At 41.4% G+C, this 121,896-nt stretch overlaps 2 protein-coding genes across 6 annotated transcripts; one reads left to right on the top strand and one right to left on the bottom strand.

The window, feature by feature from the left end:
• Nucleotides 1–17,346: 17,346 nt before the first annotated feature.
• HSPBAP1 (HSPB1 associated protein 1) lies at nt 17,347–54,398 on the bottom strand. Of its 5 annotated transcripts, none has more exons than XM_058028221.1 (8): nt 54,334–54,398; nt 42,003–42,188; nt 36,287–36,471; nt 32,380–32,516; nt 29,114–29,285; nt 21,664–21,747; nt 18,605–18,715; nt 17,347–18,392 (listed from the first exon to the last, which is right to left on the bottom strand). In XM_058028221.1, the coding sequence occupies exons 1-8, from the start codon at nt 54,368–54,370 to the stop codon at nt 17,844–17,846; spliced, it is 1,461 nt and encodes a 486-aa protein (XP_057884204.1). In that variant the 5' UTR covers nt 54,371–54,398; the 3' UTR covers nt 17,347–17,843. The 5 variants fall into 5 exon arrangements, with proteins under 5 accessions (XP_057884204.1, XP_057884206.1, XP_057884203.1 ...); XM_058028223.1 differs by lacking the exon at nt 54,334–54,398 and adding an exon at nt 52,112–52,181; XM_058028220.1 differs by lacking the exon at nt 54,334–54,398 and having other exon boundaries at nt 42,003–42,541.
• A 461-nt stretch (nt 54,399–54,859) lies between these two features.
• SLC49A4 (solute carrier family 49 member 4) lies at nt 54,860–121,097 on the top strand. The gene is made up of 9 exons (XM_058027725.1): nt 54,860–55,193; nt 74,972–75,065; nt 88,901–89,163; nt 94,618–94,747; nt 99,776–99,884; nt 100,501–100,568; nt 105,424–105,551; nt 115,855–116,037; nt 119,149–121,097. The coding sequence occupies exons 1-9, from the start codon at nt 54,860–54,862 to the stop codon at nt 119,262–119,264; spliced, it is 1,425 nt and encodes a 474-aa protein (XP_057883708.1). The 3' UTR covers nt 119,265–121,097.
• Nucleotides 121,098–121,896: the final 799 nt, after the last annotated feature.

Genomic DNA, 121,896 nt, shown 5'->3' on the forward strand with positions numbered 1-121,896 from the left:
ACAGTCCATTTTAAAATCCTCTGCATCAGAACAAGCTCCCCAAACCCTCCTCTCTTCCCAGAAGTGCCTGTGCTGCACAGAGGCTGTGATTTGTTGGTGTCACCACGGGAGATGTGAAGCACAGCAGCAGAGCATCATTTGCTGCTTTATTACCCTCCCTGCTGCCTTCATTTCTTTGCCGAGACTGCAAACAAAAGAGCAGACAAGTGGTGGCTGTGCCACTGTCCCTGCCCTCAAAAGCAGGGTGGGCAGAGATGGCCAGAGGGGCAGAGCCCCAGGATGTCCCCACAGAGAGGAGCACAGGGCACAGACTGGGGACAAGCACATAGGGCTGTGCCTGTTTTGGCACATGAGAGGCTGGGATGGGCAGAGAGAGCAGCTCCAAGCAGTCACCTCAGGGCAGGTCACCCACTGGGGACAGGCTCTGGCACAGGGTTACACCAGGAAGGGCATGGGGTGGGCTCAGGCACTAGGAGGAAAGATGTTTGTGCTGCCACAGGCACATGGACAGCTCTGCAAGGAAAAGCCTGACTGAACCTGCCCAACCTAAAGCAGAAGGGACCTGCTGTGGCTCTGGGACTCAGGGATTTAATTTTTTCCTCTCTCTGCAATTTTTTCCTCCCTGCAAGCAAAGTCTGCAGCAGGCTAAACAAATAAGGGGCTGTAATGTAATCTTAGACATATGCTCTTGAATTCACATTTAGAGTGCAAACCATAATATTTTGGTTTATTATTTAATTACAGAGCTTGTAAATGTAAATGGATTTAGACCCTTAATTTTAGGAAGCTTGAATTACCTTCCATTCCTTGTTTAATATTCAGGTGGAGAATTTCCATGTCTGGCTGCAACATGTTTGGGGTGCAGCAGAGCTGGGTAAGCCAGGCATTTTCACCACTCTGTCTTCTCATTTGTAGGAGTTGGGCCAAATTATGTTTTGCTGTAAAGTGTCTAAAATTAATTAAGTGGTATAGCAGAAGGAGTTGGTTTCAGTCCTTCTTCCCCCAGCAGCACTTTGCAAACTGTGATAACCTCCCTGGTGAAAACCAGGAGGAAATTGAGCCCCCACTCACAGGTTTTTCTTATGCACCTGAAAAGAAAAATCCTGTATTCTGGAAATGTTCCCCTATTAAAAATTGTTTGCTTAATATTAATTGTGTCAGACAAACCCTCCCCAGCTTGAAATATGAGCTCTGTTCCTACCCAGTACTGGGAGCATGAGTCTCATTTTGAAATTTGTCAAAAGGCTTGAGCATGTGTGTGGGACTGGTGCAGGAGTATGCCAAAGAACTGCTCCTATTCAGTGTGACTGAGGCTTCAGAACACCAAAACCTGAGTTTTGGAAACTGCTTTTGAGGCCTTGAGTCTGAGCCCCCTGCTCTTGGGGCAGCTCCTGCAGGGGCTTCTGGGGTCACCCCACAGCAGGAGGGCAGCACCCTCATAGCCCCAGCGAGCCCAGGCCATGTGTCCCCTGACCATGCCTCCTGGCCATGCCACCAACCACGGGGAATGGGAATTAGGAGAATTGAGCCCTTGCCTAAGCAAGGTGCCAGCAGGAACACTCCCACCTGGGAAGGAGGTGGTTATTTAGAAACCTCCATCACCGGGTGTTGGCATCCCCCTCCCTGCTGAGCTGTCCAAGTCAGCTATCACAGAGCCCCTGCTGGGCAGGCTCTTGCCCCAGGAGGCACAGCATGCTCTGAGGGCTTGGGATGTGGTCCTGGAGGTCCTTCCCTGCTGCCTCCCTGGTGACCCCCAGGTGTCTCCACAATGGGACTGAGGTAGGTTTAGGGATGCTTTGCTTGTACCCCACGAGAAGCTGCATCCTTTTCTGCTGTGGCCAGAGGAAAAAAGTTATTAATTTTATCTATTTGGAACTGTATTGAACTGAGGCTGCTCACCCCGTGCAATTCCCATCTCCTCAGGCTGCCTCCCAGCATCAGTGATGTCTGCAGGCAGCTGGTCAGAACTGTGAGTGACTCCACAGGGACACTGCACATGGACACATCTAAACCTCTTATTTGCTGTGCAGGCAGACCCCAGTCAAAATCAGGGAGGGGGCAGCAATCACATCCATGCCTTATCAGGCGTGTGCCCACCCCCACCTGCCTTTTGAGCAGCAAGTTATGGACAGTGTAACCTCCAGGCCAGCTCTTGTACAAAAAGTTCCTGCTTGTTCCATGCTGAGTAAATAATTTCTCCATGAGAAGAGCCTGTGGAGGGCCTTGCCAAGATTGGTAACATATTATCTATATTTACACTAAGGAATAAGTGTATAACTTTTCTCCCTCATGGACATCAGGTTTTAGCAAAGCCTGGTGGTGGGTTTTTTCTCCCCTTTGTAATGTCATATGATTTTAAACCACTGCATTCAAGCAGATGTGCATTAGGCACCTGGATAGACAGTACAACATAAAGTAACAACCATCTAATTCCTGTCCATCTGGATTCACCACATAAATAATCAGAGCAAAGCACCTGGAGAAGGGAGGTGAGGGGGCTGAGCCCATCAGCAACAACGTGCAATAAACAGCATGAGAAGATGTCAGACCCACACGATGGATCAGCCTTGATCCCTCTCTGCAATTCAGTACCATATAAACACCCCCATTTGAGTCTGGGCTGTTTACACAGCTGAAGCATAAACATTTAGATTTGCAAGAGAAACGCTTGCTCAGCCGAAATCACTGTGAGATCTCTGGAGTCAGCAGGGGGGGTGTGGAGAGGCCCAGCATTTCCTTGGAAAAAAGAGAATTGATAATAATTAGAGCAGGGAGCTCTGCTCCCACAGAGAACCCAGCACTCCTGTAAAACTAACTCAGCTCAGGTTCTTTGGGGGGTGTGGGAGCTCCCCATGAGGGTGGGCGAGCGCTGGGACAAAGCTGCACAAGGGCCACACGTGGGGACCTCAGGAACACCTCAGGGGTTGGCACATGGGGCGTGGTGGGGAGGGTGCCAATGTTGCTCTGAGGGCTGGAGGTCCTGGGGGAGCCACAGGCACCTCCATGGGACAAGTTCAGCCTGTGGGACAGCAAGGAGTTTGTCCAGTGCATTTTGTGTCTGTCAGGTGCTCTGTGAGTGATGTGCCTGCCATTGCCCTGGCCATGAATTGCTTTTTTCCCCTTGCATTTTCCTATCATAAAGTTGGCTGCGGACCCAAGTTCACCTTTTCCCACCTCTTGCCAGGGGAAAGGAAGGCTCTCACTGCTCCTCTGTATTGCACAGACAGGTAAAGCATCCTCCACCCCTGGGAGGGGATGGAGAACCAAGTTGGCTCCTTCCCACTGAATGATGACAGCCTCCTTTCTAGAAAAAAATGTTTAAGTGGATTTTTCATCAGGTAAACCCTCACTTTAGGAAAACCATAAGGTATAGCAGTTATTAAAAAGATGATTTCTACTAATGCATCTGCTGCATCTTCATTATGTCAGGGCATCTCCATGAAGGGATTTGCAGAGGAATCCAGCCATTTATTTCCATACATAATTCCTCAATAGCCCATTTGCTTCAAAGACTTTTATAGACTTTTACTACTACATGAATCCCCAGACACTTATTTTTAGGCTCCAGGGGATCCATTGAAAAGAAATTCGTTTTCTGAAGTTTTATGACAAAGGTTTTGCTCTGGATAAAAGCTTCCCGTTACTTCCAGCCTCTGTTCTCCACAAAGATGACTTTGGCAGGTCTCTTCCTACGGCTGCCACAGGGTGTGAGGCATGGGTAGAATTTTAGGTCTCAGAAATAAATAATATATTTAATTAATAACTGGAAAAGGGTCCTTCCTCACCCTCACTGCTTTCAGCAGTGTGGACATTTTTCTACAGATATACAAATGCACATGAACACCTGGGAGTGGGAACCTTGCTTGTTTTCATGTTCTTCCTGTCACCCTCATCTACCTCATCCCCTGACGCATCTGGCACAGGCCAGCCCCCCAGGGATGGCCAGAAATGCTCTTATGGATCCCCCTTGTGCCCCCAGTGGTGCTGGGGGAGCAGCAGTGAGCAGCAGCTGGTGGAAAAACCCGAGGGTAGGTGGGATGTTGGCCCCTAACCAGCAGGATCCCACCTGGACAGAGTGGCCATGGAGATGGTGAAACTTAATAAGAAACAGGCAAAACTAGTAATAATAAAAACCTCTCTCCCCATTTCCATGATCCTAGTGCAACATTTAAGCCACACAAGGGCAAGGCAAACTCACAACACTCAAGGAACATTTCATACATCAACTGTTTTTTTGGGAAGGAGCCAAGTCTCTTCTAATTTTGCTTTCCTAAGGTTTGGGAATTTCCAAAAGCAAATCATATGCCTTGAAAAATAGGCTAATGTGAGTGTGGAGATGTCACACACATCCTCTAGCAAAACAGGCAGTCAAGGGAGCCCACAATCCAGGTGTTCCTGACTTGTGTAGCTCCAGGGTAAGGATGATCTGTGTAAGCTGGAGCAGTCAATGTGCCTTGTTTAATAAAAATATAAACTGTTTAGTGCAATCCTGCTCCTGCTGAAGTCCATCAAGATGGCATTTCACTATCTTCAATGAGAGACTGGGTGAAATGGGGTGATGGAGTTGAGGCCAGCCAAGGGTGAGAGGGGAGGATTAGAGGAGAGCAAACATGGCCACACCAGCCAGGCTCCAGAGGCAAAGCCAGATGGTTACACTGCAGCAGCATTGACACAGCTAAAGGAAATATTTAGCTGGACTCATTTGCCATGAGGTGTCACTGGCATTAAGAACCAACATGTCCATCAAAGGAAGAGGTGCAGCCAGCACTGGAGTTTATGAGGGATAAAAGCCACCACACTTCAGGGACCGAGCCAGCCACGTAGGAGGGAAGGGAGGATGAAAGATGCTGTGGGCAGGCAGGCAGTTTCTGGCTTTCTCCATGGAGAAATGGGCTGGCAGAGGCCACGCCTGGGTTTGGTGTTAGTCTGCCCATGCGGCGCCATGGCCACGCACCAAGGATCACCGCTGGCAACTGGCTCCTCCGGGAGCCTCTACATCAAACCCAGCTTCTTCCTCCCTCCTGCTGGCTTGCTCTGCCAGGGCCATGTCCCTGTCCCTTTGCCTGCCCTGCCCCAAGCATCCTGGCAGGGCTCCATGAGCAGCTCTGTGACCACAGTGAGTCCCATGGAAAACTGGGCAGCCACCTCACCCTCCCTGCACCCGTCCAAAGCACATCTCCAACCTTCACAGCCTGATAGTTCTGCCTCAGAAACTGCAACTGGCAGCAAAACAGGGCAATTAGCCATAATCACCCTGAATTATCACAAGTCCTCCTCTGTCCTGGCTTTTCTGCCTCTCCTCCTCCCCGAACTTTGCTCTCTCATTAATCTAAACAGAACCTCTCTGTCACCACTGATTGCATCGTCCAGCATCAGCTGCCTGGAAGGATAAAAATAAAAGATGGAAAGTGTGTGCTTTTGGTACAAATAAATAGATGCCAGAGAAGGTAATTTAATTATGCAGTGATTGAATCAGGTGGAAGAAACTGCATTATGACCACAATCCATATCTGCCCTGATGACGGATTTGAGTCCCTGTTTGGCCAAGTGATGGGGTTTTACTTGGGAGGGCTTGGAGCAGCATGCCATTGGGACCATTGTGGATGCCTCATCCCCCTTTTTGGCAAATTTGGCTGCTGGCAGAGTGAGACCAGCATTAAAATGCTCTTGTTGTTCACTACAGATTTTCTGTGCAAGGAAAAATTACTTTAGAGCGGATGAGCCTGATGGCTGGGCTGTGTCCCTCCATTATTGCACCTCAGTGGAATTAAATGAACAAAATGGAGCAATTAATGGACAAAAAGGAAAAGCTCATCATGGATCTGTCCTACTGAAAAGTAAAAGCTATGAGGAGTTTATATGGGAGGGAAAAATATGGATTTATAGCCAATAAAGGGTTTCAGGGAGGTCCCAGAGCCAAGTGCCCTCATGATGTGCCACAGCCCCAGCACATCTCTAATTAGGATGAATTTCCCTTCTGCGGGAGTTAATGCATTATGTATTGAAATAATTTGTGTTCATTTGTAGCAAATAATTACTTTTAAATGTTATCATTCATTTGGATTATTTGACTTCTCTATTAATTCTATAAATAATTGTTTAAAAGATTGTGTTGAGGTTGGTGGAAGGCATTCCTGTTGTGTTGCTGATGTGGTGGAGCAGCCCCCTGTGGTAAGAACAGCTGGTGAATAATGTGTTTGCACCAGCAGAGACCCAGCCTGAGCCCTCTGTCCCCACCAGCTTCCCAGTGCCACTTGGTGACAAGGAACACACACCAGCTCAATGCTGGAAATCACTAGGTGCCTCCAACTTGGTGCCTCTCTCTTAATTGTTAGGAAATGCTCTGATTTCCATGTAAAGCTGCAACCCTGTCCTTGCTTCCCCTTGCTGTAAATTTTCTACCCCATGACACCTAAAAGCAAAAGCAATCTTCTTAATCACAGCACTTCTGAGCACAAACAGAGGTACAAGGTAAGAGGCACTGAGCAATGAGCTCCTCTGTTGTGTGCCCTTCAATCTGGCTTGATAAATGGAGATTTTGCCAGGAGATTTTTCATGCATGAGCATTAAAAGGGGAGCAAGGCTATTTTCTTTCCTTGCAAGGCGAGACAAAAGAGCTGTGCTTTCCAACTCAGCAACATTAGTCTTTATTTCGATGGGGGAAATTAAATAAATGAATCTGAACACGGGAAGGAGGGAAAAGCCTTCAGAACAGGATTTAAAGGGATTATTTCTGGGGTTCTTCATGTCCTCCTGCTGTTTCAGCCAAGTCCATAAAGCATTAGGGAAACACATGGACCCTGTAGCCATCCCACCAGCAGCCCCTGGCTGGGCACCTGATGTTCCAACCCAGCAAGCTGCCAAAATTTTAAAAAAGTAACCTGTCAATCAGCAGGTTCTCTCTGAAGAATTTAGTCTGGGTAACTTAAAACTTAAGTGAATTTAAAAGCTCAGTATGTTTAATTTGATCAAGGCTTTAATAACATCTGGCTGGATGAGTATGTGGGTACTCCTACTGCCAGCAGTGGGGCTGGAACTGGGCTCCCAGCAGCCCTGTCTGCTGTGCTTGAGTCATTTCCCCCCAAGCTCATGTGTTTGCAAGTTAAGAGGATGTTGTGTGGTTTCAGTGGCCTCTCTGGGAGCTGGGGGTCCTGGCAGCACTGACCCCCACTGGTGCTGAGAGGTGCCAAGAAGGTGGAGACGCTGATCCTGACAGAGCCCTGTCCTGGACTGGGGCAGGAGGGGCTCTGTGGGGTCACTGAGGGGCATGGGGGGTGCAAGGGCAGGGATGGGGGCTCAGCCCCTCTTGCAGCTTGTGCCATCACGTCGTCTTTCTGTGGTCGGGTCTTCTCCTGGGAAGGCATCACACACCTCGCACCAGAGAGGGATTTCTCCTGCCTTTAAATCACACAAAGATGATTTAAGGAACTGAAAGCTTCAAGCCAGGGCTTCTAACTGAAAAGACACATTGATTTTCTGTAGCTGATGGAATAAAAGAATTACTGTGGCACCAAAAGAAAAAAAAAAAAAAAGAAAAAGGAAGCAAACTTTGTTCAAAAAGCCACCTTGGCACGTGCTGTGCATGAGTGGGGCTGGCGCTCCTGGGACAGGATCCTTCTGCAGGCCAAGCTGCACTGACATGCTGGCACGGTTTGGGGTGCCCTGTGGTGGGAGCAGCCAGGCCCCAAAGGCCAGAGGAAAGCAGGGCAATGATGGGGAACCTGGCTCCTTCTTTTGGGAACACAGTCTCTACCCCTCCCACTCCGGGGTTTGGTGACCAAACCTCATCCCTTAGCAAAGGGTTCCGAAGAGCAGAGGGCAGAGGGTGGGAAAGCAGTGGGCAGGGGCTCTCCTGCTCCCGGGTCTCTCCAGCAGGGTGACTCTCCCTGGAAGGCTCTCCCTGCCATGGCAGCCGCTCCCTGGCTGTGCAGGATTGGTCTCCCCCGGCCGTGCCCCGGTCGCCCCTCACGGAGCCGGTCGCTCCCTCCCTCGCTCCCTTTCCCGAGCAATGTTTGATCCCTGCCCGGCGCGGCTGAGGCTCCCCGGGCTCTGAGGCGGGTCCAGCCAGCCCGCCCGGGGCAGAGACTGGCAGAGGGCAGCGCAGCGCACAAAAACGCCCCTAACCCCACAAAAATGTGTCCCCAGGGCGCCTCTAGCGCTGGCGGCCATCCCGATTTGGCGGCGGGGCCTTCTAGAGGAGGGTGGAAAGGCAGAAAGGAGGCTGCGGGAGAGCCAAGCGGGCCCCGCAGGCCCCGGGCCCTTCCCGGCCGGGCTGGGGCTCCATCCCCGCGGGGTCCCGCCGCTGCCCAGGCCGGGGCAGCCTCACATCCCCCGCCTGCCCTGGGTGTCCCAGCAGCCCCAGGAAAGCCAGAACAGCATCCTGCAGAGCCGTGAGGAGCTGGCACCGCTCCCTCGGCCCTCCGCAGAAGCACTTGTCAATTCTCTATTCTCCCTTAATTACACAAAAGCAATGACCGTTCTATCATCGCTTTACAGCGCTTCAGCTTAAATCCACTATTAAGGCAGGAGTGTTGTGGCTCAGACACTTTAATTAACAAGAATGATCTCACCTTTGTCCACAGCATCTTTTTACGTGCTATTATATCGGGTAATTGTTAAACTATTCACTGGTTTGGAGAGGTCTGTGCTTTCATTAAAATGTCTTGCTTTTTCTGACCCGGCAGATTACCCACGTTTTTACACTTAGAATTTGCAGGTGATTTGAGTTAAATCAATCTGCAGGAAACCAGATGAATTATTTAAAGCACTAGTGGCCTCACACTAGGAAATGGGATTTGGTCAATGCTTCTCCAAATTTTAGAAGTTTCAAGGTGCTCCCAGAGCTGGCTGGGAAATCAACTCCCTATTGACCAAAGCTATCAAAAGAACGAACTGAATAGTTTAAATTCATTTGAAAACTCCCCACACTTGTGGGGGAAAAAAAAGGCATTCATTAATTTTTAACATACCCTTTCTTGTTTCCTCTCTCACCAGAAAAAAAGGCTGGGAGAGAAACCAGGGGCTCTTCCCTCAGGAAACAAAAGCCCTTCCAACTGTTTTGAGCTTTTCAGAAATGCTGCTCATGGATTTTTTGTTGTTTTTTTTTTAAGTGAAATTACACTGAAAATGTGGAATGATGAAATAAAACCCAGCCCAAACCCCCAGATGATTAGTCCTTTCATGTGGATGAAACTTGCTTCTGATCAGTTTTGACCACTTGAAATTGTCCATTCTCTAAAATCAGGGAAAATTGAAATAATATTTGTGTAAACAATCAGGACTTGTGTAAACAGTCTTGGTTGCACCCTGTGTCAGCCCTGAAGGTGGGCAGTGATTAAGCTTCTCTGCTAAAACATGACCCAGGGGGCTGCAGGAGGCCTGGTCCTTCCCAAGAGCATCTCCAGTTCCTGCTTCCAGCACCTGGTGAATGATCAGGTGAGAGCAAGACTGGGATGCAGGCACAGGATGAGATTTCTGCCTCAACTCTTCAAGGACCAAAGCACTGCATAAACCCTGACATTTGGTCTGAACGCCTGAACCTTCATTTCCTCCTCTTCCTCACCCTGAGTTCCTCAGAGGCAGCAGCAAAGCTGAGGTAGGACAGACAGGGGAGAAAATCCCACTGCCCCTGGCCTTCCCCACCAGCAGCAGGAGCATCACCTGTCCCCAGCCCGTGGCAAGCACAGATAGCACAGGAGCACCTGGGGGCCCTCATGGCTTGCCCAGACTCAGCTGGGACACACACAAGGACACACACACACCTGCACAGGACACTGGAGCCTCTTGCAGCTCACCCCAGCCACCAGTCCTGGCTCCAGCCTTTCTTCACAAGGGCCTTGCATTACATCATCCCATTTCTCCAGCCTAGAATCTCTTTGCTCCCATCTGCTGGACTGTGGTGGACCCTGGATCTTGTTCATGTCTCTGTGTGTGGAGGTGTCCATGGACACTGGTCCCAGCCCTGCAGGCTGCCCCCATGGGTGAGGATCTCCCCTGACTCCAGCTGGACCTGCCGCTCCCCACAGTGAGTTGTTGTGCTCTGGGTGGTGCTGAGGGCAGAGCTGTGTGTGAGCCACATCATTACCATGGAATCAGCCTGGGAAGAAGGGCTGGAGGGCACCCTGCATGAAGGGACTGGCTGAATTGTGCCATGTGTTTGACCCCCACAGGTGTGTGCCGTTCCCAGAGCTGGGGCAAGTCTGCTGCAGTGTCCCCCATCAATTTGGAGGTGCAGCTGAGGCCTGGAAACCATGTGGGGTGTCAGGGTTGTTGTGCTCTCCTGCCCCTGAGAAGAGTCTCTGGCACTGCTGGGCTGGGGGCCGCATCCATGGCTCCCAAACCCATCCCCAAGGAGAGAGGATGGGGAGTGGCTCTGCCCCTCAGCCGTGTGGATGTGGCTGGGGACAGGGCAGGGAGGCTCCTCTGAGGGCAAGGGCAGCCTGGTGTGACATGATGAGAGTTGTGGTTAACTGGGTTAATTATATTCATGTTGCTAGGAACACGGTGAATTATGTTAATAGCAGCATCTGGGGAAATTGCATCTTCATTAATTGGCCCTGATTGCTGCTTGGCAGATGCGAGATGTTTCTGACTTTAACATGCAGGACAAAATTTATTGTAATCAGCACAAGCAGGGACTGCACAAATACTGTTACCATGCCTTGCTAATTGACTCTCTGAAGAGGAAGGGATGGAAAAGACCTGCATGGCCATCTCTTCTTTGCTCTCCTGCCCCAGCCAGGACAGGCTGGTCTTCCACTGATTCCTCTTCCAGTGCTTCTTCTGATAGAGCTCTGAACATCTTTTTGAGTTAATAATGGTAATAACATGGTTGACAGATGCAGGAGAGCAGTCATGGGGCTGAGAATGCTTCTGTTGATGTGTTGTGCTGGCCTTGCTCTGGCCTTGATCTGCCCACAAAGCTCCTCCTCATGGATGTAACCTGGGGGCAGTCAGGTCTATTCACATGCCTGGGGTCGGTGATTTGGAGACCTTTGATCCCATCCAGTCCCCAGCACGCAGAGAGGAGGCTCACCCAAGCAAGGCTGTCCTCAGGGCCCCAGCCTGGGTGGGAGATGGGGCTGCTGGCCCGTGGAGAGGCGCCAGTCATGGCCAGAGCAGGGGTGAGCTACCTGCACTCTGCAGCACCGATCTTTGCAATGCTGCAGCTTCCATGGAGCAGTAGCACACAAGGAACAAATCACATTGCAGTGAGCTATCCCAGGGTGGCAGAAAGCTCCATTCTTAACCAGGGCAGGGATCCTAATCCCTTTGGATAGACCCCCAAAGCTCCAAGAAAATGCAGAGGTAATATATTACATCCCTGGGGAAGCAGGGCTGAAACGCAGGCGAGGCACCGAGTCCCTCGTAAGTCACGAGGCTCCTCTGGGGACAGCAGTAAGTTGTGTTACAGCCTCACTTGCTCTGCTTTCTTTTTACACAGCACCATCTTTCATTATAATAGTGGTTTTTCAGCCAGCTTTGTTAGGGCTGCTGCTAATTGGGCTGGATTCATGTGTCCCACCAGGGCATGGGACAAGCCTGGCACTGCTCTGAAGGGATGGGTTTTACTGCCTGATGCTTTCAATGGGCATAGCCGAGGCTCTGGGGAGCAGGAGGAGGGGACATGGCAGGGGTGAGAGAGGAATTCAGGAACAATTTTAACTCTTTAGCTGCCCTTGAAGCTCATATACCCTCCCTGATGTGACAGAGAGTGACTCTACATGATTCAAATATCTACCAGGGAGATAAAAACCTGTTTTACAATCAACCTTTCTGATCTGGAAAGGTGTGGAGCCACCTTTTTTGCTGTGAAATTGGATTTAAAAGTCCTTCAGCGCTGAAAGTATCAGATTCAGACCTTCACAAAGTGGTTTTCGTAGGTCATCACAAGGAATGAGAACTCATTGCTGGGAGAATACCACCACAGCTTTGGAAGCAGCAAAATCTGTGCTCTCAAAACCTAGAGCTAGGTTTCTCTAAGAATCTTTAATAGGTACTGAGCAGGGAGCTGGCTGTGTCTTTTCCATAACACTGCCCCTGTAAATAAATACAAGGACCAGGAGCGCTGTGATGCATGTGAGATTTGGGTGCAAAGAAGCACTTCTGGCTTGTGAGACACTTTCACCAGCTCCAGGGCTCCCCAGGTCCCTCAGCACAGGGGCACTGGGAGGTCAGAGAGCTCCAGGGCTTCTGCTTGTCTTCTCTGAGCCTCTGGGAGACTCACAAAAATCCTCTCTCTACCAGTGTTGCGCTTGCCACTTCTGTCCCCACTGCCCTACAGTCCCCCCTAGAGCCCTGGGGACTGGGGTCCTCCCAAACTGGCTGTTCCAAGGTGACCAGAACTTCCAGCTCCCAGTCACCCCACTAAGGTGGACAAACCCCACTAATTAGATGGAGAAATTAATGTTTAGTGGGAGCATCCACTTGGGATGTCTCCAAAAACACAGCCCTGAAATGTGTGGCTCTTTAATCACAGATGCCATCATCCCACTGCCCCTTCAGCCAGCGTGGCAAAGTGTGTCCCCATCTTGCTGTGGGTCAGAGCTCTCTGTCTGGAGGACAGAATATGGTACAGGAGATCTAGGATCCTTTTCCTTCCCCATCTGGATGAACCAGATGGTAAAATCAGGCCACTTCTTTGCAGGAGTCTTTCCCCATCAGCCCTACTGGAAATGTCCCATGAAGGAAACTCCCATGAGTGGAAGCCTGTTCATGCCAAACACCAAAACAGTTCACATTTGCAGCTGAGAAACACAGCAAGGAGCTTGCTAGTTGGCAAACAGACTGAATTGTAGCACTACTTTTATTTTAAAGGGCAATTAGCACTGTGGAAGGATTCTCTCTGCCTCTTCAATATGCCATGTTTGTTAGTTAAAAGCTCAATCTATGGTTAATGCTATATGATAACATATGTCACAGCTTTTGAGCTGCTCTGTGACATCAAGAAAACTGAGCCACAGCAGAAGTTCTGGGAGAGGTACATGGGGGCAGTAGCACTGTGAAACCCAGTGGTACCCACAGAAATTTAGTGAGGAGGTTTTCCAGAGAAGACTGAAACTCTGGAAGAGGTTGTTATTTGGGGTTTTCCCTTCCTGCTCACTTGAGAGCTGAGGCTGTCAGACCTGGGTGTGGTTTCTGCAGATTCCTTTCAATGAGGCTGGTGCTCAGGGCCAGTGAGTAGCAAGGCCAGTGAGTCCAGGAGAGATAACCCAGGCTGGCCCATGAGGCACTCTGCAAACCTGGGACTGGGGCAGGGAACACGCAGCGTCTCTACCAGCCAAGAGCAGCCTGGATGTGTGTGGGAAGGTGAATGTGCTGGTCCATCCCACTGCTTGGACTGGCTCTGGGCTGGAGCAAAGCTTTAACTTCAAAACTAGACCCTGCAGCATCCATCTCTTACTGTCACTCAGCTACTGCAGAGATGACACAATGTCACCACTGTGACCACCCCAGCGATGGCTCTGGGCTATGATCTCAACTGCTGCTGTGCCCACTGCTCACAGTGAGGTGGGAAATGCTCCTTCTTGAGGGAGAAAGCTTCTATCAGCAGTTGCAGAGGGCTAGCACTGGGTTCCTGCTCTTCTTGGAGACAGGCTGTCACCAGAGAGATCAGGAATCATTTATTTTTAACGCTATGAATATGTAGAAACTTGTCTGAGCCTCTGCACGCAGCAGCCATGAATTTAGAAGCGGCGTCAGGAATGGTGGTGCTGGGCACGCTGCGAATCGGGTCAGAGCCATAAATTTCTCTTGCTGGTGCACAAGCCATTTGCCATACGTGACTTGCTGAATTTGTGGTCATTTCTCTCTCTGCCCCCGTGTGCAGAGTGTATGGCTGAGATTTTATATTGCACCTCTGAGACACAAAGTCCTTCTGGTGCTTTTGCCTTGCATCCTAAACAGCCTCACTCGCTCTTCTCCCTGTCCCCTTGGCTTAATGGCTTCTGGCCACAGCCTGGCCCTTAAATCATGGCCTGCACCTGGACAGGCATAAACTGTGACTGTCCCCAGGCAGGGAGGGTGTGATTGGAGTGGTGAGAGATGTGACTGAACACAGCTCAGCCTTGGGAGAATGCTGCTGCTCCTACACTGAGCCTGAAATGGCTCCTCTGGCACAGACTTGTGATCAGGGCAAGTCCTACAGAGACCCCTGACATGTTCAGTGAGCTTTTCCAAGGACAGTCATTTGGAATACAGAGGGGTGAAATGTTCAGTGTGGATTTCGTGGGGTGTGTTAAGATGATTTGTGTGTTGGGAGGAAAGCTTAAGCTAAGCAAGTTCACACTGTGGAGACTGGAAGATGATGCTGCCATCCTCCTCCACTTTACTGCCTGTGCTTCTCCTCCCCCACCTCTATCTGTTCTAGACATAAAAGCTTTTTTATTGCAAGACTATTTTTGCTCAGTGAATTAAAATGAGGCATTTGTAACCCTTCCTTCCCAGTACAACTGCTCCCAGCAGCAGAGCTCTCTAGCTGGTCCCAGGCCCTCTGGTCAGCCTGGGAAAGGCAAGCCCAGCAGTAGGACATGAGCAGGGTCTTGCTAAACCCAGCTCTGCTGAGATGTGCCTGTGCCTCAAAATGGGTCTGCCCTGTTCCACAGACTGCTCCCTATGAGCCTGGTGAATCACTAAAGGCAGCAGAGGTGACCAAAATGTTTCCTAAGTGATTCCTGACCAAATCCCTTTGTCACAGCAGTGCCACCACACAAACAGGAACTGTATCAACAGGATTGTTTATTAAATTCTGGTCTGGTTGCAGGGGTGCAACCCTGCTGAAACTCTTTGGTGTAGAAACATGAAACAAGAACAGTGGATTGTCTCTCATTGCTGAGGTGTTACCAGTGCCTAAGCTCAATTACCAGGGCAGAGCAGGACTGGAAACTGCCCATTTGTGGGTCAGAGATGGAGCTCGTGTGGCCTCTGCTGCTAACTCACAGCCACGCTTCAAAGCCAGGGTCTCCAGCAAACTACACACACAGCTCTGTTTCCATCAGAGTAAGGTTTCTGTGTTGTTAAACATGAACATTTGAGCCTTTTCAACTTAATCCTCTTCCAAGTGTATTAGGTTTTTGGGGAGATTTTTGAAATGGCAAGGTTCCCTGAATTTCTGATCTACTGGTGCATATGTAAAGCCCTTACCATAATTCATCAGGGCCCTGCCAACAATGCAATCTGAATAAAAGCAGAGAGAAAGCACCTTTGCAGTCAGGATTTTTCAACTATAAATTAGTGGAAGGTGATCTTTGTGAAAACAGCACTAGCTTCATGTATTTAGCAGGGAGCACACATCAAGCAAAGGAAATACCAGCTGGAGGGCTGGTCATGGAAGGTTAGGGCTATGAGAACAGGCTGATGATAGAAACTGGCTTCTTGGTCTCTAGCAGACACTAGCAAAGAGACATTTTAAAAGCAAAGGTTTCACAGGAGCTGTCCCTGAAGCTGTCTTTGGAAACTGCAGTTAGGGAAAATGCCTGTGGTGCCACCACAAACAGAAATCAGAGGAGGTGAGAGCATCCTGGAAGGTGCCAGCAGCTTTCTTCCCAGGTTTTGTTCAAGCCTCCATGCATAGATTCAGAGTTAACAAACCTCTTGCCTATATTTCATGTTCCTTAAATTTCAATCAAAGAACAACCCAGCTTTTAAAACCAAATCCAAGGATTACTATCCTTTGAAGAAAGGCTGATCTTGTACAGCAACCATTTACAACCAAAAGAAAAAAATTAATACATTTTGATTGTTATGGTAAGGAGATGGACAGAGGTAAAAAGTCATAGCTGTTTTGCTATGTTTCTTAGGGGACTGTGCACACCTGTCTTTAAATAAATAATAGCAGGAACTTCCCAATGCCCTTACTCACTGTGGTGGTTTGACCAGGAAGAAGTGGGAATTCTGGGATGTTGTGGTCAAACCAATGGGTGCTTGGATTTTGATATTGGCACCTGGGATAACCAGTGGGTTTTAGGACACACCTCCGAGAACACCCAGGGGTTAAAAGCAGAGCTTCGGCCCTGGGAGGCTCTCTTGGGACTTCGAGGGACGGAGGTCGGAGGTCGGAGCTCTCCCCTGTCCAGCCGCTGCTGCTGGGCGGGGGAGGGGCAGCCATGCGGTAGGCCTGGGCCTGGACAGAGATGGGGGTGAGAAGGCCTTGGAGGATGGAAGGGTGGAGAGCAACAAGAGACATCGGGCAGCCATTCCCCCCCCCCCCCCCCCCCTTTTGGAGACAGACAGAGAGAGAGAGAGAGTGCAGCCTGTGTTACCTTGAAATTCAGTAAATATGTGCTGGCAGCAGGCAGCCCAGCTGAGGAGATGGGGGGGGGGGGGGGTGTAGCCAGGAGTCCAGCCGCCTGGAGGAGTTTTTTAACCCTTTTTTTTTTGGACAATGAAGGCCTTACAGAACATTAACCCTTCCTAGACGAGTGATAAGAGAGGAGGAGGATGAAGGTAATGAACGAGTGATGGAGGTCTGGACCAGAGAGAGAGAGAGAGTGAGAGATGTTGAAAGAATGGAGAAGATGGAGTGGCATTTAATGCTGGACTCTTTTGTGTAGTCATGGACAGAGCTATGTTTCCGTGAGATACAGAGACTGAGTCCAGGGGGAGAAATGTCCCAGAGCCAAAGAAGAGTCAGTGTGTGGACCCCTCGGCCCCAGGGGGTATATAAAATATGGGGGGGACGGATGTCCCAGAGGATGAGAAGGTGAGATACTGTGCTTTTCTGGAACTGGACATAGCATCCTTAAAAAGACAACCCTGGAAGCAGCCCTGATCCCTGTTTGGTGGTGAGAGCACCGGAACAAGGACGGAAAAGGCCACCATGACACATGGAAGGACTCCCTCTCCTCTTGAGGAGTTGAAAGTTTGACCAATCTAAAGGGTGGTGCCAGACGGAGTGTGAATAATTTTGGGAGTGTGGATAATTTTGGGAGATGAATTGTACGGGGATCTGGAGGAGGAGGGGGAAGTGTTTCTGTGTAGTTTTCATTCTCCTTGTGATTTTTTTTTTTTTTTTCCTTTGTGTATGTGTAGTTTAGTGTTTGTGTGTAGTTTAGTAATTGTTTGTATGTAGCTTAGTTAATAAACTTTTCTGTATGTTGAAGTTGGAGCCTGCTTTGTTTATTCCTGGTCACATCTCGCAGCAGACACCGGGGAGAAGGTGTCCTCATGGGGGCTCTGGCTTTGCCAGGCCCAAACCATAACACTCACCCACCTTCAAGTAGCTAAAGGCCACTTTCTTGCTAAGGGCTTTTGTCTCACTCCCACCCAGAGCTCTGTGACAAAACTGAAGTTATTTAGTAGAAGGGAGGAAGTAGATGCATTAGTGAGTGCATTCTCTCTTGGCTGAGGTTTAGGTTTACCTGAATTTATTACTTTTCATGTAATCAACTGATTGCTTATTGCTTATTATTACTTTAAATGTGGTCAAGGACTGCAGTCTACAGTCAGTCAATCTCTCTGCTCCTACCCGTGGTTCCCCTTTGCTGTGACCATGTCCCAGCACTCCCTCTGCTATCCATCATCAAGCCATATTTGTTTTCCAGCTCAGAGCTGTAGAGCACTGTGAAGATCCCACCTGCACAGCACGGTGGGAGTGTGACTGTGTGTGCTCTCTCTTGTTCATAACATTGAGCAGCTCCCTGACTAAACACACCTTTCTCTTCACAGCCATCACTAACCAGCTATTCTTCTTTCAGCTCAACTTCAACCTGCACTTAACCATTAACTGTGTCTATCTGTACCTAAAAATTACTTGAAATGGAACATTCAATTATTACAGATCTTAAACATGCAGAACAAGAACTGCTGTTTGATTTCTGTTTCAGCAATGATAAAGCACTCCAGCATCACACTCTCATTCTCTCCAACAGCAGCTGAGCCACTAAACTGATGACACGAGGATTAACCAGACAGTCTAACAAGTCATTGGTAGAAAGGGCTGTTTGTGAGGTGCATGGACTGCAGTCTGAATCCATTTGATGTGCAGCTGCCTCACAGTCATTACTCATTAGCAATCTCTTCCTCTTGCACTGTAATTTTCCAAAATGTTCTTCATTTTCATGGAGAAGATCTCTACCATCACTTTCAACTGCAACTGCACCCACCACACTGGTTTTGTGAGACTGTGGTAAAACCTGTATAAGATGAGGCCCAAAAGGTATTTTCTGCAGCTCTTCTGCTTTGGGTGCAGGAAAGTCACTTTCCTGGGTTAGTAATGTGCAGCTCTCTGGTTCACAGCCAGCTTCCCTTCTCTTCCTCTTGCATGAGGTGTTTGTCCTCTGCTTTGCACCACTGCTGCTGGAACGTGCCTGTCCTGACACACTTGTCTCCTTGAGGTATGCAGACACTGCTTTATTCAGGTACTGAAGATTGATTTCATGGGAGGTTGCCTCAACCTAAGAAAACACCCAGAATACACTCAGTTAAAAGGAGACATGTTTCAATTCAGCCTTGCGTGATTATCTTCCATGAATTACTTTTGCTACATGAAGGGGGATGGAACTTCAAACTCCCTTTCTCAAAGCAGCATAAAGACTCAGGGGGAGCTAAGCAAAATGTCAGTAATTCTTTGTTATTGCTGCTATAATGAGAGCAGTAGAGGGCTTACCTCTGTGGGATTTAGCCAGAGATCTCCATCACTGGGATTTTCTGCTGATTTTATGGCACATACCAGCATTCGAGTTATTGCCTCCTCTACACGGGCTTCATGATCTGCATCCTGCCTCAAGAGAACAGAAGGTTTTAGGGGACAGATTAGCTCATGGCTCTCTGCAGAAAGCTGAAAGATCTTAGGAAAAACATAGATGGCCTTAGTTTGAAAGCCACACTCATGCATGTGAAGTCAGTGGAAGGTTTCAGACTCTCTTCCTGTGCAAAGCCCCCAAACAGGTGACAGCACAGGCTTTGGTGTGACTGCTCATCTGAATAAGGATTTGCAAAAAATAGTATGTGTATATAATCTTTTCCCTTATTAGTGTTTTGTTAATTGAATCTGGTGCTTGAAATTATAATGCAATATTAGCATTTAATTAATGTGTGCATTTAAACAGCTCTTTAGGACTACAAGAGCCATAGAAGTATATAGCACATTTTTATATCTACATATTATGTCTAATTTAAGCAATTAAAACACACAAGATGTTATAGCAAGGCAGCAGCTATCTAAGGACTACACAAGCACAAAAGTGAATCTTAAGGAAATTTAGGAAACATTTTATCATGTAACAGCAGCTGACAAACTGCTGCACTTTTGAACATCACCAGAAGGAAAAGCATGTTTGCTCTGAAAACTCTCCTGCAAAACTGAAAATTGACTTACTAACTTAATATAGGCTCTTTGTTTCAGGCCTTCCTTCATGATCCCCCTTGGACAGCTGGATGCTTGCTAGGTTAGGATAGCAGAAAAAACTTTATAGGATTTTGGCTTTCTTTCCCATTTGAGTTTCTTGTATGTGGAAGGAATGGTAGACTCTTCAAACAGGATGGTGGTTTTGTTATCTCAATGACAAGTACCTAGAAGTGGATGCATATATTTGATTTAATTGAGATGCTTAGATGTATTAGTGTTGGAGGGAAGATCCAATGTGGTCAACCCACAGCCCTGACCAGTCTAACTGTGGCTCCAGGGAACCTGTCAAGCAAACCACACATCTGGCTAGTATGAGGGCTGAAAGCAGCAATTTTTCCTGGAACCCTAAGCAGAGTTTAGGATAGAAGCAGGGGGAAGTGCTCTTGGCATTTTGTGGGTTTGGATGCTAGGCTTTTTAATGGCCTTGTATAAAAATCCACCAAAGTACAGAGTTTGGTATTGACATGTGGAAACTATTTAAGGTGTTGCATTCTTGGTATTCATCCTGGCCTGCAGAACAACAGGGCTGTACTGATTGCATGACAGTATGTTAGAAAGCAAGGAATACTTTTGGGTAGCTCACATCCAGCTGAAAACAAATTAAATTTCTACTCTAGACTCTTGCCAATATAATTAATGGTTTCACTGGGACTGTAATTGTTGGTGTGATTCACATCTGTCAATATGAAAGCAGCTGGTAACAGCTGCGAGCAAGAACTGCTTGGTTTGGTAATGCAAATGTTCTCAGAATTGTCTTTTAGAATCCATGTCAGAATTTATTTTATAGATGGAGTGCCCAACACCTCACAAACAATGCTGCATCATCAGCTGCAGGGGTGATTTCTGTAAGGACCTTTCACCTGGGCTGCCATAGCCACATTTGCTCATGGCAGATACTGATATCTGGGGAGGGTGTATGTCATTTATTAGCAAGATCCAGCAAAGACTCCTGTGCTTATGACACCACACAGCCACTGACTCCTGCTGGCACCAAACAGGATCTTGGTGACTTCTGCAAGACCTTTATGACAGAACAGGATGTAGAGTTTAGCTCCACTTTTTTTTTCCCCTTGCAACACATAAGAACAGCTAGAAATGCTCAGGCCCCATGCCAGCACCTGGGAGCTACCAGCCAAGCTGATCCCACCACAGCCTGCTCCTCCAGAGGGGGACAACTTGTGAGGTCCAGCTTAGGGCACAAGTGTGTGCTGACATCAGGGCCTTCCCAAGCCCAGGGCACACAGCCAGCTCCTCTGAATTACCTCAAAGGCTCAAATTCAAGGCAGGCTTAAGTGGCTGCTCTACAATATAATTGGTGCCTTCTCTGGCACTGCAAACAGCCTGACTGCATTTAGGGCTGTGTGAGAGCCTGGTCTGGGCTGTGGGCCTGCTGTCCTTGCTAAATACACAGGTTTCACCTCAAAAATTTCTCCATGAGGAAAATACCCAAGTGAGTTCCTGTGCTCTGCTTGGTTTGATGTTGGTATGAGAAATGCATCCTCTGGTCTTGGAACAGCAGCTGAAAGCATGTGTTCTTTCCCCTGCAGATTTCCAGTCTAATATAGGTTTTAGAAGTAGGGAAAAAAAAGGCAGTGAGTATTTCAGTGAGGCCATTTCAAAAGTTTTTTTTTTTTTAATATTAACCTAGCATTAATAATAAAGTAATGTCAATCAGAAAACCTTCTGGAGTATTGAGATGATCTAGTGGAATATGTCCCTGCTCCTTGTAGAGTGATTGGACTAGACAACCTTTAAACGTCCCTTCCAATCCAAACTATTCTATGATTTTATAATATCCCTGGAACCATCCCATATATACTGGTTAACATGAGCAAGAAAAATCAAAGCCCAGGGAGAAGAAAATTAATCAAATACACGAGGAAATCCAACTTCAGCCAAAGCAAAACTATCACAGAGGAATGAAAATTCAAAAATCTTCTTCTCCTCCCTTCCTATTCACATTAATCTGATTTAAATTCTAATTTAGCTTTGCACATAAGCTTGTCCTTGAGGTGAAGTTCCTGGTTTTTTGTTCTCTATTCAGCACAAAGCTGGCTGGCCCTTAAGAAATTAGGCATGAAAATTTAGCTTGTGTTTAATTGTTTACCTGATTGAAGTAAACTTGAAAGGGGATTTCTGCTAAACTGGGGCTTCAGATCTGGAACCTTGAAAGGTTCTTCCAGAAAAAATGTATCCATAAGGGCTCTTCCCTCCCCAGCCTCTGAACACAACACACCCAGTAGGACTGAACCTGGCAGGCAGGGGACAGAAATCCCTTGTGCCACACCCCCATTAAAAGGACATTCAAAGGAAAATACCAGTTCAATCCAAGAGTTGATGCTGACAGTGACAGGATCAATGGATTCCACATAGTGCCACCAGTGCCTTGGGACAAACAGGACCTGGAAGTGCAGACATTGCATTAGGGAACAAGCAGAAGCCTGAAGAAAGACACAGTTTTTTAATTTAGGTGATGTGGGGTGTAGAGACAGACCTGAGGCAAGGACACAGGTGAGAGGTGATATTTATTTCTCTCTTTTAAAGAGCCTTTTCTCAAGACTTAAACGCCCACGCTATCAATACTACCATGTAAGACATGGACATGATCCAGAACTACCTTTCATCCAAACTCCTTCCCATATAATCCCAAGCAGGACTATAACCTTTAAATGCTGTGGGTAAGCAAAATACAGCAGAACAGAGGGGGTGCAGATGGTGCAGCAGTACATCAGGACTTCAGAGAGAGTCTCAGTCAAGCAGGAATTCTTTTGTAGACTCTCCAACTGAGCAAATTTCCCAGTTCCTGTAGGACTGCCAGCTGGTTTTCCCAAGAAGCAGGCATCCCTCTGCTCATCTAGGCAACTAGGTGACAAAATGCAGCTTTAATTCTGGTAAATAATCACCAGTATTAAATGTTTCACTTTTAGTAGACAGGCTTTTAAAAGAAAATGTCATGATTTCTGGGACAGTCTAGTTTAGATCAGAGCTTTACAACAATATCAGGATGATAGCTGTGACAGAAAATTGATTCCAACCCATGGTTTTTTATGGTACAAGACACTGATGTTGTTTTGATGATAGAGGACAAGCTTTGCAGATTACTGAACATTAGAGTAACATGGAGCTATCAAGGAAAGCATAAAAGATATTTTTTGACAAGTTATAAAAATGGTCAGAGACAGATAAAAATATATACTTCACAATGGGGAAAGTGAAGCAATGATCTGTATCTGAATTGCAGACAGTTCTTTCTCTTGGTAGACACAAATTACTTAGAAGGATGTTCTGCTACCCAGATAGCCCTGTGCTTCATTACATCAAAACGTGGCTAATGGGAAAGTGTCTGTGGGGCAAACAATGGCACCAGTCCTGCAAACACTTACAGGACACTTGGAACACTTATTTTTGGGCCAGACGACAAAATGTTCTCTACAGGCTTAAATTTAGGTCAAACAAAAAGCACTGGCTCTCCAAAGGTCAAAATCCTTTGGAAATTATTCTTTAATCCAATACAGCACGCAGAACAGAAAGGGAAGTCAGTCAGTGGAGGGTCATTATTTTAAAAATATCACTAATTAGTCCTGACATGTAAGTGTATGAAACCCTACAGACTGCAGCCAAAACATGTTTTCTCTGCTGAACGAGTTTCAGAGTTTTGTTTTTATCAAGGAAACATCCACTTTAAATGAACAGTGCCGTTGCATTAGCAGCAATGGGTTTATCTGTAAGGAAGTGTTTTCCAGTTTCACTGACTGCAAAATCATACAAATCCCCTCCCTCCCCAAATGCTCATCTGCTCTATAGGGGTTCTTACACTGAAGTCTGCTAAAGACTCTGGGTGCCCTCCAAGTGACTGGGTGTAATGGTGAGCCCTGGCAAACTTTGTGTTACAGCAGAAGAAAGCAGAGCTCCTGTGAGTGGCACCAGTGGGATCCTTCCTGTGAGCCCTGTGCAGAACAGCGAGCTCCAGCACGTGGAGGAGGGCAGCAGACACTGGGGAGGTGCTGCACAGAGACCATGTGGCAAGGGAACATGAGCAAGAGACAGATTAAGGGAAATGTATAAATGTTTCAGTAAGAAATGCTGCCTGGAAAACCAAGAAGGAAATTAGACATGGAACGTGCTGGCTCCACATGACTCACATGCAAAATGGAGACAGAATTGCTTTGGAGAGAGCAGGTACAGCCAGAAGGAAAATACAATCCCCACAACTTGTCCTGGGTTTTCAAACCAAAGAGGAGGAACTTGGTCCTTTAGAGACCTATCAGGTTTCCCTTGCCAGCAGGTGAAGGGTAATAACTGCAAAGCTGTGTCTCTGCAGCTGGCACTCTTCGCTGATGCAGTTTCTAGGAGAGCTACAGAGCTGCGACTCAAATAGGCAAGAGGGTCCATAAAGACACTTGCTCTCCCTCCTTCATTGTTGAACAAGCTTATGCTTGTTAAAATTAGGATTTATAGCAACAAGAAAATTGAAAGTATCAAAAAGCAAAAGGACTAAAACTTTAATAAAGATGAAGAAATGGAAAAAGGTAATTAAAACAAAAAAATACAGCTGGCAAGAGAGCAGAACTAATAAGACCAAAAAAAAAAAAAAAACCCCCAAAACCCCAACAACCCAGAAAAGAAAGATAGAGTTCTTCTACATTTACAAACTAGTATCCTTCTAGGTTTTCAAATTAAAAGTAAACAGAAGCACAATCAAATGAAAATAAACCAAAAAAACCCACCACGGCTGCCTCTAAAAATCAATTTCACAATTAAAAAAAGCAGACTTCCATATGTTTATGAATATGGGACACAGATTTAGCTACATTTCTATAGGAAACATAAAAGTAAGCCACAGTGAAACAACACACACAAATGCAGCAAACATTTTATAGGGAAAATGTAAAGGGCAATAGCAAGACAGAACTACTCCAAGCTAAGAGATAATCTTGTGCTAGCCTGCTTTCCACAGAACTTATCTAACTTTATTCGTGCTGGGAAGATACTGATCTAAACAGTAACCAATCAGATAAATTTTAATATTTAGGCTAGTGACAGCCAAATATAGCAAATGAAGTTAAAGTAGGACAGAAGTCCCAGAAAAGATAAAATGAGATGCTGTAATGGGAGGAAAGAAACCAAAGGAACAGTTGGGAGAGCAAGTGAAGCAATGCTGAAGACTTGTACAGCACAGAGAACAGAGCAGGTTTGAATTCTCAGTGGACATGATTAACTTGATACAGTGCAAAGGTAGGGCAGAGGTGGAATTGCTTCAAAAAGAGAGCATACCCTGAAGTGAAATATTATACCAAGAAATTTCTGCTCATTAGAAAAAGATATTTAGGTAAATGCACACAAAAAGGAAGCCAGTGTCAGGGGAAGATAAAGACACTGAGCCACGGGGGGGACCCAAGGAGATCCCAGAAGTGTTTGCAACCATGGCAATGAAACATAAAATGAAGTAGGTGCAGGCATAGCCAATTCTGTGGGAGCACCATCTGAGGACTGTGTGAGCCCTGCTGCCCCAGCCTGTGCCTCATCCCAGCTGGAGCCTGGCTGTCCTGGTGCTTGGAAGGTGCTTCTCACCCTGCCTCCTCCTCCTCCCTCCTGGTGTCTTCCTGTGCACTGAAATGGAGCTCCAAGTGTGACTGGAGTCAGAAACATGGGCACAGCCAAGGGAAAGGCACAGCCATGGGGAAAGGCACAGTGAAGAGGAGGAATGGCCCACAGTGACCTAGGTGAGAGAATGAGGGAAGCTCAGGGAAGAGGTGGAGAAGCAGAGTCAGGGAATTGCAGCTTTGACCTTTCGTTTTTGAGGGTTCTCCATAGGTGTTGCAGGTTGAGCAGTGTTTTTATCACCAATCCTAGCATAAATTCAGCTCCTGGACTCTTCTGCTTCTTCTGTGATGGAAATCATAGTTCTGGTGTCCTGAGGTTGGGTTGGGCTGTCTACCTTCTCTATGGGGTGACTTGGGGCAGGCTCTGCAGTCTCCCCTGTGAAAACTCTTTATTCCTTTCCCAGAACAGAATTATCAGCCATCTATTATGCATAATGGTGTGGCCAACTCTGAATTCTCTTTTAGTAAAATCACTTAAATTCTTCTCCAACAGTAGTTTTTTTACTGTAACCCCTTTTAAAAACTCTTTTATATACTTTGAGCAGGAACATTACACTACCTTTGAATTACTGCATTTCTTGACTTACTAAAACACTTTGGTATCAATTATATTTTTCTTGTCTATCCAGGCTATGTGTTCTTCTGTTCTCTACTTTAAGCCCAACCTGATGTTCTCACACCCTTTCTTTAAAGGCAGCACACAGGGAAATCCCTCCCTGACTTCATGAAGATTTCTTCTTACTCACGGTTAGATTAGAGGTCAGAGGTTTGCCTGCACTGCTGGGAGCTCTGCTGCTGAGCAGGATCCCATGGTGTGTTAGATTCTGCAGCAGAAGCCCAGAAAGAGAAAATCCTGCAGCTAAACACAGGAACTGAGTGACAACTGTATTTGTGGCCACATCAATGTGTTTCTTTTAGACTTTGCAGAAGCAGGGGAGGGGAGCTTCTGAGCAGCAGGCCATGGTGAGAACCAGCAAGCAGTAATGTTCATATTTTTCTAAAATAGTTTTTTTTTTCCCATCCAATGACAATATTTTTCAAGGCCAGAGGGAGGGCACCCTTCTCAGACCCAATGTGCCTCTTGGCTACCTCAGTTAGGCCTTTCCCTGCACTTCTGCCCAGCAGCTCCTCTGGCCTCAGGCTGCACTGGGGCACAAGGCCAGGCCCAGGGAGGCAAGCTCTGCCTAACAGCACCTGCCTGGGGTAGCAAGGGGGGGAATGGGATTGCTCACAGGGGCACAGAGGGGCAGCTGCTTGCTCTCCATCCCTTCAGATAAACCCAGATCACTTCATAGTCTCCCTACCATTGTCTGGTTATGTGGATATGGATTAACAGGGAGATGGATTAAGAGCAATTACATTAGTGAGCAGGAAGGAAGCCAGAAGTCAGTGAGAAGTGGGGCAGAGGAAAGAATGATCAATGATTTTATCCTTGTACAGCACCTCAGTTTTTTGTAGCTTTTTCAGGTGGTATTCATCTTTCCTATTTTTAATCATCAAAAAAGTTAAGCATCTATGTGCATAGGCTCCTTCTACAGCCTGTGCTGAAGGACAAGGTAGGATCAATGTTCCTGCAGGATTGTAATTATGTAAGACAGGAAGGATGAACCACCTTGCTGAGGTGCCAGGTGCCACTGATGGCAAATAGGACACCTGTCCTGAACAGGATTTAAGCTGAGGGTGACAGATCCCTAACTCTCTTAATACTTTTCCCAGAGCATGGGTAGAAGATACAAGAACAGATGTGGTTTGTCCCATTTCTGGTCTTTTAGGGAGCATTTGTATATTTGAGAAAAAAATCAGGGTGTTACTAGAAATGCTGCTCCATATTTAATCCTCAGCTTTGCAACCATCACAGAGGGGACCAGGTCCAAACATTTATAAGAACCCCCTACATTTCTGTAACACAACTTGAGCTTGTAACTTCATGGATATAGTGGATATAGTCATGTACTGCTGCAAGCCCTTCCACTACTCAGCTGCCTATTTGAGTAAGCTTGACATCTAAATGTTTTCATCATTTGTTTCAGAACAGATCACTGATGTAAAACCAGAAGTTATGTCTGTTGAAATGCAGCTGACAGCCAGTGGTCAGGTACAGGATGAAACCTTATAAAACCTTAATTCTCAATCAGCTACCAAATTCATAATAGAGGTTCACCTATGAATAATACAGCGCAAGGGCACAAAGGATCTAACTGACTGTACACTCTGTGCACTGGCACAATGTTACATGAAGGAATTCTGCTTTCAGGCAGAAAAATGGCTGGTGGCAAACATTGACCAGAAGATGGCATTAGACACATTAAGTTTTTGATATTCAAAGCTGCACTCACTCTACATGCAGCTGCTCTCCTGAATACCTAAGAACACCTTTGTCTTCGTTTTTTCAGCCTTTTATTGTTACAATAATCCAAAATGTTCTGCATACCCTCTGGGAATGAGTCGAGATGCTACATTTTATCACAAAATAAAGATGCCTACAAATTCTCCAGTAATTGGGCTAATTCTATGTGAAAACCACTGTTAAACACATATCAAGACATTATTTAGGAATTCTCTCCCTTGTTAAAAAAGGAGTTCTTCTAGGTCATTCCTTTCCATCAAATGGCTGCAGCTCCCAGCCACCTGCCCTGAAAGCTTCTGGATGAGATGCTGGCAAGCACCACACAAAAAGCACTGATGAAATGGACAAAGGCAATACCTCACTGCTCCATCATTGCTGCCACATCACTTTCCCCCCCAGGAAATCCAAACAGTATCTCGTTCATGGCAATGCAGACAAATTCTATTACTGAGCTGGCTCAAGATCTTTATTCCTAGCAAGATTAATTCGTAATTGCTTTAAGCCTAATTAAAATTAAGATCATATTAAAGGTTCACTAGTGCACTTGATCATTGCAAAGGAGATTATAAATTCAAATAGTATTGGGGATCAGGGATAACGCAGTGCTGAATGGATGTGGCATTTTTATCAATAGTAAAAATTTGTTCTTTGTGCTTTAAATTACTGACTGCTGCAACCTTACAAAGTGCTGCATGTGAAACTAATGATTTGCTTTAGGAGTATGAGTATGAGCTAATGTAGTGCAAACAGTAAAGGCTGATCATAGATTCTCCATTTGCATCTGTACCAACTGCAGAGCATACACTTCCAGTTGAAGGGTATCATCCTTTTGTTGGAAGCTACTATCCTGCCCCACTCTGCCTCCTCAGAATTAACTTAATTAGCAAAAATCCATTCTTTAAATTGTTGAAGACAGCTGGGTTTGCCAGTTAGGGACAGGGGAATGCTCATACAAGTTGTTGAGCTGGCAGGTCAAAAGAGGTGACAATATCTGGTAGGAGAATGGCAAAAGGGTTCCAGCAGCAGCAACTCCACTGTCTGAGCAATGACCATTGCAAAATTCCTTTGGAAGGGCCTGACAGTTTGAGATGCACAGCAGTGCCTTAGCAGGACATGCACGGCTGAACAAATGAAAAAGGGTAATTCAGACTCCAAATACAGACCTTGCTGATTAAATAAAGAAGGACACTATTTACAGCAGGAGACTGGGAATCAAGAGTCCTGAGCCCTACTCTCACACTGCTGCTGCCTGCCTGTGTGACTGTAGGCCAGGCACTTACAGCTGAACCTTCTCAGTAAAGCAGGATTAAAAACATCCTCACAGCCCTGGAAAGCACCATGAAACCTGTGAATGGTATGCACTCTAAAAGCAAGTATCATCATTAAAGTATTTATTAAACCAACAGGTGAAGCCTATTCACTACCAAAATATGAGTTCCTTTGCTAGCTCTATATACTCATTAACCAAATGCATTTTATGGAACATACTGCTGTCAGAGTAGACAGGTCAGAGTTCAAGAAAGTTCTGAAGTAGACAAATTTGAGGTGGCTGCAAGACGGGTGGTTGTATGGAATCAGGCAGCTGATTGAACTCTGATCTATGAATCAGACAGCTGATTGATAGCTCTCCAAATGTCTGCAGCTTTTGTACTAAAAAGTCGACGCAAACAGCGAAGAAAGTTTCTGTGCTGAGAAGGTCTGAATGTGGAGTGGAGGAAGAAGGAAGTTCCACAGTCAATTTGTGAAGATTTCCTAGCCCTTAATTAGGCAGTTAAATAGAATATTAAGTAATTAGTGAAGCTTGTATGTAAGTGGTACCTGTCCTGGACTGAGTGTAACAACATGGGCTGTTGAGTTCCTGAACTCGGGAAAGCGTTTCAGATCAGGGTTGGCAACGTTGACTTTGCTGAATATGCTGGATTCCTCATAAGGGATCCTGGTAGGATAAAGGAAACTGGTGTCACCAGGTGGGAAGAGGTGCCATCTCTTCCTGAAAATAGAGAGAAGACAAAAATGTATTCAGTGCATGTCACTTGCAGCAAAGAACTAAAGGCAGTAGCAAGGTTTTCAATAAAACATAAATCTGCCTCGCTGTGTGAATCTCCTACGCAGTGAGAACACAGCCAGTGCTTACAGGCTGTCTCCTGAAAGTGTTTTTAAAATATTCCACTTTTTAATTTTTTAACTGAGAAGATTTACAGCTTCTCACCAATCATTTTTAAAGGCAGATAAAATTTAAAAAACCTCTCCCGTCTGGTTTCTTCTTCCCCTTTTTTACATGCAGCATTTACAGATGCTCAGAGCATTAAAAATTGCTCTATAAACTAGAAGAAATAGTTTCGTTACAGACAATGTATTTTTGTTCACTGAATGAAAAGCTTTCAAAATCTGTATTTGTTTTGAAAGGAGGGCATTGTGTGTTTAAGATGGCAACAGTAAAAGGGTGTAGACATTATCTTCTGTTTCCTTATATGGCTGTTAGTCATGAACCCCTCATTTTTAAAAGTCACCTTGATGTTTCTATGTCAAAGATGGAATGAATAAAAACCAGATACATCCATAGAAATAAGTATCCTTAAACACCTGTATTTTTTTGTGTTATCAGTCTCACATGAGGAAAATGTGGCTGGTTGTGCATTTAAGAACTTACTGGTGTGACTAAATGCCAGGTGGAGCAGGACAGGGTTGTTCTGCTCATGAGGGCACTCATGTGCCACGTTGCTCCTACATGCCCAAAGAAGCACATGAAGGCACCACAGTGCAAAGGCCAAGCAGAGCTGGGACCACACTTTGTCCTCAGGAGCTAATGTCTCTATTTCACTGACATAGACCAGATCAAAGAGAAAAAAAAGAATATGCCAGAACTGGTGGTGCCCGTTTTATGGGCATTATAAATTAAATATCTTAGCAGGTACATATGGTATTTAAAAATAGAAGTTTTAAATGGCAGTACTTTAGGTGATAGAAATAACCAGAAGGAATACACAAAGATAATTTATTACATTTAAGAGGTGCTAGACAAATAGTGCAACATGACCAATACACTAAGCAATGGAAAAGTAAAGGCAGCACTTTACAGCACAGCTGGAGCCCTTGTGTAGCTCTTCTCTTTTGTTTTGGACTCTAGAAAGGGCTTTTCTTTGTTTCCTTTCCCTTGGCACTCACTTCTTGAATTTTGTCTACTGCTTCTGGTTGTCAATTCTAAGTCACAGATCTGAAAATGGGAGCAAAGCAACCAAAGGGCACGAAACGAAAAGGGACAGGAACAGAAGAGATAGTCAGAACTCCAGAGACCAGCACAGATGCAAGTGCCATAGGCTGCTGATATTTCTTGGTAATTACCAAAGCAACTGCTGGATGCAAGCATAAAACCACTTCTCCTGAAACTCAAGCCTTATTGCAACTTTATTTTGCCCTCCAAGCTAGATCCTCTGAGGGGGCAGAGAATGACTAGGTTAGGAGGCTCAGGGTTAATCCTGCAGGCTCACGGCAAAGCAATATCATAAAGCAAAAAATTAAGAAGCCTAAGGGATGCAAGGAGGAAATTCAAGATAGCAACAAAGGGCTAAGGAGCTGTCCCTGGCTTTCCTGCAAAGGCAAATCTATTTAAGTTTAGCATAAGCTTATATTCTGGTACAAAGCCTGTCTTGTTTGTGAGTCTCAAAAGGGAATCTTTCTGCTCTGAGGAAGCACAGGATTCACAATCTTGTGGAAGTTTGCAATCTATTTACAGGCTTTGTTCTGAAGAGAAAACAACTTTGTCTTTTCAGGCTGTGTAAGGGCTTTGGATTTCTTTCCCTGAGAGGAAAAAGGATTTTGGTCTACTTGAGGGGGAGGAGGTGCCTTGGGAAGGTGGACAGAATTGCTGCATGATGCTGGAACTCTGGCTCAAGTTCAACATCTGAAGGTACAGATCAAAGAGGCTTGGCAGGTATTGTGTCTGCTACATCAATGTACTTATTTAGTACACCCAGTATTTAAGTGGATCCTTAGAAGATTATGGCATTTAAGTCTCATGGTTTTCATTGAGATTTCTGGCTCCTGAATACACTAAAGTGTCTGGACTTCAATGCACAAGTGATCTGAAGTCTACAGGATTGGCTGCAGCACAGCAGTGCTGAGGGAGGCTTCTAGAATGTCTCTGCTGCACATCCACCCAAGGACCTCAAGGCTGTTTGCAAACATGAATGAAAACCCTACACAGAGTTACCCTTCTTAGGGATAAGATGATGACAAATTCATTTACCTCAGGCCTTAAAGCCAGTCAGCATGTAATGCTGCCCAGCTAAAAGGCAACACACCTGACTTCCAATCCTGCACCATAATCACACCACCACCACAGTCTTACTGTTCTATAAAATGGCAGAGTAATTAATCCCATTGAAAAACTCCTAGCAAATTTCTCCTTCCACTCTCTACTATCAAACATAGAAAGTGTGTGCAACTTGTTCTGTTACTCTAGCACTACTCTAGCAATAATAGATAACAATCCAAAAACCAAAAAAACCCCACCAACCCTGAAGCCAATATGTAAGGAAAAGAGAAAAAAAAAGAATGCGAAAAAAAACCAAAGACAGCATGCAAACAGGCAGAAAGATACAGCAACAGCTACATGCTTCCAAATGAGTTTGGAGCCTCAAATGTCCCTTTCAACTTTGCTCACAGCTGGCTGCTCCCATCCTGATGGTCCCCTTTTAAATTAACTCTAGCAGGCTATTAGAGCCTCTTGCACAGACAATATTGTAAAAGTCTAAAGTAGTTTATTTCTATTTTGTTTAGTTTTTTTTTATTTTAACTCTTTTATCTCCTAATTCCAAATTCCTGAATTCATAACTACTAGGCAAATGAAAGTGTTTATAATTGGACCATATTACACACAGACTAGAAAATAAAATTGTGTCAACTCCAGAATGCCCTGAAGTTCTGCCATTTCCTGTAGAACAGTTATGATGCTCTTCAATCATTGAGAAATCAGAAAACTGAAATAATCAGGACGTAGAAATAATACTAAAAAGAGTCCAAAACTAACTTTATGCACAGTATAGCTCTCCCCTGTATTTACTGTAGGTATGTGCACTTGTTACCTTCCTTGTACTTGCAACACTAAGTTGCAGCCGTAGGAGTCCAAGTGGCAGGGGGTGTTTGCTCCTTCAGAACCAATCCACAGTGTGCTCTCTTTTCCACTTCTTCCAGGAAAACCAAAGTCAGACCACCTTACATCCTAGAGCAACAAAAAGGTTTATTTATGTAAGCTGTTGAACTGATTGACATCCTATCCTTAGTTCTGAGAGTCTCCTGTCTTCTCCTTCCATTGCTCATCACTCTTTATCCACTGCAGCTGTTTTTCCCTGGTTGGGTTCTGGAGCATGCACAGTCTGTTCCCCTTCCTCCAAAATTCTCATCCTCACCTTTCATATCATGCAAGTTACTCCTTTGCTCTACAGAAGGGCTGCCCAAATTCTCATGGCCACATGGGACTTCTTTTTCTTTTCAAACACTCTTTTTTATCTTTCTCCACCCTTAACCATCCACCCAAGCTCAGGATTGCTTTTAGAAAACTTCTTATGTATGGCATTTAAAAAGAGAATGAAAGGAAAGAAGAAAAATCCCTATTCCCTTTTCAAACAATTGATAATCTATGTGGAATTTTTGCTCTCTCCTTGCTCCTGTTTCAGCTTTCTCCATGTAGTCCGGGAACACCGACTTTACCCCATCTGTGACCCAGTGTTATGCCAGGTTAAGTTCATTATTATTTAATGGACACAATTGCAAATGCAGAGGCAGTGAACTTAAAACAACTCAATGACAGGGTAAGGAAGGGCAGAACAGGTGTACACATATTATGAACACAGTGCTGGATCTTTCCAGTCTGTTGATCCTCCCACAAGCAATCCCTTGGGGCTGACAGCTGGAAAGAGGCACAGTGAGGCATTTTTCAGACAATCCAAGGGGTTTGCAGAATGGTTCTGTGTAGCTTGGCTAAAGCTTTCCCATGTATCTACAGCTCTCCCTGCCACCTGCAGGGCCTGATCATTTGTTTATTGGAAAGCACTTGAGGAATACCAGCCAGAGATACTGGCACCTTTTGGCTGGAGCCCCAGACCGAGCCTTAGGAAACAGAGATTAAATTTCTGGCTTCCTGATGGTCTTGGGCAAATCGCTTCATCTCTGAGTTTTATTTTTCCCATCTTGAAAAGGAAGATAATGGTATTTGTTCCATTTCAGTAAAGCACTTTGGGGTCATTCACATCACCTAACTTTAGGAACCTAATTTAATCTTGGCTCCTGCTCTAGTCAAAGCACTCTCAATCAAGCCTTGGAAAAGCCTCTCTCTTTCTGCTGTCTATAAAGAGAAAATAGGAGTCTAGGAGTCCTAATTTAAGTATGTAAGCTTGCTGCTTGCAGACAGGTGGATGACTATCTTTTTTTAAGATCTATGGATGAGGAAAACGACAGCTAGACATTATAAGGATGACTTCACCACGACACTGCATCAGGAGACCCTCAAAGTGAGCAATAGCCTTCCCAAAAATTAGGTGTTGCTAAAGATTCTGAATTTCAGAGTTATTGATTTTAAAGATATAATTTGAAAGAAATGCAGAAGTGTAATATAAACATTTGTCAAAGACAGCAAAAGATCAAAAAGAAAAAGTTGCTCCTATAGATTTCAGCAGGCATAAAATTTGGAATTCAATACAACTATTTCAGTGAAAAAGTTAAGCGTAGCACCATTTCTACACTTTAATCTCACACCTAAATAGTTTTTATATTTTGTTACAATTTAAGTGAAAAGAAAGCACACATAATCAATATCAGATTTAAAAGAACTTTTTGAAAATGCTCCTGCTGTAGTAAATAGTTGAAGCGATTATGGGTAAAATAGTTTTTAACCAATGAACTGAAAAGGAACTGGTAGTATTACTGAAATCTTGTCACACTGGGTTCCTTTTCTACAATAAAAAGCCAGAGTAAGAAGAAATGCACTAAAAGGTGTTCCAACCATAACAGATGGCACATTACTTGTGATATATATTTATTTCATTTGCTGCTTATAATGAAGTTAATCTGTACCCGTATGTCACTTTAAAAGGTCTCATTTCTATTTAAACTTCATGCATGTATCTTGCTCCTGATTTATATCTCAAATTCTGTAATGAAATATCAACTGAACAAAAAATGTAAGATGCTAGATATTGCTCATAGATTAGAATAACGGAATCATTACCTTAGCCCACACAACTGTAAATGATAAACAGTGCAATCTAAATTTCAAGCAACTTCTAAATGGCCCTATTAATCACTATAAATAACAGTGCAGTTGGCCTTCTTTTCCCCTTCAAATAACCTCACGTAAATCTAAATAAAATCTAGAAGGAAAAAAAAGGAGTTATCATCAAATTCACACAAGAATTTCCACAAAGAACTCCTTTGGCTGGTATAAATTGTGTAGCAGTGTTTCAAAAGCTATGTGAGTGTGGAACTGATGGAGGCATTTCTCTCCCATGCCTGTGAAAATGGCAGATGACACACACCATATTTGCTTGCATAACACCACCAAGTCTTTCCTTCCCAGATTCTGCTTCTCAAAAAAATCCATGGCATAACCATTACGTGTGTCTGTTCTAAAATTGCAGTACAATCTGTTGTGTGTTAGGTCAGGTGATCAGGCTGTGGCATGGCACCTGCACAGAAATGCAACTCCTGGAGCCTCAACTTTGTTCTTGAATGGGGGCAAGGGAAAGAAAGAGGCAGAAAAATGGTTGTTTCCTTCAAGTGTGAATGAAGCAGAACGATATTCAGGACTTCTGAGCTGCTATTGGCCTGTGCTGGAAGACACATGGAAATGCTGTCTGTGGAGGCAGACAAAGAGAAGACCAAGGAACAACTATAGACAAAGTTCTGCAAAGATCTCGGGAAGCCAGAAACATCCCTGGAGCTCCCAGTTTAGTTCAGACAACACAAACCAGCCCAAGGTTATGTGATGCTGGTTATGTTTCAGTGTGCTCAGGAAGGGAAGAGGGAAAAGAAAGGTAAGATGATCTCTGTGCCCAATCCTTACCTTCCGGCCCAATGGAAAGTCGGAAAAGTCTGAAAGTCTGAAAAAAGACTGATCACTGTAAAACATCAGTTTTACTGGCACAAAAGAATAAAATACATATGAGGAACATGGGAAATGCTTTCTGAGGAAATAATTAATTTGAGGGGGCTTATCAGTTCATATTCATTGTCACCCCAGTGATACAGTGATTTTACAGGCAATTATGATTCCATTTTCCCCTTTCAAAGTATAGAAATGAATAAGGCTTTACTTACTCTTTCTTTATATCTTTTGCAGAAGTATACCTTTTGTATAGCTGTCCTTAATTTTGCCCTCTTACAATTTGCAAGGAGAAGTAGCAAGAATGTAGATGAAGCAAGATATTGAAATAGGAGATAGGCACAGAGAAAATAAAAGGAAATACCTTGGGTAGCTGTCCTACTGTGTATGGTAATTGCATACTTCCATGGACAGGTTACTTCCTGTATTTTACTGCCTCCACAGAATCTCTCCTCCTCACAAACAGTTAATCTAATTATATTAAGGAAAGGAGCTAAGCTACTTAATAAAATGAGCCACAAGGCAAAACATGGAGCAAAGCCATGTTACAGCCTTGTTACTACAATGAAATACATGCCATCAATCCTCCCTCCTGAGTGGAGCTGTTCATTTGGGCACCATTTGGGTGTAAGGTGGATCTGGCCTAAATGGGAAGAGAGTGATGCCAGGCTGGTAATTATTTTTTGTCACTTGGAGTGGTGTTTCTAAATTTATAAGGAGACTCAGAACTTTGATGGCTGCCACTTGGCAGATTTCAGTTTGCCTGAGAGCTAATAGCTTTTCTTTCAGAATTTTAAAATAAGTGGCCAAAGGAGCAGAGAGGGATAGCAGTAGAAGCTACATTAGATAATTTGCAGTGGTTCAAGTAGGAAGAGATAATATTAATGTTTCACCTGGAAAATTTCTGGCTTGTCTTCAAATATCCTGGCAATGTACTTGTAGTCAGCATAAGCCCAGTATTTGGAGTAATCGTAACAACTGAATGGTCCAGAGAGACAAGAAGGCTGCCCACAACTCCAAGCCAAAAACTCCTCAAGTGTAGCTTCCACATAGCTACAGCTGGTTTCAAACTGGGGAACTAGAGCAACAAAAGAAAAATCAAATATTACATGAGCATTGAGCACAGAATCAGTAAAAATAATACAGGTTCTCTCAGCTGTGGTTAAATGGAACATCAGATACAAATCTGACTAGGTAGCTTGACTCTGGTCAATAAGATGGTTCTCATGACCTAACTCATAAGTAAAGGCTGAGACTATTGCTTTTTCATTAAGGTTTAATTGAATGGCTCTTACCTTGAACTTGCTGTGAGACAAAAGCAGACCAATAGTTAGTGTTGTTCTTCAGCACAGTAACTCAATAACACACCCAAGTTCACTAAAGAGCTTTGCTTCATCTCCCTTCCTAAGTGTGAGGTGCAAATGTGCACATCAAGTATTTCTGTATCCTTCATTTTGTCTCCATAGATTTATGCAGATGGACATGTTCATCTTACCCTTTCCCTGAAGCAATGACCAAGCCAGTGAGGTCGTGCATAGAAAGTGAGGTATGGAGCCACACACATGCTGCCAATGATCCATCTAAAATGCTGTGTGGCCTTATTTTTCATTTGGGGCTGACAAAAGCATATTGCAGTGTTCCTTGGCAGACACAGAAAGTGTTTACCAGCAGGGTTTTGCTCCCAGCATGCTTTGGTCAGGCTGACTGATACAGCCTTTCAGCTCAACGTCAGGTCACTTGGAAGGCCTGTAAGGTAGCCCACATCACAGAATATTTTAATTGCAGTTCATCAGAGATCTTCATTTCCTGCCACCACTGATTGTGCCATCTTCAAAGAGACTTATCCAGTGTTAAAAAAAATATTACTTTACTATAACTACTACTGAGGAAAAATTACTGCAGCCTGCATGAATGACAATGACAGAGCTGCAATTTAATCTTGTGTAACTTGCAGAGAGCTGCACAGAAATGGAATCCTTTCACTGCTGTGCAGCAGCAGCTCTTGGTTCTTAACCACTTTCATTTCGTTACTGCAGCAGTTCTCACAGAGTCTCATACAGCTTTTACAAACCTTTATCACTATTATTTTCCATTGTAGTAGCATAGGTAGTGGTTTCCTTCCCACTACTATAAAATCATTACCTAAAAGTGTCAGTGGATGGGCTCCCTACCTAAGGACTGCATACAAGACATATAAATCACTTTCAAGTCACAAAATCACAACCAAAACCCTCTGTTTTGCATCCCATATCTTTGTTGCAGTCCCTCTCCTGATACCCAGGTTTTAATGCAATGTTTATCATTTTACTATAAGGTGTCTGGCAGAAAGATTAGACAAAAGAGGCACTACTGAGGGTGCCTCAATATCTGTATTACTTTCATGAGAAAAAAAGAGGACACTTTTTCATTTCATGACACTCTTAGGACACTGCATATTTTCCAAGATAACTCAGAAGCAAATGTTTTAAAGGCAAGAATTATGCTCTTTCTACCTCACAGCATATTTCACTCTCAGTTTCATTAAAAAAAAATCCAACTATGAAAGGCAAGACTATCTTGTAGAATACAATCTCCTCAGGGCAGGGTTCTTGGTTTGATTGATACCTTATTCAATACCAAGGTGTGGGTGGTTATGGAAAAATAAATAGTAATAAAAAACACATTTGGGCAATCTAGACAGTTTGCTTAGATGGGTTTGTAGGTTGTAGGCTGCAACAAGGGTGAAAATGTTAGCAATGAGCAACAGAAAGCAACAACATTATTAACCAGTTTGCTAATACTTAATGATTTAAAGCTGAGGGTGTTTAGCAATTGACAAATTGCAGATTAAGACATGCAAGTCTAAAGTAGGCTGCCAGTTCTGTCTGATGACATGCTACCTGAAGGCATAACAGTCCTCCTCTTTCCCCTAATACCACAGATGGAAATTGGAGGGAAGGAGAGAAGGAAAAAGTGGGTTTCAGAGAAGCAGCTCTCCTCCTTAGTTAAGGTTTGGTTCTGACAGTTGCCAACATCTATTCTTCTCAGAGTGTTTGCAATGTGTACTAAGGAAAATGTAGACAAAAAAGGTGTAATAGCCTTAGAAAACACCTAAAGCTCCATTAAGAATGCAAGTGAAATATCTTCTCCTTTCTTTAAAGAAAATCAAACCCCTATTCACAGCTGCTGGGGAATTAAATAATCCAAGCAAGGAATAGCCACTTCATACTAAAACAAAGCACAGGCATACTCACAAATAAAAGAACCTGGCCATGCACATCCAAGTCCAATAACCATTTCATATCTCAGCTTTATGCAACATTTAATCTGTGTACAGTATTTGTACTGTATTTCAGCCTCCTATTCAGCTACTGATTCTGCAGCCACCTTTGCAGTCTCCCTCTATATCAAACCTCAGAGATCTGAATTCTTTTGCCATCCTTAGTGATAAAACCTCTTGGCAAGATGGTCAAGTTGCAGCCCTTTCCCATCCAACTGCACATCTGACAGCATCAGCTCTATCCAGCATCAGTGAGAGAGAAACATCCTCCAGAGATCCTGTGACTCAGAAACTGATTAACATGACAGCTTCTTGTTCTCTCTGGCTTCTTCACAGTAAACTCATTGTTGATTCATTTTACTATGCAACCACCAAAAACAGTCAAAACAAGAAATGGCTGCATACAGAAGTCAGTTCTGTGTAAGTTTTCTTCTTACTTTGTGCTGGTGTGCTCCAGGTAGCCATCAGACACAATGGCTGTAATGCCACATTTTCTCTGTCAGAAGCAAAGCTTCTGAAGCTTTGGCCTATCCCTTATCCCACATCAGAAAAATAAATCTTTTAGTGTGGCTGGAACCAGATGGGTAGGGATTTCCTGATTAATAGCATCTTCACTGTTCTTCTAATGAACTCTGGTACTCTCTTTGAAGGTATCTTTTGTCAATGCTTAGTCCTCTGATTGTAGTTTTTTCCCTTTCTTATGGACACAAACTGTTTAACTTGTGTAATCAGACAGAATACTATAAAAAACACACTTAGGTACAAATAATATATACAAATAATACTGCTAGCTCTCACATTTTTCCATATTTCAAATGTGCCATCCACATTGGTATGCTTCAGAGGTTACAAACTAGTAAGAAAAGCAAATATAAAATCCTTGCAACTCCCACCAAGTTGCCCCATTTGCAATTCTCACTTTTGTACATTAAGGAATCTTCAGCTTGGGAAACCCATCCAGATGCAGATGTGGCACTAAAGAAAGATGAGGAATTGCTGTAGTAAGAGATCTCCATGAATTTTGAGTTTTCCAGATGAACCTCACTTAAATAACCTCAGAAATTCTGAAGCTGCCATTTCAGAGTGTCACCAGATGTGCCTTTAAGCAGGAGAGTGGATTTTTTCTTTTGCATTTCCAATTCCATAGTAGGAGAGGTCCCACCTAGTCTTAAGGCAATAAACCTCTTGTGGATATGGAAGGAATATTGAGAGAGAGAGAGATCAATGCAATTTTAGTTGTATTCTAAAATACAAATTCTGTTCTCTCTCTGAGCAGATGACTGGCTCCATTTCACCTAGGAAAGTTAGCAGGAACAATAAGAAAGAGAGGCCCTCATTAAAAGTAGTTTTAAGCAATAGTGAGATCAACCACCTTCCAAATGACAGTGGCACATGGAATGTATCACATTATTTCAGACTCTGAGATGGCTTGGAAAATGGCTTCACTAATATATTCGTATATTGAAAATTTTTTATGGCATCACAGGTCTCATTCAGTTACAATATAACCCCTGAAGGCTGTACCAATCTCCTCAAAGACAATTCCAACCAACATTACCACATAATGGAGGCTCCTGGAGGCAAAATGATTTCTGCACAGGGATAAATGCCTTTAGGAAAAAGCAAAATGCAGTTAGATGCTTCAAGATATAAATTCCAATTTAAATCCACTCTGTATCTCTAGTGACTACAAGTTATTGTTAAGTGATGACTCTTATCTACTCAGTTGGTAGCATCAATCTGTGACTTAGCTACATAACACTCCATCAGTCCCATCAGAAACTCTGCCAGTTGGAACATGCATCTGGCTCTCAAAAAGTGCCTACTAATTAATGGAGAGTAGGATCAAAACTACTCTTTTACCTGGTAGGCCTTGTGTGTTACAACTCAGATATGTTAACAAGGTATAAGGTAACAAGGTATATAGGCAACAAGGCAAATATCATTTATATATATAAAATATATATAAATATATATGCTACACCTTCTCTATTGGCAATGGGATGCATTTCACAATTAGTGCAAGAATTAGGTGGTACCTCACTGAACTACAGAGATATTGCTATGAAGATGTGTACCAAGGTTTTAATTCTACACCTCAGTTTTCCCATTTGTAGAAAGTGAGTAAATAATATCTGTTCCCCCCAGGAATGGCACAGAAATCATTAATCCATGCTGGTAAAATGCTTTGAAATCCTAACACGCCAAGCATTTTCCCTCTAACACTTCTGTTTCATCACTTCTCTTGCAAAAATGGAACATGAAATAACATGGTCATGATGCTGTGAAGAAAGCAAATTTCACAGTGTTAAGTAAGATAGTATGATGTAATCCTACCACTTTCACTGGAACTGGCAGACCCTCATCTGGAGTCTTTGTGCAGACTCTGCATTCCAAGAAAGAGGAACTCCAACTGAAAAAGGTTAGAAGACTACAGAAAGAATAGTTGGGTAGGGTCTAAAAGACCATGACATATTAAATATTTTTAAAGTGGATTTTTCTGGCCTAAGGGTTAAAAAAGATCCTAAAGGTAGTCAAGATACTTTATAGGCAGAAGGGAGAAAGTGCATGGCAAAATGTATTTAGGTATGTCGTTGGGAGGGCAAAGGCTGTAAAGGGCAGGGATAAAGCAGTGCAGAACCTTTCAAGTAGATAACAGATGGAACATGTTTCTTCTGTCTTCCCCCCATGGTATGAAACTCAGTCTGTCCAAGGACACCCTACTGTGTGCCTACAGACAGAGATGAAGTTGTAGTATTTAAAATCCAGTTGGAAAATTGTCTTTCTCCCATGGCATGTTCCAAGATGTATGAGTGAACCTGAAGGGTTAGCAGTGAAATTACTGCACTGGTGTCAAATGATTTTCTTAATGCTTTATACTTCCATCATGTCTTCCATCACAGGACCTTAAAGTACTGAAAATCACCTAAATCTTAAAAACCTATGGAGGAAGGTGAGAATTACCACCATATAGATAAATACCCCAAGTCTGGCTAATTATTTAGTTAATTCCTTAACACAGTCAGGCTTATGGATATGGAAGCTCAGCTCATATGAACAATCTAATCATGTGTAAGACCAGGACCAAACACACACACGACAAAGCAAGGAAGGAACACTGAGAAACTTGGTTCTTAAATGCTGGTGTTACCCACCACACCTCCTACTGAGAATAAACACACGAGAAAGAGAAGGGAGAGTTCTACTGCTGGCCAGATCCCATTCCTAAAAACAAAGCCTGCAATGAAAAGCAATACATTAGAGGAAAAACAGTTATAATGAAAAGGAAGATAATTGCAGGACCTGGAAAAGAGACTTGTGACATTAATGCCTGTCCACCTCATTCTCACCTAAATCCACTGTCTTCAGGCCCAGCCTAAACTGGATTGTCTTTCCCTCCAACACAGCAGAAAGGTATTCCACATTCCAGTGCAGGGCTGGCCAGTTGCCAGCCATGTTACAGAAGACTGCAGGTTGCTGTAGAGACATCACAATTTCCTTGGTTTTCTCAGGAGTAAATGGTTTGACATCTTCATCTATGTAAAGAAAAAAAACCGATGGAAATGATTTATCATACATGAAGTTTTACCTATCATCTTCCATGGGACAGAAAGAAATTAGAACTAAGGCCTCCTTTGTTTATGACAGATTGTTTTATTAGATTTGTAGATTTTTTAAAAATCCAAGTTGTACTGCAAAGACTGGAAGAACTAAATTAAAGTTTAAAGCTTTGTATTAGCACATAAAATATAAAGCAAAAAATAAAAATAGGCACATCCTTAGAATTTTCACTTGTATCTTAGGCAATATAGCACTGTACCCAAACTGCTTAGAAATAGGCTAACAATAAAACAAACTTGCAAATAATGTTCAGAGTTTAGAGAACATAAATTTAATGAGTAGCATTTTTTCTGCATGGGATTCTTTCCAAAATTGTAGTATATTGTCAGATGTAGCAAATGGGCTCTCCATGTGTTCTCTTTAAACTGAGGAACAGTAGCACAACCAATCAGCAGGTATTTTTGAAGTGTTTTAAAATTTCATCAACAGAATTTTAGAAAAAGGAAATGATGCCAATCCAAGAACTAAACTAACCCAAGATTTCCATTTATTCCTTTGCTGTTTAGAGATTTATATGTCCCACTGAAACTGTCAAGCTGAAATGCTGGCAATCTTGAATTAACTCAGCACTTTCAGAACAACTTTTCTTTAGGGACATATTCAGAGGGAAAATCTGGAGTTTTTTAAAAGGAATGACATCTCTGTAGAGCAGAAGAGGTGGACTACAGCTTCAGATCATAAAAAAATCCATTCATTATTTTAACCTCTATTGAGGTTAACTCATCCAGAATTTTTATCTGTATAATGGCTAAGATTTAACATACTGAATTGATACAAATGGCTCCTTGTGACTTCCAGCAGTTTATTTAAAACAAACAAACCGATTCAAGTCAATCATTGTATATAGGGGTCAAATGATGGTCTGGCATACATGATGAATTTAATAAATACAGGCCAAGAAAATTTCCTTCCCCTCTGGGTACTAATTTTGCCTGTCATTCCTCCCCATGTATGGGAGATGACAGAGAACCACCCAGTGGCACATGGGGCAACCCTGTGGGGCCAGCTGGGGGAAACACAAGGTGACCCACTGGGAACAATGTCACCGAGAAAAGTTCTTCAGTATTAATTTAAATGCAACAAAAATCTAAAATAAATCTATGAATGCTGAAGTGGGAGTGACAGGAGTAAGAGGTGTCCTGTACATGCTGTGTGCTGTATCTTGCTGGTAACTTTTCTGAGTACCTCCTCTTTTGAGGGGAGGGTTTATACTCCCACATAGCTGTGCTTTTTGGTTTTCTAAATTAGGCTGCTATCTTCACACAAACTTAGTGGGAGGTATTGGGGCTGGGCTTTCCTAGAGTCAATGGGTCTCTTATTCCACAGTCTTCAGGGAAACCAAATCCCTCACTTTTCCCTCATGAAAACTCCAATGTGAAGCTTTAAAACTAAAAGACCTCTGGTATTTCATCTTCATGGAATATAAAAATTTTAAATGGCTTCTCTTTCCTAAGGCAGACGACAGGAGGGAGCTTGGATTTTGGTTTGTTTTCCACATTCGCTCTCCTAGGCAGAGCAACAGGATGATGTTGCTGTGACAGGATGGTGTTGCTGTGACACAGGGATGTCTCTGACACTTGGCCTTCAGTCTCACACCCAGCAGCTGACACAAGCAGGACAGAAGGAGCCTCACAGGGACCGTATGGCTCACCATATGCTCTTCCCCACCCCTGAGGAGGCTCTGGGCTTCCCAAGGAGAGGTTGGCACACCTGGGGGAGCAGCTCCAGGGCAGGCAGAAAGGCCATCTGCAGACACAGGGCACGTGCTCTGAGCCACCAGGAGCTGCCTGGAGGCACGGCAAGAGGGGAAAGCTGAGCATGTTTATTCTCAGCCGTTCTGGTCAGGAGCTAACACAAGACTTGGTCCAGATCCGAACACTCCCAGGGGGTTTATACAACTTCTGTCTTTCACCAGGGCAATTATAATATTGCACAGAGGTGCTTTCACCATGTGGGAGCTGGCAGCCTTACCTACCTTTCAGATTTTCCAGCTCATAAAAATGAAATCACTTCTGCTTAGGCCATGTTTATCACTGCATGGCTGTCTTTTTGACTACTCAGGGCTTTTTTTTGCTTTAAGGGCACTACATTTAAGTATTTTAGAGGATGTAAATGCAAATAAATGCAAGAAACTGGTGACACCTTTTTGGAAGATTTTGTAAAGCTGACTTTTATTGCAAAAGTTTCAGGTTTATCCTGTAACTTCAGTGAATAGTTGGGATGTGCTACAAAAGCAGAAATTTTACTGGAAGAGACAGGAAGGCTCTTTGAAGCCCAACTGTTGATTCTGTGTGGCTTTCTAATGTGATTTCCACATGCACATCATGCTTTTGCAAGGTGTGGTTTTAACCACAGGGCATACACACACAGTGGGAAGCTCAGAGCTGAAGCTACTGGGAGAGCAGGCCACTGGCAAACAAAAAACCACAATTAGGTTAAATAGCCTCTCCTCTACTGAATGATTGTCATGTCACCATGTTCAGTTGTAAATGTATTTCCCTATGAAATCAAGAAAAAATTAAAGAGTCTGTCTTACTAAGATGCTAATAATTCCTATCTTCAAACAGTATTAAAATCTTTGTTAAATAAGTATATATCTTCTCCTGATATAGATAATCACATACAGTACATATAATGCACAGTGGCATTTGAAACATTTTAGAAAATTTAAAGACTTAAACAAATATACATTAGGGATTTTTGCAAAGACAAATGCAGACTCTTGCTAGATCTGTGTGAAGAATTTGTGTCTTGATTTGCCTTTGTATATTTCTTGGTGAGAACAGAGTCAGCTAAACGGAATTCTTTCCCTGTAACACTTCTCATGCATATCTAAGTGCCTGCTAGAGAAAAGACACTTGATAAAAAGTAAATATCATATAATACAGCAAAAAGATATTATCATAATTTGGAGAACTCCGCTCAAGACCAACAGAGATTTCTGATGAAACCATATGCTGTAGGAGTGGCGAAAAGTAATTAAAAGAGATATCTGAAGATAGAAGATCTGAAGAGAGATTACCAGGGTTATAGTTTAAAATAATAATTTCCTTAATTGTTATTATCATAGTTTCACAAAAACCTTATAAACTGGGCTGTTGCTTCTTGGTATTTTTTAGCTTGAGATTGATGGTAATTGAGTCCAAGACAAAACCTGAGGTTGTCCAGCATATATAAGTATACATACAGTTTGGATACAGATGTGCACAAGTAAAAGGTGAACAAATAAAATGTGTAGCAAAGAAGAAAAATATCCATTGCACATCTTAGGCATTAAATATCAAATTCCTAGGGGAGACTGGGTAGCAGGAGAGAATAGAAATGCATATTCCCTTGAAAAAGAAAAGCTCTGTGGGAGTCTTCATTTTCTCAGTTGTACTCTGATCCACAAGAGAAAAGGAATACTTCAGCTTAGCTCTTTCTATCAGGCTCAACAAATGGTGCGACTTCACAGTACAAAAGGAAGCAGGAATAATTTTCTCGTGTTTTGACTTTACCCAAGGCATGTACAGAATCCAGCCAGGAACTGAAAAAATGAACCAAGTTTTAGCTCAAGTTTTGTAATTGTGGCAGCTTATATAATTGGCAAAAAACATAGGTGTTCTTTAGAAAGGCAAAACCTTGCAAAATAGAGATCTCCCAATTAAAAAAAAAGAAAGCTCTCCAGTTGTCTTTACACAAAGTACTGTCAAACATTAAGCCTCATCCAGATTTAGCACTGAGGGCAGGTAAAAGAAAAGTAATGAATTGGCCAAGTAGTCTCCAGTAGACTTTGTGCTTCCAAAACAGAAAATAATTTAATGTTTCTGATTAACAATTTTTCTGAATAACTGAGTTGGGTTTGGGAATTAAGAGTTTAGCACAGCAGGCAGTCTAACTAAAAGTGGACTTGATCAAAGTTGTTCAGAAGTTAAATGTACAGTCATTAAAAAGCTAAATGTACTGTCATTCATTTAAAATAATTTAGCAAATTATAAGAGTTCATTAGTGCATGGCAGTTGGCTTCTGCCAAAACACCCTGCTGCTTAAATATGAGATTTAATTGAGAGGTATTAAAATTATTTTCTAAAATAGGAAGTACAAGGAAATCCTGGTAATTTATTTGGTACATACATCATCAAATTGTTTTTCTAGCAAATCTGTAATGCTCCCTTTTCCTTACTTCTTTTGTTTAAAAAAAAAAAATTACATTTTGAATACATTAATACAGAGCAGACAGTGAGTCAATAAAAATCACCTAACCTCCAGAATCTTAACTATTCAACAACCCAGAGTGGGAAAAGAGAAGGTACGGGGGAAGATGAGCAAACTCCCCAAACCAAATATAAGTGACTTGCTTTGGAGGTCAGACTTAATGGTTTCACAGTACATTAATTCTGTAAATTAAAAAACCAACTTTAAATAATCTGCATTTTAATCTGCAGTGTGATTACAACACTAGGCACTATAATCAGCCTCCTCTGGGCAAACAGAATGCCTCTAAATATACATGTGTAGTTTTCAGGATTGGCTGCACCAACATCTAGGTATTACCTGCCAGCCAGCTATTGCTGTTGCTATTAGTTTTGGCTGTGGGAATGTTAATGCTGTGAACGCACACAGCCAGCAGCCAGCTACCTGCACATCAGATGTGCAGATGTTTTGGTTACTGAAGGAGAGGTGGCAGCTACCCCAGATGTGCAGATGCTTTGGTTACTGAAGGAGAGGTGGCAGCTACCCCAGATGTGCAGATGCTTTGGTTGCTGAAGGAGAGGTGGCAGCTACCCCAGATGTGCAGATGCTTTGGTTGCTGAAAGAGAGGTGGCAGCTACCCCAGATGTGCAGATGCTTTGGTTACTGAAGGAAAGGTGGCAGTTGCATGGAGACTCTGGACAGACCAGTCTGCACTTGTCAGACTGGCAGCCTGAAGCCAACACAGCCTTCCTTCCTCTCCGAGACTGCTACTGCAGAAGGAGGACAGCCAAAGGAAGAAAAGAAAGAGGCTGAATGAGGAATTTGGACTCAGTTTCCAGCGCTCCTGTGGCAGGGATGAGCATCTTGCAGTTTTTCTTACAGGAAGTTGAAGTGACTTCAGACGTGAAGTAAGAGAGGGGTGGGAGCCATGCCCAAACCTCATCTTGTCCTTCCGATGGAGCAAGGGGAATTGCTGCCAGGCTCCTTAGGGGGGAGCAGGGGAGGGACCTCCCCCCGCCTGCTCTAAATGACGTGTGCTCAAGCATCCGTTTAGGAAATTGTTCCCCTAAATGCCCTAAGGCTCTTCCTCGAAAGCTCTTCCTGACCCCCTGGCCAGCCCCTGCCCGCCGTCTCTCCTCCATCCTGCCGGGCAGGTTCAGAATGCAGTCCTGCCAGTTTCAGCTCATGAACTGAATGCTCAATGACCTCAGCTCCTCTGGTCTCCTCCAGCAGAAGAAATGCTTGAAGGAAAAGCCTGTGGTCTTTAACCAAAACCTTCCACCAAGATATAAAAAGATAGACTATTCTTCCTTAAGCTAGGCTGCCAAAATTCCACCTTTCTGTTAGCCTGTGGGGTGTGAATTACACACACCTGCTACTGAGGAAATTCAGTATCCAAACCGCATCTTCCCAGTGGCCCACCAGCACTGATACACATTTCTGACATTTGCTAATAAACAGAAAATTTAATACAAAATTCAATGCTAATATAGCATTATAATTGAAGGTAAGGGAACTGGCATGTCAGGAAGTTAATGTGTGTATTTCTAAGGAAAAAAAGAATTTGTTCATATTATAAGCAAAGTTTATTTGTATTTCTTTTTCTATTCCTTGTCAGTAGTACCTATGAAAGCACTACTCTTAAATAGATGAATACCCTGTATAAAATTCACTGTCAGAAACTGTAACCAATTGTGACTTTATTGTTGTTCAGTCCTGCAAACTTGACTGACAAGAACTTCAAAATGGCAGCAACAAAAGAATCTAAACCTTCTCATTTACACTATTTTCCCATAAGTTATGTAGTAAATAGTCAATAGTATTCTCAAAATACATGCTTTTTTTCCCTACAAGCTATTGTAATAAATAGTAATTAATACAATGGACCCTTTTGAATTTGATCCTCAAAGGAGTTCTGATGGCACTATACATGACCTTGTTCACCATCATACTGCACAGGATACAAATTATGATTAATGACAAAGTCAATTAGAGGTACAATTAATTGTCAGAATGAAATTATACTTTAAAAGAGTATAAGAAGTTTTTGAATTACATGAATTATTGACTTGAAAGAGACCCACCATGTGAACCTGAAGAACAGTTTCTGAAATGCACAATAAGGGGATTAGATTCAGGGATTGCCATTATTATAGGAATACTAAGGAAAAAGCATGGCTATTATTCCATTGTTTACATCATTCAAGTTCTTTCAGCATGGCTAAAACAATCAGAAATGCCTTTAATCTTTGCTTCAAATTCCTATTTCTGTTCATAAAGATTTTCATGCTGCAACATGAATTTTGATGGTGAAAAACTGTTAACAGTGCATATTTTGAATCCTGGGGTTCATATAGACCCAGACCATATAGGTTCATGTAAAAATATTGCTTTACTTTGACATAATGTCAGCAATACACTTGACCAAAACAGCCCACAAAAATGTGAACTACCAAGGTTTTCTAACTTAATTTTCAACCTTAACATGTTCATGGTTAGTTCTGGTTTTTAATATAACTATTAAACATAAACTCTTCTTTAGCTGAAAAAGCACAGCCTTTTCACAACTTTGTAATACAGTGAACTGCTGCTAGTGATGTCAACATATCTTCAGCATTTTCCCTCCAGAGATTTCCTTTATCTTTTCTTTTTCAAATAACAACTGCCTGCAAAGTTTCTGTATCTGTAAATACCAAGACTAAATATCAGAGAAGATCAAGGACTGCAGGCCCAAGTTGCTACTCAGATCTCCATGAACTCCTGTTGTAATCAGCTGCATCTGCATTTCTGGAGACTGAAGGTGACCTTTAATTATACAACAAACTATGACAGTGCTGCTGCTTTGGAATTTTGGAAGTTTCTTGCAATATGTAAAATCTACCAAAACTCAGTATTTTTCAACCTATGAGTAAACAGGGAAAACTCCTTACAGTTTCAATATTCTCATATTCTTTTTAAACATTAATATCACTCAACATTGTCTGATGTAATACTAGTATTAGAAGGAATGATGTCTTTTATGTCTGGTCTTCAAAAGTATGAATTTTACATAGAATTTTAAGATAACCCCTGAACATTAGTGAAATAATAAAACTGTGAAAGGTTAAAGTTGTACTTTTATACCAAGACATCCAAACTACCTTACCATTGCTCTTTTAAAAATAATCTTACAGAACCCAACATCTCATGCTACTATATCTACTCCCAAGAATTTCATTGTGTCTGTGATCACAAAGCATAGAATATTTAGACTTTATTCATATATGTCCCTGCTGAGAAAAGCACAGACAAAGAAATAATCTATTCAGCCTCTTCTTTCTATATGGAATTACATGTTAGAGTCACATTTTCAAAGACACAAACAACATTTTGTGAGCTTTTTTCCTCAATATGTGTTTGATCCCAAACACCTATCCAGACAATCAGGTCTTCAGACAACTCATTTGCAGAGCTCACAGCATACCTATTGTCTGACAGCTAAACCTGCCTAGACCAACACAAACAAACTCCCTAATGTCTACATTGTTAATTATAGCAGAGAGGTAATTAAACTACCCCTTATTGCTTCCATGTAAGACAACAGGAGAACAATGGCACAGTTTGATAAGAAATGAGAAACACGTGCACCAGAGGCACAAAGGACAGACCAGTACCAGAGCACCATGACTATCTCTCCTTGCTGGCACCAGAGACAATGAGACCTGCACTGAGGCAGTCCCAGCACAAGGAAACAGTGGAGATTTTCACCCTGTACATCCCAATTCAAGCCTAGCATCCTGTGACTCAGTTCATTTGCATAATTCTCAGGTTTTCAGGAAGACAGGAACCATCAGTCTTTGGAAATGAATTTCCTTAACATAACTTTGGGGTGTAAAATATTCCACTGATGTCGTTTGCAGTTACTTGCACATGGTGGCCCTGAATAAAATGAGACAACACAGGGGCAGTAGTCTGCTGAAGCTGGAGTTCCAATATAAACTCCCTACAATGTCTAAGACATGGAGCCTGAAGGCTAAGTGAGGTAGGGAAGTAGCCAACAAAATTACCTTGATGAAAGACATCATGTAGCTTCCACCTCCCCCTCAAAGAAGATAAAATCATCACTTACATGTTCATCATTAAGGAGGTGATGAATGGAAGGAGAAGCAGAAATGGAGCACAGAATGCTTTGAATGTGCTCAAAGCCCAAGCCAGATGTGACTTTTGCATATTCCTTTTGAGAGCTGCACTAAAGAACCTGCAGTGTGGTGTACAGAGAATCCAGTGACATGTCTTTCATTAGCCAGCCACAAAGGTGGACTCCACAAGAAAAGGTGGAAAATCCCACCTCTCCCTAGAGAATCTTACAATGGGCTCTGGCTCACCACAAACCTGGAATCCTCTGCACTACAATGGTCACTCTGCAGTGGGAATACACATAGCTGCAATCAAAAGGTATAAATGAATTCCCCACTGGAAAACACTGAAGTTTGAATTTAAGAATAAAACTGCTCAGCTTTCATAAGCTAAAGATGTGTCTGGTCTGTATTTTTGCTTCCTGTTGATACTAGAAAAAAGGAAGCACTGTAAAACCTGAAGGACCAGGAAGTCATTGTATGATGTTAGAGCTGGAGTTCACATACTTCCCAATGAAAAAGGAAGGCAAGAAAATATGCTGAATGAATACACAGATTGGAAGGTGCCCAAACCAGAGCAGATTTCAACCAACCTGTTCCTGAGCAACTAGAATAGAAACAATGTCAAAACTTAAGGAAGGAAGAACTGGATTTGCTCACACCTCACAGGCTCACCTTCAGAAGTGTTTTTCAAGATGGAGTGTAAAGAACTCACCCATTACAGATCCCTGCTACACCAGAGTTGTTTATGGCAGCTCTGAAACTGCACTGTCATAGTTCCAGCTGAAGTCTGGAAATTGAGGGAAATCCCTGGTAAAGAGAACTTTTTTTAGATCCTGGAGAGAATTTTCAGAATCTGCAAAATACTACTTTTCAATCTTTGAATTAATTTTGGGTTCTGCCCATTTGTGCCAAAATGCTTCTAAACTTTATGGGGTATGCAATGACTTGCTGCTTGTCACATTGCAAGGTATGAGTTGACACAAGAAAGGACAAGATTGTATACATGACATTAGGAGCTGTTGGGAGAGAGGTGTAAGAACCAAGGGGACACTGACATTCACGGAATCTCTGAGGAATGTCACATGGAGGCAAATCTGTCAAAACCATGGCGACAGGAAAGAGCAAATGGCCCTTCCTAATGTGCTAGGAACTGGGGGTGCCCCATGGGGGGATGCTCTCCTGGACTGCTGAGCACAACATTACATGACAGATGTGTTTTGGCTGAACTAGACTCTCCAGATGCCCCAAGGTAGGGCAACAAACCATCAAAGCCTCAGTTTATATTAATAAGCCAGTCTTAAATTGGCACACTGCAGGTGCCAACCTGCAAGCAGATCCACCAGGCCTGCCTCAGGGATGGCAAGAGCATTTGGAAGCAACGACAGTCATGTAATTTTTGTCTGTCACCACTAGTCTATCAGAGCTCCAGGCAACCAACTCCTCCTAAGATGAATTCCTGAATGTTTTAGGTCAGACACAGGCAGACAGGCAGGAATATGGTCACACAACCACCTCAGAGCTTGTAGGTTGGAAATGAAGGCACCTACCAATGGACACACTATTGTGCTCAGGCAAGTAGTACCTGCATGGGCATCTGTATCACAGTTTGGATCCAGGTGTCATTCTGTCCATGCAAGACCTGCATAGACATGAAAGTTATGGGCCAGGAGAGAAAATAACCTTTCTGCTTGCCTGAATATATGTGCATTTCATCTGATAATATTCAAATCTCTTTAGCTACATTATAATGAGGTTAAAGCAAGAAAAATTTCCCCACCTCAAATATTACAAATGTCAGTAATGAGAACAGTAAAAATGTCACCACACGGAGAAAAGAGTGAAATTAGCATATTTAGAGGAGTATTATACCCATGAGTGAAATAATGCAATCAGCTAGCTGCAAGATAAAGCTAATTTGGTTTCCAACAGTTTATCAACAATACACTGCTCCTTTACATTAACAAATTTAACTAATACCATATCCTGCAAACAAGAATAATTCACACAGAATATAACACTGCGTTAATTAAATAGCTGGAACAGAAAAGGTCAGGCCATGACTGAAAGATGTGCATATGGGTTGTGAAGCTATGAAAAGATGGAGCGATTTCAAATCAAGCAACTAAAATAAATTATTTAAATCATCATTAAATCAATAATAAATATACTTAAATATTTTTAAGCCTATTTTGACAGCCCCTTTAGTTTGTTGCTGTTTCTCAGAAATTTCTCTTTCCTCATGAAAGAGTCAAAATATCTTGAAACCCATCGTAAGATGAAGTGTCTTGGGTAAGTTGTCAAAGAATGATCCTGCTTATATTCAAGTTTTCATTTGACAAGGCAGATAATATGAGGCATGAGACAAGTTTTGCAGTTAAAAAGGACACCACAAAACCCCACTTGTCTTATTTCTTGATGGGTTTCCTGCCACTAGAACCATGAAACCTCCACAATTACTACAGTTAATTGAAAAATGTTCAAAGAGAGAAGTACTTTTTCACATTGTTTACTTCTGCAAATAGCAGCACTTTGTCTTTGGATGAATGCCAGCAAATCACTTAAATTACAGTTGTAACATACCCTTTTTAAATTGAAAGAATGTTTTGGCATGGGCTAAACTATGCTGAGGTGGTAATGTATGAAAAAGACTTAGTAAAATGGGGAATTAATCTTATTGGGAGCTCCAAAGCACTACCAGAATATATATCAGCCATGAGGAAGTCTGAATCTCACCCTATGTTTTTACTGTACTTTTGTCACTACAGCTGTACACAGCAGCCTCAAATTTGAGTTTTCTGTATGTCCTCCATTATTTAATTGTGTGTGAGTTTTATTTTTCATGTGGCATTTCCTGAAGTTTTGTAGACAAAATATAATTTTCTTTTGATCATAGTTCTGCTGATTTCAGTCAGCATATACTTTCAGTATAGGAAACTGAGCTGCATGGACTAAAAAAAAAGCAACGTCTGTTATGTTCTGAGAAGAATTTCATGGGAATGAAATGAAACCTTGGAGATTTTGGCTGCAAAATTGTGGGATGGTGGCCATGTGTAAAACTCAGCTGTGCACTGCCCAGCACATCAACAGTTATGACACTGACACTGGACATAAAACCAGTCTGTGGGGATCCCACCGTTCAGCTCTCCTCGTTTAATTACACAGGCATTAATCAAGCCAACTTCCAGACTTGGTGACAGAATGTCTAATCAAGCCACACTGAAATACCCAATATTTTAGGGCACATGAAGCACTGTGCAGCATACGAGCCATTAATTTTATGACAAGTACAGATGGTTGATCTACAGATAAATTCTCACATAAACTAATCTAATGAATATATACTTCAATCTATTTAAATGATAATACTAATGAGCATAGTGTTCCCCACATGATGATATATTGACCCGAATTATTTTTAAAATGGACTTCTGTGCTTGTTGTATCCGAACCCTGCTATTTTTTTCCCGCTCAGTTCGGACTGTGGTTGATTTGTATCCACCAAAGCAACACGATTTCCTTCTCCCTTTAAGAGGATCGATATCCGAGGGACGCCCTGCTGCAGCACCTCCCTGCGCGAAGGTACCACGCTGCTGAGGGGGCCCGCGGCCGACAGGGACGTGTTGGAGGAGGAGCTGATGGAGGGGCTCGGCGGGTCCGGTCACAGGCCCGGTCACGGCCCCGCTTCAGCCGCCGTTTCACCCTCCCCATACCCTCCTCGGCCCGGGCCTGCAGCCGCGCCGCGCTGGGCTCCGGGCCGAGGGGCACCTACCCGGCGCGGGGGGACGGCAGCTCCGCGCCCCGGCCATGCTCCGGCGGCTCTGCCTGCGGGGCGGCTCGGGCGGGCCTCGCTCGGCACCGCCTTCGGCGGCGGAAGGGGCAGCGCGGCCCGGGAGCCGCGGCGGGGCGGAGCCGGTGGCGGCGTGACGGCCGGAGCTCCCCGGCCCAGCCGGTGACACCCGGGCGGCCGCGCCCGCGGGCCGCCGCGCTCCTGCCCCGGGCTCCAATCCCCCGCTCACCGCGGGGCGCGGCCCGGTGCCTTCCCCGTCCCGCACGCCCCCGCTGCCCGCCAGCGCGGCTCTCTCCCCGCGGGCGGCGGGCCCGGCTCTCCTCCGCGGCGCCGGTTCCCTCCTCCCCTCGCCGGCGGAGGAAGGAGGCGGCCGCCGGCCCTCCCCGACCGCGCATGCGGCAGCGCCGGGCCGGGGCAGCGCTGCCGCGCTCGGGGGCTGAAGTGTGGGTGTCCCTTCCCCCGGCCCCGTCCCCTCCTCCCCTGCGGGCCCCCGGCAGCGCCCCCGCAGATGGGCTTGGGCTGGAGCAGCGCGGAGGAGCGGCGGCCCCTCCTGCCGCCGCCGCCGCAGCAGCCGCGGCCGCAGCCGCGGGGGCCGGCGGGGGTCCCGGCGGGGCGGCTGCCGCCGCTGTCGGGCCGCGTGTACGGGCGGCGGTGGCTGGTGCTGCTGCTGTTCTCGCTGCTGGGCTTCGCGCAAGGCCTGGTGTGGAACACCTGGGGCCCTATCCAGAACTCGGCCCGCCTGGCCTTCGGCTTCAGCGGCTGGGACATCGCCCTGCTCGTCTTCTGGGGGCCCATCGGCTTCGCGCCCTGCTTCTTCTTCATGTGGCTCATGGACAAGAAGGGTGAGCGGGGCCGGGGGCGGCGGGGCCGGGGGTTCGGGACTCCCCGACCCGCTCCTGTGGCTTTCCCCGGGCCAGGCGGCGACGCCGTGGCCGTGTCCCCCGGCGCCGCGGTCCCGTGGCCGGTGAAGGGGACCCTGCCAGACCGGGAACACTCGGGCCCAATGGCCTCGGCCTTAAAAAGGGTTGACTAATACCTAAAAGGCTTCATGACTGCTGTTTTCAGTACTCTGCCCAAACGAAGACTCACCAAACTCCATTCACAAGGAAGATACTTAAGCGGAATTAGGGCATCTGACGTCGCATGGGAGGTGTGGGTCTGGAGGAGCTGCTCCAGTCCGGCATTGCCATCCAGCTGTTTGACCTGGTGGTGATTTCTGGTTACCAGCTGTCAAACAAACACGCGTTGATGTTTTGATCAAGTAGTGCCATTGCTCAGGGTGGCCATTGCATCTTGAAAGAAGTTCTTCATTTTTAAAAGCAGGCTGGACATGAAGTTGGTGGTTTTCTTTTCATTGTGCTAGGGAGATACAAAGACAGAGAACACAGAGAAGTTGTGCTTTGATGTTTCAAAGAGGAGTACAAGGCAGAGTTTCCTAATTTGTGTTCAGACCATTGCATCTCAGTAGCAAACTTACCAAAATTGTGTTTGTCTCTGGAGAACTTCTTTCTCCAGGGTCTGCGTGGTTCCTCTGTGGTCACCCAGAGGACCATTCCAGTGAGGTCAAGCATCTGTATTTGCAGATATCAGCTTTTGGGCCTAAATCCACGGAAGGGATTTCTTTTAATTCCTGTTTAAACAGACCTCTAAACAGGAGATAGTCACCAGTGGACCCTTGTGGCTCCTGATCCTAAGTGCTACGTATTCCATTTATTTAGGAATTAATAGCTCATTTGTGGGAAAGGAAAGGGAAGAGGAAGGGAAAGTGAAAGCAGGCAGGGAGAAAAGTTGTATTTGAAAAGGCCTGTTTCAAAACTGTAATCACTTTTCCTAAAATTGGAGAGGCATTGGGGGAATAAAATTTACTGGGCTGAAAGTACATTCTGGAAATGAGTCCATGGTGGCTGTTCATCCAGTTTTCTCTCAAGCAGTTTAGACTCGAGCTGGCAATATCTGTCTCGATTGATACATAATAGTGTTGTTAATGATCTTAAGATTAAAGCAAGTTAGTTTGGTTTCCACAGTGAAGACTGCTCATGGCATGAAGGAAATAAAGGTAAATGTGAACCTATGCTTAGAGAGCTGAGTCTGTATTTTTATTTCTACATTTTCTATGAAGTTGATCCTGAGCAATGCAAAATAAAACTGTAAAAGTTTTGAAGCAATTCATGGGAAAAGAAACTTTAGTATTTTGTGCTTTTATATTATGATTAGTAGTGTAGTTGTGGGATTTCTTGGTTTCACCTGTAGGTTGTTTTGATGAGAATATGTATACAGGTGTTCTTCTCATTTCCCTATCCGATTGCTTTGGAGGGTTCTTTGGTGTGTTTGTTGGTTTTTTTTTTTTTAATTCTCATGTTCATTGGAGGTGCAGATATGAGCAACCCCTTTACTCTTGGTTTGTTGCTGTCCTTATTGAGAGAATGTTGTTAGGTAACCTGAACAGGGCATCTCAACTCATTTGGCTGTGTGCGTAAGGAGTACATATGGGCACTGGAGCAAGTTCTTTCCAACAGGTTTTGTGAGGGCACTGAATGTTTTCTGATACTGTTTCTTGCTGTTTGCTGAGTCTGGGTGATTCCCACAGAGAATGTGGTGCTGTTCACTTTGGAAGTGATGGTGGAGTCCTGTCACTTGGTTCATCATGGAGCAGACAGGAGAGCTGCTGAGCCCCCAGTCAGCCGTGGGGCACGCTTCACTGGAGGCATGCTCTGGGGAGGAGTTACCTGTTCTTTGGAGTACACGTGTTCCCGGAGGATCTTGACTTTTGCTTTGAAGCTGTAAAGTTGGTTGAATCTGATCTTGCAAGGCTCGTATTTCACTTGCTTGCTGTTACACCAGATTTACTCTGGAGAAGCTACGCCATTTACTCTTTGACTTGAATCATTTGTTACTGGAGATGGCTAGTAAAGGAGCTGTCAGGCAAAAATGTATTTGTGAAGTGTCAACATGTAAAACCTGGCAAGTATCAGAAGTGTGACACTGTAGATGAGGCATGTCAGAATCTGAGAGGAGATTGTGCTGTTAGATAGTCCTATACTTCACAGTCAGAGGTAAATCGAACTGATAAGTATCTGCCTGCTGTCACTTAATCTGATTTTGTGTTATGATGGTTCAGAAGAAGTTCAGAAGAATTGGTCTTTTTGGTTTTTAGTTGTTCATTCACAGCACATAGTTCACAGCATAAATCTGTATCCATACCAGACTTCTGTTGTGCATTTTGTGCACCTGCTCCTTGTTTCAGTACTGTTGTTACCAGGTTTGGTCACTGGTAAAGGTTTGGTCACTTTTCTTCTTTTTTTTTTGCTTCTTAACTAATTGGAAGTTGAAAGAATAAATATTCATGAATAGCATGCTAATAGTTACAAGAAGCATTTCTTGGATTCCAGGAGCCGCTTCCATTATAGCTTTTCAGAGAAGTGTGGGGCCCTCTGAGAAGAGACAACAGCAGTGTTTATTTTTAGTGAGAGGTGTGCTAAATAACTTCTTTTCTTCAGTTCTGTACAGAAGGGTTCTAGGAGGGAGGAATTACAATTTTTTTTGGTTTTTCTAACCTCAAAAGGTTTATTGGCCCTTGTGACCTTTCTCCCTGTGGCCTGCTGAGGGTATCCCCTGGATTCACTCTGAAGGCCTGGTTGCAGCCAGCTCAAGCTGGGCAACTGGGGAATGGCAGGAATACATGGACTGGGATGGTGTCACTTCTGGCTCCCTGAGGAATAATTCTGGCAACTGTATGCCTCCCCAGAGGATGACCCAGAAGGGTCTCGGTGCCAGAAGCAGCATGACAAAAAGTCTTCCTTGACTTAAGACCATGTTCCTATGGATCTGTAGGGATATAATGTTTTTTATGAAATTGAAGATGATTTTTCATCAGGAAGGTAGTGATGGTCTTCACAAGGCTTCACAAAGAAGCCTTTTTACTTGAAGATCTGAACAGACTCAAAGAAGACATTTTTGAAGGGACTTTCCACACTGTTTCAAAGGGTCTTTGAGGTGATGGAGGAAGTCTGGATTTAGCCCATGTCTCTGTAAACTGTGTAAACTGAAAGCTACTTTGTGATTTTGCTGAGTGAGCTCTTGTCCTCAAATATACATTTGTTTTCAGATGCATAGTGAGGTTCACATATCACAGCTGAAAGTTCTCTGGGGAATGAGCTCTGTTCCTGTTCCTGCCTCCCAACTTCCTCTGGCTGAATTGTGCCAGCCCTTGGGCACCCCCAGGGGTTTCCAAGTTCCTTGGCTGGGTGCTGTGTAAGGACAGTGTCTGTCACATCTGTCACATTTCTTAGTCCTGTTCTGGGATGGGTGCATGATGAAATTCAGCAGTTATATGTCACTTCTGAGTATGTGCCATTTTGGGTGGGTTTGAAAACTGTTTTCTGTGTGCAGGATTAGAGGTGTTGTCTTGGTTGGTTTCTTAGTGAAGAAAGGTGAAAAGATAGAGGGTGCCATGGAACTATGTGTCTTATGTGGTGTATTTTCTTTAGCAATAGGATTAGAGAGTCCTTGTTTAAATTCTAATTATCTTTAGAGATTTAATAAGACTGAAATTAAATGGGAAATTACTTAAGTGTGCTATTGGATGGACCCTTGTTGTTTACATGATTAAAATTAGCTACAATTTGTCACATGATGCTTGAGTGTTTATGTACATTTCGTGCCTTGAGTGTTTCATTTCCTGAGAACTGTAAATACAACCTCAGAGGACTGTTAGGATGTTTATATGTCTAACTCGAAATCAAAAGCTGGATCTGGTTCACCAAGGGGGTTTTATTAAGCTCCTAGTTACAAAGTGAGACCTAGAAGCAATATATGTCAGTCTTCATTATGTTCCCATATAAGCAAGAAGAGGCAATGAAGGATGAAATATTTTATGATAGTTTACATTGAACAAATTGAATAGAATGGTGATTTTTTTCATTAATTTTTGGAATGCAGTGAACAGTTTTATATTGAATTTGAAGATGAGACATATTACTTGTAAAAGTGGAATGTAATCTATTTCTTGGTCCTTTTTTATAAAATTATATATGCTTATGTGGGTTGCATATACAATCTCAGTAATTTTATTTTGCTGAAATTGAATTTATGCTGCGATGTTATTCTAGTGATTACATTATGAAGTAGAGAGAAAACTTCAATAATCAGATTCTGGTTTTAATCAAGATTGGCTTGTCCATTGACACCATGAAAGTTTTTATCTGTAAGAGTAGTTATTTCTTTCCTGAATACCAAACTCTTTATTATATTGCTGTCTCCTGAATCATGCATCTTGGTTTCCTTTTCTGAAGACATTTGATAGCTCTTTCTCTTCCAGTTGGGAATTTTGAGATTAAATTCTTTAATGCAGTCTGACAAAATTGTCATGACTATTGAGTACAAGTACTAAATCAGACCTTACTAATACAAAAAATGTTCTTAATAACTGTTCTCCCTATAAAATAAACTACACATGACGTAGAAGCAGAACTGTGCATGGCAGCTGTCATGTTTGGAATTCCTGGATTGTCACTTGGTGCTGGGTGCATATTCTGGTTTTGCTTTCATGGGTCCTTTGGGTATCTCTACCTCACATATAGGGTCACTGGGACATAAGGGAGGGGACTCCAGGTGAACTTGTTTTCTCCTGAGATTTTAGTCTAGGAGGTGTTTGTGAAATGCCTTTGGGTTTATTTTGAGAGATGTGGAAGTGGGTACAGAGAGAAAGCAGGTTGTCCTTCTAGAAGTTGGTGAAAGCATTGAATGGCCAAGTGAATCCAACAGGTGGGGAAGATTTTCTCAAGTGTTCCCATTATGCTTGGCATTTCAGGGTCCTTCTCTGTCATTCAGGCTTTTGGACAATGTAAGTATAAGTTTGACATGTTACTAATAACGTAGAAGAATCACTGCAAGTGTAGTTGCTGATAGGTTCCATTGTTAATATAGATGGAATATGTGGAGTAATTTCCATGGTGGCACTCAGAAGAAAATGGGAGTTTTTTATGGAAGTATTCATAGTTCTGTCATGCCATAGATGCTTAACAGAAGGACAAAAGAGATGACTTGTGAACCTTGAAAGTCTGAGAATTTTCACCTTTGGCAAAGAAATGCATTTTCATTTCCTTTTTGTCATGATCTCAGAAATAGAATTTTCGTATCTCAGATTCATGACTGCAAGATGAGTGCCCAGTATTTCAGTGACCAATTTGATAATTCATGTGCCGAGTTCAAGCATGAGCCTCAGCTAAAAACATCTGGGATAAGACTTGGCCTAAGGCTGTGAGACTTTAACTTAGTGACATCAAGCCAAAAGGATTTACATGCTTCAACAGTAGAAGTTTTTAGGCATTCTGACTTCGGCAGGTTAGTACAGTCTGCAAGAAATACCCATGGGAAAAGCTTACAGATTCAAAAATGTGAGTAGAATGGCAAGGGAGCAAGTAAGAAATGCAAGTATGATGCAGAGATTAGAGAGTAGCCTCTTAATAAACAACTGATTCTACTTAGTATTTATGGTGTTAGGATCCAGTAATTATGATTATTAGAGAGATGCATCTGCGTGAATTAAGGTGCAAATGAGACCATATGTCCAAGTTTGTAGTACGGATTTTATTTAACATAAATGCGAGGTAGAGAGAGATAGAAATAAGAAAAAAAGAGGGAGAAAGGGAGTGACAGATTAAGTAGAAAGGTATCTCTACCCACAGACCCAGATGACATCCTGTTGGTCCTCTTCTTGTCTTCTCAGTGTGGGGGGGTCTTGAGGTCACTCCAGACTTTCACCATTTATACATCTGAGCAAACTCAGGAATCAGTGCTCATTTGGCTACACAGTTCTTTTATTCTACGGGTTAAATGATTCCCTCTATTCCAATGTTAATTAGTCCCATGTTCAGTCTTTCTCTTTGAGTTGGGGGCTTCTCAACTTAAATGGGTGGGCTGTGGCCTCCACCTGCAGGACCCAGTCAGAACTTTCAGCCCAGTTGCTGTGTTGGCTTTCAGGGCAGATTCCTTGTGTTTATTGCCAGTGTTCCCCCAGCTTGGTTTTCTCTTCCTGGTCTGATATAATTGGAAAATAGTAGCACCTTTATCTTATCTCAAGTTCCCATCAGGTGGCATAATTTACTGTCCAAATTTCCAGGAATTCATGGAGTCATATTCAAGGGGTAGGTTGGAGAGCTTGGTGGTCACAGATGAGCAGTTGCTTCTTTATACAGTTTGCCATAGTGGGCAAAGTCCTTAAAAGCTGTTCAAGCTATTTTGACCTTTATGTCTCTTACAAATGGCAAAGGTTTTAACTCCAGCCAGAGCAGCAAGAAGCTCTTTGGGATTGAATGAAAGTTAAATGTGAACTTTGGGCTTCAGCTAAGAAAGGAGCCGGGGGAGAATGCCTTGACTCAAGAAGTGAAAGGTGCATGCATGTGTTTGGTGAAAATGCAAGTGCTTGATGCACTTGAACCAAATACAAAAGAAGTTTGAAGGAAAATACCTTCTTTACTGCAGTCTGTCTCTCTCATCCTGTAGACAGCTACTGCATGCTATTAATGGTCCATACTTCATTATCTTTTAAATGATACTGATCCACACCTATCAGATCCTGTGAAAGGGATTAATTTTCCTATGCTAACAAATCTTGAAAGAAATGACATGAAGGGTTGCTTTTCATGTGGAGAGATGAAAGAAGCAATTAGAGAGCTGAATATAGGTAAATCCCACTAGAGCAGGTATTTGATCAGCTTGGTTTTACAAAATTTATTTTGATGAGTGCTGGTGTGCATATTTGTATTGACATCCTTTTCCTCTGTATCATCAGAAGAGAAGAAAAAGGAAGACGGAACCAAACTTGGCTTTTGTTGCTAAATTTTATCTACTGTGGCTATATGAATGTTCACAGAGTGTTTGTGCAAGTGCTTCCAGAAGTGAGACGCATTAGAGAATTGATTGGCCCACCCTCCTTGGAGTCAGGCATGCTGCAAAAGACCACTTGATACACAGTGATTAGCAACACAGAGTGCTTTAATTAGGAGCTGGTGAATTGTATTAACTTGATGCTGCTCTGGTTCATCATAGCAATGCTAGCTTGATTCTTAGTAGTGCTTCCTGTACGTCCTGCTGGGCCAGATTGGATTGAAAAGCATCAGTTGGGGCTGTAGATAGATGTCCTCTACTGGAGCTAGGTCTTTCTGTTGGGTGGGGCTCCACCCCAGCTCTGATTGCTGCCGTGTTTCCATACATTCTCTTTATGCTGCTGCGCCCTTTGCACTCTTCACACAGGTCTTTGCAGCTGAGTAGGGCTACTGGGACAGCTGTTTAAACACCACGTGGTGAAGCATATCAGGAAGCTGCATGCTTGATTTGGAAGAACTTTTCCATGGTGGAAAGTAAAATAATTCTATTTGCATATAGCTCATGTGACAACAGTAATGGCCCTGTTATCTGGGATAACACTCTTGGGCTTTGGCACGCTGCATGCACAAGCACAGTGAGCATGGGGTGACAGCCATTAACTCAAACACAACGAGTTCCACCTCAACATGAGGAAGAACTTTATGTTGTGGGTGGCAGAGCACTGGAACATGCTGCCCAGGGAGATTGTGGAGCCACGTCTCCTCACTGGAGACACTCAAAATCCATCTGGATGCATTCCTGTGTAACCTGCTCCGGGTCACCCTGAGCCTTGGCAGAGGGCTTGGACTCGAGGATCTCCAGAGGCCCTTTGCAACTCTGACAATTCTGTGATTCTGTATGCAACTGATACACCTTGATGCTGGGAAGCTGATGAATAGGGAAATAATTTACCAGTGTAAAATATGATCCTTTGCTTTTCTTATGCAGCTGCTAACACAAGCAGTTAAAGCACTGAAGCATCCCTGAACTGGATCAGGACACAGGTTCAGATAGGAAGATATTTTGTCAACAGCAGCTTTTAGAAGTTGACTACAGGGGTAGTAATACCAGGGCAGCTGTGCACTGATACCTCCCTTGTATGCTCACATGTTTTTACTGCTCCTCATAACCTTCTCTTGACCCAAGTTCACTCTAATCTCACTGCTTCTTCTCTACTTTGTGCCTCACCTGTCTTGTGGTATACCCATCTTGCCATCCTGTTTTCCTCTGTTCTCCACTCCTCTTGTTGTTGAGGAGGAGGAGAGGTTGGATGCAAGAAGATCCAAGGGCTCGAAGGAGTGAGAAAAGCCTGTGAATGGATGAGAAGAGGGAGAGAAGGGGAAAGTGTGGAGCAAGGTAGTGGGTGAAGTATGGGATGCACAGATGCAGAAATGAGATCTGGAGCCAGAGGGCAAGAAGTGCTGGGAATGGGAAAGGTGGAGGAATGAGTTGAGTAGGAGGCACAGGGAAATGGATACTTTGAGGGGCAGCAGCAAATGGGGAGGGGGCAGATGCCTGCACAGCAGTGTAGGTCAGCAGCACAGCTTCTGTGAGCTCTCTTGAGAGGCACTTCTAAAACCAGGAGCTGGGAATCTCTTGGGACACAGTTGACCTTTTTGCCTTTTCTTATCTCCAACAAGATCCTGGTGTTTTGCCTCTTCACAGCCAAAGCTCTGCACCGTGCCTGGCACTGTGTGTCAGCCAGAGGGTGAGCGGGCCCTTCCTGCAGCCCTGCCTGCCCCGAGGTTGGTGGTCACAGCTGCTCTGTGGCCCCTGCGGGACTCTCCGGGCGCTGCTGACGCACGGGAGGGCGGCTCTTCCCTCTCGTGTGGCTTTGGTGCTGACGGAGGTCTGGCCCCGTGATGGAGGCACCGCTGGGATGCAAAGAGGATGTTTGTAGCCCCTCTGGCTGGTATCTCTTCCCTTCTGGAAAGCCTTGTGGAACGGGATAAAAGTGCTAAAATACTGTTTTGTTTTGCACTGCCTTGCTGCATTTTTAAAACATTGACATTTTGCCACTCTCCTTTTTTCCTGGGAGTTTTTAATAGTGTGACATCCATGGTGCATAAAGGTAGCTGGTACTAACTTTTTAATGTGAATGACAACAGTAATTTCTCTATTATCAAAGTCCCCTGGGCTTTCTCATAGGTTTTTATTATGGAAGTAGTCAAGTACTTAGGAAAGTTATATTGCATTCATTTTGCTAGCTGTATGTTTATACTGTATTTATAATCCCAAGCTATTAGTTTAGAATTCTGTTAAAGAGAAAAAGAGTAGATTGGCTGTTGTTCTGCAGAAGCTGAATCTATTCCCTTTAAAGAAAACTGAGGCTTTTCTTCAAAGAATTAACATGATATATTTTTTTTCTATCAGAAGAAACTAAGTATGGACAAAGAAAGACCATTTTCACTTGGTAATGCTGAACTTACTGCTCTTAACTGATTTTTGAATTATAGTAAAAGCATTACACAACTGCATAAACAAAATAATTTTTATTCATTATTTTCAGCAGAAGTTGTTTTTAGCAGTTAGATTTGTGTTATGTTTTAGGAGTGAAAAGTCTGAAGCAAACACAAAAATGAGGTTCATTCATTACCTGTTAGTAAAGTTTGGACATTTTCGGCACTGCTGGTTTTTCACCTGTGCTTTTTTTTCTTCTTTCTTTTCACTTGTGGGAAAGGAGCCATGTGAAACAGGGGGATTTGCTTGCCTTTTCAGACTTATGAAACAGTGCATACATAACACAGGTCCTGAAATAATGTTGCCTGTTGTGAAAATTTGTAGTCTGACATTGTCAAATAAAAATATTTGATTTATATAAAATATTTGTTTACAAAACACCCAAGCCCCCAAAACCATGGTCAGTGCTGAAAAGAGCAGAAGTAAATTGAAGAAATATGTTTTGGCAGCTGTTTCATTATTTTACAAATTTTCTTGGAGAGTTTTTGAATTTTTCTACTGACACTGTGGTATTGCCTTTACTGATCAGACCAAAGACATGATAAAAAATTCTTTAAGAAGTTTTTTAGTTACAATTATATGATTATGTATTGTAAATAATATATTCCCAGCACTGGGGAAATTGTGGCTTGCCTTGCCTTTCTCCTAGTGGTGACATTCAGAGCTATTCCATCACTTCCTGCTGTAACTGGCTTTTTAATGCTTCTGGCATGCATGTGCTATTGTAGCTGTGCTGTAGCTGTAATTGTGCTGCAGGAGCTTGTGATCAATGCTCCAACTTCCTCAAAAGCTGTAAATTAAGCTTTCTCATGCAGATTTTTAGTAGAGAGGGTTTTTTAGACTTTTCCTGTTTCCAGAGCTGGACATATGTGACTCAGCCAAAGGGAGTGATGTGTTTTGAAAGTGAGAGGTCTTCTGCTTTTTGCAAAGAATGAATGCTGGTGTTTTTCTGGAATATAGGACATCAAGTATAAGCACAGTTAGAAACATTTTTGTTTTACTTCTTTATTTGTTGAAGAGAGCCATCCCTTTTAAATACTTGAGAAAGGTGGTGGTGTTATAATTTTAATTAATCACATGAACCTAAAGAATTGATCAGGACCCTTAAAAAATATGATGGGTTTAGGACTCATTATAGTGCTGAGAAAGATGTCTTTTAGAATGAACTATGTACCCTAAGTAGTGTCTGATGCATTTTAATGTTCAAGTAACACTGAAACTGTTCACACAGAGAAAATTTGAAAGCTCACTTCAGTGACCTTTCCTATAAGTCACAAGACCTGCATGGATATTACATTAGTGAAGCTCTTGCAGCTCTTTATTTCCCCCTCTCCCAGCAGGGATAATAAAAGGAGGAAACCTTGCACTTAGTGTCCTGCTTAGCAGATGCACTAGGCAGTATTTAATGGAGCTGCCAATCCTTGCTGCACGGTTGCTTCTTGATACTTGGTTGAGGCAAAACAAAATGCCTCTGTACTTCTTAAAAAGAAGAGTTTCATGCACTGTTGAGTGGTGTGAGTTAGTGCTATCAAGGTAACAACAGAACACCTTCCCTGGCAGATGTGTATAAGAGTAATTGTTTTTGCTGTCTGTTGCCACAGGTAAGGCTCTGTAGTTAGTGGTATGGTAATTGAGCCTGCTGTGCAATTGGGAGTCCTTGAAAGGAGTGGAAAGAGAAAAGAAAGTGCTTCAGTTGTTGGTGTTCATTCAGGAGAGTTAGAGCAAAGGCTTCTTGTTGTGCACTTTCTGTCAGCTTGTTAGTGACATCCTTTCTTTAGTTTCAGAGTTAGTGAGGAGGTTTAGCCCCCAACTGCATTATTGGCTATTTTTGTTAATTGCTCTGCATCTCTCTCTGTGTACACACTAGCACATGCCATTATGTAATTTAATTTTATCAAATAGCAAAGATGGATTCAATGATTCACCTGAATTTTCCTGTTTTATTAGATACTGGTGTTGAGAGTAGAAAGCAGCTACCTGTGGTGAGAGAAGAAAGAACAATTCATACAAGTGTTAACGTCACAGATTTAGGAAGTACTTAAATAGCTCTTTTTTGTTGTATCCCAGCACTGCACTCACCTCAGGTGAAGAGAAAACCTGATTTAACAGACTTTCTGATACTAATGGTGGGACAGGCTCCTGTTTCCCTGTGCTCATAGCCTGAATAAACAAGACACAGGGCAGGGGGAAGCAGAAGGGAAGTGGCCTGCCCAGTTTTATATGGAATGTTGAGAGATGCAGGTCCTGCTGCCCCAGGCCAGTGCTCTCTTCTCTGAGAGATGCTCTGCAAGCATTAGGAGAGGTTCATTGCACTTGGATTAGTTGCAGATAAAAGGGATGCTTTCTGTAGTAAAATGTGTAATAACAATAATTGGCTAAAATAATTGGTCTCCTTTGAAACCAAGAAACGTGTTATTAAAGAATAGGAGATATTCTAATAAAGGGTCTAAAACTGATTCTAAAATCATCGTTTTGATCTTCAGGCAAATACCATTCAGCTCAGCACTTTGTTTATCTGTTCAGGCAAAATGTCAGCCTCTGGATTGCTGAATAGAATTTACAGCACTTGTATAAACTTGCAATGCAGATTTCTAATTTACATATTTTGCCTTTTTTCCCCATTGTTGATGTTAAACTGTTAGGATGCTTCAAAATCCTTCACTGCCATGTGGAAGGAAGCTTCATTACTTGTAAGCTACCTTTTTGTATACCTGAAAGCTTAGATTAAGCCTGTTCAGTTTTTAAAACCAGGACTTTTTTATTTACACTCCCAGACTTTTAAATCGCTGCACAAACTCTGAAATACTGCTCTGTATTTACATGGATAGTGTGTCACCAACTGTGGTTAAATCTGTGGTAGTGGAGCCAACTCTGTAAAGAATTTGCTTCATTAAGTCTCTAATAACTAAATGTAGAGGAGTAGAGAGCAGGAGAATTAAGTGATACTTTCCTTGTCATATTTTTGGAGATTGATTATGTGCTTGCCTCATATGCTGGGATAATGTTAAAAGCAGTACAGGTCCACTGTTGATGTGGGCCTGGCTTCATCCATGCAAATGAGATAAAGGCACCCTGCAGCCTCTTGATGTGGTTGTTTTAGCTTGTTGTTCTTTCTAACAGGTGTTCTTTCTAACAAGTTCTTGTAGCTAGAGTAAACAGAAAAATAAGGACTTTAACATGCTTTAATGAATGTTGGGGAGAGGGGTGTGTGGAGAAGAATAAAAATAACTTAAAAACGGGAACAGTATTTATAATACATACCAGAGGCGAGCTGTGCATTAGAATGTGTACTTAAGTGTCTTAGTTTCCTTACAGCTGGGGTGCACATAAAAAAAAAGATGCAGCAGCTCAGGAATTGCAGAGTGGTTGTGTCATTGTTGTAATAGCTCTCAATTGCATTCTGTTTAGTTTTGTTTCTCACAATTATGTTCTGTCAGCTTCCATATCTGTTTTAGTGGTTATATGTGTTCAGTGACCTCCCTCATGATGAGTGTCTTCTCTGTGAAACACTTGACAGGCTAAATTTTGTGCTTTGAATCTCTGAGCTGTATTGTGTTTTTTTACAAAATTCTTAACTAACTTCAGAATTTGGGAGGGATACCCTCCTTACAAGGATGCACATGAGGATGTTTATGCAGAGTGCATGTTCCTCATCTGAGAGGTACACTGGAAAAAAGAAAGCATGTGTATTGGCCCTCATGCTTTCAGTTTGCACACACCCTTGCTATATCTGTCCAAAAAGCAGCAGAAATTATTTTGTCTTTGGGTCAGATCTGGTTGTTGGCACCCCTCTGTCTTCCTGATTTGGCAGGGACTTCCCTGTGGGTTCCCCCCATCAGTGGTGATGACACTTCTGGGATGTTGGCTGTACTGAAATTCTGACCCCAATGAGAAAGCTTGTCCAAATCACAGGAACTATTTTACTTCAGCTTGTTGTGTTCGTGTACAGAGTTTGCTTTCTCAGATTTAAATTTTGCAAGTAAATCAATTTATATAGAAATGTCAAACTCCTGCTGATAGCCTTATTGTTAACTGGGCAGCAATTGCTGACACATTCTGTTGCAACAGCTTTAAGATACTATAAAGAGAAATTGCCCCTCTGAAGATCATTCCCTCCTACGTCTGCATTTCAAGAAATTTCTAGTACATATTTCATATGAGTATCCCAGTCTGCCAACTGTTTATGTCAGACAGAAATTGGAGCAGTGTCAGGTGGAATCCACTCTGCAATCCTCCACTGAAAGGCGGAACTGGACTGTGTTGTGGATTAGTACAGAAAAATATCTTCTTGTGCCCTAGACAAGACTGAGGGTTTATGTAGCTCTGGGTTTAATTTATTTCAGACAGGTTCTGTATGATAGAGTTTGGTTCCTACATTTTGATGCCAGAAGGATGCTGTCACCTGTCTTGCAGAATGTTTAAATTGAGTTAGCTTCATTTTCAGTCAGAAAATAAAAAGTAACTTGGGTCCTAAATCTTTCCAGTTGAGATTGGGATGCTGTCTTGGTAGTGCCACATAAAGCCAGGGAGATGAATGGAAGCAGTTTGCTTCAGCTTATTTTAAAAAGAGAGGTTTGAAATGGGAAAATAACTGAAGAACCAGCATCAAGTACTTGGGGAGAAAGGGAAGTCCAGGTTGTGATTAATAGCTCCCAATGACAGAAGCAGCAATTAATAGCACCAATGATACCTTGGCCTTCAATCCATGATTAGAGCATGCTGTAAATGGTGCTGATAGCACCATGGTGGTGGGCTCAGTCACTCTATGGGCCATTCACCTAAGAGTTGGACTCAATCCTTGTGGGTCCCTTCTACCTCAGAATTATCTGTGAGTCTGTAATTTTGGATTAGCTACATACAACCTGGTAGTTGTTCTCTCTTGCATGCAGTGTTTGTATTTGGTTCCCAGTTTTTATTGATGCTATTCTTGAGAATGTATTTATTTTCCATTGAGTTTCCAAACACAATTTATGCCACTCTGCAATCAAGTGCCTTTGTGGAATCTGAGGCAGGCCCAATACACTGACTTTTCAATTTTATTCCATGTGTTAGCAGAAAGACTGGGACCACATCTCAGCTATGAAGTATTTTTACATCAATGAAAAGGTTCTTTTCTTTTGGAAATTGTATTGCTTGATGCAAGGATGCCTCTTCTGAAAGAGGATTGCCACTTATTCTCCTTAATGGCTGTAGTCAATTTGGCAAAGAGCAGGCACAACACAAGTTTTATTCACTGTGTTTAGTAGAAAGCAATTTTTTTTGGTATTTTAATCATGGCAAAGATAATTGATGTTATGAGAGTAAATGTTGCAGCTATTAGTATAATTTTGCTAGAATTACATTAAAAAACCAAAGATTTCTGGAGGATGGTGTGTGTGTGCAGTGCTTTCAGGATTGCCTGATAAAGGGAGCTGTTTAATTAAGCCTTTTTAAAATTATAGCTAAATGTATAGGGATATATTAAAAAGGGAGAAAAGCAGACTCATCATATGAAACAGAGAATTGATATCCAGCAAAAGAAATCCATTTAAAAATAATGCTTGAGCCATAAGGAGGCCATATAAACAAAACATAAAAACAATTCCAAGTCCAGAGAAAAATTGTGGAAGGCTTGGTGCTCAATACTTTACTTACTGAACCTAAATGTAAAAGTTAGTTTTTATAGATTAATTTCCTAGAAGGAAACCTCCAGGAACTGTGGTTTGTTTTGTAAAGAAGGGCAAAACAAGAACTTTGAATTTGCTTTAAATTGGGTGGAAAAGCACAATTTGACAGTGAATTGTTGAAACAGCTAATGCAACTGGTGAGTTTTAAATTTCCTAGTGTGTGTGGACCAAGACAGACTTTTACATTCTCTTTTCTCTTAGCTAGATATGTTTTAGTCAAAATGATGGGGAAGTCAAGCAAATGCTTTCAGTTCAGTGTCAGAAGAAGCAATTTGTGCTTTCAGCCTGGTCTTTAAAAACTGTGAAAAAGGGCAGGAGGCTGATGTCACATGTTTCCACTCAGAGCCTTGCTGTACTTGGTATTTGTGAGAACTGATTTTGGTATCTGCAGGGGAAGTTAGGAAATCCCTGAAATGTTACTGCATCTAGGAGCAGGGTGTGTGAGCTCTATGAGGGAAATCAGTGCTGCCATGGCACGGGAAGGGCTGAATCCAGCAGCCTTTCCTCTGGCCAAACTTCTATTAAAAATAAAGGAGAAAGGTGAAAACTTGTCTGTTCTGCCCATCCAACTGAGATATCGCCTAGGATGAATGCTTCATTGCAGGGGGGAAACCAAACTCAAAAGGTGTGTGCCATGTGTGTGATGCTCTGAGCTAGAAGAGGCTGCTTGCAGTGCTCTGTAGCAGTAGTGGGGAACTGAGGGAGCTGCTGTGCTGGGCTCAGGTGGGGGATGCTCAGGAATGAGTTAATCACATTCTACTGGTGAATCACAGACTAATGTATAAATTGTTGGAATTAGGACAGCAGCATAGTTTTTTAAGTTTATTATTAAACTGGGCATAAAAATTCACTCATTGGGTTACAGTAATGTGGGGCGTGGGGGAATGCATTTTCTTTTCATATACTTTGAAAAGCATCTTGAAAGTAAGGCATGCTGGAGGAGTTGTGGGGGATGAGCACCCACATTCTGAATGCTCTTGCTTGATGTTGCTGTGAGGGAGCTGAAGAGCAGCTGGGTGCCACTGGCAGCTGCTGCCCCCACGTTCCAGCATAGGGGGTTCTGCTTCTGCTCTGTGTTGGGCTGTGGGTGGTGGAGATTGTGGCTTGAGAGTTTGTTAAGTCTGTAGTAGTGGCCAGAGTTTGGAGACAGTTGTAAAAAGAAATATGAAACAGCAAATGCAGCATTGACTGCTGAAGTCATAAAGCAGATGGTGTTATGACCCACAGGAGGGTTAAACAGTTGAACAATATCGACTGTTACACTCATAAATGATAATTAAAACATCTTTTTTATTACTGACTCAATTTCTGCTGCTAGCTTGGACTTTTCTGTTGCTGTCAGTGAAGTCTGGCTGTTGTGAACAAGGCCATAGTTTTCTCAAGAGCAATTGCCATCTGTGGGGCCCAGAAACCTCCTGCAAGAAGAGGATGGGAAGGAGCAGCTAAGGAGACAAGGTGTATAGAACACAAAACTTCACCCACTGGCAGAAAATCTTGTTTAAAGGAATTTCTTCCCCTTTCAGCCATGTGTCAGAAACCTCTGATTGAAAGGGGTAGAAACTGAATGATGGATTTTAAGAAGCTGTACCCTCCTCCCTCCCTCCAATTCCTGCTTGCATTTACAGGGTAGAATTAATGAAGTTAATTACATCTGCACAAAATCTCCTGGTTGAGTGAATTACTTAGATCTTTTAAAGTAGAGACATAATTTGCTGTAAGGTTCACAGGCTGTTTTTCAAGCTTGGTTGGTTGCTTTGGTTTATAGTCCCCATGATGCATGGTAGCTATCTTAAGCACTCTGGGGTGCCCCTTTTAGAGTAATACAAGATGTCAGATTCAATGTAGCAACAACTGCAGCATTCAAAACAAAAATACTGAAATAAAAAGACTGGTTTCTGACAAAGATGAAAAAGAGTTAAAATGTAAAGCAAAATAAGAGGGTTAGTTGCTTAGAGGCTAAAACTATACTGTGTAATTAGCAAAGCAAATGTCTAATATGCTGCTTGTCTGACAATCTTTTGTTCACTTTGGTGTCATCATTTTCACCATGCAGCATTAACCAAAGGAATTTGCAGGAGGGCGTTTACATGTTAAGGTGGAAACAGAAAAAAAGGACAAAGAAAAAGCTGGGCAATCAAAACATTTTAAAGGGATATCTTACAGTAAATAGTATTCAAGATTAGGACTTCAAAGAATGAAGAGATCAGGCCTACATGACTGTGAAGCTTTAACAGATAATTTTACTTTAAAATTATCTGACATATGAGGTTGACATTAAAGATAGGCCTGAATTTAAAGCTGGAGGCAAACTTCAGCATCTAAATAATTTTTTTGCCAAATTGTATGTTGGGATTTTTTTAAGGAAATTTTTGTGCAGATTTAATTTAAAACTTTCTTGGTTTGCATGTATTTTGGTTTAGGGATTTTCTTAAAAATTAGAAATAAAGTAAGAGTTTTTAATATGGAAACACTCATTTTAAGTCTTGTGGTGATTTAAATTTAAATTTTTGTTTCCCATTTACATCTGTGTCCTGGGCTTGCCCCTGGCTTGCACTTCAAGGAGGGCCCCATGAGCAGCACCCTCCATGCTGTCCTTCTCCTTGTGTCTCTTGAAAGGCAGAATGCACTGTGTTTTGTGAAATGTAGTTCAGGAAGAGCTTAGTTTACATGGAAAATAAGGTGGTGTGTACATTACCAGAGCTTCCCTGAAAAATTTCGATAGCATTTCCTAATGGAAATAACTTCAAGTTTTTCAGATAAAAGATTTGTATTTCAATTTTCCATCAATAAAATTCCAATCCTTGCTGCATACAAATTTTCATTATCCACAAAAGCAGTGCTAACAAAGATTAATTTCCAAGAAGAAAAGGCAGAAGCATCATGTATGCAATGCAGATATGCATAATTGCCCCAGCACAGCACAGGCAGTATGGCAATGTGGAATTAAATGTCACATGAAGACTCATGGTGGCCTAGCAAACACAGGAACATGAAGGTTTTGAGCAGCCATATTAAAGGGGCATTTCTTTAGGGCTCTCTGAACACACTTGAAAAACCAGTTTAACAGCAGCATTTGCTGGTTGAGCACAGTCAAGCAACTAAGCTCAAGGAGGTATTGGGAAATCCTACCAGGAAAGATGTATTTTTGGTTGATGATACTTCTTCAGAGCATCAGGGATGTGAAGTGTCCTTTGGAGTCACATCACTGGAGCTGGCATCCCTTGTGTTAATGACGGGGCCTTACCAAAGGAAGTCTCACTTCTATTTCAGAAAACCTGTAACTTTACTTACTAATTTATTTTTATTTGGGTTGTCTTGGGCTACACTGGTTGATAGAGAAACTTATCTTATGTTTGGTTTGTGTAGTGTCCAGCACCAGGACCTGCATACCCGTGAGTGAGATTTATTAAGAACTGTCACAATATGAGCAAAATTATGTCTCATCCAGTAAAATCACATTTCAGTAAAATACATGGAGACAAAATATTTAATGCAACTATTGCTTGAATTGTACTGATTACAGGAGTCACTAACAGAGGGAACACTCCTCTGAAGATAGGCAGCTTTAGAAAGAACCAAAGTCATTTGTTTGATAGGTGACATCATAGGACAGGTTTTTTTATCATCTGTATTTTGGGTAACTACTAGTTTTACCTAAATGTTAGAGGTATTGCACGTTTGTCATCATTAATATTTTTTATTATATTCTACTAAGAACATGGAAGCCCTTTATTTTCTATTTGTTGCTATGAAATTGTTTCAAAATTTACAACTTCACAGATGCAGACTCTCTCTGTGGTTTTTAATTGTGAGTATTTATGATTTGGTGTTTTGCAAGATTTTGGAGCTTAAGCCCCTCAGCTGTCACTGTTCTGTGCTGCTGATGGAAACACCTTAACAGCAGCAAACAAACTGCTGGCAAAAGGAATTGCAGCATGAAGATAAGGTTGTTTCTAATCTAAGAGCTTCTCAGATGAAAATTGCACGAGGGAAAAACATATTCAAGGAATCAGTCAATTGTGGCTTTTTTCTAATGTACGATATTTACAACCTCTGACAATTGGAGCTGAGAGCAGCAAAAAACTGCCCTAATTGCAAGGACTGCAAAAATATACTTGTACTTGTTTTCCCCTGAATAAATGGTTGTTTCTTTGGGATGAAATGCATATCTGCATTATGAAAGAAAACAATAACAGTGCTGTGTCTGTGCTCGTTAAGTGGTTGGAGAAGAATGAACAAGTCCAGATTTTTCTTTGCATCTGTGTAGATTTCAGATAACACAGTAGAGCATGTTCCCCAATGCCTCTAACTCCAAAGGGAATATTGTATATTTTGATGATACTTTTATTATTTCTTTTAACTTTCAAGAATGTCTGTGTAGATTTTGGATACACTCCTGTGTGTTGCCATGCCAAGAGTAAGCTTTTGTAATTCTGGAGTGCAAGTGTAGAAAATAACTCAAGATTTCAGAATGTGTCTGGAATTTATATCAGCACCAAAGTGCTTATGATTTGAAAGAAACGTGTTATTTCTGTGAAACTCCATGTAAATATAGATATATAAAAGCAATGTTTCTTTTGCAACATTACTGATTTAACTTGTAAAATACTGTTATTTTTTCATCATAGGTCTGAGGGTAACAGTGTTACTAACATCATCCCTCATGGTATTGGGAGCTGGCCTGAGATGTGTTCCAGTTTCAGATCTAGAAATTAGGAAAAAGTAAGTGAATTCATTATTCTTAATACATGTATTTTGTTCTTTCTGCTAATATAATTTTTGCTGCTACTACATAGAAATGTTAGTACCAGTTCTTTGTATGAAGTTGATATCCCACATGTTTGTTGTGTGGCCATGGGTTTACGTGCTTCTTTGCTTCTTAAATGGATTTTTCTAGTCCTTCTTCTCCATAGTATCTGAAGATCAGAAAACCCTTTACAAGCTTGAGTTAATTTACTCTCACCACATCCTGCATAACTAATATTAATGTGCTTTGCAAATAAGGAGCTAGAGATTTAGTGAGGTTCAGAAACTGGCCCAAGATCACACAGGGAGCCATGCCTCAACCCCCAAAAATAAGTAATTTGTATGCAAATGTTAAATAATTAGTTCATTTTCTCATAGTGAATGTGTGGGATCATGCCGTGAGACAGATGAATTTGTGCAAAATGCCTTTTTTCATGTAGTCTCTTCCAGTCCATGTTTCAAAGTAGCCTTGTACTTCTTCTCCAGTGAAGTGATTTTCTGCTTTACAAATTTGTGATAAAAACAGATTCCTTCCTAAAAATCCCACAAACCAAACAATTTAATTGTTCCATCAACATATCCTGAATTGAGGAATCATGAGTAATACAGTGGCACTGCTCGTTTTGTACAGCCAGGGAACATGGATCACTTGTTCACTTCACTTTCTTTTGCCTCTTAGTGTGAACGAGGTGGGAGTATGCAGGCATTACTACTCTTTCCTGCTACTTTGAAAAAGCAGCAGCACTGGTTCCTTGCTAGTTGTGCTTGCATAATATGTAAACACTAAGGAAAGGTCTTACAAATAAAATGTTTTATGTGGGTTGGGTTTTTTTCCCCTTGAATTCTAGTCAGCTTGAATTCTACCACAAAGTCTTGGTATTACTTCAGCAAGTCATTTGGGCTTGGGGGCTTTTTTTTTTTCCCCCTTAGTACTGTTTAACCTGAAAATCAGCTTGGGCACCTTTTAAGCTGAGAAAGAAAATGTTCAGTGTGAAGTTGAAAGCCGATGACTGGGTACCATGGATAAAACAGAGGAGTTTCAGAGAAAGAACTGAGAATGTGAAAAACCACATGAATTGTAAAACTAGCCCTGATAAGTAAACTAAGAGCAGAGTGTGAGGTATGAAATCATGCACTTTCAGTTCTTAGGTGCTTAGTGAGTATATGAGGAAGCACTCAAGGTGCTCCTGATGTTGGTTACCTAGTGTTGCCCATTTTGACAGGGTCCTCAAGGACTCTGCGAGCAGGGCAGACTGCACTAACCATATTGTGCTACCCTTCACAGTGACCCTTTTGAGAAAAATGTACTGTTTGGGTGGCCAGGAAGAGCTGTCCTTATTTTACCCTTGGTTTTCATTTTCTTACAATGTCAAGGGGTGCTCAACATTCAGTTTGTTCATTCTCATCAGTCTTGGGTTAAATATCAGTAGCTTTTAAATGGAACACGTGGCTTAAATGCAATGAAATGTGGTGTTTTATGTAGTTTTCATTTATGATGTATGCCAGAAGACATGTGCTGTCCTAGGCTTTACTAAAACAAGGATGAAGACTATAAATACCTGAGAAGATGAAAATTCCCAGGTAAGATCTGGATGTGAGGTATCATTTGGGCAGTGGGAAGAAGAGTTTCCACCTTTAAGGTTTTCCAGTGTAGGTGCAGAAAGCAATGAAATACAAAACTAAGGAGAAACACTCAAGGAACAAAGAAAGGCTTTGGACTATAGTCTGATGAGTGAGATGTGTAAAATGTGATGTTAAAATTTATTGAAAACTATATAGGGGAAAAAAGAGTGTGAGCAGAATATGGATGGAAAAGGTTAATAATTTCATATATTCAGGCTGTGAAAATATGTATCATCTCCTCCAGCTGAAACTGATAAATTTGCCTACTTATCCTACTCCCAAAAAAGAAATTTGCCAGAATTGTAGATCTACATGAGGAAGTAGCTTGATCTTTTACACAGTTTGAATTTAAAAATCTACCAAGAATTAATTATGGCCAACTGTGGGAAGCAAAAGAATGGTTTTCTTGAGATTTTGTAAATAATTGTACAGACCCTGTGATGCTATACTGTGTAACTTCCATTGTTTTGTGTGTTAAGGCTTAAGGCCAGTTTTCATCCATTCTTTGAAGTGATACCAAATAAAATATATTTTTTTTGACATGAACATTATTGCTTGATGCATTAGCCACAACTGGCTGAGCACCAAATTATGCACTTATTCTGAATGTGTCTATATGTTAATACAACAATTTGAATGTTACAGAGCCCGTCAGAGAGACAAGATCACTTGCAAGCTAATTGGAAGCATTTCAGAAGCCAGTGTAACTGGAATTTCTTTAAATGCTTTTGTGTGTATTGTAGTGTGTTCCTTCAGCCTGAGAGTAATCTGTGGGAATATGCTGAAGATTTCCATGGGACAATTCTGTCTGAGTTAATATACATAAAATTACAAGAATGTTCATGAGGTTTGTAGGGCTTAGACTGGGGGGTTTGTACTTTGTAGCTCCCTAAGCTCTTGTGATTAACATTAAGGAGAGCTACTAAAGCCCACCACCTATCAGAGCAGTCATAGACATAAGGAAATCACTGTTAAGACTGGCATTAATCCTGGCTGCTTTATGCTCCTTATCTCAAGCAGACCTGTAATATCCAAGTGTATTCTTAATCCCCTTTCTAGTCCATAATTATTCTTTTGGTTGTAGTATGTAATATCAGACTAAGACCATGCCCAGTCCTCCAAGTCATATTTTAAACACAGACCTTAACCTCTCTTTTCAGTAGATTTGATATGCACTATGCATATGAGGGAAAATTCAAGTTGCACATTTCATTGTGTCTCTTGAAGCAGCTGTACATTTTCTGTGGTGAATTTTTGTTCTCTGACAGTGTGTGACTTAAAATTGTACTGGAAATCCATGCCAGAACTGCCTGAATTCAGTGCAGGCAAAGTGGGAGTACATGGTGAAAATGTTAAAGTGTGAACTTGCATGTCAGATGGAGGATCCATCCTTTAAATGGACTAATAAAGTCCCTCTCATATGCACATATGCTTTTACCTGTTTCTCTCCCCAGCCCAGCAATCTATGAGGTTAATGAGTCTATCATACAAGGATGTTAAAAAGAATTTTTCTTAGGTACCATGTGCTTCTGGGCTCGTCAGATGTGCCAGATAAATGACAGTAAATTTGACTCCAAATTTACCGTTCCTTTTTAAAAGTTACGAAAACTTCATTTGCCACACCTATTTATTTAGTTCACATTTAATATACATTACATAGAACATAAAGGAAAGAAAGATGTTACCAAGTTGTACTTTCCTGAATCTTCTTCCCTTCCCTGAAGCTTACCAGAACATCACTAATGCTTTTTTGCCTGCATTTTGTCCAGTCTTTTCCTTTCTGACACTTGCTTGTCACTGAGTAAATATTTTCATTGGATTCTTTTAGGATTTGATTATTTTATCCTGTACATTAACATTGCTCAGAGGCCATTTTTTATAGATTAAATCAGAGTTGTTTTTTCTCCTCCACATAGCACTTCATATTTACCTTGTGTTCTGTGTTTAGGAATAGATTTACATACATCTTATGTCTTAAATCTAGGCAAAAAGCTGTATGAGCTGAAATGTGTAAAAGAAGGAAATAAAATTAAGAAATCAGCCCACAGCCATAAAACTTTGGCTTTTAAGGCTGATTGTGTGATGTAAGACTTCTTAAAATGTTTTGAAAGCAGGATAATTAAAGACATGGAAGTAAAGGATGTAACATAATTTGTCATTTGTATTGAACACATTAATTAAGCAATTTATTAGAACTTTTTACACTGTGGGCTGGTAGTGTTTGTCCTTCACATTAGATTTCACAACAGAGAAGCAGTTACTGAGGACCTTGAAGTCATGGCAGTGAGAGGATGGTCCTTATCAGTAAGCACCATTAAAATGTATGTTGGGAATCCAGCAAAAAGCACAGAGAATTACAGTGGAAACAGAATGGTTGTTTACACAGTCAATTATAGGAAACACACCAATAGTTGGTAGAACCTATAAATGGGTCTTTTTGTGAATATTAACAGTTCCTAGGATTTTGAATATTTCTCTTTTATATATATATATTGTTGTGAACTTTGAAGATTCACTCTTAGCACATCTTTGGTATATTTTGGTTCCATTAGCTAGTTGCAAACTAGTTTGAATTTTACTCTTGTTAGACGTACCCTTTAATAATTCCACATTTTTCCCTTTTCTGTTGCTTAAAGCCTAAAGAATTAATGAGATAATCTAATTATTTGTGTTTTCTGATCCTAAGGCTGCCATAAGCCACCATTCTTATGCATGAAATATGCAAAGTAGCATCTTGGAAGAGGTTATTTCAGTAAAGGAAAGAGGTACTAGAATTCCTGTATTCTCTGGTAATACTGAACACACTTCTGTGCTCAAAAAATCCCAAACAATCCAAATTGGAGCATCTGTAGAGAAGAGGAATTAAAGTGTTCTAGGGAATGAGAAGAGCCTGTTAGGAGAGGAAGGTAGACAAATCAGCCTGTAAGGAATAAAGACAGAGTGTGCTGAGTGTTTTGTCCTCCCTACCTCACTGGGGAAGAGAAATGAAAAAAGGATTTAATCTAAAGTGAGAGTCTGGGAGTAGAAAGATGAATAAACATACCTGTTTGTGTGCTGTAGCTCAGCAAGCAGAGGGGGAAAACATTAAAACTGAGCACTTGCCTGGTGCCTTTGGTGCTGATTTGTGCTGCAGGGCTGGTTTAATCCATGGCATCAGAAAAACAGGAAAGTGGGGAAAAAAGGAAACAAGTCATTCATGAGGAGGTTCACATGGGGGATACTTATTTATTATGCCTCTGTAATGTAACAGTTTATCTTGTTTCTATTACTTCCATCAGCTTCATCTTGTACACAGAGTTTATTTTTTAACCTCTGTTCCAAAGCATTTGTTTTAGATTAGAGGTCCTGTATTCTGAAGTGGTTATGATTCTTCCCAGCTTTGCTTATTTGTTGATGGTGGTGGGGGGTGATTTAGTGTCCCTCTGGCTGCCCAGTGGTCCCGCCTGCCACTGCTGGGGCCACGTGTCCTGTGATGCACCAGCAGCTCCTGATCAGCTTGGGGGGCAGCCACATTGGCTCCTCCTTCAGCTGCATCAGCCCTCGTGCAAAAAGGAGATGACTTGGCAGCTCTGGTCGTAAATGCTCTTTTCCTTGTGCTCCTGTCCTGGACTTTGGCCGTGGCACTGTGGGTGTCACCCACCTGCAACCAGCGTGCATGCTGAATTAGCAATTTACAGACCCTCTGTAAATTCTTGGAGTTTTAAAATTATCTCAGAAAGGGCTTGGTATTGCAGCAGTATTTAGTAGGCAGCACTTCTACAAGGCCTCAGTTAGTGCAAGCCTGTTCAGGAAAGGAAGAGGATTTATATTCTCTGTGGGATATTTAGCTTCATCTCATATAATGGCAGGTGGTATCCTCAACTGTAGAACGCGTTTAATTTTTTAATCATACTGAGCTCTTTGCCTTAGTTTGTGAGTCATATTATGGTGGCTAATTTCTGTCCTTAAAGAATTCCTATTAATCAAATTTATATTGAAGTTGCTGCATTATAATCAAAACACCCTCTTGCTCTTTCACTTGCTTAAGAAAAATTATTCAGGAATATTTAAATAGGTCTTGTTTATCCCATTCTTTAATTTGCTGCATCTCCTGTACACTCCTACTCTTTTACTAAAAAATCCTACTTAGGACCTCTTTTGTACTAAGTAATCTTAATCAGCTTTCTCCCACAGCAGCCCAAATAGCAGCCAGTCCTGGTGCACTTCCCTGATAATTTTTTTCAGTATGTTTTGCCTCATTAGCCCATAATGTAATTGCCTACTTCGTGTTTACAATGTTGTGTACTTTGGGTCTGTTCATATTTGATGAGCATGTCCTCTATTAGTGTTGCTTTAAATATTTCTTCTTTTAGTAATGGGTTTGTGGAGTTGGTTAGTTTTAAATGAAAAACAAGAAAACAGAACTTAATAAAAAAGCCCCTCAGCTTTGACTTTATGTGCCTTTATCTTTCAAACCTGGATAAAGTGAAGAACTCCCCCCACAGGTGTGTGACAGGTGTGATGGCCGCACAATAGCACAGTGTGAGGATGCAAGGGAATTTGTCACCACAGTGCCAGGGGGTCTCACTGTACACCCACCTCATCCCTTTCCTCTGTCAGGATGTGTGATGGACACCTCAGGCTCTTTGCCTGAGATTGCTGCTTCCTCCCCTTGCAAATACTTGTCTCTCTCAGCAGGCTCTCAGTAATAAGTTTTGGAGTAACTCTGGTTTTCCTATCCTTTAAATTTAATCCCCAAACTCACTAGCTTTTAGACCATGGTAAATGTGTTTGCTGTTTTCTTTAAGTGTGGGAGAAGGGCCGTGAGGCTGGGATGCCTGGGATGGAGATGCTGTGTCCCCTTCTAAGCCCACTCCCATGGTGGTCTGACTGACTGTGCCGGGGCCATGGTTCATACAGGGGTAAAACATGAGCCTAATTCCTGATGGAAATGACAAAATGTGCACTCTAAGTTTTTCTTTTTTTTTTTCATTCTATTTCTGGAGATAATGTACCAAACAATGACTCAGGCTTTGTGCTTTCAATAATATTTCTTACTGATCGGGGAAAAAACAGCTTTAAATTATTCCACATATCAATGGTCGCATGCATCAAAAACAAGCTAAAAAAAAGCTAATGGCCTCAATCCATGAATATCCAGAAGGCAGAAAGCTTTTATAGCATAAATATATCATTTAATGAAAATACCGAAAGGAAGTGCATTTCCATGAAATTCATCTATAGAATGTTATTTTTAATAGATGAATTCATTGCTTTACCCAGAGGTATTTTTCTTTCCAGTCTTTTTCCAGACATAGAGCCTTGGTTGTTCTCTCTTTGGGGTATAAACAAAACGTCATTTGCATTTGTCATACAATGTAGCAATGAATTGCAGTAAAGCATGAATTTGACCTCCCTAATTCTCTTTGCTCTAAAAGTGCCTGAAAAAGTTCCTCTTACTAGGAGGTTCTTTTGTTATATTTATTTTTGTGAGTTTAAAGGAAAAGCTCTGTCCACTTCTAGTAGCTTGACTGTGAAAAATCAGAAGTGGTTGTTGACAGAACTGATGTTGGTTCCCTCTGAGGTATAATCAGTCTCCTAATATATAATGTGGGTAAGCCCATGGCTTTTCATGTGCCTTTTTTTTGGCAAGCAGTTTGCATCACACATCAGTATAGACACTCTAGAGTAGGAGGTATGCTTGCTTTGTTGCCATGTAGTGACACTTAAAAAGTTCTCTGAAGTCCTCCAGTGGAAGGGTCTCTTTCATTTGCTTCCAGGAGTTCCCACAATGAGCTAATCACTTCATAAACCTGTTTGTCTTCCAAATTAGCAAGAGCTGAACAATCCACTTGTTTCAGTGAATGAAATTGTCAGGCATGTGAAAGAAATATTAGCCATCCATTTCTATAAAACATCAACTTCTTTATCCAGGATTGCTTTTTGTTTTTATTTTTAGGCTCAGCGGTTCATGTAGTAACCTTTTCCACAGTAAGTGGCACACTGTAGCCCTGTCTTCCTGCAGAATCAGCACTTTTTGTGACTTCCTTGCTCCTCACACTTTCCCCAACAGTGGCAGAACTGAATTGCAGTTTATATGTGTTGTATTTGCACAGAAGTTTGAAAGTGACTAAGTGGTCAGTTCTCATGGCAGCGAGTGGGAAAAGCAGGGTAGAAGTTTCACAAACAAAACCTGCACCAGAATCTCCTCTTCTCAGGGCTCTTGAAATGAGCTCTGCTTCTTCCTAAGATGCAAAGGGATTGAATTTTCCACTTGGGCTGGAAAATTGTCATTGTGTTTAGAGAGCCAGAGCAACACACTGGGGTTGGCAGCCCTGCTCTGCATTGTATTGTCTGCCAAAGAAAAGGTGAAAATGCTTTTTCCACACTGTGAATCAGTTAAAATTCTGATCCAACTTCTCCAGTCTTAGCCTTTCCAGAAAAGGTTCACTTTACATATCTTAGAACTGAACTTTGGATACTTATGTTAGTGTTGTGGGTTTTAAAGCCGTTGTATCAAAAGTAATTTTTGAGTAAGCAGTTCTCCTTCCAGTGTTGCCTTTTTTCCCCATCTGAGAGCAGAAACTAATGAGATTTTCTTCCATTTAAAATTCTTCTAAGTCCAGGCATTAGACACACAGTGGTAGGAACCCTACATGTCTGGATTTTTTACCTAGAAAAACCACTTATGTAACACACAGCTTTTAAACAGCTTAACAAATCCAGTACCTGATGTGACTGTGACCATGCATGCAAAGTTTCAACTTGTACAAGGAGAAAAAGAAAAATAAAGCCAACTGTAAATGGAAGTGCTTTCCCATCTTAACTGTATGGTATTATCATCAGTCACTAGAACCTTTTTCCAGTGTAATCTCACTTTTTTCATACCCAGTTTGCTCAGGTATATTGTAATTCCAGCATTTATAGCCTTTCATGGTTTTCTTTGTTGCTGCCTGTTAGGATATTTTAACAGTCACTGCAAGAAGTGAGTAAAGCAGGTACAGCCAGGTCAGTTCTTGATACAAGTATCAAATCTTCTCAGGGAAGTGGTGAAAAGTGCATAATTAAAGTTATTTATAATGTGACTTGATAAAAAAAATTGGGAAAGAGGTGACAGTATAGTACAGTAAGAGTTTTTCTTCTCTATTTTCTATTGCTATATTTGAACTGTCCCTTGTACTATATTTTTGCAATTCAGAGGCCAGTTTAGGAACAGAAGTGATCTTTATTTTGTGCAGAAGTGTGTGGTGTGTCCATATGTGTATTTTCTTAGATAGATACATAATGTAAATATGTAAGTTACTCATTACTGTGATGTTCTGCCATGTGATATTTCACACTACCATTTACCATAATTCCTCAAATTATTATTTTTTTCTTTATAAGGGCTCATAAAGGGCTCACGTTCAATTGCAAATTACAAGTTTGGCAGAGCACATAAATTCATTAGCAGGGAGGTCAGATGTTAAAAACCTTGACATATCAAAATGAGTGCTGACCTGGTCACTGAGACAGTTAGAAACAAAATATTTTAGATAGATGTTTATTTCCTCAATTTTGCTTTAAGCTACAGTCATCAATTATTTTGTAAGTCGAGAATGAATTTCTGGTGTAACTTTTTTCCAATTTTCTCTTTCATGATTATGATTAAAAAGCCTTCTGCTCATGTTATTTCCTGTCATTTGACCTCAATAGCTTTCTACTTTTTGATACATGAAAATAATTAAATTATGATTGGATAAATAACACATCTGAAAACAGCACTGGGAAAAATAACAGATGAATATTACACTTTATAGTGCAATGAGACTGAGAAATGTTTTTCCATCTGGGTAAGATCCTGAGCTAAAGTTATCTTTTCATCCCTTTCTTCAGGAAAGAGAAAACTTGTGCAGTATGAAATTGGAATAGTGATGGGGAAAAGGCAGCTCCTCTTTGCACCTTTCCAGTAGCAGAAACAAGAAGAAAATCAGGGGATAACAGAAACAAACCTCTCTTGGTCTTAGGGCAGTTTTTAGCACTGATGGTGTATGAGAATAGATTCACAGGCTGTGAGACCAAAATCTAGTGCAGTGCTGATAAGATGTTGTAACAAACAGCAAAAAGCCACCAATACTGTTATGTTCATATTGCTCTGTCAGGTGGAGCAGCTGCTACATGCATCTCCCAGAGCAGCAGCTTAGTAAATGCTCTGAATTGCATTTGGAATCTCTCATCCCTGCCTCTCTGGGGAAATGAGTTAAGGATGTGCAGAAGAACCATGCAAATAATCTTTTTCTCAGGAAAAAGTAGCTTAATTCAAGTCAGTATTGAAAAAGAGATAAAATAGGGTTTAAGCTGTTATCATATGCAGAGATATTTGAGGTAGTAGTCTGTGTATTGATGGCAATTTAGTCTGAAAATAAGTGTTTATTAACTCAAATATGTTGGACTTGAGAAATTAAACAATATGAAGATAAGAGATGCTCTACCCTGAATGATAATGTCAGGCTTGGTAAATGCCAAAAATGCAAATCTGTGAACAGACCACACCAGCCAGGACAAGGAGAGAGAGCAGCCAGGAAAACATCCACAGAAGACACTTGGAGAGAGGCAAAATTGGCTCACCCTCTGAAAAAAAACCAAAACAACAAATCCAAAACAACAAAGACAAAAGGCTAATATAGAATTTAAATACTGGATTAAGTTGCTACTTTATCCCTCGGGATCTGCAAAGTATAATTAACATTTATTGCTCCCTTTGAGTATAAGATTGGTTATAGAGCTTTATTCAGATGATGGAGTTTGATAGACATAATCTAAATCTGAAGTACATGGTAGGAATATGTGTGTGTAATCTTCAAAATATATCAACTGGGGCTTTTGTCTGATGGTTTATTTAGAGTTTTTTTACAAAACTTTTCTTCTTCTGTCAGATGAAGTGCCTACATCACCCCAGATTCTGCAATACTATTGTACTCTTTTCTGATTTTACTGAGTTTTATTTGCCTTTAGGATGACTACAGAGGAGGCATATTTGGCTTAAAACAATAACACCAGAGTGGTGTCAGTGAACAGAAGTGGTAGTACACCTAAAGCTATGAAGGTTATTTTGTGGTGACACGGTTTTCCAAACATACAGTAACAAGAACATAATTTAAGCATGAAATTCACTTTGGAACAGGAGGAAATACTAAAATAAAATCATTATATGTTGCAGTAGTTACCTTATTTGCTACTGAAATGCAGTTGTTTCTGGGGATGTGCTGTAGCTCTGCAAATAGCCTGGAACATTTTAAAGTTTGAGAATAACTACATTGAGATAAGTAGAATGAAAACACCAAAGTGCACAAGGATACCTTGTTTTGTCCCAAATATACTGGAGAGTAACCATGGGGTATTGATGTAATATGTTCTCCAGAAAAATACCAGAGCATTGTTTATATAGTACTTTTTCTTTATTTAAAACCATTTTATTTTGGATTAGCATGTGTGAGAGTTTAACAAGCATTGACAAGGCCTGACCATGCCTTGGTGGTGTCCATCTGAAGCACATTTTCAACACTAATAATGAAATTTGTCATTTCTGTGTGAGCATTAAAAAATCTCCAAAAACAATGAATTGTTTGTAAGTAAGAGTGGATATTATTTCTGTCCCAGCTCAGAAAGAGTTTCCTTTAGATGATATATAATAATGCTTCTTTTTTTGGATGTTTTTTATAAATTTTGTTTAAAAATTTAATTTCCAATCCACTGAGAATCAGTAGCATCTACTCCTTTCTACTGCAATCGATCTTGTTAATTCTATAAAGAGTCTGTAGGCATTTCTTTTGCATATTGTGTTCCTTTGTGTGCTTTAAAAACTCCTGCCATACTGTATATTATTCAGCCATTTGTGGCTTGAAACCCTGCCTAAATGCTGGCTTATGTTTCCCCATTTTCAAGCCGGAGCTTTTTATGTCTCACAACTCAAGTCTTGCAGCAATAACACTGAGTTCCTGCTATGGTTAAAAAAACACCACCCATTTGAAAATATCATCTGCCACCACTTTATTGCACAATGAATAGATTTACTTTGGAGAGTTGCAATAGCTCATGTGACTCTCTAGCTGTTTTTTAGGCATGAAGTTTTTATATAAGTTCTGAAATAGTTTTGCATTCTATGGCTGATTACTTTTTGAAAAAGTCAAAGTGGAAGATTTCTGACTGAATTCTGCAGGTAGGAGAGCCTTCAAAAAGTCCTTTTTGTATTTGTTCATTGTACTGCTGTTAAGCCAAACTTTGCAGAGACTTCACTGCTTGGAAGTACTATCTCTGTTCTGTCACCAGCCTTATCTGTTAAATCCCAATGAGTGTGAAAAATGAGAAAAATCTGGGTTTACTTGGCTGTTTCAGCAGTGTGTTGAGAATGGCCAGATTGCTGCAGAAGACGACTCTCTTGGAAACCCTAACAGCCCAGCCTTCTCATCTGTAGGCACATAGAGCTCATCTGAGTGTGTAAATAAAAATAAATAATGCAGTGAAAAAATATGCAGAGTATTTTGCTGAAGTGTTTCAATTTTGGATTTGCCATAACTAATTTAAATCTTCCGCTGGTATTTATGCAGGCAGGAGGGTCAGGTTTACAATGTTTATAATTTAAAGCTTTTCTGCTACTGCACCTTTTCTACTTTTATATCCTGTCATGATATCTTTTTGCTGCAAAGAAAGTTCCTTTTATTCCCTTTTCCTTTTCTGCTTTGAAGAGAACATTTGCTTCTCCTTTTATATGAGGTAATGAGATCAGAGTAGCTCTGGATTCTTTAAATCAATCTAATTTGGCTTCTTTTGGTGGATAGAATATCCTTCTTTTGCACAGGCCTTTCATTTCTTTGTGCAGCAGCTCCATTTCCAGCACTAGGTACCTGTGAAAAATGCGTATTTTATGATTGGTTTTTCTCAAATATTAAAATGAATATTATATGTGTTATGTTAGAAAGTTATGCTGTATTAATTTTCTTAAGTAGTGTGTTAAATATAATTTTAGGTTATAATGTTAAAATAGAAACTATGCTATGTAAGATACTTTTTTTTAAAGAAAGGACTTGCAGTGAGCTAGTTACCACAGGACACCTAAATCTTTCAGAGAAAAAGAATTTATTGCTCTGTTATCAGAAGAAATGAACTTCTTCCTGCCTCGCTCAGCCCTGATGACGCCGTTAGGATTCAGAGGAAGAAGCTGACACTGACCAGACAGAATCCTGTGTTTAAATGGAATTTATGCATCATGTATGAGATGTATGAATATGCCACAGACTATTGTTTTTAAAGGTTAATCCTCTGTTAATGGGTGTCCTTTTCCGGGCTTTTGCTGCCCAGAAGAAGGTACCCAGACGTCTGTAACTCTTTGTTTCTATTGTCTCATATTGTCCTTGTCCAAATTGTCCAAACTGTTATTACTCTAATCGTATTACTATTTTTATAACCATTTTATTACTATTAAATGTTGGAACTCAGAACATCCCTCTGGCTGTCCTGAGCAGCCAAGACCCCTGCCAGGGGTCTCAGAGACCCTGGCACAGAGCCCAAAATTCCTGTGGTTTTGATTGTGACCCGTGGAGCAAATTACCAACCTTACATGAAGATCAGCAAGCCACAGCAGTTTAGGTAGAATAATAGTGAAGTTATCACAGGGTGGAAAAGTAGATTTTGGGATTTTTGGTATGGGGGTTCAGGGGGCAAGATGGAGAGAACTGGGTATGTCCAGCCTTTCTCCTTCTTCTGCTTGGCCTCCATCTTCTGCTGTGATGTTGGCACTTACAGACTGGTTTAGAGTAGAAGCTCACTAAACCATAGTGAAAGTAATTGAAAACATTGGAAAGTAATTGAAAACATTGTATACGTAGTTTTTAGTATAAAGACATAACACTGCCCCAGGCGCAGGCAGAGTGCCTGGAACTGTCCTGCTGGATAGACCTCGGCAGGACCGGAGAAAGAATTTTATAGATAAGATACAATAAACAACCTTGAGACCAAGAAATGAAGAGCTCTGACTCCTTCTTCAAGAGCCGGGCTGGGAAAAGAAACTTTGGAACTTTTCTCAGATTCACTCTGACAAGCTAAAGATTCCGACAATTAAACTTTTAAATTTTTTAAAACGAGTGATTGGCGTTTTCCACAGTACCTCAGGTGCCTATTTAATTCCGAAACCCCAGCGAGCGGTTCCCAGCGCCGTGTGTTGTGTCTCGCAGGCTGATCCACGGCGGGCAGCTGCTGAACGGGCTGGCGGGCCCCACGGTGATGAACGCCGCTCCCTTCCTTTCCACCACCTGGTTCTCCCCGGACGAGCGCGCCACGGCCACGGCCATCGCCTCGCTGCTCAACTACCTGGGCTCGGCCGCCGCCTTCCTGGTGGGGCCGCTGGTGGTGCCGCCGCCCAACGGGACGGCCCAGCTGGGAGCGCCCTCCAACACCCAGCACATCAAGGACCGCATCGAGGCCGTGCTCTACGCAGGTGAGACCAAACGCAACATGTTCGTGCTCTCCTGTGTGTTGGTGCTTGAGATTCACTACCCTCTAGTGGCTGGTTTGCACAGGATCTGCTCTGTGCCTGGGGGAAGATAATTGAGTCAGGAGGATTCATTTTTTAAATAGCCTTTTGTACAGACTGACTTGAAAAGAAGTAGTTTGGTTGTTTGCGTCGGCTGAACTTGGGAGAAATGTCTTCTTGGAGTTTCTCTGAGCTTCAAAACTGGTTTTTGCTTATTGAATTTTCATTAAAAATTTGTTTCCATGACAAGTTGGGTTTCTACTACTGTTTCTGTAAGGATGGAAATTCAATAGTCTTTTAGCATGAAATTCTATTCTGCATTTACTAAGCCTTAATTTATGACCTGCATGTGCCTTTCAAATGTGATTAGATAATTAGTATTTCAGAATCCACAGAATCAGAAACATTGAAATTAAAACATGATAGATTTTGGTTTTAGCTAAAACCACGTAATTCTTACTGGTGAGCAATTTCAATGAAGTGACAACAGTTTAGTGGAAAAAATCACTGATATAAAATTCACCTGATAAAACTTGGGTTTTTTATCCTTGCTCTTTTTATTACAATGGTTTCTGTGCCTCTTCCTGTCACTCAAAAAAAAATAGCAGCAAACTTTAAGGAAATAAAATTGGTTAAGTGGCTAAAGTGTCTGCATTCTAATTTTTAGTGAATATAATTTGGTACAGCATTTAAGAGTTGCATCTGATAGGGGTTTTCCCCTCTTATAATTGCATCCTCTGAAATCCAGCCAGGAGTTAGTCCTAAGTGTTCCAGAAGTCCTAACATATATATACTGTGTAGTTTATGTGGAAGTTTAGTGGATTGAGTTAGCTGTTTGTGATCACTTATTCCTGGACGTTATCCTTATGGAAATTTGTCAAGTTAATATTCCTGTTGGGCGAGGGCCACTTTAATGTTTGTTTTAAAGAAAGTGTAATAGAATTTGGATCATGAGTTCAGCAAGTATTTTTGAGTAAGCTACTTTTTACTGGACTCAAATGGAACAACAAGGAAATTCAGGTTTAGCTAAGCCTTTTTCACAAGTAAATATGGTGTTAGGCTCTGAAAATCTCCTGGCAGATGAAAATGTCTGATGTGAAAGAAGGAAAAACAAAAGCAAGTCAGGTTTTGTCCTGAGGAGCCCTATATAAGGGGAGGAAAACCATAGCAATTAGAGAAGTGCTGTAGCTCTCCCTCTGCAGATTTTACAGGGAGAGGAAAGAATTCATCTGCCTAAGGAAATACCTGCTGTGCTTGTAACCACTGTTTAGAGTCTGGTAGTAGTAGAAATGTTGCCTTCAGCAGTGCATCAGATTCACATTCTCTTCTATTCTCTTTTGGGAGGTTTTCCTAAGCATTTTCCTCAGAAACAGGGACGGATGTTGCCACCAAGGTTCAGGTCTTGCCTGCCTCACACCTCAGCAGGGCTCTTTCTACTTTTGTGAGCTGGCAAGGATGTGGGAACACCCTTGTAGACCTCTTTGGGATCACTGGTCCCAGCAGGCAATGATTCTGCAGCAGCTCTTCAGCTTCCTAGGAATTGTGTTTTGTGGGGCAGCTGTATTTCTCACTTAGTATTCGAACGTGCTTTGAACAGAGATAGTTTCTTTGTGCTGGTGTTTGTGTCCTATGGGATGTGTATTTTCAGGAGCTGCAAACCCTGTAGCTGTTCAGACAGTGACAGAGAGCTGCTTTGTGAACATTGCTGGCCTGCAGTGAATCACAGTAATGATGGAAAACCTCCAAGTGGTTTAAAATTGCTAAGAACTGTCAAAGAGGAGTTTGCTTTGAATCCCTCATGGGATTTGTTCTGTCTCAGCTTAGCCCTGTTTCCCTGGAGAGCTGAAGGCACAAGGTTCCTCTGACTGCTTCCCTGTGCTCTCTTGTGCCACATGGGGTCCAGAGGTGGAAGGACAGCTGCTCTGTGGTGGGTAACAGTGAACAGTCAGCTCTGTTCACCTGTGGGACAAAAAAATACCTGGTAGGTGTGGTAGGGTACTATTTGTCCCTTTAAACAGCTGTGCAGAAAACTAGGCTCAGATTGACGTCACAGATTAGAAGCAAAGATTTTGCAGAATGTAGAAGAGCAAGAATTGCTGGACAGAAATGTCCCACTTCCCCACTTCTTCAGCCAGTGTGGTCAGGTTTGGTATGACTTGTTCTTTCAGATACTATGGGAAAGCCAGTTTCACAGGGTAAGCACTGCATTTCTAATGAGCATGTTTCTTTTGTGTGAGCTAGCATTAAATAAGCAGCCTCCAAAAATTAGATGATGTCTTTTAAAAGACAGTAACGATGTGAATTGTTGACTTGGGATCAGTAGTGTGCCAACAGTGTGCAGATTTTCCAAGGACTTAAGCTCAAACATGATTACGAAGCAATTGCTTATAAACCCATTCTGAAATTGCTCTGTTAACTCCAGTCTCTTCTGTGTTTTAATAAATTGCTGTTCCTTTAGCTCAAACATGGACTCAGAGCTCAGCTGAATTGCCACAGCCTCTTTCTATGTCGTCCGTGTTGCTGCACATTCTGGTTCACAGCTCAAGTAATATGGGTGTAGCAGATCAGGATTGAATTGTATTACCTGGATCGTGTAAGGAATGAATTATTCCAGACTGCAGCCAGAGCCTTTAGCTTTGTACTTTCCTAAATATCAATGTAAAGTTATTATTTGTTAAAAAAAAAAAAAAAAAAAAGGGGTGTGTGTGTAAGGGGCCCTCATGCACCCTGGAATATTCCCACAGAACAAGGTGGGGAGGAGAGTTTCTGGAATTGAAGAGGTTTTTGTGCTATGAGTAGCTTGTCTGAAGGAAAAATACTTTGTTATCAAGGAGTCTTGAACCTCTTTTTTTGTTTTTCCTTTCTTTCTTTATTTTTTTTTTTATTTTTTTTTTTTACACAAACATCATGGTGCCTGCTTCCTAGGCTGAGATGCAGGCATCTCTCACATCACAAGTCACTGTGGTGTGATACCCAGCTTTTGTGAAGCATTCCAGTTTCACTCCTTAACAAGTACACAGATGTGTGCATATCTGTGTCTCTGCACACTAATTTATGAGTTGCCCCATTTAATGTGCTTTGCCTTGTTTGAGAGCATTCATTGCATTTTTCGGAAGCTGGCAGCTTCTAAAGAAGAGCCTCTCTCTTGTGACTGCAGCTCCCTCCTTCTCAGCATTGACCTATTTCTTACCTTCTCAATTTTGCTTACTTTCGCTCACTACTTACCTGCCCAGGAAAAGTTTTAGATTGTATTCCTCTTTCTCTAATCTGGTAAATTAAATTATGGCAATAAGGGTGTTTCTTATTGAGGAAGGATTTCAATACATTAGATGTGTTTGGCAGTACCTGGACTTTTGTTAGAGGTGTAAGTATTGTATACAAAGCTAAGATGGCACTAGAAACTCATATTCTTCAACAGAGGGAGATGCTTTTGTTTCCACTGTGAATTTGTCACTTTTCATTTAGGCGTGGAGCAGAGCTATCTAGGCAAATTTGTTAGCCTGAAAAGTATAACACTGGGGAACATTAAAGAGTTGCAAGAAGGTACTGCAAGGACAGCATCCTGAACTTAGTAATTAAAAAAAAAAAAAAAAAAGGACAAAAAAAGAAAAAAAAAAGGTTACTGTACTGCTCCTAATACAGCAATTTGACTGGTAGAAATCTTGAGGCAGTGCACAGATGAAACCCCAGATGGGCACCTGTTATGAAATATTTCTGTGATTTAAATATTTCTGTGATTCTGCAGAATAAAACTTGGCCTTTCCCCTTGCAGTATGAGAAGGGCACTTTAGTACCTTGGACAAAATTGTGTGATCACATTCTTGATTGGCTATACCTATCTGCAATCTTAAATCTTCCTTTAATGTGTAATTAAAATGTGTGTAATATATATGTCTATAAACCTGTATGTAAACTACAGGCAGGAGGTGAGGAGATAAACAGCTTTTACTGAAGAGCTGTGTAGAATCATCCTGTAGTGAAAGAGCATCTCATCCCTTTCTTAGGTCTGGGGTGATCAGTTACTGCCAGGTCTTTATTCAGTGATCATGGTGTCCAAAACAATGTGCACAAAGATAGAAATTAATCTGTTTTCTGAAGAGCAGAGGAGTAAGATCAAGTTTAAGTGCCCTTGGCCCTTGAAACATGTAGTTACACCAGAGCAGGAAAAGAGACACCAAGTAATTCAAAATGAGTCCTTTAGTATTTGATGATGAAAAATGGCATTGTCACACTCCCAATATGCCTTTTTTCCCATATGCCAAATAGAAGCATTCATTTCCCTTCTCCATCTCCAGCTGATCCATTTAGACTCTGAGTGTTATTTACTTTTCAGTTTCCTGAATTTATTTTCTTCTAGTTTAGCAGAAGACCTGGCAAAGTGCCATGTTCATATTGATTTATTAAAAAAGAGAAGAAAAAAAAGAAAATTAAGGCAATTGAGTATCCAGCTCTGCTGGAATTTATTTGTGCTGTCAGTGAACACTCCTTTGTTATAAGATCACAAGTTCTTTTAAGATAACACACTTCAGCTATACATTTTTCTCTCTATCAGCAAAGAATCTTGTTTTCAAAGGCAATAGGAGAAATACTGGGATTGAGGACTGTGGAGAACATGATATATATTGTAAAAGGCCTGTAAAACAAATTAATTAGATTGACTGTGGGTAGAGTTGTTTCTCTTCAGAATGTCTGCTCATGGGACTTACTGTTTTCTATGAAGTGCTCATCACTTCTCAAGCTCAGGTTCAAACTTCTGCTATGAAATTTTTCAAAGATTTGGAATTCCTGCTGCTAAACAAGCAGAGCATCCACAAACAGCTGTATTCTTTCTTTTTCCCCCTCTTACCTGCACTTTTTCTATTCATGAGCCATGGCTGCTTCTGCACTTTGCTCTTTATATTCTGTTGCCATGTAGTACTGTTTGTGTTGGAACTGCTGCCTTGCTTGACCTTTTGTTTGCCTTCATCATCTTGTGCAATGAATAATTGTTATTGCATGCCCTGGGGCTTCCCCAGTCCCATCTGTTTCAAGTCTCTAGCATGCTGTTACCTGCACTGAGCTACTTCATCGAAAGGAAACGTGGCCAAATCCTCATATTGCAGTTCTCTCTGAAGAGAAAAAGCAAAAGCTTTCCTTTTGCTTCACTGAGTTCTCTGTGTGTGAGCCTTGTTCTCTGCAGCACCTATCACTGGAATGGACTGCCAGTCTCACTGATTCTCCATCTCAATTTGAAGTCTTGTTTGGGGAAGGAGAAAGAAATTCCTCCCTGAAGTTACGGAATTCTGTTGTCAGGAGCAGTCAAGCACTTGTGATGGGATTTATGTCTCAGAGGCGGGCTGATAACAGCACTGCAGTGAAATAAGTCTTTCAATGCTAACATCTGTTCTTGGTTTTGTTTTTCTTTGCCCTCCTGTTCAGAATTTGGAATGGTTTCCCTGATATTTTCTGCAGCGTTGGCCTACTTCCCCTCGCGCCCTCCGTTCCCCCCCAGCGTGGCTGCAGCGAGCCAGCGCCTCAGCTACAGGAGAAGTTTTTGCAGACTCTTAAGGTAGGACCTCATTGGGTTTCCACTTCAAAGCAGATCAGTGCCTAAGTAAATAAAAACAAGTGTGCTTTAATCTTCTCATTGAGCAAACAAGTCGGTTTGTAGTACTTTTAAACAAAATAAAATTAAATATTAATGTCAAGACATAAAAGGATGCTAACTGCTAAAGAGCAGACATTAAATTTTAAACCACTGTGTGTATCTCCACTCTTCATGCCAGTCCTTCAGCACCAGCAGTGCTTTAGTCATCCTGTTAGCATGGCTTTTCTTATGCAATGCTTCTGTTACATCAGGTTATACAAGGTTGTTAAAAGTGAGCAGTGAGAAAACAGTGAATAACACTGGGAAAAACTAACTTCTAAGTCGTTTTTTTCTGTGCTTATTATATTGGAATGAATTTGGGGTTTACTTGTCTTTTGAAGGATTATTCAGCTGCTTTCATTCAACCATAGAAGCAATGAATGAATTATCTAAAACTGTTATATGATCTATTAAATCTCATTAATTGTACGTTAAAATATTAAGTGGGAATAGGAAAAATGTTTTCAGGTGTGTTTCTGGATAGGCTCAAAGGTGAGCTAGCTTGCTTTGAAGTTTTAGATTAAATAAAAAGAGAGGTTATAAAGAAAGAGACATTATTGCAGCTTCTCCCTCTTGGGTTCTTTTGGTAAGACACAGTCCCACTTCCCCCAGTGTTTGTACAGTGTCTTGTGTAATGTAAATATGATCTGTGAGGAGTAGCTAAAGCAACTGTAATATTAAGGGTGTATAATTGTGAAGGCCATGCCCTGTAGATGATACTGCACAGAGGAACTTCTGGGGCAAAGAAGAGCTGCTCCCCTGGTACAGAGTATGACTGACTTCACTGGGAAGCTTCTGACTCTTGCTGTAATTGTTTGTTGAGTGATGTAGGAGCTGAATCTGCATATAAAGGGCTGCTTGAAGCTCAATAATTGTGCAGCTTTAGACATTTAGTTACTGCAGGCCTATTGTGGGCTGTACTTTCAATAATTGTATTTAGAGCCAGTGAAAACAACTCATCCCTTGTCACTGGGTTTTGTTCTGTTTTTGGAGGCTTTTTTTTTTTTGTTTGGGGGAGTAAATAGTTGGCAGGATGCTTAATCCTGTGTGTTCATCCTGGAGCAGGCTGGCACTCAGGAGGTGTGAGTACAGCTGGGTGGTTAGTCTGCTAAGTGACCTATTCAGGGTATTAAAAAATAGCAGTTCTCTTAAGGACACTTATCACACACAATAGTGCTGTTCTGCACCCAAGCTGATGTGCCGTTAGACCCTGCCTGAGGGCTGTGTTGTAAAAATGTTGCTGTTGAACAGAAATCCAAACAGCAACTGGCTTTGCAGGTGAAATATAAAATTTTAGTTGACAGTGCTCCATTTGGGAGTTTTATAACCATTAGATTCTGTGTTTGAAGTGTTGTAAACAGTGGACCTGAGATACTGGTAAGGTCAGGATGTAAACGGCAAAGCTGGCTTACTGTTAACAATAACCAGTGAAACTTCAGAAAACAAACTTGGCTTTTCAGTGATGACTATAGTTTACAGTGTCTCCAAGAACAAAGAGGGCTTTTTTAAAATGTGGTCAGGTAGATAATTATATCTCTCTTCCCTCGGGTCTTGCATTCTTCCATGCTACCCTTTATCAAAGGCACTTCTTCATTCCTCTGCACATGAAACAATCAACAGTTCATCATTAAGCCCACTTATCTTGGGGAGCTGTTCAGTAACAATCTGTCATGCAAGGGAGTTTCATAAAAGAAAATGGTATCTGCCATGCTTCAGGAGGAATCCATCATCTGGTGCGTTAGGCTTCTACACTCTGTTGCCTGCCTAATCTAGGCTTCATCTTGGCTTAGAGAGCCTTTCTTTAGACTTGGTGGTGTAGACTGAAGGTAACCAGCAGATGAGTACCAGGAAATCATGATTTCCTTTTATTGTAGAATTACCCTTTGGTGTGAGAACTGTGTGTAAGGCATTCAGGATGTGTGCGAGCTGGTGGGCTGACCCGGCAATGCACCAGATACAAGCATGAGAATTGAGATGTTCATCATTTCTCTGTCTTCTCCACCAAGCTACAGTTTTATTACTTCAAAATAAAGCAACATTGAAGTCACTGACCTTTTCTCCTTGGACGCCAAGGGGATCTATCACATCCTTGCAACTCCCACACTCTCTCATGCCTTCAGGTCCTTTGGCAGTCTTCTACGTGAGCTGCTTCTTGCAGAGTTATTACACCATCAGCAGAGGTCAGCCATCCCCTGTGGGCCCTTTTTGGGGGACTTTCTTAGGAACTTGAGTCTTCCTTCTGATTTGGAGGGTTCCTCCTTCTGACAGATTGTTACAATTAGTTGATGTCTCATTATCTCCTGATACCAACTCTCTCAGTCTGCAGTGGGAGACAACAGATTGGTCATGGTTTGGGAGCTAAGCCCAAATCTTTTAACAGTCTATCACACACTGTGACAAGTGTAAGTTTGAATTTCCATTAGAAAATGTGTGGTGCCCTATCTCAGTTTCTTGGGTGAAGCAAATATGACTTGTTTTTATTTCCCCAGTTCAGGATATTCCACAAACTTCAGTGGAAAAAAATTCTAATACAAGTAAATGGTTGATAAGTCTTAAAACCTGCAATGTGTTGTGATTTTTGATTTGAAGTAATAAGATACTTTTAGCCAGTTACATGGCTTTTATATTTTCTAGGGACTATGTAAGCAATTTTGAAATTTTGTATCAGGGATTTTATGCATCATTATTGTTTTAATGACACTTTCATCAACAACACCATCCAGTAATGGAAGCTGCTCAGAATGTGCCTGATGTTAATAGGCACTGTCAAAGTTACTCTGAAAAAGATGACTGACTTTGATGGGGCTCCCCTCTGAACCAGCCGTCTTACGGATTCTAGTGGCGTTCGGTTTCTGAAAAATACAGAATAAAAAATCAATTCATATCCCAGCAGAATGGTTTAACAGGGAGGCTAATTCTGATATCCTGTCATTGCTGATAGGATGGAAAACAGTGTGGGTTCAACAGCTGATGGTGTGACAGACAGCACATTTTTCTACTTGCAGTGGAGCAATTGCAAAATTGCAAAAGCTGTGCACAAGTGACTGGAGCCATGAGAAGTGGAGCTGCTACTGAAGATGTGTGTTTGGAATGACTTTAGGCAGCATGAGGTATTGCTGGGCAAGGGGGCAGAATGACACCTGGTGATCAGTATCTCTGTCACTGCCAGGCTCCCTTTCTCCTGGTCACCTTCCTTGTTGTGGAGACCAGGCAGGGGAGCAGGCTCTGTCCCTGGAGATTGTCATCATACAGAGCTCTTACTGTAGGATTGGTACTCGGGCTTGGATGTGGCACAGAGCAGCTATCCCACATCACAGGCTGTCTGGTTGCTTGAGTGACAGAAAACAAATACACCACAGAAAACACTGCTCAAGTAAAGGACAAAATTCTCCCTCAAAAGTAGCTCATTAATGAAGTTGAGGTCCAGCTAGCCAAAGATTTTTAATATTCAGCCAAGTGTTATTTCAGAATACTGCATTCAGACTTGTTTCCTCTTAGCAATCCACAATATGGCTCTATAAGGTCCATGCAAAATTCCCTTTTATTTTATTTGACAAATGTTGAAATGGCTTTCACATGGGTAGTATTAAATAGCATCAAATACCAAGGTGATACAAGATAGACTAGGATAAGAGTATGGCATTCTTAAAAAAGGAGAAAAGTTGTTAGGAAGACAGTAGCATTCAGAGAAATATAACTAATGTATAGAAGATCTGAAAGTTTGAGTGTTGTTTTTCTTTGCATTGAAAGATAAATCTGACACAAATGGTATTGAAAGCACAGGATATGTTCATGGGATGGGAATGTGTTGTTCAAGAAGAGGATGTGTGAAAAAGAACAGTGCAAAAAGCACTGGCTGCTTGTGTTGTGTGTGGAGCATCTAAGGGAGTAAAACAGCATAAGCTGCAGACTTACAAATGTTTTGGAGTGTAATTGAATCTCTCCCTCCCTCTTGGCTTTTGTAACTGTGTGCTATCAAATTGCCACTGCTTGCCAAGGAACTGGTGCTGATCAGGATCAATTTTATGTAAATTGTTTTGACCAGAGGGAGCCATGTTTCAGGTTACACAGATACCCCATGGGATAACTGACCTTGGAATCACCGTAAAATCTCTTCAGTTTAAAATATCACTGTTTCAGATTCCAAAGTATATTTTCTTTCCCATTTGAGACATTTTTGAGGAAAACTTGGATTTCTCTTAGCAAGGACTTCACATTTGCTTTCAGTTATGGTGAATGGGGGAAATTGTTGGTTAAATTCCTGTTTAGCTCTATACATTGAAGATGATGATACAGCTTTGACTGTTTCACCTTCACTGAATACTAAAGGTTGAATAATTGGGGGGGGGGAAGCAAATATGTTGACTATTTAGAGTAGAGTATTATAGCTGTCTCTTGTTTTTGCCAGTTCAAATTGTCAAAATTTTCCACTCTTGCAACTGTATCTGCCTCATTTCCAGAGCTTTCCTTGTGTTTCACCAAAATAAAGAGAATTAAAACAGGCTTGGGGTTTTTTTGATCTTTTAAGTGCAGTTCAAGAGGGATGAATCTCTGATTTTATTTTTGAAATAAGTTTTTAATCTTTTAAATTAGTGCTTATTATTCCTAACATACATTTAGGCTAAGTAGGTTGCCCATGCCAATGCATGGAAGAATTGCTTGCAGAAATGAGAAACATATGAGCCCAGCATGTTACAAAAATCTTTGAACAGTGTGGAGAGACTGGCTTTTTCTATTATCAGTGCTAAGGTGGTAACATATCAGCCACTAGGAATTCAGTGGCATGGCTGGATTCCTTTCTTGTTTTCCCTGGCTCACTCCTGCTTCAGACCTTTTCTGATTTTTTTGATGGGCAGAATATAGATTCTAGGCTGTGATTTACTCTCCTGGCTAATCTTGGTGCAATTTGTAATATAAGCTGAGGCTAATGGCCACGTTTTATCTTCCCAGCAATTTCCGATTCTTGATGATTGCTTTGGCCTATGCCATACCACTGGGTGTTTTCTCTGGCTGGTCTGGTGTTCTGGATTTGATATTAACACCCATTCATGTAAGCCAGGTAAGTGTCTCCTGACTGATAATCAGCAGCTGTTTTGTAAGTGGCATGTTTTTATTTTGCACTAGCATGCAGTTTTATCAGATTTTTATGTTTAACATGCTGTTAATACGTATGGACCGCTTTACTCCCTGAAATTTTAAACAAAATGAACTGTACCTTTGGCATCCCAAAGTGTCAAAACTCTCCCTGCTGACTCTCCATCAGTGGTGAGTGTTTTCAGAACTGTACATGCCTTTTAACAAAAAGGAAGAAGTAGGTAAAAAATGGGAGTACTGTTGGCTGCTGTGTCTCTAGTGAAAGAAAATAATCTATGCATGGTAGAAAAGATGAAGTGGGGAGAAGATGATTTCTAAGCTTTTGATAGAGTATTATAAAAAAACAGAGGACATTAGTCAGATTCCATAAAGAGAGGTCACATTTAGGGCATAGACTACTTAGTCTTACTTTCTTGTGGTGAATTTATTTCCTTTCCCAGAAAAAGCCTTGCACTTCAGAATATTGTAGAGAGCTCTTGTTAGCAGTTTGGAGCTTGTTTTGAAAGTAACACCATCTTATTTTCTGAGCTTTAACACATTTCTCTATGTTCTGTTTTGTTTTTGTTTTTTTTCCCTGTCAGGTGGATGCAGGCTGGATTGGATTTTGGTCTATAGTTGGAGGTTGTGTTGTTGGCATAGCAATGGCAAGGTAAGAATAATTACAGGTCCTTCTCCATTTCTTCAACTGTGATTGTCATTTAGTTTATCCTCTTAAGAACAGAACTTGTTTTCTCTCTCATCTTTCAGAAACTTGAAATGGAAAATTCCTTTTGGGGTTATAATGTGTTTCTAGTAAAGCAATAATTCATACCATCTTAGTGGTTGCTGGGGATTGAGAACTCCACATGCATATACCTGAATTTGAAAGTCAGATTCTTGTTCCTGACAATGGCTACCTGTATGCTGCTTTTAAAGACAGCTCTGGTGAATTCAGCTGCATGGTATGAGGGGGAAGAACCTCATTGCAGCACATTTGGAAAGCATTGAAGAAATTTTCTGTCTCCTTCCATTAACACTTTTGGGCATATTGTTTCCCAAAGGGATATAGGGAATGTAGCACAGGCAGCCTACCCACAATAACATTTTGTTCCCTCACAGAGAAATTATTCTGGGCCCATTTTGGGCAGGTTGCTGGATTCCTGCATAGCCTAACTATTTTCTGCTGTATCCTATGGGCTACAGTATGGGTGTGTTTGCTTTTTGTAAATCCAGACACAGCTGTCTCTGACCATCATGAAAGCTGATGACACAGGGAATGGAACAGCAAGAATAGGATTGCCCTTCCAAAAGGCTGATGTTTCTCATTCATTGAGGTCCACTTTAGGAAGAGGGATGGTGGGAGGGAGAAAAAGTCTTTTAGGAGGTCCCTGAGCAGTGAGTTTATTATGTGATTAAAACAAATCACATGTTCCCCTCTTGCTTTGGGATATCTGAGCGTTGTCCTGGCTTCTCTGTGTCCACTCTTTAGATTCCATGTGCAGATATCTGCAATTGTTGCATCATCATGGTGCTGTGGATGGAGAGAGTGATCTTTTTAAGACTCTCTATTTTCTTTTTGAAACTCTCTTGTTTTCACTTGCTGTGCTTCATCAGAGTACACAATGCATAAAGAAATGTGAGGTTTCACATCCTGACGTTTTGCAGGCTGCCTAGCAACTGCAACAGGGAGAGGGAAAAACTCCTGACCTAGGGAAAAGAAACAAGTGCTTCTCTCCCATCCACTCCAGATGCAGGCCAAAGGACTTCATCTAGCCAAACAAAGTTCATGCCCTGATTTCCTCTAAAAAGAGTTGCTTTTGATTAGCCAGGCTCAGATACAATGTTCTCTCTGTAAGAGAGTAGATGTTTAAAATCAACTGCTGCAAATGACACAGATGCCATGGGTTGCATGTTGAAGCAAGTAGACTGCCATTTTTCATCATGAGTTAATCTCTAGTATATTTGCAGCATTTCAATAGTAGGGCTTTGAAGCTCACTTTACTGGGAGAGAATCTGCAAACTCTATGTCAACATGCAAATCTCAGTCTTTGTGGTAGATTAATTTATTTAATATGCTGTCTGGGTTTACTTTCAGGAAATGCAGGCAGTCCCTTTAACTGCTTCAAAATTGATTTCAAACCTTGTTGAATACCTGTATTTTGTAGCATTTAGTAAATTTAAGAAATACCAATAGTCTGTCTCCAAATATGTCTTTCTAACTTGGGCGATGCACAGTTCAGATGGGAGGGTTTGCATACAGAAAGGGAGGGAGGAGGTGATTTGTCACTTCTGATGGATGACTCTCCCTCCTAGGCCTATTCAGCATTTATCTGTGTAGAGTTGAATCAATGACGAGTCTGACTGTAATCTGCTGAAAGTTGTAATTAGGAAAATTAAGTAATGATTCTTGTCAAAGCTGACAAGTTGATATATTTCAGTGTCAGAACTGTGATTTGCCAAGCAAGCAGCTCTCTCCCTTAACCACCTCTCAAGAAGCTGTTAGTTTTGGGGTGGATTTTTTTTTCATTTTTTTTTCTTCTGCTGATTTGTTAAAGCAAAATTGGTGCATCTTAGGAATTTGCTCCTTCCATTTTTGTCAATGCAGATTCTGTAATTTAGAATTTTTAACAACCTGAGCCTTGCCCTTGAGCATTAGGTCCTGTACATCACAGTAGGTGTTAAATCATCTGTATTTAAAGTAATGCCCAGTTTGGAAATTTGTTTATCTATCTCGTTTTCAAAATGCTTCAAGTTTCTCTCAGCATTACACATAAATCCTTCTACTCTCCACCCACTGCTGTCCTGATAGCCATGAACTTACATGTTTAGCTAATGTGTTCGATGCATTTTTATCATTGAAAAGCCTGGCCTATTTTGGGCAGCTGGTAGGTGCTGTACCCTTTGCTGGCAGCTTTCAAATGCTACTAGTTTGAAGAAAAGCAGTGTCAAAGAGCAGCATTCCTATAATTGCATGGAAACATAAATCTTTTCTCAGATTTTTAAATTTTTTTTCCCCCCACATTTGCCAAGGATCATAGATATTTCTGAGGTTTTGTCCTCTGCAGCTCAGTTTCAGTTCCTGCTTCTAACCTGCAGTGTAGTCAAAATGCTGAAACTTTATGGCATGGCGATAATTTCCTTAGCAACAGACAGTGTTGTCAGCAGTGCAGGTTTGTGATTTTAACTGTAGGATACAACCTAGGGCTGGATCTGCTGGGAGGCTGGAGACTGTTAGCAGCAGTAGGCTCAGGGGTGTGTGTCTGGCAGAGTATACACCTTCTGTCCTGTTGTGCCTACTTTTTTAGCAGTTGCAGGAAACCCCTTACATGCCAGATGATGTAGAAGGATTTATACAGAACAAAGGTTTGAAATCAGGTACAGAGTCTGAAGATAAATGTAATTTCTCATATTTTTTGATTGAAGCAAGTATTATGAAAAGTAGACTAGATTTACAGTCTTCTTTATTCTCCTGTAACCAGACAAGAAACAGAAGTCCTTCAATTACCAAGTTCAGGTTAGGTTATTATGTCATTTCTTTTCTATTATTTCTATTGCTGGCTGAATCCAATAGCTAAATAAACCTTTACTTTGGGGTACATTTGACCCTTTTGTAGTTCTATGATACCTGAGAGCTCTTTGGAGCATGCTACCCAATCCTTGTGTCAGGAAGAGTGGCACCTGCTTGGTAAAGGAGGTGTTTTCTCCACTTAGCTGTCATGAATGGTTTAGATGCATATCAGCCTCCCATCCCCACATATCCTTGGTGGTGGGATAGAGACCAAGGATCCTTTAGAGATCACCCCAGACCTGTAGTCTGTGAGTGTCCCTCCCAGAAGGCTGATATTTCTCACCTTGTTTCATTAGACAGGACCTACATCACTGCCCTTGCCTGTAAGGACAGTGATATTGTCTGCCAGCCGGCAAAGTGGGAGTCTCTGTGGAATAAGCTGGAAGTTTACACTTTGAGATGCTTCTGCAAAGCTTTTAAAATTGCTGATTTTGACCCTAGTGATCCCAAAGAATAATTAAAGAAACTCACTGGCAAACCAGTGAGGTGATCCTGACTCCTCAATTGGATTGTCAGAAAAAAATTCCACCAGTAGCAGCTGACCTCTGGCTATTGGAGATGAATGCATAAGCCACTTGAACACTGCAGTCATAAACTTCTCAGATTATATGTAGCATTGATCTCCCACTGCTGCTTATTGAATTACTCACTGCTAAATTCAATGTGGAATTCAGGCATGGGGAGAATAAAAATACAAGGAAAGAAGTTGGTTTGGGGGAGCAGAGTGTGTTTGAGTGCATTACTCCTACGTCTCTTACGCTATATTTGGAAGTTCTCAACATTTTGGCAGCATTTCCTGTTTTATCAAGTAAGCTATAAGGTATCTGCTTATAGAGTGATCTTTGTCAGGGTAGATAAGGCAGTCAGCTGGTAGACAGACAAATTTCATCATGGACCAATCTAGGTGGATTATGATGCTATTAACCTAATCAAGGTAGGAACCTGTCAAGGGGGCATAAGATTTGCTTTAGAAATACATACCTAACCTGCCCATCCCAAAAGCACACCTCAGCAGGAGATTATAGAAAATTACTCATGAAGAAATAACATTGCCTTTTCTAATATATCTTTTCCAGTAGTTAGGTTAACATCCCCTTTGAAAAGAGCAGTTGCACTGATAATTATGCCACACGAGCGCTGCTCATTCTGTCTCCTTGAAAGAAAAAGGGAAAGATGAATAAAGCAATTGTACCATCAGGTGGTGTAAATATCATAATTCCCTCTGTATAAGAGCCAGACTGCCCAAGGACTTGTGGGGCTATCCTCCCCCAGTCTGTCAGCAGGGTCTCTGTAGAAGAGGAGCAGCACTGAGCTTGTGGTTTCTGGAACTTTTCAACCCAAACCAGCCACTGGCAGAGTGATCCCCTGTGTAAGGAGCTCCTTCCTTGCTTAAGCCACCACAAACTTCATCACCAATGCATCCAAGGGTTCAGAAGCTGTTCCTTGTCATCTTCAAATAGGAACTCTTTGGACTTTCTTGGAGATTTTCCATTTCCCACAGGAATGAATCTTGACACTTAACTATGTCTTGAATGAAAGGCGGCAGCCTCCTCATATGCTAATGGAGCTCTGTGTCTGCCAAGGGAGACTAGCAAATGCTGACAAAACAGTGATGGAAGTAGTGGTGAGATATTGTGTCCAACAAATGCAGAAGGAAAAAATAACTCTCCTCCAGTGTTTTCATGTGATGCCTTGAGAATTGCTTGAGAATTGTTCTGGTTTGATTGTTACTTTGTGACAGCTAAAAAATCCATGGCTCTTCAGCTTGACAGCTAGAAATATCACCATTCTATAAAAATACCTTTTTTCTATTTCTGAAAATGAGAAATTACTTTTAAATTGTTTTTGTAGTCTCCAAAATGTTTAATGAGGATATACTGAATTAATTGTCAAGCATCACATTTAAATAATATGAAAATCGGTGTTTGTACTGCTCTGATGTGTGTTTTTATTTTAGATTTGCAGATTTTATCAGGGGCATGCTGAAGTTCATACTGCTGCTGCTTTTATCTGGAGCAACATTAGCATCAACCTGGTTCACTCTCACCTGTCTAACTTCTGTCACTCATCTGCCTTTGACCACAGGTATTGACAATTATTTGAATTTCTGTTCTTTATAATTCATATTGCAGGCAAATATTTGCAGTCTTCAATATCTTATAACCTGGTTTGGTATCTTTAGTAATACAGTAGTTTTACTGAGACAAAAAAAAAATGTTTAGAAAGTCTGTTGAAACCTGAAATACCTTCACTGCTTTGAATAATTCAATAAAAAGATTAAAAACTTGAAAAATTCAATAACAGGAGCCCTGAATGCACATTTAAATTTGATTTGGGGACTAAGTCTTTTTCTGCTTTTGGGTCCTTTGGAATAACCGAAGTGAGAAATAAATCAAGAAAAATCAGATGAATGAGAGTAGTGTTGCATATAAGAAACAGTGACATGTCTGGGAATTTAGGGGTTTGATACTTGCATTAGTTATTAGAAACACTTGGTGCATTTCAAACCAAGGTGACCCATGGTGTTTTCAGCCATCTAAATCTGTCCCTGCACAGTGCTGTCCTCTTTTCTTGCACCTGCCTGCAGGTTCAGGGAGCTCTTCCAGCCCAAAATTAACTCAGCCTGTGCCTCAAAAAGACAGAGAAAAAAGCAGTTGGCAGGAGTGGGGGAAAAGCTCAGAGGTCCAGTTGGGCTGCCAGCAAGCTGCACCCTTAGGTGAAAGCTAGCACTGCTTAGTTCTTAAAAATCTGTCCTTCACCTTATTATCTGTGATTCCAAGACCTTCAACAGAGTAGCAAGTTGCAATAAAACCTAAGCCATCAAAGTTCAAAAATATATTTATTTAGTGAAGAATTCTATAAATCCATTTTAAATGAAAGGCCATCTCTGTTACAAGCAATTTATGCATTCTAGGAGAAATGAAAACTTTTTTGGCCTATTTTTAATAAAAGAGTTTGGTGGGGAGAGTAGTATATAGAGTAGTGTTTTACTCAAATTAAGTTTGAGTTTCAGTAAGTGTCCTTGGTGCACTGCAAATGTCACAACTATAAACTAAAGTGGGTACAGCAAATTGAAATACATGATCAATTCAGGAGCAACACCATCTGGATGGATAGGTCAAATTTGTGCTTTATCTTGAAATTTCAATGCTTTCAAAAATTCTGCTTAAATAAAACATAATTTAATCAATAAATAAATCAAATTTCATGATGGCTGTTGTCATACTAAATGACTACACATTTCCATCAAATCTAAAATAAAAGCAATAAAAGCTTTTTTCTCATGCTTGCCTGCTTCATCACTACAAGCCTGCAGTAATGTAAATTTTTACAGTAACTCTATACTCTGAATTGATGCAACAAACCAAACACATAAATGACCCTTCAAGTCTATGCATAAGAATGAAGCAGAAACGTTTCAAGAGGGGAAAGTCATTACGTACGTACTCACCAGTGTTCCAAAACAAAACTGATGGAGCTCTCTCTGATTTTATTTTATTGAGTTTTTTTGTAAAGAATTCAGCATGCAACATAGGTTCTATAAGAATTCTTATTTTTTATAGGTGTAGTTGCGTTGTGCTGGTTTTTTTTGGAAAGGTCATATACTGTCAGGACATAAAAGTAGATAGGGTATTTGAGGTTTGATATATAGTGTCTTAAACTAGCATCCCTTGATTCAAATACAGGGATTGGGTTGTACTTTTCATGCAATTATCATTTCTCTTAAAATGGATGATTCTTTAGATTAAGTTGTAATTATAGATCAGATTTTTCTGTCAGTGCTTTTCTTGCATATGCCACTGTAAATACTGAACCCTTTTCTTTAAAACACCAGCTTGTTTTGAATGGAAGTGCCAGGAATGTGGTGCATTCCTCAAAAAAAAAATAAAATAAAGGCAGTCTGAAGCATCAGAGTCTAATGTGCAGCCAGAAAATAAGATCTCCTTTTTGTTCTGTTTAAATTTCGTAGATATGCAGTGGGGGAAGGTTCTTATCAGGCTTTTCTCATTAAAGTTCTTAAAAAATAGATGTAATGTGCCTGTTCAATTTAGTTCCTTGTACACAGAAAAGCAGTGCTATATCTTTATGAAATATGCTGTTATGGATGAAAACACACAAGCTATTTAAGCTAATTTATAGGACTTCATGCTAGATTATTCCTCAGTGTAATGATGCAACATGATGATGACCTCTGCATTCACAGTAATTGGGAGAAACGGTACATTTGAATTGATTTGGATGAACTTCTTTTTATTCTTCTCCTTTTAATTAAAAGTTTGAGATGTAGAGTGTATTGGAGTACAAATCTAAGAGGTCAGATGCAGGCTGTGGGCTGGCAGTGTGCGCTGGCAGCTTTTGGAAGTGATTAGTGGTAGCTGGTACAGGTGGAAGTCACTCTGCATATCAGTGGGCAAGTGTTGACAGTGGACTGCCAAGTAGTTATTTGCTGTGTGGTTTTTGTAGAGCTTGAAGATGTGCAAAACAAAAGCAGACATCATCGTGGGGTTTTTCCCTCATTCATATTTTTAAAAATTTTTGGTTGATTTTCTTTTTCATCTACAATTCTCTTTTTTTCTCTTTCTTTCCTTTGCTTTTTTTTATTTTTTTCCAGAAAAGGTCCATAAAATACTTTTTATTCCAGAGCCACTTTGCAGGCAGCACTGGACACCTGCTATAAAGCAGGGGTTGTGTTATTCAAGGCAGGTTTTGATGTTGTCAGAAGGTTCTTAGGCTCCTCCACTTCCTCCTGTCCTGTGGCAAAGAGCACAAGTGTTGGGCTTGGCAGTGCTGCAGAGCCAGTGGTGGATCTCAGTCCACACTTTCAGCCTTATTCAAATGCTGAGGCAGAGCAAGCAGGGTTCAAAACTGACATGGAAATCTGTGGGGGTGTACATTTGATCTTCCAAAGAGGTTTTCCCTTCCAAAAAGGGAATGTAGCTCCCATTTTGGGAGGGACTTCCCCCTCCTCTCTTGGCCTGCCTCCAGTGTTGTTCTCTTGAACAAGTCAGGCTTTGCCATCTTCAGCAATACCTGGGAACTGCTGAAATATCCACGTGATCTGAAGGATTGATGGTTCAGTTAAAAGGCAGCTCTCCCACAGGACAGGATGGTCGTTTTGGGGAGGAGACAGGACACCTTAGGGAGCCTTTGTACTGGCCCAGGTGTTGAGGCAGCTTCACCACAGAGATGAGGTCTGGTTAGATGGCATCACCATTGGCTGCTGTATCTCACCTAACAGCTGCTTGATTCATGAATTAAGTTTGCCTCTATAGGCAGACCCTGACAGTGGTTTCCCCAGGTCCAAACCCAATCTTTTCCTTTAGCATGTGAATACTGGGGACATAAGCTCATCTCCCTTTTCTGAAAACCCTCTGCTTGTCTCCCACCTGGGCTCAGAGTAGGCAGTAGGTGGATGTGTTTTTATGGAAACATAAAAAAGATGAGAGAGTTTGGCCAATTAGTCACCCTAAAATAAAAGGAAAAAAATCTCAAAATATTTGTTTGTAAAATACAAACAAACCAAAGTCCTCTTTTAATTGGTGTTCTTTGTGGCAGTTTTAGTAATGTCTGTTTTAAATACTGGGGGAGGGAAGGTATTTGAAAAAATGGTCACAGCAAAATATATTTTCCTCACCTTGTTTGTATAATATCCTTCTAATTCCTTTTAAATAGGCATAACGTCATTTAAAGACATTTCCTACAAAATCTAATTACTTAGAATGGAGACCTTTAATGCAGTTATTAAAAATCAATGACTGCATTTGTGGTTTTAAATTATACTGTTTAGGATTGTTTGTGTTGAGTAATGCCTGCATTGCTTCATATTTGCATAATACACTCCATTTTTTCCTCCTCCCATGGAGGAAGACAAGTTTTGTGTCATTTGCTGACTTCTTAATGTAACTCCAAAAGACTTTATAAAAAATGTAGTCATAGTTGTATATATGAACCATAACAGCCAGTGTGGGGAAAAAAGAAAGTGAGGCAATAATGATACAGTGCCAGCTACTATATCATCTGTCTAAAACACCTCTCATCAGCTAATCACAGCTCTCCAAGAACCTTGATTCTGGAATTGGTTTATATTTTAAGCAAGCCTGAATTTTATTTTAAGAAATTTTAATTTTAATGTGTATTATTTGCATTTCAGTTTCAAAGACAATTTTATGTACACATAGAGCATTAAAATAGTTTTCTCCATTGAATTCTCAGTGCAGCTGCTGATCTGTTTCTCTTTGCCAAGTTCATTGTTAGTTTGCTTTGTACTGAACTTCATTATGTGAATTTATGTACAATGGGATACTTCGACCCAAAATAATCGTGTAAGGCATTGTATCGCCAGTTTCAGTATCTTGCCACTTTGTATTGCTGGTAGGATCTCTGGATACAAATACCAGCATTTTCCAAAAATTGATATGCAACACTAGTTGCTTGCAGCTCAGATTGAATATTTTCAGTGTAGCATATCAAGAATATTCTAATATTTATGAGCACATTCAGCAGAAGTTTGCTTTACAAAATCTTTTCTAGTGCTGCATGGCAGACACTGAATACAGTGGCAACTCCATAAGCTGATGACTGTGTTTAGGTTAAGCAGCCCACACTTTTATTTTCAGGTTCAACAGATTGAACATTGTAAACACATCTGTCTCTGTGTCCTCATCTACAAAGCACAGAAGAGGAAAGGTGTTAATAATATAATACTGATAGGTTTATTATTTCAGTTTAATTTCTTTACTATAAACAAGATGTGCTTGGTAAGTGTAAGGCAGGGGAGCCCAGAGGATAAAACAGTGGCCTGAAAACATAAACCTGCTTAGGGCTTTGGGCAAATCATTACCCCAACTCCTGCTGTGCTTTTCTCACTCATAAGATGGGAATAATGACCCTTGTTTTGCTGACAGCTTCTTTAACTTCACAAATCGAAGAGTGCTTAAAGAAGAACTAATTTAGGGGGTTATTTTCTTTTAAGAAACAGTGTTTGGTAGTATACAGTGCTTGAAATTTGGGAGGAACATTTCAGAGATGAGTATCTCTGAATCTGGGCACTTTAAATATCCATCAATTGCAAACCTCAAATACTGTGTAATTTCCAGCCCTCTCCTCTTTCATTTCTTGAGGCTTACTCAGTAATTTTTTTACTTCTTGGTTCTCCAAACTGAATGCTCTGCTTTCACAGCAAGTTCCACTTGCTTTTCTCATGAGAAGAATGTAGAACAAATCAAATTTGATCAGATTTTTGGTTACTTTCAAAACTATATCATGAGATAGCAATTTGATCAGTGTGTGCTGGAATGGAAATGCAGGCAATGAAACATTTTGATGTTATAAATGTGCACTACAGAGACATCTTTCTTCTATTGTGTTTTTTCATTCCCATAAGTGAATTACAGTAAAATTTACTGTCTTACCTTAAGGGAGTCACATTTCTCATGGAAAAATTAAGGATTACTTCTGCAATGACTTTTCTTACCATAGCCAGTAGCAAGAGTTAGATTATAGGGAGGTTTCATTCTACTTTAATGGACTTTAGAATTTGGCAGGAACTAACTTGAATTGTTCAAATTGGTCATGGGGATACTGAAGCACTGAAGTCAACAAAGGCTGCATCCACATGTGGCATTATCCTTTCACTTTGATGTTTGCAATACAGTTATAATGGGCACTGACAAAGTGCCCTAGATCTCCACAGGTTTTGCTGTGAATTGTGTGCTGCTTCCAAGAGAATATATTCCATTGTATTTACTCTCCTGTTTATCTCTAGAAAATTTGTGTGAGTTTTGGCTGAGTGTGTCTCAAAAGAGAACTGTTAGAAAATGCACAGAGTTCAAGAGATTCTGGCAGAGGACTTTGGAAGGAGATGCTTTACCTCTTGCTTGCACTTGATACAGAATTTCCTGTGTAAATTTATGTGAAAACTGTTTTTTTTTAAGAAATGGTAATATTTCATATTCTTTGTTAAAAATCAGCCAAGATACATGTGCTAATGGTTGACAAGAACTGGTCACATCAGTTGAGGTCCTTCCATCAGTTTCATTTGGGTTTGGATCAGGCTCTGTAGTTGTACATTTAGTGATGGTATAATTTAAGAGTAAATTGCTAAACATGTTGCAGAATGTCCTGGAAAATTCTGGGAAATTGTTTGTATGTCAGAGATAGTTGAGTCTCCTTCTGCTGCATTGCAAGCTCATCTGAGGACACCAAGTGAAGGCTGTCACTTGAATCACTTCCCTGTTTGAATTCCTAACTTCCCCCCCAATATTTTTTTAATTGGTAGAAAGTTTTTGCCACAGCTTGTGGCTGGGAGAAGAGAAAGTCTTTTTCTGGGATGTGGGCATGTATTTGCCATCCAGTAGCTCAAGGCCTGTAGGAGATAAGCCAGTCAGGAACCTTCCTTCTTGCCACTTTTCTCCTCTTTCTGCTAAGCCACTGTATCACCATCAGTCCCAAGTCATCTAACTGGCATCATCTGTAGTGCTATTATCAAGACACATTTTATTCCTTGCTCCCTTCCTGGCCAGCAGGATGAGTGCTGAGGGAATAGCAAGGGTTACCTCACACCTCAAGCATGAGCATGACATGATGAAATGTGGCTTGAGCCTCCTGCTGCAGCAGCTCCTGCCAGCTCTCTGAAACAGCTATGCTGTGGATGGGTTTTTTGTCTTTGCTGATCTTTTTGCAGTGGTCAGCCTGAGAAATAGCTGCTTAATGCACTCAAACATCTTTTAAACTATTTCAATTAATGTAATGTTTTAAGAAACCTAGCCCAGTTCCATTGTTGATGTCCATAGCTGCCATTGTCTTGGATACACAACTTTGCACATAACTTCATAGGCAATTAATTGATTCCTTTTCCTAACAAAAAGTGATTTTTTTAAATAGTAATAATATGACACACTTCTCCAGTGTGTGCCTATCCAAGTTACTTGTTATTCTTTAGGACATAATGTTAGCTTCTTGGTGAATCATCTCTTTCTTTTTTTTCTTTTGTCAGTGCTTTCAGATCCTTATATTCATTTCCAAGGACTGTCATTAAGATTGTCTTAATTGAAAGAACATTTGCTGTAACTTGAGCAGCTGTTCCTCTGCAGTATGAAATCGTGGTAATTGTTTGTGTTTGTTCAGCACAAGGTCTCTGTGATGGAAAGCAAATGGTCCCTGTTAATAGGTGGTATCTTCCTGCTGTCCTGTCATCCACGAGCTGGAATATGAGATACACTCTTTAGTGTGTGAAATAAAAAAAAAAAACCACTTCTGAACTCTGATTTTACTTGTTTCTGGGGCTTACTTTTCTAGAAGTATCTTATCTTCGAGTTCCTGTCAACAACCAGTTGGATTTGTGACTCAGTTGCTAAATTACTGCAATAAGCTTATTTGTATAGCACTCAGGATAACCCTGGCTGATTTACAGAGGCATGAGATAAAAAGCAGTTTCCCATCACTACAATACGTACCATTTAAAGAAGGCTTTCAGATGTGCACATCTTCCTCGTTTTCAGAGCTTCTTTTTGTGGTTTCCCAGTTAAAAGCTATCATTTCCATTAGATGTTAGAACTTAAATTGGCATCTACTGGATGCTGTATTCTGTCTGTCCTTTTGCTGTGACATTTCTCCTTGTTAATTCCAGAGATGGGTGTTACCTGTACCTCTGCACAGACCTTGCTTTATCAGTACCAGCTGTGGTCTCAGCTGAGGTGCCGCTGTTGGTATTCAGCTGGCAGTTCTTGGTGTGCGCACACAAGGCAGGCAATCCCTTGGGGCAGCCAAAGGGTGAGGCCAAGGCTGGGTTGCTCCTCTCAGTGTGGAAGTGTGAGATGTGTGCCAGTGGGTGTGTTCCTGTGAGTGTCCTGACAAGAAATTTGAGGGTGTTGTGTCTAAGGTGCAGAGTTACTGCCCTTGTTCACTTGTGGTCTGATCATCTTAATACCTTGCAGTGCATGGCGAGCAATGATGTAATTCAACTGGCATATTTTAAACTAGCAAATCTAGTTTGAAGACTTATTCTCATTTTATGGAAACCTTGGCACCTACTGCATTAAGCAAAATCTGGAGTCTTTAAATGGCTGCTAATTTTTGCTTTCATCTCAGTGACTCTATGTTTCTGGAAATTATATGTCTAGACATTGTCTCTGTTTAGAGGTATGAGTTCCCTTTTCCTGGCTGTTGCTCCTTCTGGAAGATGTTTCAGCCCTCTTGCAGAGGTGTTTCTTCTGACAGTCTGTTCACTGCTCCACTTTCAGTGGTGCTGTTGTGGCTTTCAGCAGCTTCTCAGCTATTTCCACTGTTTGAGTTTCTGATACAGAATTACAGCTGGGTGCCACCTTCCCTCCTTTGAGGGAGGTTCTGAAAACGTTCTTCTCTAGAAGTTACAAGTCTATCTATAGATATCTTTAACTGAGTGTAGTAATGAGGGGCAAATATTCATTTGTCTTAAGAGATTCTTCTATTTCATTTATGTGTTGGTCTCTCAAGCCAATACAAAAATTTCAAACCGCTGAGTGTGATTGGATATTCTGGCTGCACCCGACAGCAGTTAGAGAGATTTAGAGCAATATGCAGCAGTGTTTGAGGTGAATGGGAGTTCAAAGAGTGGCTCATGAAACTTTAAATACTGGTGAGGACTTGCAGCAAAAATCTATGGATCTTATAACTAGGGAATCAGGTCTTCAGTGTTAGCTAGAGGAGGGCATTAGGAAGAAAATCGTAATGCTGTGTGGGGTTTTTTCTTTCCTCTGATGACTCCTGGACATATCTTGCATCAATTTCTTTGATTTATTCTGCATTTTATGACAGGAGAATTCAAGAGTAGGAAAAGCTACCATGGTTTTTTTGAGGGAGTTAGTTTTGTTTGGTTTTGCACGTGTTTGTTTGTTTTTCTTACAGCTCAGAGTACTGTGGTATGTTCAAAGAAGTAGGGCCACCTCTCCCTCCTTTTTCCTGTCTCAGCAAGTCCTCTGTTGAAAAGGAAATGTCCTTGTGCCTTGGAAGCAAACCACATGAAATAGAGGATGTAATAAATAGCCCTTTCTGCTTCTTAATCCCTTTATTTCTTTTCCATGATTTTTTATATTTTATAAAGCTGTTTTTTAATTTTTTTAAGCTGAACATTTCCTGCTTCCTAACAGTTTCTCAGTTGAAAGCTTGAGCAGTGCTTAACAAAAGATGAAGTAGAGCTGTTTCTGTTCTCCCTTTTCTAAGACAAACGAGTGTAAATTAAACTGAAATATCTACACACATATATATATTTATATGAAAAAAAATTCTAAGGATTTTGTACCATAGAATCTTTTCACTGCAGCAAAGACACTATAAATAATTCACCTCTGACATCACAACACTTTTGTATTTGAAATACTTTTCTTTAGCTTTTCTTAGTATTTTGGTAGGAGCCTCACAAATTATTCCAGAGTTTTCTGGTTATTTAAAGCCTTCTGATAATTTCCTTTTTCTTTTTACTTGGTCAGTAACCTCAGGTTATTGAGGTTGCAAGTCAGGAAATCTCCTGTGTCCAAGACAGCACTAAGAAAAAACTTACTTATATTTCTAAATAGATACTAAATTTTTGTGAAGTTTTGTGGTTTGCTTTTTGTTTTTTTTAGTCCAGGAATAGCTATAATAAGTTTATTAAAGGATAATATAATTATATTAAGCTTTTGTATTAAGTACTGTGAAGTATTTGGCAGAAATTGTAGAACAAAATAGCTGAGGTTGCTGAAGAAATGTCACATTTTTCTGTTGGTTTTTCCAAGAAAAACAATTTGGTGTACAGCAGCAAATAATCTGCATTATCAAATGTGTCCCGTTCCTGTCAGGAGCTGGGTGCCCTTCATTTCCTTTTGAAGCCAGAAGGGATTCAACATGTTGCAGCTCAGGCTGTGCTGAATACTAATGTCTTGATAGCTGGTGGATCATTAGTATTTATTTGTAAAATGGAAGCAAAATTAGTTTTGACCTTTAGAGCTAAGTCAAAAGGTTAATCCATGTCCATTTCCAATTTGGTGCATTAATTGCTCCCTGTCCTAATTGTGTGTAGGACAATATTTTCTGTTTGTTTCAGAGGTAAATTAAACTGTAGGTGATGCCTTGCATTCATAATTTTGTTGTTTGTTTTACTTACAAGTGAAGTCCAAATCACTGAATGTATCTTCATGGATTCTGTTTGAATAAATAGATAAATAAATCAATCACTATTTCTGATTTTTTTTCCACAAATCAATGCATGCATTCTTCCTAAGGCTTGTGGGATGTGATGTTCTTTTTGATACACAGAGGGTAAAAATAAGATTATACATTTTTTGGTTATTCAAATATTAGTATTCTTGGCAGCTCTGAATAGGAGGGGAACACACCAGCATGAAATTAATAACTGTTTTTGTTTCTGTCATAGCTACACTGTACACATCCTGCATTTTGCTGGGCATATTCCTCAACAGCAGCGTACCAATATTCTTTGAGCTCTTTGTGGAGACAGTCTACCCTGTTCCAGAAGGAATAAGCTGTGGAGTTGTCACCTTTTTGAGTAATGTGTTCATGGGAGTGCTTTTGTTTTTCCTCACATTCTACCATACAGGTAAGAAATATAAGACACTTGAAAAATTTAATACTCCTTAAGGACATACCTTTGTCAGTAAAAGGAAGGATTTGCACGTACAATTTCTGTTAATAACCAAATGTTTGAATCCAAGCAAGGGCAGCAAGGAAGGAGAATATTAATAATCCTTTTCTATATGCATGCTTACAAAAATGAAATTTCTTAGATGCAGGATAATTCTGCCTGAATCTGCTGTAGCCAGAAACCACCAAGGTGCGCACTGTCATCACATTTTATAAAGGCCTGGATAATGTGACCAATGTAATTAATTAATAATGTTTGTACCTGTGGGTGGTGAGAACCACAGTAAAGCTCACCCAACCTCCTGCTCTTGGGTAGAGCAGAAATACCCCATTTAATGCCAGCTTTGTTCAGAGGATGAGGTCCCACTGCCCAAGGACAGAACAGACATTCCTTTGGGAAATCCCATGGCCTATTCCAGCTCAACAGGATTTCACTCCAGGTTTTCATCAATTCATTCAGACTTCCTCATCTCTCAAGTATTATTTGCTTCCTCCTAACTCATAATCATAACTTAAAACTTGCTGTTTAGTAGACTATAATACATATTATTACTCCAGGCTGTAAAATAAGAGCCCAGCTTGCTTTCAAAGGGAAGTCTTTATTAAAGGTTTTCAAAGACGCAGATTTCTTTTCTTTGTATTTTGTCATTATGGTAAATATTTGCTTCATGGTGTAATATTTGTAAACCATTAGAAAATGTGAGCTTTTATGTATTATTACTTCTTAAGATGTTGTATTTTATAACTAAGAGGAGAGTGACAAATTTCAGATTGAATTCTGCTATAAATTATCAAGGTTTCAACCTGGGGCAAATTTTCAGCATGGTTTGTCTTTCTGCCAGGAAATTGCAAGCAGGATGACAACCTTGTTCCAAATTGTGGTCTGTGAACACAAATGGAGAGAAATTATTTAATTTTTTAATACTGATGCTGAACTGTATCATTGTAAAATCTGAATGCCATCTGGACTAGCCTTGGGTGGTGTGAGAGCTGATCTTCACATTTTAATGTATACTTTTGATATTAACTGATGTGAACTCTGTTCACACATACTGTTGTTTCTGACATCTGTACCTGAGCTGGAAAGATGACACAGAATGTTCAGAGAATTTTTTCAGTGTTTGGCATTACATAATAAATGAGGATGGGGATATGGTGTCTCACTTCTGATGAAAAAATTACAATAGAGTGGATTCATTCCCCCGTAAATAGAGTATTTGGGAGCATTTTTTGTCTCTCATATTTCTTTCCCTATGAGATACCAGTTAATGCAGGTTAGGATAAACCTGAAATTGGTGTACCCATAAACTTAAAATATTTTCCATATTTCTTCAAAAGGAAATAAAATAAAGTGATTTGTGCTTAGGAAAATCCATTCTTTGATAGAAAGTATGAGAGAGTGTGTGGTCACTGGGGGAATCAGCGCCAGGGGTGCTATTGGCTCCTCTGATTAAAAAAATCCGTTAGAGGGTAGATAATGATCTTAATCATTTGCTTTCATTTGATTCAAATACATCCTGTAATGGCATTTAAGAAGCTTACAGATAAACCAGAACTCAGTCAAATTCATCTTGTTCCCTTGGTCTTTCCTTTTAGCCAAATAATCTTTCAGTAATTTTCATTCCAATTTCTCTTTTTCTCCTTGTACTGATATTGCAAATGCTGTGAAGGACCCAAGCCCTGGAAGCTTTCCAGTGCACTGAAGATTTTGGTTCAGCTAGCAGAGTGGGGATGTAAACCTTCCTGAAGCTCAGCCTTGCTGCTAGTGCTGGGCCCCAAAGCTGCAGCCTCTGGATGAGGTTTCCTTTGCCTTTCTGCAGGGATTTCCAAGGGAAAAACAAAAGGAAAATGACCTTTGGCTTCACATGATTGATTGCCCTGCATTGCCAGGGCTGGCACAAATTCTAGATCAAAAAAGACATGAAGTATTCCCAAGTTAAACTTCATCTTTTAGGATATTTGAGGTAAAACCTGTTTAATTCAATTAAGGAGGAATGTTGTAAGGAAAATAATAGCAAAGCATTTGCCTGTTGACTTCTGGCATCACATAAGTCTTCTCCAAGCCTAGGAAATTTTTACTATGGTTTTAATAATAATACTGCCTAAACAAATCCATAAGGGTTTTTGGTGGATCAGGGAGAATGTTGTTGAAAGTTACTGTTTTGGAAGGTTGATTTTTCAGGCTTTCTGACTGTTGTCCTTTGCCTTGTTTAAAATAAATCATGCTTTTTCTTTCAGCAATATAAATTGCAGATTTAAGAAAGTAGCAGTGATGAAGCCTTGATTTGATTAATGCATATTTGATTAACTCTCCTGGAGGGAGAGTTTAGATTCTGTAAAATAATAATAAGAGAAAAAATAATAATAGTAATAATAATAATGGAAAATTTGAAAAAAATGAATTAAACACTATCTGGCGAAATGAATGTTTCTTTAGTAAATTGACACATGTAGAAAAAAAGAATTTGTTGTATTTGTTTGAAGAAAATGTGACTCAAACTGCTAATTATTAGTCAAATATCAGATGATAGAATTTCTTGAGTACAGAGCACAGACTTTTAAGGACAGTACATTACGTCAAACAGCTGAAAGGGCCTATTTTTTGCAATGACTTTTAAATTGAATTGATCCCATTATGCACAAGTTTCTTCTGAGGAATTGGTTTTCCCTTCTTATACAATGTAGCAGGTTTGATTCAAAATCAAACCCAGTTTCTTCTATGCTTTTAATTTTAGTTCTCAATCCATAGAAATCAGGGGACTAATGAGCAGAGTCTTTGGAAGTGGTTTATTCTCCATTAGCAATGATAGATTTTTTTTTTTTTCCCCTGTTCCCTTCATTGGGAGGCTGAATAAGGAGGATTTCCATTAGCTGGAGGCATTGGCTATAAATATCTATAACTTGAGGCTCACAGACCAAGTTAACCATGGATCAATCAATTGGGAGCCGTCAGGATTTTGTCAGCACACAGCGATTTCCTTCAAACCTGCCATCAGTCCAAGTTTTGGTCGCTTTAAACCCAGAACATGTTTGATAACTGAGGCTGGGTCTCTGTTCTGCTTTGCAGAGTTCTCCTGGTTCAACTGGTGCCTGCCAGGGTCGTGTCTGCTCAGCCTGCTCCTCATCCTGTGCTTCCGCGAGTCCTACGACAGACTCTATCTCGACGTCGTCGTCTCCGTGTGATCACCCCGCACTGGTGAGGGCTTGGAAGAGACTGGAAGTCGGCTTTGCAGTCTGCACAACTGCCTGGATTTGCACAGCTGAACAGCAGAAAAACAAAGAAATTTCAAGACTTAATCGTGGCTTTATTTAGAGAGGGTGAGGGATGGGTCGTTCTTATGTTCAGGACCATCTTGATTTGCCATAAATGTGGAACTGGAGTGGTGATGGAGACACCAAAATGCACAAAGAGAATCTCTCTGCTGTCCAGGTCCCTGTGCAGGGCTGGGGCTCTCTGTTGGAGAGGCTGTTGATGTAGCAGTGAGGTGTATGTTGTGTGTGTGTGCCTGTGTGCTTACTCACGGTTATACACACCAGGGTACCAGTAATCTTCAGAGTCTTCTATCAGAATGAAAATAGGGAATAATCTTAACAAAAGGAAAAAAAAATAAGAAAGAAAACAAAAATCGTTTCAAGATCTCTTTAAAATCACTAGTCATTTATATTTTGAATGCTCATTAAACATTTAAGCTAAAATGATTTGGTGCTTGTACACTACATTTACGTTCTAATAAAGTGGGTTCTGATATAAGACACTGGTACCAGGGTTTTTAGCCATACTAAATACCCCAAATAATCGTTGCAGTTTTATTAGAGGTGTGTGTTACCACCCTGGAGCACAAGTAAACAATAGCTTTAGCTGCCACTGAATCCCAACCTGCACCCACAGTCATCTCTGAAATGCCACCCTGGTTCCTGAATATGGAGCATCTGTGGTGTACTGGAGTGTCACTCTAGGTAAATGTTGCTGTTCTAAAGGCCACCACTGTGTCACCTTTCCATCCTCCATCTCCAGTACTGCCTTTTTTACTGTTTGTGCCACTGAATACTGTGGGTGTGGATGTCTGAATCCTGCTAGCTCTCTCCTGATACTCTAAGGTGTGTGTGGTTTTTAGGATTAGTTTATGACTGAGGGTGCCTAAACAATATTGCTTGTAACCCAAGTCTGGAGAAATCACTGTTTCCTAAAAAAACCTTTCTAGTTGAGGAGGTGCATTGATGGCGAAATGACAATGAGTTTGACAATGAGTAACTCACGAGTTCTGGCATAATATGGGAAATTATTGCCAGCTCTTTTTATCAGTACTAATCTGTGGTCGTTCCGGCCCTTACTTGAACATAAATATTAAAGACACTTTGAATAGTTTTTTAACTCAATTTTTAAACCTGCTAATGATTTCTTAATTATATTCTTAGATTTCAGTTCAGCATCATTTAAAATATTTCTGTATGTGTGTGTGTGTGTTCTGTGCTTTGTGTTATGGGGATGTGTTTGTGTGTATGGGGGCGTGCATATTTATATCAATGTATACACAAATAAAACTTATATATATAAGAGATACATATATATATATATATATATATATATAAGTTGTGCAAGGGTATGTGTTTGCCTAGATTTACTGCAGGTGATCCTGCCTGGGGAGGGTGATGTGCCCTTGTTTGCATCCAAGCCAGTCACTGCCGTGAGTGGGAAGCCTTGTGCACGGTCTGCGACAGGGATTCTTTTCAGGGAATGATTTCCTGTCCTGGCAGTTCTGTGGCAGGGGGTGGGTGCATGTGTTGGAGGAGGCTCTGCATCTCCAGAAGTTGAATCAAGCACCCTCTGCTCCTGTGTGGGGCTCTTCTTTGCCCCTGGGGCAACACCAACACGGTAAGCTCACGCAAATAAACCCAGAGCTACCTTTCAGACGTGGATCTGTTCCTTCTGCCTGCTCTCCTTTTGTAGAGAGAATACACCTCTGAGACTTAACTCAGGAGTGTATCTGTGCAGTAAAATAAAACAAGCTGTTCCCTGCTTTTATGTTTTCAGAGCCATTGATGTCCTTACTGTAGTACTGAAAATGGATTTAGCTCATTGCTTGTATCAGTTCTGAATAGTCTTTCCTGTCTTGAAGCAGGTTCTTTGTGGTAGTGGAGCTAACCTGCATAGGGAATATGAAATCAGTCCAACCAGCACATTCAGATCCACTGGCATCATCCCTTACTTTTCAGATGAGTGGTGTTAACTGTCCAGCTTCTTTTTACTATGTTTTAGTGCCTGGATTAGTTTCAGTATCCAGTAGCTGCTGCTACCTATTGTCTGTGAAACCAGGGATCGTTTGCCAAGAGTCTGGAGTTGCATTGTCATGGCAGAACTGCAAGCTGGGATGGCTCTCCAGAGCTCTGTTTCTGCAATTTACTGTAGCTATATAAAGATTAAAATTGCTGTCCTGAGTGACAGAGATTTCTAACCCTTTCACTGTCCCGACTGTTTTAAGATGGAGAAGCATTTTACACAATGCTTAGACTATAACCAATTCTTCCTCTGTTCCAGAAGGCATCAGACAATTTAAAATATTTGTCAGTGCTTCCAGGTGCAGGCTCTCTGTAGTCAGGGGGACAAGTGAACCTCTTGTTTTAAACCCTGTTGATTGTTTTTCTGAGTCAGAGTGAATGGCTCACTGTGGCTCTGATGTTTGGTGGCTGTTTCTCTGTGTGGTGAGTTGACTGTGGGTGGACACCACGTGCCCAGCAAAGCCACTCTGTCATTGCCCTCCCCAGCTGGGCAGGGGAGAGAAAATACAATGGAAAGCTCCTGAGTTGAGGTAAGAAC

This window comes from Melospiza georgiana, chromosome 7 (assembly GCF_028018845.1).
Source record: "Melospiza georgiana isolate bMelGeo1 chromosome 7, bMelGeo1.pri, whole genome shotgun sequence".
NCBI classification, from domain to species: domain Eukaryota; kingdom Metazoa; phylum Chordata; class Aves; order Passeriformes; family Passerellidae; genus Melospiza; species Melospiza georgiana.

What these genes read in the sequence shown, in the direction of transcription:
- HSPBAP1 (XM_058028220.1), bottom strand. Translation starts at nt 42,231, where the DNA reads ATGTATGATAAATCATTTCCATCGGTTTTTTTTCTTTACATAGATGAA. An exon ending in CCTGAAGACAGTGGATTTAG is followed by an intron (nt 36,472 to 42,002) that starts GTGAGAATGAGG and finishes TTGTTGCTCTAG; the next exon opens with TTCCCCAGTTTGAAACCAGC. An exon ending in GTGTTGCAAGTACAAGGAAG is followed by an intron (nt 29,286 to 32,379) that starts GTAACAAGTGCA and finishes CTCTATTTTCAG; the next exon opens with GAAGAGATGGCACCTCTTCC.
- SLC49A4 (XM_058027725.1), top strand. Translation starts at nt 54,860, where the DNA reads ATGGGCTTGGGCTGGAGCAGCGCGGAGGAGCGGCGGCCCCTCCTGCCG. An exon ending in AGTTTTTGCAGACTCTTAAG is followed by an intron (nt 94,748 to 99,775) that starts GTAGGACCTCAT and finishes TTATCTTCCCAG; the next exon opens with CAATTTCCGATTCTTGATGA. An exon ending in TCATCTGCCTTTGACCACAG is followed by an intron (nt 105,552 to 115,854) that starts GTATTGACAATT and finishes TTTCTGTCATAG; the next exon opens with CTACACTGTACACATCCTGC.